General features: G+C 40.8%; 14 protein-coding genes across 24 annotated transcripts; 9 read left to right on the forward strand and 5 right to left on the reverse strand.

Annotated features, from left to right (window-relative positions):
- Window positions 1-2,694: 2,694 nt before the first annotated feature.
- LOC146582256 (arylsulfatase I-like) lies at window positions 2,695-9,798 on the reverse strand. 3 transcript variants are annotated; one of them, XM_085293088.1, is made up of 6 exons: window positions 9,324-9,798; window positions 6,232-8,661; window positions 5,194-5,284; window positions 4,717-5,106; window positions 3,704-3,808; window positions 2,695-3,590 (listed from the first exon to the last, which is right to left on the reverse strand). In XM_085293088.1, exons 1-2 carry the CDS (start codon window positions 9,635-9,637, stop codon window positions 7,263-7,265), a joined length of 1,713 nt encoding a protein of 570 aa, XP_085149214.1. In that variant the 5' UTR covers window positions 9,638-9,798; the 3' UTR covers window positions 2,695-3,590; window positions 3,704-3,808; window positions 4,717-5,106; window positions 5,194-5,284; window positions 6,232-7,262. The 3 variants fall into 3 exon arrangements, with proteins under 3 accessions (XP_085149214.1, XP_085149211.1, XP_085149203.1); XM_085293085.1 differs by having other exon boundaries at window positions 3,704-3,805; window positions 5,194-5,338; XM_085293077.1 differs by having other exon boundaries at window positions 5,194-5,338.
- Window positions 9,799-16,380: 6,582 nt separating this feature from the next.
- On the forward strand, window positions 16,381-21,649 carry LOC146582257 (uncharacterized). Its single transcript, XM_085293384.1, has 8 exons — window positions 16,381-16,625; window positions 17,664-17,716; window positions 17,819-17,862; window positions 18,227-18,273; window positions 18,362-18,536; window positions 19,451-20,650; window positions 20,728-20,828; window positions 20,907-21,649. The coding sequence occupies exons 1-8, from the start codon at window positions 16,518-16,520 to the stop codon at window positions 20,943-20,945; spliced, it is 1,767 nt and encodes a 588-aa protein (XP_085149510.1). The 5' UTR covers window positions 16,381-16,517; the 3' UTR covers window positions 20,946-21,649.
- Window positions 21,650-21,770: 121 nt separating this feature from the next.
- Window positions 21,771-30,103, forward strand: tmco6 (transmembrane and coiled-coil domains 6). 2 transcript variants are annotated; one of them, XM_085293397.1, is made up of 13 exons: window positions 21,771-22,171; window positions 23,414-23,520; window positions 24,140-24,252; window positions 24,355-24,538; window positions 24,638-24,742; window positions 24,905-24,996; window positions 25,128-25,244; window positions 25,340-25,454; window positions 27,178-27,358; window positions 27,672-27,766; window positions 28,979-29,146; window positions 29,225-29,359; window positions 29,447-30,103. In XM_085293397.1, exons 1-13 carry the CDS (start codon window positions 22,081-22,083, stop codon window positions 29,468-29,470), a joined length of 1,527 nt encoding a protein of 508 aa, XP_085149523.1. In that variant the 5' UTR covers window positions 21,771-22,080; the 3' UTR covers window positions 29,471-30,103. The 2 variants fall into 2 exon arrangements, 1 of the variants encoding a protein (XP_085149523.1); XR_014894587.1 differs by lacking the exons at window positions 29,225-29,359; window positions 29,447-30,103 and having other exon boundaries at window positions 27,672-28,454; window positions 28,979-29,114.
- Window positions 27,679-33,978, forward strand: LOC146582259 (uncharacterized). Of its 3 annotated transcripts, none has more exons than XM_085293415.1 (7): window positions 27,679-27,766; window positions 31,533-31,765; window positions 31,877-31,984; window positions 32,394-32,450; window positions 32,559-32,690; window positions 32,784-32,897; window positions 33,075-33,978. In XM_085293415.1, the coding sequence occupies exons 2-7, from the start codon at window positions 31,631-31,633 to the stop codon at window positions 33,123-33,125; spliced, it is 597 nt and encodes a 198-aa protein (XP_085149541.1). In that variant the 5' UTR covers window positions 27,679-27,766; window positions 31,533-31,630; the 3' UTR covers window positions 33,126-33,978. The 3 variants fall into 3 exon arrangements, with proteins under 3 accessions (XP_085149541.1, XP_085149534.1, XP_085149550.1); XM_085293408.1 differs by lacking the exon at window positions 27,679-27,766 and adding an exon at window positions 30,307-30,449; XM_085293424.1 differs by lacking the exon at window positions 27,679-27,766 and adding an exon at window positions 30,513-31,457.
- Window positions 33,979-37,573: 3,595 nt separating this feature from the next.
- aldob (aldolase b, fructose-bisphosphate) lies at window positions 37,574-40,486 on the reverse strand. Its single transcript, XM_085293439.1, has 9 exons — window positions 40,344-40,486; window positions 39,569-39,681; window positions 39,265-39,476; window positions 39,121-39,175; window positions 38,855-39,015; window positions 38,688-38,771; window positions 38,426-38,600; window positions 38,128-38,327; window positions 37,574-37,862 (listed from the first exon to the last, which is right to left on the reverse strand). The coding sequence occupies exons 2-9, from the start codon at window positions 39,678-39,680 to the stop codon at window positions 37,767-37,769; spliced, it is 1,095 nt and encodes a 364-aa protein (XP_085149565.1). The 5' UTR covers window position 39,681; window positions 40,344-40,486; the 3' UTR covers window positions 37,574-37,766.
- Window positions 40,487-48,810: 8,324 nt separating this feature from the next.
- rnf20 (ring finger protein 20, E3 ubiquitin protein ligase) lies at window positions 48,811-58,305 on the forward strand. The gene is made up of 22 exons (XM_085293452.1): window positions 48,811-48,972; window positions 49,337-49,517; window positions 49,634-49,702; window positions 49,813-49,911; window positions 50,001-50,148; window positions 50,241-50,426; window positions 50,542-50,657; window positions 50,824-50,970; window positions 51,052-51,126; window positions 51,215-51,334; window positions 51,637-51,816; window positions 51,890-52,025; window positions 52,122-52,243; window positions 52,357-52,513; window positions 52,655-52,982; window positions 53,585-53,702; window positions 53,881-54,030; window positions 54,114-54,326; window positions 54,586-54,711; window positions 55,636-55,776; window positions 56,632-56,736; window positions 57,615-58,305. The coding sequence occupies exons 2-22, from the start codon at window positions 49,347-49,349 to the stop codon at window positions 57,789-57,791; spliced, it is 3,084 nt and encodes a 1,027-aa protein (XP_085149578.1). The 5' UTR covers window positions 48,811-48,972; window positions 49,337-49,346; the 3' UTR covers window positions 57,792-58,305.
- A 147-nt stretch (window positions 58,306-58,452) lies between these two features.
- On the forward strand, window positions 58,453-62,267 carry LOC146582262 (uncharacterized). Of its 2 annotated transcripts, XM_085293461.1 has the most exons (4): window positions 58,453-59,522; window positions 59,892-59,951; window positions 61,229-61,331; window positions 61,581-62,267. In XM_085293461.1, exons 1-4 carry the CDS (start codon window positions 59,319-59,321, stop codon window positions 61,934-61,936), a joined length of 723 nt encoding a protein of 240 aa, XP_085149587.1. In that variant the 5' UTR covers window positions 58,453-59,318; the 3' UTR covers window positions 61,937-62,267. The 2 variants fall into 2 exon arrangements, with proteins under 2 accessions (XP_085149587.1, XP_085149596.1); XM_085293470.1 differs by lacking the exon at window positions 59,892-59,951 and having other exon boundaries at window positions 58,455-59,522.
- Window positions 62,268-63,639: 1,372 nt separating this feature from the next.
- Window positions 63,640-67,023, reverse strand: LOC146582263 (uncharacterized). The gene is made up of 6 exons (XM_085293503.1): window positions 66,753-67,023; window positions 65,749-66,036; window positions 65,511-65,677; window positions 65,333-65,425; window positions 65,207-65,251; window positions 63,640-65,097 (listed from the first exon to the last, which is right to left on the reverse strand). Exons 1-6 carry the CDS (start codon window positions 66,976-66,978, stop codon window positions 64,933-64,935), a joined length of 984 nt encoding a protein of 327 aa, XP_085149629.1. The 5' UTR covers window positions 66,979-67,023; the 3' UTR covers window positions 63,640-64,932.
- A 4,431-nt stretch (window positions 67,024-71,454) lies between these two features.
- On the reverse strand, window positions 71,455-77,121 carry LOC146582264 (uncharacterized). 2 transcript variants are annotated; one of them, XM_085293481.1, is made up of 10 exons: window positions 77,068-77,121; window positions 76,794-76,930; window positions 73,941-74,089; window positions 73,676-73,808; window positions 73,293-73,562; window positions 72,926-73,210; window positions 72,677-72,825; window positions 72,475-72,585; window positions 72,224-72,268; window positions 71,455-72,068 (listed from the first exon to the last, which is right to left on the reverse strand). In XM_085293481.1, the coding sequence occupies exons 2-10, from the start codon at window positions 76,831-76,833 to the stop codon at window positions 71,889-71,891; spliced, it is 1,362 nt and encodes a 453-aa protein (XP_085149607.1). In that variant the 5' UTR covers window positions 76,834-76,930; window positions 77,068-77,121; the 3' UTR covers window positions 71,455-71,888. The 2 variants fall into 2 exon arrangements, with proteins under 2 accessions (XP_085149607.1, XP_085149616.1); XM_085293490.1 differs by having other exon boundaries at window positions 76,794-76,836; window positions 77,068-77,097.
- A 1,413-nt stretch (window positions 77,122-78,534) lies between these two features.
- Window positions 78,535-85,118, forward strand: LOC146582265 (uncharacterized). 2 transcript variants are annotated; one of them, XM_085293514.1, is made up of 11 exons: window positions 78,535-78,631; window positions 78,973-79,030; window positions 79,669-79,683; window positions 79,778-79,908; window positions 80,005-80,140; window positions 80,790-81,074; window positions 81,246-81,584; window positions 81,686-81,870; window positions 82,619-82,720; window positions 82,824-82,922; window positions 83,008-85,118. In XM_085293514.1, the coding sequence occupies exons 2-11, from the start codon at window positions 78,979-78,981 to the stop codon at window positions 83,227-83,229; spliced, it is 1,566 nt and encodes a 521-aa protein (XP_085149640.1). In that variant the 5' UTR covers window positions 78,535-78,631; window positions 78,973-78,978; the 3' UTR covers window positions 83,230-85,118. The 2 variants fall into 2 exon arrangements, with proteins under 2 accessions (XP_085149640.1, XP_085149650.1); XM_085293524.1 differs by having other exon boundaries at window positions 83,011-85,118.
- A 1,086-nt stretch (window positions 85,119-86,204) lies between these two features.
- On the forward strand, window positions 86,205-91,931 carry prpf19 (pre-mRNA processing factor 19). Its single transcript, XM_085293535.1, has 16 exons — window positions 86,205-86,390; window positions 86,600-86,749; window positions 87,228-87,304; window positions 88,344-88,485; window positions 88,634-88,707; window positions 88,805-88,870; window positions 88,971-89,012; window positions 89,140-89,214; window positions 89,303-89,378; window positions 89,465-89,574; window positions 89,696-89,851; window positions 89,960-90,029; window positions 90,117-90,290; window positions 90,508-90,590; window positions 90,901-91,006; window positions 91,103-91,931. The coding sequence occupies exons 1-16, from the start codon at window positions 86,372-86,374 to the stop codon at window positions 91,198-91,200; spliced, it is 1,518 nt and encodes a 505-aa protein (XP_085149661.1). The 5' UTR covers window positions 86,205-86,371; the 3' UTR covers window positions 91,201-91,931.
- A 1,411-nt stretch (window positions 91,932-93,342) lies between these two features.
- On the forward strand, window positions 93,343-101,406 carry tcirg1b (T cell immune regulator 1, ATPase H+ transporting V0 subunit a3b). Of its 3 annotated transcripts, none has more exons than XM_085293548.1 (21): window positions 93,343-93,492; window positions 94,518-94,636; window positions 94,792-94,870; window positions 94,960-95,102; window positions 95,215-95,313; window positions 95,400-95,458; window positions 95,534-95,660; window positions 95,762-95,844; window positions 95,942-96,035; window positions 96,194-96,406; window positions 96,506-96,656; window positions 96,762-96,901; window positions 97,603-97,760; window positions 97,951-98,041; window positions 98,145-98,263; window positions 98,406-98,619; window positions 99,104-99,214; window positions 99,295-99,387; window positions 99,482-99,602; window positions 99,820-99,991; window positions 100,525-101,406. In XM_085293548.1, exons 2-21 carry the CDS (start codon window positions 94,520-94,522, stop codon window positions 100,616-100,618), a joined length of 2,478 nt encoding a protein of 825 aa, XP_085149674.1. In that variant the 5' UTR covers window positions 93,343-93,492; window positions 94,518-94,519; the 3' UTR covers window positions 100,619-101,406. The 3 variants fall into 3 exon arrangements, with proteins under 3 accessions (XP_085149674.1, XP_085149666.1, XP_085149678.1); XM_085293540.1 differs by having other exon boundaries at window positions 93,346-93,508; XM_085293552.1 differs by having other exon boundaries at window positions 93,347-93,508; window positions 95,215-95,310.
- An 891-nt stretch (window positions 101,407-102,297) lies between these two features.
- On the forward strand, window positions 102,298-104,945 carry mrpl18 (mitochondrial ribosomal protein L18). Its single transcript, XM_085293602.1, has 4 exons — window positions 102,298-102,559; window positions 102,638-102,806; window positions 104,296-104,530; window positions 104,638-104,945. The coding sequence occupies exons 1-4, from the start codon at window positions 102,472-102,474 to the stop codon at window positions 104,713-104,715; spliced, it is 570 nt and encodes a 189-aa protein (XP_085149728.1). The 5' UTR covers window positions 102,298-102,471; the 3' UTR covers window positions 104,716-104,945.
- Window positions 104,946-105,016: 71 nt separating this feature from the next.
- LOC146582269 (protein phosphatase Slingshot homolog 3) lies at window positions 105,017-117,386 on the reverse strand. The gene is made up of 17 exons (XM_085293564.1): window positions 117,193-117,386; window positions 115,915-116,067; window positions 114,487-114,524; window positions 114,190-114,376; window positions 112,253-112,368; window positions 112,048-112,116; window positions 111,140-111,205; window positions 110,807-110,989; window positions 110,381-110,474; window positions 110,135-110,263; window positions 109,860-109,906; window positions 109,570-109,716; window positions 108,015-108,215; window positions 107,709-107,928; window positions 107,520-107,606; window positions 107,332-107,427; window positions 105,017-106,369 (listed from the first exon to the last, which is right to left on the reverse strand). Exons 1-17 carry the CDS (start codon window positions 117,307-117,309, stop codon window positions 106,223-106,225), a joined length of 2,097 nt encoding a protein of 698 aa, XP_085149690.1. The 5' UTR covers window positions 117,310-117,386; the 3' UTR covers window positions 105,017-106,222.
- Between the last annotated feature and the right edge of the window lie 498 nt (window positions 117,387-117,884).

Raw genomic sequence — 117,884 nt, forward strand, 5'->3', positions numbered from 1 at the left:
TTTAAGTTGTATAACCACCTTAAATCTTCAACCCAGCCTGAAGTCATATTTCTGCACAGGGTTGTTGTTGTTGTTTGGAGTCTTTAACACTCCCTGAGTCCAGGAGAAGCTGAGCAGAGGCTCCTCTCCACGCCTCAGCCTGACCACCTGTTTCTCATCAGCCTCATTTACAACCTGCATTTAAGGTCCCACTTGAGCTTGAGCAAATCTGCCAGATTGTCTGCTTCCTTAGTAGAAGCAGACATACACATTACATGCACATTACAAACACACTGTTAAAGTGTAGGTGTAAAAAAAAATTAGAAATGTAGTAACAATGTAGTAAAATAATTATAAAATGACATCTAGCTCAGTTCAACTTTTAGAAAACAAAGGAATAAATGATACATTTTTATCTAATATGTAAGTTTGCCAAAAACTGTACAAAAAAGATCTGTGAATAAAACTGAGGAATTTTTAACTCTTGTTTTTTAACAAGATGATGACAGTACAACTAGCAAAATTATCAACAATTGCTAAGTAAACCAGGAATCATGTCTTCTTTATGCAATATCAAATGCAATAGTCACGTATCTGATTGTGATAAAGCTGAGTGGTCATTGCTGTTGTAGCTTAAGTAGTAGTAGCAGCTTAAGAAAATTGATCTTTGTCATCATTTAGTGTGTTAACACAGTCAGCAACAGCTTCCAACAGCATCCTGTTAGCGATCAACTTCTGAGGAGGATGTGTAAAAACTTTGACCAAGAGTAGCATTATTATGTGCATCACACTTCTTTCTCTGAAACTGAAAAAAGCAGTTGTCTCTTTGCTTCGTCTTTGAATTAACAAGAACTGGACATTGGACAGTATTGGACCCAGGATTTAGAATTCTTAGTTTGTATTCTTCAGGTTAGGATTTTCTTTATATTTTCTTATCATAGTCGAGGTCTCTAGTCTTACTTATTGTTTATTTGAAATCTAATTAGGAAAATGGAGATACACAACAGTAAATAAGAACTGTAATCCAGGATGTGATAAAAGTGGTGATAAAGTTCTAAAGAAGTGAGCTTTGATAAAAAGTTGAATCTCCAAGTCGAATTTTTGAGACAAATTAAATATTTTACCGAGGTTCTTTTGGGGGGTCTAAGCTGATGGTTAATGGCATTAAAAACCAGGATTTCAGCTTTAAGGGTGACATCATTATGTGAAAGCCAAGTTTCAGCCTCAGGGCCTTATAGAAGAGGACCAGTTTGTCAGATATGGAACCGATTTAGAGCAGCGCTCGGATGCCAAAGCATTGCTCAAGACATAAATTATTATTTTAAGGTCCACTATATCAAATGTATCAATTCATACAAGCAGAGCTGAAAAGTACAGGCTCTTTGCTGTGACACAATTTAAACAGCAGCTGGTGGAAAATGTGTTGTGGTTAAGTTTAAAAAAAAAACGTTGACCTTTTCCTGCTCGGTTTTTGGTTTTGTTGTTCTACTTTTTGGTAGGTGGAGGGTTATACAAGTACAATTTTAAACGCAACGCCTTTAAAAACCAATAGAGGGAAACCTCACACCTACCCATATGTATACCGAATCAGTCATAATCGTATTACGTAATAAGGTATTACTGAATTTTTATTGTTAGTTGTGCACTGTATTTGAAATGTTCACTGACTTTTGTTATCCACTGGCACCAGTTCCAGTTGAGCCACAGAAAGCTTTCACTTGACGTCATAATTAATTCAAATTCAGCTGCAAGTAATAATTATAGTGAGTTTGTTGTCATGATCCTGAGTCGTTGGCCCAGCGATTTGAGTTTATTCTAGTTTCATGAGTCTTTCCTTGCATAAGGAAGACGATTTAAGTTTGTTTTGTACAGTTTAGTTCCTTTATTGAGTTTATTTGTATTTCTAGTTTCTTTTTTTTTAGGTTCCTTTTGTACCTTTGACTCGTTCCTGTGTCTCCTCTGAGAGTTAGTCGTGCCCTTTGTATTTATCTGTTTCCTTAGTCTTGTCTGTGTCTCCTCCCTCTGCTCCCTGTTTTTAGTCAGTCTGGGTCTCAGTGTGGGTTTCTCGTGTCTTCCTGTTTTGTTTTGATAGTCACGTGTCCTGTGTCCATCACGTTCAGTTGTTTGCTGTCTCGCCAGTTAGATCATGTCCAGCCCTGTTTCCCAGGTGTTTCCCCTCTGCACTTATTTCCTTTGTATAAATTGTCTGCATTTCCTTCTGTTTCTTGTCGTGATTTCTCTTATCCTCCACGTCTGTGTGCGTGCCATCTGCTTAATATATCTCACTTTAGTTTCCTTATGAGTTCCTTGGTTAGCATATTTGGTAATTCAGCAAAAAAGCTACATTTCAGTTTAGTTTTGCCTGTGAGTCTACATTTGGGTTCTCAACTCTGGCTGCTTCACACAGTTACATGACAGTTGTATTTATATGACATTTTGTTTTTGATAGCATAGAATAGTCATTCTCAAAGCCAAATAACACAACACAAAGCATGACCTCAAAATATATGCAGTGATTATACTTGATACAGTATCTGTTGCATGTTTCAAAGAAGTGCGAAGGACACACCTTAAACCACTCATCACCTTAAACCCATCTGCAGCTTGTTTTTTCCTGTCTACTTTCCTGTTAGCAATCAGTTGTAGATAAGTGAATGGATGAACTCAAAAAGACATCACATGTAATTTTAAAAATATTAGTTGAAATTTGAAAAATTTTCTCTTCATTCTTTTATTTACTTTATTTAAAGGCCACTGTGCTGACATGAAGTGTTGCAGCAATCAAAAAACTGGAATCTCAGCACTTCAGATTTTTGACATATTTTCTGCAGTTCCGTGTTCTGAGATTCCATGTTAAGTTTTGCCATACAAGGAGTGATTTTCATTGTAAACAGTTACTACAGTTTGAAGGAAGTGAAACATGTCAACATACAAACCACAGGCATGCCTGCAGCATCTTCCACAAAATCTCATTTTGATCTGTTATTTCTTTTGATTTTATCCTGCCCCATTTGCCTACAGTCACATACAGTCCTGTCAGTTATAACAGTTTTAGCTTTTAAACTATTAATTTTTTTATCACATGTTTATTCAGTGAAAGAAACATATGAGTTAAATGACAAATTTAAAAAAAACTTTAAGAAATCAAAAGGTTTAATATACCTTTTATTATATTTCTAGCTAATGCTATACATAAAAAAATTACATTGAAATTTTGATTTATTTATTTATTTTTTTTACTTTAGTGTTGCATAATCAGGCTTCAGACAGGCTTTAGAAATGAACATTTTAATCATCTACATACATTTTTTGGATCAATTTCCATTCTGTTTTATTTATATTTCACCAAATCACAATTACAGTTGCTTCAATGTGCAATATATTGTACAGTAAAGACCCTACAAAAACCCTTACAGACAAAACCCCAACAAGTCTTTTTCAGTATGTACAAGTATAAAATGAAAATATCACAGTCACCTCCTGATTTCTTTTTTTGTAGTTTGATATTTTTTTTCCCCAATTTTTAGGAATCTTTAGTTCAGTGTCCAGTGTTGATTATTGAAGAGGTCAGCTCAGTCATCTTGTTGCTTAAAGTACAGGAGCACGTGAACCTGTAAAAATATAGAAAAGATACAGCAGAACAAACACTTTTTAACTTCCCCATCCAATTATGTTATTCGGTGAATGATGCAGTTGCATTGTTGATCATTAGACAGCATGTTACCTTGTTTACGATGGTTAATTTCTCTACACGCAAAACAGCATGACACTGCTATCAGGAGAAATGCCAGTACACAACAGGCTATGACCAGGTAAAGACACTTGTCTGCTGAGGGAAGATCACAGTGATAACAATTAGAAATTTATTTAAGTGTTCAACGTAAATGTCACTGTATTTGCAACATAGAAGATCCCAACATGAAACAAGTCAGTTTGTTATGAGGCTGAGGTATCAGATTACAGATATAAAAACATAATGAATCCTAGACATTTTTCTTAGCTACCATTATGCAGTTTGGATCATGGCTGAATACTTCATTAATTGATCTTGATACATGTATCAAGAACCCGAGGTTATGTTTCTTCCAAGATCTTTACTTCTTGACAGTTCCAGATTCACATTTGTTCTTATCTTTTATTCCTTTTCATTTGTTCTGTGAAACACTTAGTTAAGAAAAGTGTTATGTAGATAAAGTTTATTGCTCTGACTGTGATTATTTGCTAACTCCCACTAAACCACACCAGAGGTATAGTGTTAGACACTGAAGAAAAACCACACTGACAACTTCTGTTGAACCACCTGTTTCCTGTCATAAAACCACACCTACTACAACACATCCATTTCACAGCTTAATGTGCTCATATAGTGCAGCTAGTAATAATCAGTGACCAAGTGGAAAGTTTTAGTGTGCCTTTTAAGTTTAGGTGGTAGTTACTGAGAAATAAAAAGATAACTAAATTGTGGTATGAACAGCTGCCCTTGTGTGGCTAAAATAACTGAAAATACCAACAGATACAAAAATGTTGTATCAACAAATATTCTGTTCATTCTTCTCAAGAAATCGAAAACATTAAACAACATGATACATTTGCATGTCTCTGCATTTTCTCTGTTTCATCTTCTATCATTAGTTGCACAAGAGATGTGTACTGTGTTTAATAGTTCTACTCCCACATGCTTACATTTCTGATTAACTGTATAATAATATTAAAAATATAAAATCATGAGTAAGTTACCTTCGAAGTTCCAGAGTGCCTTGCCTTCAAAGTTTCCATTGTCTTTAACATCCAGGGTGAAATTAATGTTTTTCTCTTGGACTCCATTTGAATTAAAGACCTCAATGCTGTATTGACCTGAGTCACTCCTCCTCACGTTTGTGATCTTGATTGTCCCGTTGTTGATTATAAATGTTAGTCTGTTGTTAAATTCCTTGTCTGTTGTTGTTGTTTTTCCTTTCTTCATATTGAACACAGTTTTTGTCTCAGTGGGAAGCACCTTCGAACACTGCAGTTGATAGCCATTAGCATCAGTCATCACTTGGATATATACAGTTTCTTCAAGAAGAGGAGAGCATGGACATGTGCTCGTCCTGAGGTCACAAGTAGTCTCATCAACTGGAACCAGAGCTGGAAAAGATGCATTCAAAAGAACATGAGTGGAAATAATTCACACTACAAATGTAAATGTTTGGCATCTTGTGAGGATGATCTTACCATGAGTTCCCGCTGCCATTAGCACAAGAATAAGAAACTGCTCCATGCTTTTTATTCACCCACGCTGTGGTTTTAATGTTTTAAAATGAATCTAGAAAATTTTGGACACATCCGGGTGTAAATCTGCTGTGAACCTCAGCCCTAACTGACAGGAAACAGTAAACAGGAGACGATATAGGCAGGGTATTTTCACAGGGTCAGGAAATAAAGTGATTCACTTTCCTTGCCAACACAAAGAGAACTGAGACAGGCTGCTGTACTGAACTGATCTTAAGAAATATTTACCACATATGAACAAATATGTTCTCCTCTCTGTTGTAATTGCATGTGAAAACTTGAATCTAAACAACACTGGGAACTGCAGTCACACTTTCAGAACAGTCAGCCACACGTGGTACGTTGGTTACCACAGATAGTGTGAGAAAGAGCAAACCAAAACTAAAGTGACAAATTAAGTCACCGATAGTCCAGAAGCTTCTGTGAAGAGAACTTTATTGTTTAACAGTCTTTACAGGGTGTGCAGGAGAGATGTCTTTTTCTGTTTGTAGGTTTGCATAAGTTTGCTTTCCAAAAAGGAAGAGAAATGAAAGATATAGAACAAATAAAATGCAGACAACCTGGTTAAAAGCACCACGCGAAAAGGATGCAAATCTTTGCCACAATATGAAACTGTGAGGCAATGTTCTCCAGAAAATATTAAAACACAGAATCCTCTTATCCAACAAAGGAGGCTGAATTCAATATGAAAAATCATGATTTTTTGACTCACAAGTATTTGGGTAAAGAAAACAAATTCAAATGATGCAGATTTATATGTGAATAAGTTTGTAATAGCACAATAAACTTTAAAAAGTAAATATCAAATAGTCACTATGAACATAGTAACATTAAACATTGCAGCTCTGCACGGGTGGAAGCAAGCTTTACAATTCTTCACTTACTCTTAATTAAGGTTAGTAAGCAAGAGGAGTGATGGAGAACAGAATAAGAAGAATAAAAATGATCATTAGAAAAGAAGAATGTACATTGCTTACTTACATTTTAATGGACGCACACAACAGGACAGGCTAAGGCAGTAACACACATATAATCACTCAACTGGAACTGAGAAAACCCATCTGTGTGAAAAAAAAAAAGAACCTACATCGGTAGTTCCTGTATTACAGTAGAGATGGAAGCTACCACTCTTATAGGGGTGCAGTAAACCTGTGCGAATAGTACAGGGCTTTTAAACACACTGAAGCTACTTTGACTTTTGTTTTGCATGCTTCCTCCTACCCTGCTCTAAAAATAGAAGAAACAGCTATGTCTGTACATGCATGTCCACCAGCATATATGTGCCCGGCTGGGCATCTCATCAGTTTTTATTCTGGCACAATGAGGCAAACAAGCCTGTTTTTTAAAACATATTGCTATGTTGCTTTGTACTGGTTTTTGCTAAAGTCCTTGCAATCGTTCAAGCTCATCGTGAATAGCTGTGACAAATGAAGAAGGAAGCCCTCTTCTAATATTCAGTGGAACAGGTAGCTGCTATAAAAAGTACAGAACAGCACAAAAAGAATCTGATGTGTACAGAAACAAAGAATATTCTTCCGGTAGAAAATATGTAAATACAATAATCCAGAGGCTAATTTAATGAAGGAAATAATGTCTACAATTAATGTCACATTGCCACAGAGGTAGTCATCATTTACATTAATCAAAGCTAGAAAGCTTCTGATGATTCCACCTTGTCATTCTTGTCAAGTACACAGATTTTGAGTTTGTAAAACAACCCTTACCTGTGCAACAGTAAACACACTAGCACCTGTAAAATGGAATTCGCTCATGTGTTTTTGAAGCTTATAATGTTCACTTTTGCAAAACAAACACTTGTAATTGAGATACAAACAAATTAATAATGAAAACATCACCAATCGGTTATTCTTACAGAAATCGAACATGCACCTGCAGCTACAGCTCGATCTTGCAGAAACCTGGCCCATGAGTGAGAACACATCTTCAGATGTTCTCTCAACTAAAGTAGCACCTCTTCATTAAACCAGTGATTTTCTTTTGGTTGTGTTCTCCTATACTATGTTAGACATGATCCGAGTTTTTAGTTTCCCGAAAAATGACCTGCTTTTGGATAGCTTTAGCTTCTTCTTCCAATCCATGCTTTTTTTCTGGAAAAAACTGCCCCAGTTGTCCTCCTCCTCATCTCCTACCCAAGGGACCCAGGCACCTCCATTCAGATAGGGGTCAGCCCGCGGATCCTCTGATGGGTACCTCACAGGCACTGCAGTGCGATTGTAGTACACCAGTCTGGCAAGCAGCTGCTTCACAACATCCGGTCTCTGCTCAGAAAGGTCATAACGTTCATAGGGGTCCCCGGAGATGTTAAAAAGCCACACTGTTTTTCGAGGACGTGTGTGACGCTCCTGCTTCCACCAGCTACTGGGGAAACCTGGAAGTATTTGTGGTGGAATCCAGTCTCCATAACCAGGGTCTCCTGTCAGAAGTTTCCAATCTCCAGCTCGTATGGAGGCCTGAATGGCTGTATTCCAAATGCCATATCCTTTCTGCAGGGAGCCAGTGTGTGCATGGTTATACAGAGGGTCGATGTTGTGCAGGATTTCCAGCCTAGGTGATTCTTTTCCTTCACTGATGGCCTCCCACACATTATACCCATCAACCCCCTCAGTGAGGGACTCATCACCACCTGCTAATCCCACTAATGTGGGATACCAATCAGTAATGTGCACCAGTGATTTGCTCACCCTCCTCTTTTTCCTTAACAGAGGGCTGTGGACGAATCCCAGACCCCGGATGCCACCTTCCCAGTAGGTTCCTTTACGTCCTCTAAGAGGCCAGTTACTTCCACCAGACAAGGGCTGACCTCCATTGTCTGTAGAGAAAATGATGACACTGTTCTGATAGTATCCATACTTGCGGAGAGCGTATGTTATATTACGAACCGCTTCATCTACAGCTGACACCATAGCAGCATACTTCCTGCGTGCCACATTTTCCAGCCCAAGGTAGGGGTAGATGTACTCATCTGGATATTGTAAGGGTGTGTGAACAGCTTGGAAGGAGAGGAAGATGAACAGCGGTTGGGATTGAGGATCATGGGTTGCCAGGATCTTGCGTACTCTCCTTGTGTACAGATGCGTGGAGTATTTTCCACTCTGACCCCAGGCAACTGACTCCCCCTCATGGAGATCAAAGCCACACAGCCCAGAGCCATCACAGCCATCATAGGTGTAGTAGTTAACACTCCCCGTTAAGGATCCAAAGTATGTGTCAAAGCCACGGCGAGTGGGTAAGCACTCCTTCTTATAGAACCCCAAGTGCCACTTCCCTACCATGTGGGTGGAGTAGCCGAGTTCCTGTAGCCTCTGAGGGAGCGTGACCTGGTCAAAAGGCAGGCAGTTAGGCTGGCGAGGTCGGATGATGGAGTGCTGAAGACCAGTGTGGATTTGGTACCTGCAGAATTTAAGATTAAGAAAATATTTAAAAGGAAAAATATATTGTTTGCATTTAGGGATAAGATTCGTTTTTGAGGTTGCATATCTTTTGGGCGCAATAATAAAGGAGGGAAATCTGATATCAAGACAGCCTTAATCCATATCATCCAATCACATCCAACAGGTTAAACAGAAATGTGAATAAGAGGGGTTGTAAAGAGGTTTAGAAAAATAGAACAGGGAGAAGGAGACTGCCCTGTTTTTCTCAAACAGGTTATGGTGATTGGCATGAAGATACACTCCAGATTTGTGTCTGTTTATATTTGTATGCCAGTCAAAACACAGACAGAAGGCTGTGTAATAGCAAGCACATCTTTTACATCCTTTTTCTTTAATTGGAAATATATAGTCGGAAATCACATGTTTGGACCTGATTGATAGCTTTGAAACATAAAAGCTGTACACTTTCTAGATTTGCCATTATCTCTAGAAGAGTGGTCTTGGTTCCACTGTCCCCATGCATTCAAATACAAGCTCACAAAACAGGAAGCTGCTTTAAAATCCAGTAGTTTAATTCATCAGGCAGCAGTTACATCTATGTTAAACATCAGTATGGTCTAATTCTAGGAATACAAAGCATTTATTTTAAATAAGGAGCAGTCCAGTCACAGGACACTTTACCTGCCAGTGATGAATTGACTTCTGGATGGGGTGCAGATGGGCTGGATGTAATAATTCTCCAGCTTCACGCCATCCGCAGCCAGTTTATCCAGCACCGGTGTCCTGATGTCTGAGCTATGATAGCCAATGTCATTGAACCCCTGGTCATCTGTCATAATGAAAATAATATGAGGGGGTTGAGGGACAGGAAATCTGCCAATAAAAGGTTTTTCTGGATCGTTTTCCACCTGGTTAGGGCTCATCAGATCCCAGGTCAGGTACCCGAGGCTCAGCAGGCTCATCATGGAGAAACCGGTGAGAGCTGTCGTTGCCATGGTTCCTGTGACGCTTTAAATTACTTAAGCTTGCTTGTATTTAGTAAGCTGGCGCTAAATAACTATGCAGTGAGACTCAGGGTTAAAAAAAAATCCCCTCATAAGGTGTTCCAAGTAACACCTTGTACACTTGAATGGCAGTTAAGCAACCTAAAACTAAGAAAAGCTACACCTCCAGCCTCGCTGAATCTCCAAACACTTTCTGCCACCTTTGAAAGCATTCCACTTTTCCAAGTGTTCCTGTTAACCCCGCCCAGTTGCCTTGCTGCCTCACTGAAATAATATCAGCCCCTACTAACCCCACTGCCAAAGAAAATACAGTATTTCTACTACATCCAGGTGTTAATGGAGAGTTTACATCTCACATTAGTGATACTTCTGCTGAATTTGGACATTGTGCTGCATTATTCTAGATATTAATGTAGCTTTGTTGGTCTTTGACTGTAAAAAATAGCTTTAAAAACATACTTAGTACTCAAAATAATTGCATCATAGACTCTCCTCTTCATTTGTGCTCCATCATGATCATCATTTCAATATGCCACCCTATAAACTTCAGAAAACCTTAGAAAGCAAGAGCAATATCTCCCCATCTGACCTGGTTAAAACACAGTTGACAGAGGGTCTACAGAAAAAAAAACACCATGTGTGGGGGAGATTTGAGTCTCAGGGTGGCTGTGGGGCCCTACAGACACAGGTCTCCACTCTACTCTGTACTGCACTCACAAACACTCTTATTTTTCCTGCTGTTTCTGCGCACTGCAGACCCTACGAGAGAGACAGAACAGACTTCTCTGACTGATAACATCTCCAGCTGGGCGTCATGGAAGCACTTTACAAATCATCCAGTGGGTCAACAGAAAGCAGCAGGACTGCACAGCCTCACCCACAGCTCCTGGAGGTATTTCTCCACAGTATCTGCACTGTAGATCACCATCATGATACAGGTTCACTTTGACTGGGAACAGTGGAATAGCTGTAGAGAACAGCTAAAAATCAGACTATAAAAAGTAGAAAATAATTAATCTAACATACATTGGGTATTTGCCTGTCACTGTGAATCACAAGTGTTTTTGAGCTCTGGTGCTGTTGAAGCTAGGATCAGGCTTCATTTCATAGCAGAGCTAAAAGCACAAAGTGATTGACGCTGTTCCCTTCAGGGCCGTCTCCTTGCGAAACACTGCACAGTTTCCACTGAACATTGCACTCCTTCTTGAGGTCCTTCATTGGCAAAAATGGCAACAATGCAATTCTGGGAAACAGGGCGATTTTACAGGGAATCAAATTTGAAAAATAAGGCTGGTGGTTAATATTTCTTTTGCTTTAAATCTTGAATATAATGAATACTTCATGGTCACCAACGTCAAATGTGGCTAGCAGACAAAAATAAACTGATATACTGAAGCGAGGAGTTGGTCAACATAGTGAGATGTAAAACATCACACCTTGCAAGTGTTGATATTGAGGTTTGTGGGCATGGAGGTCGTGGGGTGCAAAAGGAAGAATGACCCCGCCCCCCAAAAGAGTATAAAGCTGAGGTTGATGGGCATGTTTGTCTTGAAGCAGGAAAGGCATCTTTAGAGCGGAGCTTTAGACTTTATGACAGAACAAACAGAGAAAGAGGGAGGAAAAGGGACCTGAAGTTTTATACGATCATGTTTATTCTCGTGCTGTTCTAGAGGGAATACATTACATATCATGATTGTGATATTACTGCTTTTCCTCAAAAGTATGCAAAAAATTAGAGGAAAGAGAGTTTCCTGGTCTTTGGGCAGCCACACTTATGAGATGTGACTCATCTGTTTTCTGCCGCTCAGAGCTGTAACTGCGGCAGCTCGCCAGGCTGACAACAACTCTGCTCACATCCAAGACCACAATGCAAACAACACGTATACAAACACTCACGTCTATCACATCCACAAATATTAACAGAGCCACGTCCCCAGAGACCCGACAGACTCTGAAGTCTAAAAAGACTGTGATAGGCCAATACCACAGATATATTCTTGCTCGCCTTCCACATTTGCTCTTTCTTTTGTGGATTGTCATATTGCCAAAATAATTTCACCACGAACGCAAGGCTAAGCCACAAAATGGTTTGATGACAGTATTTACAGAATGAGTAACCTTACAATGCACCAGTAATAGAATATCACGGACCCTGAATAAACATCGTGCTCGGTTTCTGGAGGTTATTTTTAAAGTTATTTGTTTGTTTTAACTTATGTTAGGCTCGTGTTTTTAAAAAATGTAAATAAAAATGGAATTTCTTAATATCCTCGTAAACCGCAGCTGTCTATTTCCAGTAAGCGGTCATTTCAGGCATGTTAAAAAAGGTCACTCTGCTTTAAGAAACCACTCATTCTGAGTTGTTGCTGTGGGAGTTAAATTTCACATTCTCAGACACTTATTTCACTATTTTAGTTATTGATTAACCAATTAAACTTGTTATGTGGTAACAACCTTTAAATCTGCTACATGGGAATTTCTCAGACTGAGATTTAATTGTGTTCACTGGCTGTTCATTACCCTCCTAATTTGCCAATTTCTTCCAGAGGATGTGAGCAAAGTGCTGTGAAGTAGGCTATCATAAATTTAACAACACTTCATTTTCCTACCCCGTAATTAACAGTGGAGCCATAAAACAGAATCCAGTTTCTTTAAGGATTTCTTAGCTTGAGCTGGAGAAAACCATTCATAAAGTTACAAATAGCAATGGTAGCTTTTGCTGGTACAGGTAGTTTTCAGCTCCTGTCTTGCTTCTGTGGTTTTTGCCTCTCTGTCACGTAAAGAGTAAATCAATAGCAGACCCACCCTAAAAGATTTGGATTTAGTAACACAAAATTATACTTTCACAGCATTTTCTCATCTTTACATCCCTGTCCAAACCGGTTCCAAGCAGGATTTTAAGGCCTTGAGAAATCCGACAATGAGTTTAAAGGGAAGTAGAGACGGCTGTGCCGGTCGGCAGCAGATGTTGGCTTTGGCTAAAGAAAGTGGTGCTGTTACTGAATACGGCTGCTCTGCTTCACTAGGAACACTACCCCCTTTCTAATCAACGCAGCCCTGCCGGTAAACCTCCACATTACCCCCACCTCTCACCCCAATTTTCTAATCTGAGTAAGACTGGATGGAACTGTTCTTTTTCCTCCTGTGTGCCAACTCTGAGGCAAAACTTGTACTTCAGCATGCTCAGCTTGTCATCTCTCCACTTTATACAATAGAAGCCTTGTTTCAGAATTTACTAAAAATGGCTTTTTCATCTTTTATCAATCTTTCAGCTACAGGTCATTTATTTGGGAGCAAAGTAAAGGCCAAAGACGCTTCCTCTCTCAGGTGAGTTTCATAAACAGTCCTCGACAACAACCAGGACCTACATACAGTTATATTAGCTATTCAAATGCAGAGAGAAGTAACTGAATAAGAGCACTGTAGATAAGAAAGTAGGGAGGTTAGTATGGTTAATTTGCGTAGGTTTTGACTCAGTTTACAAGTTACACAGAAGAAAAGAACTGTATTTACCAAAAAACAGGAACAGCGTTTAGATTCTGCTAACAGCATTATTATTGCCTCAGTTTCTCTTTGTGAACTTGTGTGGTTGCCTTTTACAGTGTAGTAGTTACCATGTCACAAGATCTGTCCCAGAATCAAGTGTTTAAGACTGATAACTTTAATTTCTAACTCAAATAAAGGGTAAACATTTCTTAGATTTCCTCTGTCTGGTGGGGTTTTAAAGTCCACATATCAGCCCTCAGCAGGTGGAAATCAGAGGAAGGGCTCAAACACATGGCCTTGGCCGTCGCTGAAGGTGTGTTTGATTTGGCTCATGTGGAGCTCCGGCAGCACCTGGTTGGCAAGGCTAGGCATAGCAGTTCATTAGGACCCTCCTGCAAAGCCCCTTGGATATACATCATAAGGGACTCGTTGAAGAATCCCTAAGGAGAGGGTGTTAAAAAAAAGTATAGCTCAGTTATGCTATTTTTTATTCTTTTATATATTTATTAATCACATGTATGTAAGTGTTTCCACTTAACCAGTTTTACTGTTGTGCCAGTGTGGCAGCGATGACAGGTTGTGGCACCCAGACCTTGCCGTCTATAGCGGGTAATTAAATGGAGAGTGAGCACAGATGTGAGCTGTTAAATGTGTCCAGCGTAATTTATTTCCTGTGAAACAGGCTGCCATTTACAAGTGTAGCCTGTACAAATACTGCAGTCATTTTACAGAAACGTGCCATCAAAGCCGAGGGGAGCGTACTACTTCTTTTTCCTTGTGTTCGAGGATGTCTTTTGGTCCTCCCTCAAGCAGTAACTTTAGCTAAAATCCATTTTCTTACACTCGTCAATACCCAGTTTAATATATTGGAATGTTTGTTTGGAGTAAACATGAGCAAATTAAATATTACATTTTCTTTGCTCACTTTTAAATATTACAAATTAAAATTGTTTTTCTTCCACAAAACTTTGGTGGTCTGTCCCATCAACACTCTAAGAATGGGAGCTGAGTCAGCCTCATAACCTGCGCGTTGTCCAAACCAAATGTGTGTGTGTGTGTGTGTGTGTGTGTGTGTGTGTGTGTGTGTGTGTGTGTGTGTGTGTGTGTGTGTGTGTGTGTGTGTGTGTGTGAGAGTGAGAGAGAAGAGTATGAGGGGTAGCAAGCTTGTGGAAGATGGTGAAATCAAGCTCAGTGAGACCCACTGAGTGCTGACGTTGAGCTTGGACTACACACTGCTTTCCTTTTCTGGTTTTCCCTGATGAATGAGTCTCTTTCAGCTGCCTTGCTCTTACTGACCCCCTGCTTACCCAATACTCTCCTTTAGTTTGACCTAAGATCTCACCGCCAGCTTTCTCAGATCTTTTCACTGGCAGCATGTACCCATGCCCAATCACCATTAATGTCCTCCCACACCAAAGCAAAAAGTTAGACTTATATCCAAATACACCTGATAGAGTTGACTGACCTTTCTGGCAGTTTCTGGGATATTTCTGACTTGTTCACTTGCTTGAATAGCTTGTGGATTGTCTGGCTATGTGGATGGGTAATGGGTTTGTTTTTTTCGAACATGTGATTAAAAAAGAGAACTGAGTCAAGAAACCTAGAGCCACAAGAGCGAGCTAACAGAGACATAAAGGGTAGGTGTATTTTAAGACTTACAGTTATGTTTCCTGAATATGAGCAGGCAGTTTATGTTGGCTCTCACAGTTCATTTCTTGCCTTTTAACATATATGCCGAGGTGGATTTTGGTCTCTACAAATGTCCCGCTTTTACATATTTGTAAGGTTTGAGAACATCTCAACAGAGGGACAGGGTCTGTTACAATAGAGACACACATATACAGTCACTTCATGGGTACATCTGTTCAACTGCTTATAAACACAAATATCTAAATATAAGCCAATCACATGTGATCAACTCAAGATGAAGATGAAGATGCAGAAGTGCATCTCTGAACGCACAGCCAGTTAAACCCTAAAGCAGATGGGCTACAGCAGCAGAAGACCGCAGCAGGTGCAACTCCTGTTAATTATGACCTGGAAATTGAAACGTTGCTTCACATATGCTAACTGAACAATCCCAATTATTTTATTGCAACATTCAGATAGTAGATAGCTGAATTTGGCAAAATTTAGTAACGATGTGTGCATTGTTGCTGTCCCTTCATACCCAAAGTGTACCCATTTCGTGATGGCTACTTCCAGCAGGATAACACACTATGCCGCAAAGCTCAAATAATATGAAAGGGGTTTCTTGAACATCACAGTGAGTTCACTGTAGTGAAATGGCCTCCAGTCACCAGATCTCAATCCAATAAAGCACCCTTATGGGGTGTGGTGGAACAGGAGTGTCACACTGTGGATATCCAACCAAAATAATCTGTAGCAACTGTGGGATGATATCATGTCGATATGGCCCAAATTCTCAGAAAAATGTTTCTAGCATCTTGATAAATCTATGCCTGTTCTGCAGGAAAAAGGAAGTGGTGGGTGAATGTAACAGACAAAAGAGATCAAGCTTATCACACTATGCAGAACGCAAACGATCTTTTACACTGAAGACAAAGACTTATTACACAGCATGTTTTATCTGCTTCTACATGCAACATGCAGACAGTTGCACAGCGGAAGGAGCAATTGAAAGCAACCAGTTGTACACTTGGTGCTTTTAAGTAGTAGCTATAAAAAGACATTGCCCACTAGAAGCATGCCATGCCACAAAGCTGTCATATTGTTTGTTTGCTTTATATTAAAAGTGTTTATAGTAGCTGAACTGTAATGATAGAAGGGCAGATCAGATGTCTGCATTTTACCGGTAGAATCAGAGTAAATTTCCAGAACATCATTTATAAAATATGATTCGTCCACATCATGAAAATCATCCCCTCTTTGGGTAAAACTGAGCCTAAACTGGCCCGAATATAAGATAGTTAAAGGCAGATAGCAAAACACAAATATAAAAAGAAAATGATTTGGTTTAAATGGTTCAGTGCTAATGTCAGTTTTCATTATAACATGGCTTTAAAATGCGGTGAAAAGACAGCTGAAAAAACCTCTGACACACATATGACTAACAGACTATATAAACTACTTTCCGTTATTAGCCCCTTATCGAAATGCATTGTGTACACAGGTTAAGTTTTCATTTGAATGCGTGATATTTTTGCGCGGACCGCTGACAGCGTTGCTACGCCCCGCTTACTACATCTCCCATAGTGCATTGCAGCGGTAGGAAATAATCACATCCTTGGGTCAGAGTTCAAAATGGTAACATGCGGGTTTCAGAAGCTGCAACTCTGAGCATCATGAGGATACTTTTAATATGAAAATACCACTTGCGTTAGCTTAGCCTTAGTTTGATTAATCCTTTTTTCGTTTCTCGAATATGTCCGTGAACGCATCAAAGCACGAGCTGATCCAGCTGATCTACCGCCACTTGAAGGAGCATGGTTATCGCTCAGCTGCAGATGAGCTACAGAGGCACAGCCCACAGGTCAACATTGTTCACCACACACACACACACATATCAACTGCAACTGTTACAATGTTTCAAATGCTGCTCCTGTGCTGTGCAATAAACCCCCTCTACTCACACCTCATGAAATTCCACAAAAAAACATTTTCTGAAGTGTGGACGGGGAAGAACGTTTGCTCAATTAAATCTCCCCATTTTTCGTAACAACTAGACTGCTACGTGTTTCTATTTTTCTGCATAAACATAGTTGTGTGTGTATATATAACTTTAAAGATCGTAAGATCCAAGAAATGTATCCTCCCCTTGCTGTGAGCTAAAACGAGCTCAATGTTAGGACTTATATACCACTTAAAAAAAAGTGGTGTGTGAGTGGGCCAACTTCTTGTTGCGTTCAATACTTGCCTAGACTAAGAACGTAACACTTGAAAGGCTTTCACCTTGTATAGACCTCTGTAAGAGGGACTGTGGCTGGAGGAAAGACAGAAAAAGTCAGATTAGTTTTAAAGGTAATCAAGTCCTTGACATAAAAAATACCATCAGTTAGACTCTACTCACCAAGAGCTTCCACCCAAAGTGGCTCAAATAGGATGTAGCATATGGCCAATTTAAATGAGTGGGGAGAGTGTGCGGCCAGGAAAAGCTGTTTGTGGTAAAGTCTAAGAAAAAAGCCCAGAGATTTGTATAAGTGCAGTCATTGCAAATGTAATACAGACCAAGAAGGCTTGTTGATTTTTCTTCCCCAAATGAGAACCATTTGGTCCCTCCACAGGTTTTTGAATTTGTAAATATTCCACAAAATGTAGTAGACTTTGTCCTTTTCTGTAAACGTGTTTATTATTCTAGTTTATTCATTTGTAATGAACTCAAGTCCTTCCTAACCACCTTCTTGGGGTCTGCTTTCATTCAAATTTGACACATAACCATAACAATGGCATGTTTTTATGTCTTTATATGCTGACATCTCCTTCAGACTACTGTACCATGTCCAAGAAATACTCCCACTGTATATTTCAAACTTCTTAATAAGTTGTAACATTTAATTTTGATTTTCTACAGGGGGAGACCAAAATATCAGTATCACTACTCGACATCTACACATCATGGTTGAAGTAAGGATGATTTCTTAGTGCTTTTCAGAAGCAACGGCCACTGGGTTAGATGTCTCATTTTGTAATAGCTTGGATACTAACTATTTTTTTTATTCCTGACAGTAACCCAAAAAATTCAGCAGATCAAGGAAGGACTCCAACTAAAGGTTCATATTTTTCTTTTTCTTTGTTAAATACAAATTAAATTAGAAAGCTGAAGTTGGATCTGAGATACTACATTTGTTTATTTGTGTATATGTGTGTCCTGATCCAGCTGTTCATGCTTACAAAATTCTTAAGCAAGATTTGGAACTTCTGTACATTAGTTTGCTTTGAGTATTTTCATCTTACACCTGTACCCAAACATTCACACTCCTAACAACCTCCAATCAGATTCAAGATGAGGGCGACAGCTTAGTGAAAAAACTGACATATCAGAGAATGCAGCTCGGTTTGTAGCAGTAAACTCTTTGAGGCCAGAGGTTGGCGTATTTGAATGCATTTTAACACATTTGCACTTTTTATGTTTAGCAAAGTCTACAACATCAAAAAAGAAAAAGGACACAACTGCAAAAAAGGTGAATTTTTATTTTGTTTTAATTTCTTTTCGTGGCAGTTCTTGGACTATACCAACCACGCTAATCCTTCTTTTTCTTTTTTTCCCAGTCTGTTCCAGCAAACAAGAAAAAAACTGAGGGAAAAGCTGCAAAAAAAGTCACAGGTGAGAAGAAATCAAAGAGCCGAACACCAGACAAAGTTGTGACTGCCGGTGCAGATGATTCAGACTCTGACAGCAGTCTGGATGTGGAGAAGTGGAAGAAACTGCTCCAACAGATGACAGGTGAGTCACTGAATGCATTATTCATGGGCGAGCGTGTCAAGGATGAGGTGATGAAAAGAATCCTAGAAAAATGAAGAGGGGGTTATGAGTGGACAATAAAGTGACCAAAGCCAGGCTAGAAATATTTGACTTGCCCAAAACACCTCACTTAAGGAGCAACCAGGGCACATCCAGTTCAGATACCTCAAACATTTCACATCAAATGAACCATATCTAAAAAAAGAATCCCATCTGCCCCTCTCAGAAGGAGCGGTTATTTGCACAGTAACTTTAGGATAGTTTTCCCTTAATGTAATGAAATTATTTTCAGTTGCAGGCTGTCAGCGCACACGTGGGTGAGTTTTATCTTTTTTCCAACAAGTTTGATCTGTTAGAGATCCAATCAGATGAAATTAGGCTTGTTAGAAGAGGGGTCCTTAACGTGGTCTGAGCTAACATAACCTGTTTCAGGAAAAGACTGTATTTTATATTTCAAATAAGATTTTATTGAAATGAGAATCATGCAAAGATACTCTAATGCAGGTTCTGAATTAAAGTGTAAAGCTGGAAATAAGCAAAATATGTCTCATTTGAGCTAACGTCAAAGCGCGCTATTGAGAGACTGAGATGTAGCATTCAGGCGAGGTGTTCATGGTGGAAGGAGTCTAAACTCAGGTGGAATAAACTGTGGAGGGTGTGGAAAATGTACAAAGTGATGGAAGATGAAGGGAAAGCTTGGTCCCTCCACTTAATGAGAGAAAGACAACCACCAGACAGTGCAGCACCACCCATGAACAACCTCACCATGGAAAAGAGTGATTTCATCCAAACAGAGCTGTGTACAGTTACTGTTTGCTCGCTGTTTATGTTTTCTTTTAGGCATTTGTTCCACCATGCACAGTTTGATGTTTTTACTGGGTTTTCTCTGTCCACAGATGCCGACATAGTCAAGATGAATGCCATCAATGCCCTGGACTCCTCTGCTCCTCAACCCCCGAAAAAGAGAGTCAGGAAACCCCGGGCTAAGGCTCCGGTGAAACCTGGAACCCCAGTTAAACCGAGTAACGGGACAGTGAAACACAATGACGAAGGTGGCGAGAAACATGTGACTGAAAAAAAAGCAAAGACGAGCTCGACCGAGAAGAATGTGACAAAAAATGTGACTTCTGTCACCTCAAGCACTCCGAGCCAAAAGCAAAACCTCTCATCTCCAGCGGACAAACAAATAAAAAAGGACAGGGAAACTGCAACTCCCAGTGAACAAACAACTGATGACAGAACATCTGAGCCCAAGAAGAAGAAGAAAAAGAAGGAGAAAATTGCAGACAAGGAGGAAAAGAATGAGACGGGTGAAGATGGAAAAGAGGAATGTGGCGAAGAGACGAGAAAGACCAAAGACACGAAGCAGGAGGAGGCTAAAAAAACTCCGAAGGTGAATAAAAAAGCAAAAGAAACCAAAGATGATGCTGAAAGAAATGAGACAGTCACGACTGAGACAAACACAAGAGGGAACGCTGATGAGAAAACCCTTTCAGAGTCAACGGTACAAGAAAAGAAACAAAAGAAGAAGAAGAAAGAGAAGGCTGGTAGTGAGGGAAGTTTGGCACAGACTGGAAATTCTGAGCAGGTATCTGAGGAAGTGAAAAATAACAAAGAGAGCAAACAGGAAGAAAACAACCAAACCTCAGAGCACATAGCAGAAGAAAAGAAAGCCAAGAAGAAAAAAAAGAAGAAAACAGAAAGTGAGGAAAATTCATTGACATTTGCAAGTGAAAGCATTTCAAAGCAAAAAGCTGAAGACATAGAAAATAATACAGAGCAAAAAACTGAAGAAATTGAGACTTTAGAGCAGACGTCTACAGAAAAGAAGGCAAAGAAGAGGAAAAGGGACCTTCTTAATGGTGAGGAAAATCCAGAACAAGTACTGCAGGAAAAGAAATCGAAGAAGAAGAAAAAAGAAAAAGCTGATGAAGAAAGAGAGCAGGTAGTTGAGGATATAATAGATAATAAGGTAGAGGAAACAACAGAGCAGGTCAAGAGTGTCAAGAAGAAAAAGAAAAATAATCCCGCCAACACAGAGCCGCTGCCTCCACCTGACGTAGAGGCAACGAGTTCTCAAACGGAGAAGAAGAGAAGTGAGTAAACAACCCACATATAGCTTAAAAACATGTAATTTGATGGTTTTGTAAAATTGCTTTGCATTTGTCCTCAGAAAAAAGCAAATTGAAATCAGCCGACATCCCAGAAATACCTGTAGATTCAATCCAAGACGCCATGGCAACAGAAACCGCCTCAAGCGACTCCCACAAAAAGGTATCACGCTACTTAGAAAACAAATGTGTCCAGTCTCAACGTTGGCGGATCCTAACCCTCATGTCCGTCTCTCCACAGAAGAAGAAGAAATCATCAAAGAATCATCAAGATGTGTGACTCGTCATCCCGCAGACCCAGAGGACGAGGGTCACATCACGTCCTCCGATTTCCGATCATGTACACTGATCATATATCAGTAGTTAGAATATGACTTAAAACTTTAAAGATCCGTCTTTTATATTTTTGCTACATTTTTATCTTTTTATGGGTTTTGGGTTTGTGTTTTTTTACTTAAGTGTTTCTACGGTAGCTGCCATTTTCACGGCACGCGCATTTCGTGGTTGTTTTGGGGAACTGATGATCACCTGTTGAAATATTTCTGCCTCATAGTGAAATTCAGATGGGGTTTAATTGAGTAACGTCTGTTTTTATAAACATGGATTCTGTTTTGCTCTCAGGAATTTCCCTCGTGATAATCCTGAGCTAGGTTCTCTAAACCACCTTTCATATTTTTATGCAGATTTAAGTTGTAAAATGAAGTGAAACTGTGTGATTCTGATTAAGAGGTTTACTCCTGTCCTATAGCTGTCTTTTGGTATTTCGTTAAAAAAAATTACACACTTTTTTTTAACCAGATGTATATTTATTCAAATTGACATGTCAGCTGTTCTATCGTGGGAAAGGAGGGGAAATTCTATGTGTGTGATGAGCATTATTTTTTAAAGTTTTAAATGTTTGATATAAATTTTCTTATATAGATTGTATATTATGCTTTTAATACAAATTAAACACCATAGTTTTTTTTGTTTTTATCAACTGTACCCGTCCCAAGTCTTACATCTGGTAAATCCTGTTCTTTGGGCACACAAACGCTGAACTTCTTACAAATTAAGGGAAAATGCTTGACTTGATGAGCTCTGGAGATTGTGCTGTGCTGTAGGGGACACTCTATATGTTTGTACGTGTCAGGGATCTCGGTGAGACAAATTAAGATTATTAAGAGAGACGAGGCCTAAAACTGCCTTTCCGCTGAATCGTGTAACGTGAGGGTGTCAAGTCTTTTTTAAGGAAACCGAGAAAACGACTGTTCCACTCCAATCCGGAGGGTGACGCTAATGCAGCGAAAAGACGTTTGTTTTACCACTGTTAAAGAAGAAAGAAGAAGACTGCCCCACTACCATAGCTACACACTAACCATACGATGAGTAACTGTCAGTGAAGTTTTACAGTTGCAGTTGTTACTGGCCGCCAAATGTGGAGGTTGAACAAAGTTCGTCACAAAGCCGGACAACAAGGCGGCAGCTTGGAGGAGCTCAGGCTGAAGAGGCGAGAGAACGAGAGAGGTGTGTCTGCTAAATACCGAGGCTCAGTTTCCCAAACATACTGTAGGCTAACCCTGGTCTTTAACTAAAACCCTGTTTATTCAGTAATGAGCTCATTTTTCCTTTGGCTCTGTGACTATGTTTAGTTTCCATAGAAACTAGCTGGAACTGTAGCTTCAACGTAACCATTATTTTATTAATATCTTAATAAACTATTAGGTACACGTTGCTAGAGCCAAGTTGAACCCCCTTGTGTTTTCAGAATTGTCTTAATTCATCATGGCACAGATTCAATAAAGTGCTGGTATTGTTCTATTAGTACTGGTATTGGTATTGTAGCCTCAGCTGTCTATTGCTGTAGGCCATCTACTTCGTGTTGGCGTTCATAGATGCTCTTTTGCATACCTTTGTTGTCATGGGCGGTTATTTGAGATATTGTTGCCTTCCCATCAGCTCAAACGAGTCGGCCACTCTCCTCTGACATCTGGCTTCACTAAGGCATTTTTCCTCTTTCTCAGACCGTTCTCTGTGAAAATTGGCTGTTGAAAATTCCAGCACGTCATCCGTTTATGGAATACACAGGCCAGCCAATTTGGCACAAACAGCCATTCCACATTCAGAGGCATTTAAATCACTATTCTTCCCCATTTTGATGCTCAGTTTAAACTTCAGCAGGCCATCTTGACCCTGTCTACATGTCTAAACCAACTCAGTTGTTGCTATGTGATTATCTGATTAGATACTTGTATTTACCAAGCAGTTGAACAAATGTGCATAATAAAGTGTGAAATAGGTTTATGTAATGTGCACATGTAATTTTTTTTAAAAACTGTATTACAAAGATACAGCTCTTTTTTATGACACCCGTGAGGAACTGTTAGTTAGCTGTTACATCTTCATCTCCAGGCATTTTTACAACACATAAACAGCAAAAACAGTTCCTGTGCAGATATAGGTTTTCGTTTCTACTCGAAATTCAGTGTTTTTTTAAAAATTGAGATGTTCCCATGTACAGGTCTTAATATAAAATAGAGCAGTGTTGGTGACATACACTGGCGTAAAATGAGTCAAAACCTAAATGGATATGTTAGCATCATCTTAACTTCAGCTTCTTTATTTCCCCACAGGCATGGCCTCCCCATGGTGGCTTTATCTCAAAAGGACGCATGTTTTGCACAGCATATGTACACTAAACACAAGTATGATCACGTATGATCCCTGAAGGTTAAAGAGTTGTGACATGCCTCTCCCTGAATGCTTTAGCACTGAGACAGGCACGCAGAGACAGGCAGCTGGTGAGCAAGCGACTACTGCTAAATGAAGATGAGGAGCAGCCGGACGTTAGCATGGACACAGCCCCAGGAGGACATGTAAGTATCAGATATTGTGTTGGATCAGGGGTGTCAAGCACAAGAATTTCCCAGGTGCCAGAATTCTCCAATCTGGCCCACTTGAAGGCTGGAAGATGTAAAGGAGGGAATCAACTTATAGGCTATGTTTTCAGAAGTTTTACATCTTTTACTGCTGATAAAGACCTCCTACGTAGCCATTCACGCTAAACTAAAGGAATTATCTAATAGATAAATAATTAAATGACAGAAAAGTTAATGTTTTTTGACATCTTTTGAAATTTTGGTGGGAAAAAAAGAATATTTTCTGTGAATTAACAAAAACTTTGTTTTATAAGTACAGGACAGTCTGGAAAAAGAGCTACTGGAACCTTTCTGTAATTTTATTTTGCTGAAAAATTGAGACATATTGTTGAAATGTTTCTTCTTTGTCTCATTGTAAGGTTTCTCAGGGATTTAAAGTGTAGCTAAATATATTAACACTGACAGAATGGGGTGTTTTTACTACTCGAGCCAAACTGGGCCGTATTTGACCCACAACGTAAACTGATTTTGACATGCCTGTCTTAGATTATTTTTTTTGGTAGGTTCAGTAAAATGAAAGATCTGAACTCAGCCTGCCAGTCTCATATTTCCTCAGGACATTGTTAGTCTGCTCCACAAACTTCAACACAGCGGGACAGAGAAGGAGGCACACCTGAAGGCCTTGAGTAAAGTTCTGCGCGACCCAGCTGCACAGCTCACCTTTATCAAGTATGGTAGTGGCTTCTGTTGCCATATTGGAAGAGACTAAATTACGCTGTCACTTTTAAGTCACTTCCTCATCTTTGTGTGTGAAACTGTGTTTTCTTTCAGGCACGAGAACAGTATGCATCTGCTGGTCGGCCTCCTCACTGGCTCTAATGCTCAGTGCCGCCTGCAGGCCGTTCGGTGTCTTCACGAGCTCTCTCACTCTTCCCACACTAATGTGGCTCCAGCCTGTCTGCCTGCTACCCCTTACCTGCTCACTTACCTGTCTAGCCCAAGCACTAAGTTTACAGTAAGTCACCATGCAGTGCAGGCAGTTTGTGATATAGTATGACCTACAATGCAGAAGACTTTTGACTTCCTTATTGTGCGGAACATTATATGTACACAGGAGCTGTGTCTCTACACACTTGGTAACATGTGTCCAGACAGCGATGTGGTAAGAGAGAAGCTCCTGGCTCAGGGAATCATTCCCGCTCTGGCCAGCTGTATAGAGGTAAACTACGAAGGCTCACTGTCTACACTAATATCCTTACTGTACTGGCAATTCGTAGAATTGTTGCAGTTGAATCCAAATCTACTCAAACATCCAATTCATAGAGAGACAGGAGTGTGACTGCTGCACGTCTTTGTAACATGTTACTGTGTATTTGTCCAGAACCAACGGCACACACTTGCAGTAGTGGAAGCTGCAGCGTTCACCCTCTCTCAGCTTCTCCAGGCCAGAGACGCACCTGAGAAGATAATCCCGTAAATATATCAATAATGCACTTCTTCACGTCTTCAGCCTCTGCATTCCTCATCTCGCAGAAAATGTCAGAGTAATGTTTTGTTCACATTTAACCTTGTTGTGTTTTTTTTGTCTTCCTCTGTGTCTGTAGGATAGTCCTGAAGTCTACCTTGCCTTCACACCTGTTATCCGTCCTTACCCCCGACCCACAGTTCGGCCTGGCTCCTGCCATAGAGTGTGCATGGTGTCTCCATTACCTCATATGCAGGTGAGAAGTTTAGGAAAGTGTCCAAAACCTTTTTTGTTTTTTTGCTGATTTGCTATTGTAGCTAATTACTGAATCTGTTTTGTGCCTTTTATTAGCACAGATGATAACAAAGAGCTGCTGGCTCAGGGTGCCCTGTCACAGTGCAGCTCCTTGTTAGTGTCACTAGGTGGTACTGTCACCGAGGGAAACAAAGAAGATGGGATTGAGCTGGTATGGAAGTGAATGATCAAATCCAATATTTACTTTCAAAACTTGTTAAGACTTTTTTTTTACTTTTAAGCAAACAAATTTGATAATTATCATTGAATTAATAATGTAGATTAGTTCATTTCATGCTGAGCTACCTCCAAAGATAGTAAAATGACTTAACTATTATTAAAAGTCAGTTGAAGAATCTAGGAACTGAAACAAAACAGCAACATCGCATATTTGCCTAAGCTTCAGAACAAAGTAAAAATAACAACTAGAGATGGCACGATACCACTTTTTTATGTCCGATACCGATATCATAAATTTGGATATCTGCCGATACCGATATGAATCCGATATAGTGTTTTTTAATCAACAAAACTGTTTTTAAATATCTTGCTGCATTTTGTATAAGTTCATACTCAAGTTTAAAACAACAACTACACTAAAGCTATTCTGTTATACCTACATGCAAAAAAAAATATTTCATAGTTCAGCAATACTGATCAATCTAATAAACTTAAACCTACACCATCCTCCCTATTCTGGTATTTTAAAGAGTACTTAGCATAAATATTAAGCAACCTAACTAATAGGGTTCCAACTCCCAGCAACAACAAAAATAAATAAATAAAAAATAGGGAACCACCCCTCACGCTCCACCTCATGATGCTTAATCGACGTAATCAACCTTAATTTGATGCAGTGTGAAAAAAAATGCACAGAAATCAATTATTTTTCAAGAAATATTAAATAGATTCAACATCTTTCTTCAACAAAATTGCAGACTGCACAGATGGTACCTTCACAAAGGAAAAAGTACTATAGCTTACTAGGGTATATATATTAGACTTAATAGTTACTATTAAGTCTAGAAGTAATAGACTAAATGAATAGAAGTAATTGACTTCTATTCATTTTGCATCAAATTTAAACTTTGGGTGTCAGATAATTATTTATTAAAAGCTAGACATTTTAAATGAGAATAAGAAAGAAAAGTATGTCTTTGTGCCCCCTTTTCCCTGTTAATGCCCTATCGGCCCCCCTGTCTAAACTTTGCTAGATCCGCCCCTGCACAGTTACCAGCCGTCAGCTATGTAGAAAAAGATCCTCGAGTAGAAAGTAATATTAAATACATTCTAACAACAGCTGATCAAGCTTAAACGTGCTGCTGTTGTTCAGCCGCTGGTTTCCTCTTTCTGGTGCAAACTGGGCCAAAAGCAAACTAGAGACACGGACTCGCGACAGAAAAGCCGATCAGCTGATCATTAAGCAGTTTCATGATTGAAGTTGCAGCAAGAAGAGGCAGTCGCTCCATATATCACTTGTTAAGCTTAACGCAGGAATGCTTTACAAACATTCAGAGATGGACTTACACACTTGCTTTACTTCTCTCGGGATAACTTTGTCGGAGATGAAATGCCGGGTTGCTAGCGAAGCTCCAAATGCTATCCAGACCACCGACAGGTCCCGCATGCCACAGCCGCTCTATCACGTGATGCATACTGCTCCGACGTGCTAACGTTCTGAGGTGAGTTACGGCGTGTTGCAAGTTTTGTGAGGTGCTTTCGTGATATTTAATGGATCGGATTACATTTTTTATTTTTCTCCGATATCCGATCCAGTAATTTAGGTCAGTATCGGACCGATACCGATACGTAATATCGGATCGGTCCATCTCTAATAACAACTTTAGTTTTTAATCTGACTTGGATCACAGAAGCTTTTAATGTGTCTTCTTCAGCTCATCTGGCCTCTGTTGAGGTGTGTGGGAAACATCTTGTCCTCCTGCCCGGAGGAAGACCTGAATGCTCAACTGACTGATGCTCATCTGCCAGCTTCTCTGTGTGCACTTGTTCAAGCCTACCTGCACACCCTGCCAGCCTTGGCCAGAGAGACCGTCTGGGTCCTTAACAACCTCACAGGTACGGCTCTCTTGTTTTAGTCGTCTCTGAATGGGACTGCAGCCATACAGAAGTACACCTCATCATTACTAATAGAACCGTTTTGCAATATATTTTTCCTGCTTTGCTGCAGTTCAGTATAGATTTGTGCAAGAAAACATTGCATTTTTTTTTTGGGTGTAACTATTCAATCTATTCAAATACTGAATAAAATGCTTGTGGCTGCCTTGTGCATTCTCTGTGCACATCTGAGATTTGATGCATCATAATTATCAGGGTTTTCTGTAGTGTGTGTAACGTGCCCCATTGTGTTTTCTACCTCTCTCCATCCCAGCTCACTCCACCGAATTCTGCTCCGCCCTCTTGACTCTAAACTTGGTCCCAGGATTGATCCAACTTCTCCCATTTTCTCAAGGCATTAATACTATGGTTAGTACCGTAATTGTCGGGCTATAAGCCGCTACTTTTTGCACAAGCTTTGAACCCTGCGGCTTTTAGTCAGGTGCGGCTTTTCTATGGATTGTCCGTGATTTTTGTCATATCGTAAGACGATTTGTTTTGTTTGTTCCGCTGTTGTACGGCACTACGTTGCCTGGCGGAAGGGCATGCGATCAGACACACAGTATCGGGGTTCAAGAGTGGTATGTTGGTCACGTGTCCATCCGCCAGGCAACATAGTGCCGTACAAGTAGCGTGAAAAACCAACTTCAAATGAACGCTACGCGTTCAGCGGGAGTCGTGGATGACGAGCGGCGATAAACTTGCGAAAAGCAAGTTATGCTCAACTCCACCGGTGGAATCTGACAGCGTGAAAAAGTGTGAAAACATCCATGATCACCAACGGATTTCGAAGGGCTGGACTGCTGCATGATGGAGAGGAGGACACCGCCACGGCCCTTCAGAGGGTGTTCGACTCTAACACTGACAACGAGGATTTCTTTGGTTTTGTAAGTGACAACGAAGGAACGAAGCTGAGAGTGGATGACGAAGCCATCCTGAGCCTGTTCGTATCCGACACTGGAGGAGAGGACTTTGGTGGTTTTAGTGTGCAGGAAGAAGAGAAAGATGGTGACTTTTCTTCTTGTTAAAGCCGTGTCACTGCACCTGAGCCTAAAAGGTAGTCCGAATCTATTTTTCTGGTGTGCTGTAGGTTATTGTTATGTACTACATTTGTTACTCATTTATGAAGCACAGTACATGTTTCGTACTTGTAATTACCGCTACTTGTACATATACCTAAAAAGTTATGCAAATATGTACCCATAACTTGTTTTTCAAAATATTAATAAAAGGGGTGTGTCTCCAAACAGCCATCTCTTTCCTGACAATTCGCTTTGTGCATATTCTCTTACATATGATAAGTCAACATTGAAACACCTGCGGCTTTTGGTCAGGTGCGGCTAATGTATGTACAAAACAGGATTTTCCCCTGATTTTAGCTTGTGCGGCTAATATTCAGGTGCGCTTTGTAGTCCGGGAAATACGGTACTATGATTGATATAAGTGCTTCTTGTAATATTAAGTCATTGTGGCATATAATAAGAAATCTTGTGGTTTTCTCTTGCATCCTTTTGGATGAAAAAAGTGTTTTTTGATTTTGTGTTTTTGTTGTTTTTTGTTTTTCTTGCTTGTTACACTCAGATTCTCAGGATTCTGGCTAATATTGCCCACAAGAAAAAGGTGTTCTGTGTGCAGCTCATGCAGCTTGGTTTACTGTCTGCACTCTGTGCCACGCTTAAAATGGCTGATCAGGAAATGGTGATTCAGAGCCTGGACATCCTGTTCATGATGACTGTCAGCAGTCCAGTGGTAAGTGTGGTAATTAGTGAAACTAAACTCTGTAATGATTGCTAAGCTGTGGCATGATGTGGTATTCTTCTTCTTCAGGTGGCAGAGGAGTTTGTCAGGCAAGATGGGCTTTCACTGTTGGAGGTCCTTCAGTACAATGGTGCAGCAGAGATGAGACAAAGGTCGACGTACCTCCTGGAGAAGCACTTGTTGTCCTACCAACAGCATATAACAGTAATTGTTATGCAGCCTTATTGTCTCTGTTGAATTTTTTTTGTAGTTTTTAGTTAAAAATGTCTGATGGGAGCTGCTGTCTTGCAGGTGGACAATATGCCGGATCCTTGAATCAACAACAAGACTTGTTGTGTTAGGAGGGCCCAGCTGAGGATAACAACATGTTTACATTTTGATATGATAGATATCAAACTTGTTTGTGCATTTGAAGTAATTAGTGATAAAACTGCTGTCTTGTATGTTTTTACTCATGGAATTTTAATCTATGCAAATATTAAATATTTTTATAATACTTGTACTGGTGAAGTACTTTTGCATAAAACTGTATTTATATTCAGATATGGCTTGACATATTTCGAGATGTTAAGATACTGAAGGTGGAACATATAACATTAGAAACATAATGTGTCTTTATCAACAAGACCTTGTCATCATGCCTGTGTAACGATTAAATAATTATGACATAATAAAACTCTTCCTTACAACAAATATGACTGCTGCTTTTTTTGGAGTATTTGCTGTTTGGTTTGATTTTTATTAAGAAACATTTAGTTACATTTAATCACAAAAAATCTTGGGACTTTTACATGTGATGCTGATGATTAGTGAGGGCAGCACAGACCGACCCAAAGTGGTGGCACTGCTATATGTATGTATGTTAAAAAAAAATAATCAGAAGTTGATCATTGTGATTGCTTCAAACTGCTGTTTAAAGCTGAAACTTGTAGAGATGATAAATATGCCCAATTAGAAAGTAATTTCAATAATGATAAAAAAAAGAAAACATTAATGCAATCTGAATCCGTAATGTAAATAATTTTTAAAAAAGCCTCACTTAAAGACTTTAAGTAGGTAAAGTTGTTGTTTTTTTTTTATGTACACCTGCTTACACTTATAACACAGTCAGTGTGCACAGACCTCATGGAGTTTTCACTGACCACACTGTGGAACAGTTTCAGCCTGTAACTTCCAATCAAAGTCTTTGGCTCCTCCCCTTAATGAAAAAAACTGTCTCTTTCTCTTTCTACCCACAATAATCCCTTCCCGTTATCTTTCACGCTGCTTTTGCTGCATGAAAATCCAAGACGAGGTAAGAAGGACCACTGGGGCCAAATTAATACAAAACATATATTGCTGAAATTGAGAATAAAATCAAAATTTGGAGATCAAGTTACATAATGTTGTTTTGAGGAGGGAAAAAGTTAAAATACTATTTTGAGGAAAAAACTGGAAATGTGGAGATTACAGTTGTTGTTTCATGAAAGACTGCCATATTTGTTATACCCTTTACAGAATGCCTTGTTTAGATGAGTTAGAAGGACACATTGTTCTGCCGTGTTTTGATAGAATACACAACACGTTCTCACTCCCAAACACCAAACACTTCCCTAGATTACGAGATCGGAAAAATTAAGAAACATGAGAACAGTTTGGAATGAATCTACACATATGCGTTTATTTTACTTAAATCGCTTTGGAAAACACTAACTTCTTTAAAGTGCTGGTTAAGGTTCGGGATAAGGTTAGGTCAGAACGGGCGTGAGAACGGGCTGACATACATCCTCTCTGTTACAAGAGGGCGTAACCACCTTTAGTCTCTCCGTTACCGGCCGTCTAGTATAAAGTGAGTATAAACAGTAAGCTGTCAGTGTAGAGAATAGAAATCTTGTGGAAATCTTAATAGAAATTATTGTGAGCTGTGATTCTTTTCCCCCACACTGAGCCCTTACCTGCTGAAACTCACTTTAACTTTAACTAATTTTTCTGTTTAGATGCAATGTCACACGCACGAGGTTCAATTAGCTTTGCACAAAAATAATACATACCAGGTTGTCAGTAGTTTCACTAACTCTGCCAATAATGCCGATCTACTTATAATACAGTAAGTGTGCACAGACCTAATGGGGATTTCATTTTAACTGAGTGGTTTACTCACTATACTGTGGAACAGCCTAAGCCTGTAACTTCCAGACAGTCTTTAGCCCCACCACTTAATAAAAAAAGAAGTCTCAAATTGCCACACTTCCTCTTTCCACCCACAACATTCCCTTCCTGTTATCTTTCACTCTGCTTTTTCTGCATGAAAATCTAAGACGGGGTGAGTCACGTTTTCTAAGACTTTTGAAAAATCTTGCATTCATCTGGCTTTTAAATGTTTTCTGCTACTCCACAGATATTCTGCCCCCAACAATCTGTGCTGCTGTGGGGAAGCATCCAGTTCAATTAAGTCTTTTTGACCCACAGCCAAGCACTGTGTGTAGTCTCCTGAAAATGGAGGGAACTCAGACAACGACTAGAGAGGAGGGGACAACAGAAAGAAATGGGGATCAGGGGACTAGCAGCAATGTGCCTATGTCCAGCAAACCTCTGCATCGCTTTGTCCGAAAGGAGCCCAGAAGTCTTGGGGTAACACATCAGATAAGCAAAATCTTAAATAAGCAGATTTATACACGAGGATAGCTATAAGCTGATGCAGCTGTAGACACTCTCATCCATTCTTCCTCTTCCCCTTTCCAGATTGTCATTCTGATGTTTGGCTGTGCTGAGTTGTTAATGGGATTTCAGTTCTCCAATGAAGAGTTCAAATTCTCTGCTCAACTCATTCCCTTTTGGCAGGGAGCTCTGGTACTTACTGTAGCATTTTACTGGCTAGCACTGACATGCTGACAGCTAAAAATGATTGAACTTGACTGGTCATATCTTCTGTGCAGTTATTGTTCAGAAAAGTTCAAAGTACTGCCTGTGCTATAAATATGAGGCTACAACCATCAGTTTGTTAGGTTAACAGCACAAGCATGACACACAGTCATAATACCAAAAGGTTTTAAAAATGCATCTGGTACAATTGCAATGCTACGTGTTAACTAGATCTTTCCAATGACAAATAAACATCAGCAAGTATTCATAGTTTCCTACAAAAGATGTATTGTATGAAGACAGACTCACACAGCTTCACACTGTGAAAATATCACCCATAAATCTACTGTGGGTTAAGGTCAAACAGCATCATTTGTTGTGATTATTTGCTCACTAGTTTCTTACCTGTGGAATCCTGTCAGTCTACACTGAGTTGCATCCGTCCAAGAAGATGGTACGTCATGGTTTTATTTCCTATTTGTGATTTTCAGCCTTGTTTATACTCCTACAGTCCTTCCTAATTCAGTGGCCTAATTAATTTTGATTAACTTATCTTTCCCAGGTGACTGTGTGCTTGGCCCTGTATGTGGTTTCCATCTTTGGAATCGTAATCTCTTTCATATACAGGATGATCCAGGTCCTCTCTTATCCCTACTTTTTTTTTTTGCGATTTCATTTGAACGATGCAAGTGTGGTGAGTTACAGTACATATCTATTTTTTGATTATGATTGTATGACATGCATGTTTTCACAGCATATCAATAACTCTCACTTTCTGTCACTGTAGATGCTGCTGAAAAGTATCGAAGCCATTTTACTGATCTCCACTATTTCAGTGTTAGTGATTCTCATTTTTCTAACCACTGTCGCAAGTTTCGCACTGAAATCCACACGCACTCAGGTAATAGCATATTTTATTTTTTTATTATTGACATACAAGCCTTCTGTCTACTTCAAAGAAACATGCCACAGAGTCCGATTTATCCCAGGGATATCTGCTGAAGGACAGTTTTCAATAGCTTTGGTCACTCATCATTTTATTTTTCTTCCACTTTCATGTTTTGTTTTGTTTTTTCAGGTCATCGTCCAGCAAATTCCACCACCGAGGACTGAAACGCCATCGGACTGAGGACATCTTTTTAAAGTATTATTAAACATTACACGACCTTACTAAAACACACTTGTTGGTCTCTTGCGACACTTGTTCTTGAACTAAAATCATTTATGTCATCACTGTGAGGAAAAACTATCTTAGAAGAACTTTTTCAGGAAGGCAATAACGACTAATCTGTCTGGCAACCCTTGCGTTTCCCTGCTGCACGTCTGCAAATCTCTTCTCATCGACTGAATGTGTTGACCTCGGCCAGATGTCATACACTATATGTTGGACAACATCTGGGCTATGCAACATTTGTTTGTGACAAGTGTCAAAATTCAGTCCAACCATAAAAGTTTTGATTTGTTTTAAAACATACTTGTTAGAAATTCCTTTTTTATTGTTAATATCTGAAAATTTCCTTCCTCATCAGACCTTTAGTCATTTGGAAGCCATGTAGAAAATCTGTTATGCGTGTCATCTTTTCAGAGACGTCCAAAATTTTCCATCTAATTGTATCTGCATTATTATTAGTGTCTTATTAGTAGTGTTTGACTGTCATTAAACGGTGCTTTGTACTCTGTACTGAATGTTTAACTGAAGACATTTTACAATATGACATGTTGTAACTGGATGAGTAAACTATTAGCTTTGACCTCTGGTTACAGAGGGAGCAGGTACTGCACTGTGATCTAAGAAGCCTCGGTATAAACTCTGTTTTTCCTGTTTGCGTAAAATCTTTTTATATTTTGTGCAGTAATTGTGTACTGATTTAAACATAAACTTTTGTTAAGCCAATATAAATATTCTCATTTCATTATGTTAATCTTTGCGTAGATTAGAGCTGTACAAACTCTGTTTTTGCCTTATAAATGATATTTTCATGTGAGTTTGTACATTTCAATAAATTGCTGCATCTCTCTCATTTTCCTACCAAAACTTGAAGTGAGAGATGGCTCAATACTTTTGCACAGTACTCTATATGTTTATATGTGTCAGGGAACTCAGTGTGACGAATTAAGTAAGATTAGTAAGAGAGATAGCTTTTAACTCTCAGGGATGGCACAGTGTTTGAGTTTGGGAACTGAAGGGGAGTTTGGACCCGGAAACGGCTAATGACGTCAGATAGTTTGTTTAACCTCCACAGTGGCCATCAAATGTGGAGGTTAAACAAAGTTCGTCACAAAGCCGGACGACAAGGCGACAGCTTGGGGGAATTTCGGCTGAAGAGGCGAGAGAACGAGAGAGATGTGTCTGCTAAATACTGATGCTCAGTTTCCCAAACATACAGTAGATTAACTCAGGTGCACTGTGGCATTTAAACAATATTCAGTTGGTATTAAGGGTGCCAAATAAATATCCCTGACACTATTACAGCACCAGCGGCAGCCTGAACTACTCATACAAGGCAGGATGTATCACTTTTGTCATGTGTTTTATGCCAAATTCTCATCCTATCATCCAATGTTGCAGCAGAAATTGAGACTCCTCAGAACAGTCGATGTTTTACAATTTTCTGTTGTCCCATGTGAATTTTAGCTACAGCTGTTTATTGCCATCTGCTTCAAGGTTTCACGTGTTGTGCGTTCAGAGATGCTCTTTTGCATACCTTGGTTGTCACAGGTGGCTATTTGACGTATTGTGGCCTTCCCATCAGCTCAAACGAGTCTGGCCATTCTCCTCTGACATCTGGCATCAGTAAGACATTTTTCACCCAGAGAACTGCAGCTAACTGGATCCTGTTTTTTTCTCTTTTTCATTTTGATGCTCAGTTTGGACTTCAGCAGGCTGTCTTGACCATGTCTACATGTCTAAAGAACTGAGTTCTTGCTATGTGATGGTCTGATTAGATATTTGTATTGCCGAGCAGTTGAACAAGTGTGCCTAATAAAGTATGAAATAGGCTGTACATAAAGATTAGACTCGACTGGACATTAAAAGTAGGAGTAATCTGCATTTTTTTTTAAACTGCATTACAAAGATGCTGCTCTTTTTTGTGACACCCCAGAGGAACTGAGCAACACATAAACAGTTCGCCCATCAAAACTGAGACGCACTCATGTAGCTTAACATTTGGTCTACATCAGAAACTTTTCTGTAATGCAGGTTTTAATATAAAATAGACATACACTGTCTTAAAAGGATAACAAAAAAAAACTTGAGTGGATATGTTAGCTTAACTGTGACTGAGGGAAACAAAGAAGATGGACTTGAGCTGGTATGGAAATACACTATTTTGGAAAATCTTTAAGACTCTTTAAAAAAAAAGAAAAGAAAAAAACCTTTAAATAAAAAGTAATACTATAATTTTTTATATTCATTTCTTATTATTCAGACATTTAATTTAAATTATATGGCAGTCAAATTAAAGGCTACAAAACTTCTTTGAAACAGATATTTAATCAATAGTGATGCACCTAAAACATTTAGAATTATGCATAGTTATGGTGCAATTTTGGCTGGTGCGTTCAAGGAAGCCTCAACATCAGAGGTTTTCCTGCTAAAAAGCATTAAATTCATTGGCTAAATTTATGGCCAATTGTTACTCAAACAAAGTTGCCACAAGTATCCATCTTTGATTCTTTCTTACATTGCACAAATTCAGCATTTGTTAATTGTAATTGAATTAACATTGTAGAGTAAGTATTGTCATGCTAAACTACCTCCAAAGAAATTGAAAGAATTCATTATTACTAAAAGTCAAGTGATGAATCTAGAACTTAATTAATTAATTAATATTAAATATTAAAATAAGCATTAACTGTGAAGTTGCATCATACAGAATATTCTTATTGAATAAGGCCACTGGTCCATGGGCTATTCAACTTTCATCTACCGTATGAATCTTAGCCTTCATCAAAAAATAAAGTTTTATGACTTAAATAAAATGAACTATGAGATAAAAGATACCTTGAAATTTCAAGTTATTTTCAAGTATAACATTTGACCACTGAAACCCTTGTTTTTGCTGTAATTTGGTACTTTATTAAAATAATAGTAAGAATAATAATAATGCATTTTACTATTTTTTCAGTTTTTGTAAAACAGTAAATTTAAACATTCTAATTTGGTTTGGATAACAACAATAATTGTATTTTAACATTAAAAATATAACTCTAGTTAAGGAGTGTGTGTACTGATGGATTAACCACTACAGAAACATAAAAAAATATCTTTGGTAATTACCACTAATTTTCATTTAGTAAAGCTGTGGGATAAACATTACATTGTGAGGTGGTCGAATACATTTTTTAAGCAATGTAACTCACTTGAGATAATAATAATGTTGACATATCAACATTACGTCCAGTTGTTATCAGGGTATTATCAGGGCGGCACGGTGGCGCTGTGCACTGTTGCCTCACAGCAAGATTCTACCACCTGGTCGGAGCCTTTCCCTGTGGGGAGTGCATGTTCTCCCTGTCTTTGTGTGGGTTCTCTCTGGGTACTCTGGCTTCCTCCCACAGTCCAAAGACATGCAGTTAGTGAGGTTAGGTTAATTGGTCATTCTAAAATGCCCATGCGTGTAAATGTGAGTGTGAACCTGAGTGTGATTGGTTGTTTGTCTCTGTGTGTTAGCCCTGTGACAGACTAGCGACCTGTCCAGGGTTTATCCTGCCTCTCGCCTTATAGTAGCTGGGATAGGCTCCAGCGACCTGGTGACCCTGAAAATGATAAGTGGAAGAGAATGGATGAATGGGTTGTCATATCCACGGCTTTTTTTCCCTTCCCAGTGGTGGAAACAAGTTTTCATATATTAAGCCACAATAAGTGAAAATCTACTGTGGGTTAAAAGTCAAATAGCAAAAGTCAAATGTGATTATTTGCTCACTAGTTTCTTACCTGTGGAATCTGTGAGGGGAAAAAAAAAATACTATCTTAGAAGAACTTTTTCAGGAAGATAACCAATCTGTCTGGCAACCGTACACATCGACTGAATGTGTTGAACAAGGCCAGATGTCATACCGTATATGTTGGACAACATCTAGGCTACCTAGCATTTGTTAGTCACACAACTTGGCTGTAAATGCCAAAATTCAGGACGGTACCTGGGACGGGTATAAACTATAAAAGTTTGGTTTTTAAAAAAAAATTAAAAATTAATTAATTAAAAAAAACAAAACATACTTGTTAAAAACACTTTATTGTTAATATCTTCATCAGACCTTTGGTAATTTTGAAAATCTATTATACGTGTCATCTTTTCAGAGATGTCCAAGATTTTGCATCTAATTGTATCTGCATTGTTAACAGTGTCTTATTTGTCTTTGACTATCACTAAACTTTGCTTTGTATTCTGCACTTAAATGTTTAAACCTTTGATTTTATCCCCAATCAACATCTCAGGTGCCCCAGTGTTTTCTGTAGTAGCACATTAAACTTTATGTATTAAGAAACAGGAGTAGGTTTTCTAATATATATATATATGTGCAAGGAATTTACTCCATCAGTGGTGGATACAACTCATGAAGACACTGATATCAAAAACATTTTGGTCTTTTATTTCGGGAGATTTCATTAAGTAGACAAACAGTAGTTGAACATTTTGACAGAAGTCTCCCCCTGGTGTTGGTAATGCAGGGAGGATGGGCACCCAGAAGGAGATTTTCTTGTAGTTATATTTGGTCCATGTGCAATTCTTGATTTGTTTTTCTTGGGTTATTGTCACAGTATTTAATATACATAGCTGGCAGTGTACAGAGACTGTGTGGAGGCCTGGCCAGCTGCACCGGTGGGCTTGTACTCTCCTTTGGAAGCCAGGCCATTGATCTGAGGGGAAGAGCAGAGGGGGAGGAAAAAAAGACAGGACAAAGTCAAATTGGAAAGTTAATTATCAGCCAAGTTACTTGTGTCACATTAGCGTAAGACTAAATAGAACGGGGGGGGGGGGAACCAACAACAATCATTTACTAGACAGTGTAAAGTTGGGCAATGCAAGATAAGCATTATTTGACAGCCAGTTCAGTAAACAGTCCTCAGCAAATTGATAACACTCGTTAATAGTATCTACTGAGGATCAGTACTACTCATTGACCTTGGCTCTGGTGATGAAAGTTTGCTGTGTGGCTGCCTTGTTTTCAGCTTTGCCCTTCCAGGCAGCAAGAGCAGAAGCCTGGAGTGCACGACCGTAAGAGAAGGTCAGCTTCCAGGGACGGTGCAGAGGCACCTGATTGATGGCGTTCAGGTTGACGGAGGCCTCCTCTTCACTCTGCCCTCCGGACAGGAAGCAGATGCCTTTAAAGAAACAGAAAAATAGTGTCATACTCATAATCAAATGAACTGCTCTGCACCTTCCTTAACTGTAATGTAAAAGCTGTCCTCATGCCACTTACCAGGCACTGAGGCAGGCACGGTCCGCCTCAGAGCAGTCACTGTAGCCATGGCAACTTCCTGAGGGGTGTACTTCTTAGTGCAGGAGTGTCCAGCAGTGACCATGTTGGGCTTCAGCAGAGTGCCCTCCAGGTACACATGGTGGTCAGACAGAGCCTTGTACACTGCAGCCAGGACCTAAAGATGACCCGGCAGATTTATTACTAGACACCCTTCCCATCTTATGTACTGGGAATATCCTTTGCTGCTGGTGGTCTTGCTTACCTTTTCTGTGGCGTACTGGCAACGCTGAAGGTCATGGTCTCCATCAGGCAGGATCTCTGGCTCCACAATGGGCACAAGGCCATTCTGGTGAATACAAGTTCAAATGAATGACTAGAATTTACCCAATTTGTCAGCCTTTTATGTAGAGCAATTTGCTATACACGCACCTGTTGGCAGATACTGGCATATCTGGCGAGGACATTGGCGTTCTCTGCAATGGCAAGAGCTGATGGGCAGCCATCTGAGATCTTGAGCACACACCTCCACTTGGCAAAGTCACAGCCGTCCTTTTTGTACTGGGCACAGCGCTCTGAGAGGCCATCAAGTCCTAGAGAAGCCAAAGAACATTAGCAACCCCGTCTTTGAAAGGCTTATTCTGCATCATTGTGATGAGATTTGCAGAGAAATGCACAAGGTGTTGAATCCGCGTTACCTTGTGTGGTGGTCTCTCCATCTGTTCCCATCAGACCAGCTGTGCCTTTGTCCACCTAAAGCAAGAAAATGCAAACATGTCAGCAAATTCTAAAAAAATCTTTATCTCTGAGATTCAAAGGGTCAGACACTGCTTGCTCCTTACTTTGATGCCAACAACAATGCCCTTTTCCTTGACGAGCTGGGGGAACAGCTTCCCACTGTCTGACTTCTGGTAGAGTGTCTCGTGGAAGAAGATGATGCCACCCACGCAGTTTGAGAAGGAGGCATCAGAGGAGAAGAGGATGTCACGGAAGCTGCGGCGGTTCTCCTCGGTGTTCTCCACGTTGATTTTCTGGAGCCGCTTCGCCATGGTGCCTTTAAAGAGAAACACAACACAGAAAATAATTTCACCTGCATGCACAGCATTTACCTCTCAGCATGGAGTACTAAATAAAAGGGTGGCTCACCTGTTGATTCATCTGCAGCCAGGATTCCCTTTCCTGGAGCCACGATCCTCTGAGCAATGTCAGAGAGCTCCCTCTTCTGCTCCGGAGAAAGGGATGGGAACGGATGAGTCATCCTAAGAGAAATAACAATACAGGTTTTTTGGCAGGTGTTTGGAAAGTCTTCAACCATTAGTGGTACGAGGAAGATTTAATCTTGTTTTCCATCTGACACAAAATCCAACAACATTCTGTTCTCCTTCAACACATCCAAGGTTAAAAATTTGGCTTGAAGGGTTGAACTTTGGCCTACAAAACACAACTGCTCCCTTTCATTGTGCAACATGTGTTCAAAGTTCACCCGCAGTTTTGGTCTAGAAGTTTTTGCAGTGCTGTCAGCAAATAATGCATTAAACAGGCCCATGTCATAGCCAATAATCAAGAACATCGCTTGCAAAGAATAAAGTAAGCGATCTTAAAAGACAGGCTGAACTTAGGCGCTTTTCAAATATTTGCGCACATCCAAGCATGCGCTCTGACGGCCATCTGCAGAAAACAGGTTTATGTTTGCCAAGCCTTTCAAAGTAAAATAGCCTCTAATGTATGATGCAAAGGAAAGTGAACTTCCTAAATGAACCGTGTACCGTGTGCACACACAAATTATAACACATTAAAACTTGCTACTTCAATCAGTAAACCCGCAGAGGCTTACTAATCCAACCAAAAATTCTAGTCTGCAACATATGACAATCTGCAATATCGCAAGTGTGCAAGAGTAAAACAAAACAACTAGTCTTACTTGACAGTTTTGTTAAACAGCGACGACAACTGACGTGGCAGATAAGCCTCTACAGACCCAAAGCAGCAACGACACTGACACACAACCTGAAAAGTGGATGAAAGGGGGCATTTAAAGGCTGTCCGGATCCACGAAGTAGGAGGTGCTCGTGATGTGGCGGGGCGTGTGTAACCCGGATAACTGCAATTGGCCCGTTTAGGCCCACACGGGGGCGGTCATTTTTTATGATGACTTTGCTACCAATGCACTATGTTCTTATCGGGTAAGTGGAAAACAACAGGGGAGCGATGTGTGTAATAAAAATCTAGGTCTGCATGTATGCACGCACCGGCATGCACTCATCACATGATCAAGAGAGGGGCCCCTCTGTCTCTGCTCACAGAGCTGCACACTGACAGATGCTGAAATGTGAGCCGGCTGGCTGCAATGTTGCATTTCAGGTTTGTTTTTGTATTTCCTGGTGAAAATGTGAGTCGCAAAAGCATTCGGTGAACTCTTCAGTTCTTTTTTTTTTTGCGTCGAATTTCTACATTTCTGCACGTTTATGTCTGAAGAGGTGTGTGTGTGTGTGTGTGTGTGTGTGTGTGTGTGTGTGTGTGTGTGTGTGTGTGTGTGTGTGTCATAAAAGCCACATCTCATATTGTGGAGAGTTTTTATATTATTACACGCAGAGACCACTGGTGCACCTCCACGTCCTTTTTCTTTTAATTCTGCTCGATTTATCTCATCGTGTTTTAGTTTGAGGTTTGGAAACAAGTAATATTCAGTTTCTTTCATTAAAAGTCACGTATATGTGCCAAGTGCATCACAGTGCGTGATAATCACGTCATGGATAGACAGTTTCCTTATCAGCTGCTGAAAGTGTTCCAAAAAGCTTTTGTGTTGGGGGAGTTTCTTGTGACCACCAGGCAATAGGTGACCTCATCAGATAGCTGTATTTGAACTCATGGCTGGAATGGATTTTAAACTCAGGATTAACTACAAGCCAGTTTTTACACAATCCGGACTCTGCACCATGAGCAATTTGCCCTTTGATATCTCTGATCGAGATCATTCTTTGTTCACGAATCCAATTTTACCTATTATACACAGGATCATCACATACATGCATATTTATTATAGATAACACTGCTTATCTCGCATAACATTAATGAAAAATATTGGACAGGAGAAATTACCCTTTGGTTGTTACCCTTTGACTGCTTGGTAATGACTCCAGTATCAATTCTGCTTTAGAAAAACACAGAGCAGTCTCAATTTGTGTTATAACATTTGGGAACTTGTACATTAATGCATGAGTTATGTATTAATAACCATTTGATTGCAGAAATTATTCAGCACGTCTTGGCTCAGAAATCTGGGTGTCATTTTTGTCTGTTCAGTGTCTCTTGAGCAATCATTCCAAACAGCTGGTTAGGGGCTGTTTTCCTAATTTAAGGAGTATTTCAAAACTCAGACTGCTGGTGTCAAAGGCTTTTATCTCTTCTTATTTGGATTATTTTGATTTTGATTTATTTTTTTTACTTGTTTTAGCAAATCACTCATTGACCTTTGCCAGACTGTTAAAAATGTTGCACTAGGACTTTTAACTAGCACCAACTAACATTCCCTTTTTGGCTTCTCTTCATTTGTTGCCAGTAAATTGAAGAATTTGTTCGAACATTTTAGTTTGAGCTGCTTCCTGGGATAATAGGTCATCAGGTCAGAGGTTGCTGCAGACCCCAAGCACTCAATCTGGTTTTCGATGTAGCGAGGACCAAGGTTGTACAATTTTCTTCCATTGTGAGGGTTGCACCCATGAAAAACTTGCCCAGTCTTCTTTGCCAATGCCAAATGGCTTATTCTGTGACCAACACAACCGCATCGGTTGTCTTGCAACAAATGTGTGCAGCCCACATACTCAGCTCTGCTGCTCAACCCACAAATTTGTTTTCCTTACAGATTCATGACCCTTTGAAGGGAATTAAACTTTCCAAGAGTATAAGATTTACTGCCAAGAAGCATTGTTACAAAAAGAAATAATTAAACACCTTCCCCTACCTTTTGTAGTAAGTTTGTCTCACACCATCCCTTCAATGACACCAACCTTCTCATTACAACCATGAATGTTCTCCATGGTCTTCTTCTTTCCCTCCTACAACTCCATCTTCAACATCCTTTGTCCAGTATGTCCACTATCCCTCTTCTCTGCATGTCCAAAGCATCCACCAGCCATGCCTCTCTACATTCGTCTCGAAACTGCGCAACCTGAGCCCTCACTTTAATTTCTCCATCCATGCTTTGTTTTTTCCTCCATCCCACTGAAAATCTGAACATCTTCAACTCATTTTCAACTCTCCAGCTCAGCCTCCTGTCTTTTCTGTCAGGTCCATCATCTCCAAACCATACATCATGGCAAGCTCATCACTATCTCGTAAATGTTCCCTTTCACTCTCGCTGCTATTAAATTTGCTCGTGAAATTAAACATTTCGAATGAATTTTAATCAGATCAAATCAGTTAATAGTGATTGGCTTATGGGCAATTGTGCAACATGTATGACGTTTTATTTGATAATTTTTGAATGTAGAGTATCAGACAGTCTAAAAGTGTGGTGAAGGAGAGTTCGCAGATTTACAAGATGAGACCTGCTACGCTGTATGGTTTGAAGTTGATAGCACTAACAAAAATAAAGGAGGCCAAGCTGAAGATCTTACAATTCCCTTTGGGAGTCACCAGGAGGACCAACATTAGAAACGAGTGTATCAGAGGGAGAAAGATTGAGCAGTTTGGACATGTGCATCTTATTGGACAAAAGATGCTTAATATGGAGTTGCCAGGCAGAACGATAAGAGGGGAGACTACAGAGAGGATTAATGGATGTAGTGAAGGAGGACATGCAGATGCTTGGTGTGGCAGAAGAGGTTGCTAGGTATAGGGTGAGATATTGGTGTTGGGTGACTCTAACGGGTGGACTCAGTAGCAAAAACACACACAGGCTCGGGGGTTGCGCTGAATGCTGTTTTATTTACAGTTATAGGGGATATTTACAAGGGAAGGGGCTATTTACAGTGATCGGGTAAACGAGCGAGGACCGAGAGGGAATGAAACAGAGCAGGAGGATGGGTGGCGCACTGGAGTGACTTGATACACAGAAAATACAGACGCGGGCGGTGATCACAGCCAGAGGCGAGGTAAATCTTCGTCATAGATCCGGGAAGACAAACTCCAAAAGAACAGGCAGGCGAGCAGGCGGCGGAACAAGCTAGTGCAGGGGAAAACGGGCAGGGAGACGAAGCCTGAACATAAAGCTCAAGCAGCGTTAATCTAGAGCAGGGGTGTCAAGCTCCAGGCCTCGAGGGCCCGTGCTCTGCAGGTTTTAGATCTCACCCTGGGTCAACACATACATACATCCCAATAGAAATCCAACAAACACTATACAGAGTAAGGATGACGGGACTATTAATGAACTTTTTATGGATATCAGCACGTTATGATGTCAGGGGAAATGAAGTGGCAGATAATGCTGAAAATGAGGCCACTGGAAAAAGATTAGTGGAGTTAATTATCAGCTTTGGTAAAAAAAAAAGAAAGAAAAAAAAAGAAATAAGAAATATTGTGATATCCTAAAACCAAGGAACCACGGAGACCATGTTTAGCTCACAGTTGCTTCTTTATTAAGAGAACCGGGGCATGCGCCCCCACAGACTGAAAGCTCCCCAACCACTGTTGCCCCCTGGTGGACAAATCCTTGCCACAACATAACATTCCTCCCCCCTTAAACTGGAACTACTCTGTAGTTTTAATCACTACAGAATATACCCATAACCAAAAACTTCACCTTTATAAAAAAAATGCAACAACCCCGTCCCCAGCCTTTATTGAAATTTCACTCCGGAATAGTGAACCTTTAGTCCAACAGTCTTAGGTTAACCTATAACAGTTCACCGTAATCACGGCACAAAGTCTCTCAGGTGCTCCGGCTTTCTCTTGGTCCTTTGCGATCGCCGTAACCCAGTGGCAGGTGATTCCAGCGAATCACTACTCTCCATATGTGGCTTCACCACTGGTGTAACTTGCACCTCTATGTGTCTCTCATCCTCGTCTCCTGTCTCAGCGCTGATGTTTGGGGCTGCCTTTGGGGGCTCGCCTGGGTGGCCTTCAGGCATTCCTGCTGCCAGGCACGGCTCCAGGCGGGCAAACAGCTGATCGACGTGACGCCTCACCACTGTCCCATTGCCCAGCATCACCAAGTAGGAAACAGGCCCCGTCATCTCCTGTATAAGTCCTGGTATCCATTTGGGTCCTCTGCCATAGTTTCTGGTATATACTGTGTCTCCAATAACAAACATGCGTTCCTTGGCATGTCTATCATGATACCGTCTTTGGCTATCTTGTTTTGCTGTCACTTTTTGTTTCAAGTCAGGGTGTATGAGATCAAGAGTACACCTCAACTTCCGGCCCATCATCAACTCAGCGGGAGACTTCCCTGTTGTGGACTGTGGTGTGATTCTGTAACTAAACAGAGCCCTGTTTAACTTGGTTGCCAGTGTGTCTCCAGTACTCTTTTTCATGAGTTCTTTGAACGTTTGCACTGCTCTTTCTGCTAACCCATTGGAGGCGGGGTGATATGGAGCGGAGGTGACGTGAGTGATTCCGTTCTTTGCCATGAACTCTTTAGTTTGTGCACTTACAAAACACTGAGCATTATCTGAGACCACCATCTCAGGAAGGCCGTGCGTGCTGAAACAATTTCTCAGGCAGTCTATGGTTGCAGCTGCTGTAGCGGATGGAACTGTATACACATCTAACCATTTGGAGTGGGCGTCCACTATTACTAAGAACATTTTACCCAAAAACGGGCCAGCATAATCGATATGTATCCTTCTCCAGGGCTTTTCTGGCCACTCCCAGGGGTGTAGCGGTGCCTCTTGTGGCCTGTGTCTATGTTCTTGACATGTACTGCAGGACCTCACCTTGTCTTCAATGTCATTCTCCATATGCGGCCACCACATGTAGCTTCTGGCCAGGCCCTTCATGCGGCTCATTCCTGGGTGTGACTGATGTAGCTGTTCCAAAAGGGGGCGTCGACCTCGTTCTGGTATCACCACCCTCGCCCCCCACAGCACACACCCATCCTGCACACTCAGCTCCTGTTGTCTCTGTCTGTAGGGCTGAAAATTAGGATGCTGCGTAGTGGGCCATCCTCTCATAGCATACTCACGCACTCTGGAGAGTATGGGATCTTTGGTTGTCCATCTTTGCAGCTGCTCAGATGTCATCACGCCCTCCTGGTCCTGATCTACCATCAACACTTGGTCCTCAGCTGCCACCTCTTTAGGGAGGTTCTCTGGAAGAGGGAGACGACTCAGACCATCAGCATTACTGTTATTTTTGCCTTCTCTGTATTTAATGACATACTCATAGGCTCTTAATAACACTGCCCATCGCATGATCCTCTGTGACGCCATCTGAGGGACGGCCTTCAACTCATGGAACAAACTTATCAATGGCTTATGATCCGTGATAATCATGAACTTCCTGCCGTACAGGTACTTATGAAAATACTGTACACCAAATATCACAGCCAATCCTTCTTTATCCAGCTGTGAGTAGTTCTTTTCTGCTGCATTCAGGGTACGTGATGCAAACCCAATGGGTTTTTCCTGACCATCTGGCATGCGGTGAGCTAGTACTGCTCCCACTCCATAGGGGGACGCATCGCAAGAAAGAATTAAATCCTTTTGCTCATCATAGTGTACCAATACACTGCTTGACTGCAACAGTTCCTTTGATTTGCCGAAAACCTTCTCCTGTGCTGGTCCCCAACACCATGGTTCCCCCTTTCTCAGAAGCTTGTGCAGTGGGGCCAACAGTGTGGACAAGTTTGGCAAGAACTTATTATAGAAGTTCAACAACCCCAAATAAGCTTTGAGCTCTGTCACTGATTTTGGGGGTGGCGCCTCCTGCACTGCTTTCACTTTTGCCGGCACTGGATGTAAACCGGTCTTATCCACCCGATGTCCTAAAAATGTCACTTCCTTCTCCATGAATTGACATTTGCTCCTTTTTAAGCGCAGGCCCGCCTCCTCCAAGCGCTGCAGCACTCCCTCCAGTGTTTGAAGATGTTCTTTGTCATTCTTTCCCGTCAGGATGATGTCATCCAGATACACTGCGACATTGGTCAGACCTTGCAACACACTCTCCATGGTGCGCTGAAAAATGGCAGGACTTGAACTCACACCAAATGGCAACCTGGTGTATGTAAACAAACCCTTGTGTGTGTTCACTGTGACATACTTTCTAGATTCCTCATCAAGTACAACCTGTTGATATGCGTGACTCATATCTAACTTGGTGTATTTTTCTCCTCCCGCCAGCCCCGCTATCATGTCCTCCATTCGTGGAATGGGGTATTGTTCTACAGGCGACACCTTGTTAACAGTCAGTTTGTAGTCACCACAAATTCTGGCGCTGGAGTCTGGCTTTAGTATGGGTACAATGGGTGCGGCCCACTCTGAGAATTTCACTGGTTGGATGATTTTCTCCTCCAACAGTCTCTCCAGTTCCTGCTCCACTTTCTTTTTCATAGCAAACGGAACTGATCGGGGCTTATAGAAGCACGGTTTAGCATCCTTAGCTACATGTATCTTTGCCGCAAACCCCTTCAGCGTTCCCAACTCATCCTTAAACACTGTTTCATGTCTGGCCAGTATCCGCTGTAAGGCATCTTCTCCGCCTTCGATCTTATGTACAGGTTGCCAGTCTAATTGGAGGGCCTTAATCCATCCCCGACCCATCAAACTAGTTCCAGCCCCTTCAACCACCACCACATCCAGTGTTTTCTTACTGTCTCTGAATTCCACCTGCACTTGGGCTGCTCCCCACACGGGTACCTTGTGGCCTCCATACGTTCTCAGTTTGATTCCACACTTGCTTACTTTAGGCGCCTTACTGCCTTCAAAAAGTTTTTTAAATGACTCCTTCGACATGATAGTGTAACCACAGCCTGTGTCTACTTCAAATGTCACATTCTGTCCATTTACTTTTAGCTTCTGTCTGATGGGTTCTTCCCTTGGGATGCTAATCTCCTCATGCACATTATACATAGTCACACTTGCCTTTATGTGGTGCATTTCAGCTCCTTCTTCCTCACTCTCCACATTCTCCTCTTCCAAGAAATGGGCTTGTTTACCTTGTCTGCCACGCCCTCCTTTTTGTTCCATTTTCATTCGGCAAACCCTTTTTATGTGTCCCACCTTTCCACAGTTGTGGCATTTTTCTGAAACAAACCTGCAGTCCTTGGCCACATGATTTAGTCCTCCACATCTGTAGCACTTCCTGACAACCTGTTGTGACGTCGAGCCGCCGTCCTCCATCTTGTTCACGGCTCCTAATCCTTTAGTGAATCGCGACTGTTCTGTCATGCTCTTCAAATCCACAATGTCTCTGTTAGCAGCCTCCATTGCTTGAGCAAACTTCAGCGCCTTTTCAAATGTTAGCGAATCCTCTGCTAACAATCTGCGCTGTATTCTGTCGTCGCTTATTCCACATACTAAACGATCCCGCAGCATCACCGTCAGGGAGTCACCAAAGTTACAGTCCTGTGCGAGCTTCCTCAGCTCCGCTACATAATCGCCCACACTTTCCTCCGGCCTTCTATTCCGTGTGTTAAACTTCCACCGCTGCACAATTTCACTCGGCTTAGGGTGAAAATGATTGTTCAACAATCCCACCAACTCAGCATAAGAACGATCCCCTGGCTTGACCGGACTGAGTAGGTTCCTAATCAGGGCATAGGTCTGTGCGCCCACGCAACTCAACAGTACCGCTCGCTTCTTCTCCTCCTCCTTAATATCATTCGCCACAAAGAAGTAATCCAAAATCTCACAATATTCCTCCCAGGATTGCAGCTCGCTGTCGAACGGTGCCACCGAGCCCAAAGTGGTAGCCATTATTCCACACTGAGGGTTACGCTCCACTTCCCACAGATGCTAGCGCTGTACCACTTGCCAACCTCAGTTCATAAGTCACTTAGCACGGTGTAACTTCACAGCAAAACCTGGCTTTTACCCTCGTCGCCATATGTGATATCCTAAAACCAAGGAACCACGGAGACCATGTTTAGCTCACAGTTGCTTCTTTATTAAGAGAACCGGGGCATGCGCCCCCACAGACTGAAAGCTCCCCAACCACTGTTGCCCCCTGGTGGACAAATCCTTGCCACAACATAACAATATATTAAAACAGAAAATGACGGAGAGATGGCAAAAAGAAAGGACGATGGGTTTATAAAATTGGATTTCATTGATTTACTTAGAAAGTTATCAGGCGATTTTTAATTAAAATTTGCATGATAGGATCGAATACTTTAGTGAGGATTCGGTTCACACTCCATACCAATTGGTGGCGGCAATGCACCAGTTCGTTGTTTGCCATCCGCCAATAAGCACAAAGAAGAGAAAGAAGAAGAAGCCGGACGCGTCCCTTTGGTGAATTTGCGCCCTCCGTGGCAGCAGGGGGCGCACTGCCAAGTTAGCTTTAATCCATCATGACTGTGGAAACTTCCGTTTCCGAGAGCCAGGGAGCCGCAACATCAACATCCACAGACAGATTCGGTTACTAGCTTAAAAGTCTTAACGTTAAAAGCGGTAAGGTTTCTATTAGCTGTAGCTGTTGTTGACAGTATTACAGAGTAGTTGCACCAAAGTACGGGATCAGAATGAAGTTGATCGGCATTTAAAGCTGGCGTTAGCAAATGGCTAACGTTCTCCTAACCTTACAGTCACTCATTTAATCAGACTGTTGGTGAATTGAAATGTTACGAGGTCATTTGGGTTTGTTTCTTTCCTCCTCCCATCTCTTTGGGCGATATAGTATCAGAATAAGCACTGAGAGAGTTACCTGATATCATTTGATCTAGCTGGCTTTGTCGTTTACCCAGTTACTTTCATTTGAGACACACAGTTTCCTCCGGTTAGAATGAGAATTTTTTTATTCCTGTATTTGTTTCAGGAGTCCGACGATGTCGGGGCAAAAGCGTCCTGCCGACCCCAGCGGCCCTTCGTCCTCCGGTGCGCCGCCAGAGAAGCGCAGGGAGCGTGAAGGAGAGGACGGAGGTGCCGGAGTCAGCGCCGCGGCCGGAGGGAGCACCGCGGTGGAGACTGTCATTAAACTGGGAGGGGTGTCCAACTCTGTGAGTCCTCATCTATTATCCACTCTACCCTTAATATATCTATTAGCAACCGTCTTCTCGTATTGTGGATAAGTTTTCTTCTTTGTGCAGTCATGTTTCAATCAAATCTTTTTTAGGAAGAACAAGACATCAAAGCTCTCCAGACTAAGAACAGAAAGTTGGGAGAATCTCTCGATCAAAGACAGGTAAATTCATTCCCCGGTGTTGTTTTCTACCTCATCAGACTGTAGAAGCTGCACTTGTTTCTTGTCTTGTTAATCTAAAAGCTTTTGATCTGTTATCTTGTTGCGTGCAGGTGATTGAGGATGAACTTCGAGAGCGAATTGAGAGATTGGAGACCCGGCAAGCAACAGATGATGCCAGTCTTCTGATCCTGAACAGATACTGGAACCAGGTGACCCCTCTGTCAAAAATGATCATTAACAAATATCTTCTGTATGAAGATGTAAAATTCCAAATATTATGCTCTTTGGTCTCTTTCAGTTTGATGAAAACATTCGGCTGATCATCAGGCGTTACGACCAAGCAAGCAGTGAGCCTGAGAAATCTCCAACGGGTGAGGGGCGGAGCCTGAAGCCAGAAACTCCAGAACCCGATGGCGACTCCAACCAGGAGAGAGCCAAGGACCGAGGTAAGAACAGAACTTACCAACGAATCATCACTTTGAAAGCAGTGACGTTAAAAAAACCCAAAAACGGAATCTGTTATGTGGCTGTCATCCAGGCCACCAAGGAGAGACAAACAACTCCTTCCTGGCCACGCTGGCTAGCAGCAGCAGTGAGGAGATGGAGGCAGAGCTTCAGGAGAGGGTGGAGTCTAGCCAGAAGCAGGCTACCCGTGTGCTGGAGATCTATGAATCTCTGAAAAGCACCGTGGCTCAGCTCAAGGCTGAGTTGGACTCTGGAGCTGGTGAGATTCAATGTTTTGACGTTTTCTGTGAAGAGAGTTTTTCAGTGAGACAATGAGATTAAATGTGCGTGCATCAGGTTTTCTTTAAATGTGATGCTGTTGCTTTTCATTCCAGGGGGCAGTCTGTGGGTGGTAGCATCCAAACTGAACACTCTCCTGACCAGTGAAAACGAGCGGCTTCAACAGCTGACGGAGGACCTCAAACAGAAGTACACACACATGACGAGCGAGGTATGAACTGCGTCTTGAACTGGATTAATCCTCAGATCCAACTAACTTTTACACTTTTTAAACACTTGTTTTGAAGATAATATAAACTTCTTGAATGATTTGGTCATAAAGACTTGATTTTTTTTTCTCAGTAGTTAATTCTTTGGGTTTTTTCTGTGTCGCTTAGTCCCGGCTTCTGGCACGGGCGGCTAACAAGGCCGACCAGCGTGTCAGCGAGGTGCAGGCTTTGATCGAGGAGTTGCAGTGGGACATGGAGAAGATCCGCCGGCGGGAAAACAGACTGAACGCACACTTGATCGAGATACTGGAGAGGGTGAGGATAGCGCAGGCTGATTAGAAGCAGGGAAATGTCAGGAGATTATTTGTATGTTGTAACACTTCCTGTGTACTCCAGGTAAACAGCAAAGGCTACAAAGTGTGTGGAGAGGCCAGCAGTGTGTGTGGGACCATCACTATTAACAAGAGAAAGGTAGGATTCCCTTTTAAAGTTAAAGAGCAGCTTTTTGGACAGCAAAAAAACTATAGCGTGAGCATTTTTGTACTTTTCCTTGACACAGTTTGAGGAGATGAACAGTGAGCTGGAGGAGAACAGAGAGCTGGCGGAAAATCGTCTCATCGAGCTGCAGAAGCTCGAGCAAGACCTGCAAAATGTTCAGCAGGAGAACGGCAGCATGAAGGTGCTCACACTGAACGCAGCATTGCTTTGACATTTGTTTTAGTTGCTTGTGATTCATGAGCACTTTTAAAGTCCACTTTCATGAAACCAAACAACCAAACTGCTAATTTACCATCGTGTAAAAATGCTTTTTACTTGAAGCTAATTAAAAATGAGTGGATTCACATGAGTGTAACAGAAATGAAGTCAGTTTTTACACCAGAGTCTTTCTGATGAACCTCAAAAATGTGATGGAAATTATTCATCAGCTAATATTTTTCTCTCCGTTTTGTTGACTTTTCTCATTACCTCTGTTTTGCTCAGACGGAGCTGCTGAACCGAGCTGAAAGCTTGGTGAAAGAAACCGCAGAGTATCGCTGTCTGCAGTCACAGTTTTCTGTGCTCTACAACGAGTCTCTGATCCTCAAGGCTCAGTTAGATGAGACACGCGCTCGACTCAACACCACGAGGACGGCACGGCTACGACAGCTCGAGCACATGGAGGTAGGTTGTGTGTTTGGGCGGTTTCGTTTGTCTTCGTCACACCTCGTCTTACTCTCATCTTCTCTGTGTGCAGAATGATGAGGTGACTCTGCAGAGGAAGGTGCGCACAGAGGTGTTTCAGTTGGAGGACACACTGGCGCAGGTCAGGAAAGAGTATGAGATGCTGCGCATCGAATTTGAGCAGACTCTTGCTGCCAATGAGCAAGCAGGTAACTGATGGAAGTTTTGACATTAAAAGTGAATGAGATGCATTATTTGTATTTGAACCAAAACCTTCACCCTTGACTTCCTCTTACTTCATTCAGGTCCCATTAATAGGGAGATGCGACACCTGATCAGCACGTTGCAAACTCACAACCAACAGATGAAGGGAGAGGTGGTGAAATACAAGTTGAGACTTAGAGAAGCGCAAGCTGAGCTCAACCAGGTAAGTGAGATGGAGGCAAGAAGAGAAATGAAACAATGATGGCGTGCTTTCACAGTCACATCTTCTGGGTGAAGTGAAGCAGAACATGATGGCACAATCTGTTACCCTCATAGGTTCGCGCTTCAAAGGGCAACGCCCCCCTCCAATCTCAGTCCAGCACAGAGATGGATGTGAAGGAGGATATGACTTCTCCATCAACGCTAGCTGTTTCTGGGGAACCTGTGGTCAAGACGGAGCCTGACAACAGCTCCTCCACACCCAGCAGCACAGGTAACTCCCAGCTTAGCTAACTAATTCTAAAACTGATCTCATTTTATGTAGCTTTATTTTAGATAGCTTTTTATTTTTTCGCTAATTAGCCTGTCCCAGTTTACAATTCCTCCATGGCTTTCTCGCATCGTCTTTCTACAGGTGCCTCAGTGAAAACAGAGTCTGGTATAGAGCTCGAGGCAACTATAAAGGAAGAGGAGAAGGAGGAGAAGAAAGAGAAGGAAGAAAAGAAAGAGAAGGACATTATAAAGAAGGAGGAAAAAGAGAGAGAGAGGGAAAAGGAGAGGGAGAGGCCGACCCGGAGCAGCGGGAGCAGCAGCAGCAGTAGCAGCAGCATGATAAAGGAAGAGAAGGAGAAACCAGGGAGCAGCAGCCAGGCAGAGGAGTTGGCCGGGGAGCGTCTCTCTATGGTTGGAGGGTCAAAGAGGAAGGAGATGGAGCAGCTGAAGATGGTTCGCACAGAACTCAAGTAAGATACATTAGTGATTTTTATTTATTTATTTTAAGCTGTGTCAGAGATTATTCATCCATGCAGGACTTTTTCTGCTTTTCTTTTTTTTTGCACACACATAAATTAAAATTATACATTATAAAGAGACATATGACCAAGAATTTGGAAGCTGGAAAAATATTGTAAACTGTAAGTACTCAAACAGCCCATTATCATATTTTTTGTTTCCTCAATCTGATTTTGGAGGGCTTGATTTCAGTGTTACACCTTTGTGTTCATATTTTCATATTATAGTATTATATATATGCTTCATATGTCACAGTTGTCAGAGTACAGTGGAAACATGTTTACTTTCATTGTTGTTGTGGATCTTTTGTTCTGCGGGTCAGCTTCAGGCTGCAAACGTCATGTGATTCTTTGAATCAACAGCAGTAGCACTCACTAAATGATGAGCTCTTCATTATACAGCAGGTAAACAAAGAATGTTGACATGTAAAACATGGGGGAACGGTCTTTTTGTTGTATATGGAGCTAGCATAGCTTGAGAAACTCCTTTAACTGTGTGTTGTGTGTTCGTTTAGGTGATAGTTTTGTTAAATATTCTCACTGTGGTTGTGCAGGAAAGCCCAGGAGTCCCAGCGGGAGATGAAGCTGCTGTTGGACATGTACCGCTCAGCACCCAAGGAGCAGAGGGACAAGGTCCAGCTCATGGCTGCAGAGAAGAAGACCAAGTCTGAGGTGATCAGCGCTGCACAATGCAGGCGTTTTGTTAACATGATCGGCAAAGTAGTGGAAGTGAATCTGTTTGGTCCACTAAGACGTTTCTGGCTTGATTTTTATGTATTTTTTTTACATGGATGGATGGAAGCAGGTAGTAATGTGCTTTGGGCTTCCCGTATAAATGTCCTGGTTTCAGGCAGAGGAGCTGCGGCAGAGGCTGAGAGAGCTGGAGGAGAGGGAGAGGAAGGAAGGCAAGAAAATGGCTGATGAAGAGGCTCTGAGGAAGATCCGTTCTGTGGAGGAGCAGATCGACATCCTCAACAAGAAGCTGTCCATAGCTAAACAGGTGCGGGACCTCATAATTTAGTTTTTACTCTTAAATACCTCTGCCTGGTTCTTTTCTTCCAACACTCTCGCCTCCTCCTGTAGGAGGAAGACGCTCTGCTGAGCGAGATGGACGTGACGGGCCAGGCTTTTGAGGACATGCAGGAACAGAACATCCGCCTGATGCAGCAGCTCAGAGAAAAAGACGACGCCAACTTCAAGCTGATGAGCGAGCGAATCAAGTCCAACCAGATCCACAAGCTGCTGAAAGAGGAGAAGGAGGAGCTCGCCGACCAGCTACTTACTTTAAAAACTCAGGTGAAGCACAAGGCGACTGCAGCACCCATGTGCGCCCCCCACCACGCATAGATTAATTGCTAATTAGTAATTGAATATAGTTAATTACTTTCTTTTAATGCACTGTGCATCATAGTGGTTTGTAACAAACATGGTAAAACATTTTCTGCTGAACAGTTTCCTGCTTTGTTCTTTTTTTTTTTTCTTTTTTTTTCTTCTTTTTTTTCTTTTTTAAATAAAAGGGATTTCTTGAAATCGTTGTTTGCGCTGTACCTTACAGGTCGATGCCCAGCTGCAGGTGGTGAGGAAGCTTGAGGAGAAGGAGCGCCTCCTGCAGGGCACCATCAACACTGCTGAGAGGGAGCTGGCACTTCGAACACAAGCCCTGGACATGAATAAACGCAAGGTAACATATTGTTCCGTATGAAGGGGATAAAAGCCGAGGTGAAGGGCAGGAGAAAACCTGCTTGTCCAGGGATGGCAACCACTCCGAATGGCTACTCACTGTGATGCCTTTTCGTCTGACCTGACCTCGAAGGAAACAGAAGTCCATCGGAGGCCCAGCCTGTTGAGCTGAGCAGTCAGTTTTTGAAATTGTTATGTTGCCTTGGTACCTTCTCAAGATGTGCCAAAAAATCCTAGAGCCTTACAGCGAAACAACTTTTAACAAACAACAGTTGCACAGTGTTTAAATGGATCAACAATCAGCACCTTATAGACCCTCTGTGGTTTATCTGCTCAGTGTGCTGGAGAGTGGAGGCACTGCTGACATCAAAACTGGCATATCGCTTCCTGACGAACCCCCGCGCACATTTGCCCCCTGGAAATTTTATGATCTTTATTGTTTATTTCATATACCAGCTCATCCTAAATGTTATCGAGCACTCAGATCATACTGATGTAGGCGTTGCCCTCCTACGTAACGGGGAGGAGGAGAACACACCAATGCTTGATTTCTTCCTAAACTGTTGTGAGCAGTCAAATCTTGTCTATTGATTTTTAGCTGCAGGCTTCTAACAATACATCTTTCACTGGAGAGCCGGTTCAGCTCACTAGAAAGTGCCTTTACATTGTGCTTGATCATATGTAAAGCTTAAATAATGTGATAAAATGCCCTGTGACTATGCTGTAAATCAAATTTCCCTAAGAGGGCAGAATCAGAGCTACAAAATGAGCTCCTATTAAGGAATTTAAGCTTCCTTAATGCTATTTAGATGTACATAGTTAAAGTAAATAATAACTAAAATCACTTTCACATGCTGTACTGTGTGTGCACAGTGGAGTGCATGGGATTAGAATTTCCCCACTGACAGCTCTCATCCTCCTTCAGGCTCAGGAGTCGGCTTTGCTTTCGGAGGAGGTGCGAACTCAGCTGGAGCAGGTTCAGCAGAGGCTCAAGCTGGTCAGAGAGGAGGTCGTTGAGAACAGCATCTCCAGGGAAAAGGAGTCCTTCAATGCGCGACGAGCACAGGTACGCAAATCACCAAGTTTCAGTAAACACGGCAGTTTGAAATGCCGTCACATAATCATATGCACTGGGATTACAGACTTTAAAGCAATTTTAACTATACTGCTGAAAACAGCCCTACATGTTGATCCTCCACAGCTCTCCTGTATCAGATTGTACCATAAATCTAAACTGGATTTAAAACAATTTAATTTTCTGTCATAAGACTTTCGAGATGACTTTTTCTCAAAATACACAACATATTTTCTAATCCCTAATTGGATTTGTTTCCTCTATAATTCCAATATTTCCATTATGTTTCCCCCTCCAATGAAACGGTGAAAACTTCTCACATGACTGTTAATGCCACTTAAGTCTCTTTTCCACGAGTACTTACTCTACTCTATGGGACTCGGCTCGGCTTTGATCGTTTTCCATTGCGATCGAGTAGCACCTTAAGGTGCCTGGAGTTGTTATAGCAACGCAGCTGCGACAAAAAGCGGCGCAACAGAGAAGGACGTCGAAGCGAGGGTATACCTGCTGCTAAATCAAGGGTAAACATCTGCACCCGGTGGTTTGAACATGGTGTTTTTTGAAAGAGTTGCTCTCATGACTCTTTAAGTGACGCCACTGACTGGCCAATCAGCAGCATGCAGTCTGTTGATGTCACATTTTTGGATCGTCTTAGATTGCTTGGAACCCAGCAGAGCAGATATTAAAAATGACCTAATGGAAACCCCTGAAAAGTCGAGTCAAGTCAGTACAAAAGGGCTATAAGACTATTATAGTCATAAAGTCTGTTGTTAGATGAGCCCAAAATATAGGGAGTGTCTCCTGTCACTTACAGCTGTTACATCTCCCCATTGTGTTTTTTTTCAGGAGGACATTTCCAAACTGAGGAGAAAGATTGAGAAGGCCAAGAAGCCAGCCGAGAAAATCAGCAATGGAGACGATATTCTAAATGAAGAAATAAATGATTATAAGGTCAGACCCTCAGCTTGGCATAAAGTCCTGCAGCAGACTAGCCTGGCTCTCAACGAAGGTGATCCGATGAGTCTGCCAGAACACTTAAAGCTCAGTGATGTGTGTATTGCATCTTTAGTGTAGAAATTGCAGCATTCGCAGGAGGTTATGTCTTTTAGACACTCTGGGAAGTTACCAGTCTCAACCAAGATAAAGCACAGCAACATAAACTCCTGTGCTTCTGTTCCCCATGTGTTCAGTCTTTGTGCTAATCTGAGCTCACAGGTTGCTAGCTATAACTTCCTATTTACTATAAAAACAAAATGAGGCTAACCTTGTGGCAGAGTTTCTCCTTTAGCTCTGATCTGATGACCATTGATAACTTTATGATTCTAATGCTGAAAAACATCTGAGGTCAAACTACAGTCTCACCAACTGTGGGGAAAAAATACAGGCAGTTCCTGTTACACATAAGTAATGTCTCATGGCTGCAAGCAAAATCCATAAACAAATACACTGACAGGTGTTATAGCTGAGTGTGTTTTTGGGAGTGTGATCAGAGTCTTTATGAGGACAGAATAGAACAACTGGAATTCAGTGGATCTGTTAGAAAACAGACTTGCTCAAATTTCAGATTCCTATAGGCCTGTGATCACATTTGTCCAGATTTATCCCCAGAGGCAGTACATATAATTATGATCTGAGTCTTTAGTGATACACACCTGCTTTACAGGATTTCTGTTCTTCTAAGAGAGTGGTTGAGTGTTAAGTCTGGTTTGAGGGCTTCACTCCTGCCCTAGATATTCACTTCCACTCATTAGGAACCATTCAGTCGAGAAAAACAATGTTTTTTTCAGTGTATTGTTCAAACCGTTCCTTGTCTCTCTCTCTCTCTACAGGCACGTCTTACGTGTCCGTGCTGCAACTCCCGGGTGAAGGATGCTGTGCTGACAAAGTGCTTCCACGTCTTCTGCTTCGAGTGCGTTAAGACGCGCTACGACACACGCCAGAGGAAGTGCCCCAAATGCAACGCGGCCTTCGGGGCCAACGACTTCCATCGCATCTACATCGGCTAAAAGCCACGCAGCTAAACTCGTGAGGAAGCGGGTCAGCGAGATGAGCTGGAGTAGAGACACTGCCCGGGGAAAAGGCTCAGCACGGCACTCACGTGCCCCCTCCTCCAATTATGTACTTCCCTTACACTCTGATGTGCAAGCGATTGTTGGTGAGGAGACAGTCGATGATTTCAGCTTTGTGTGGGCCGCAGTGATGCTTTGAAGATTTTTGTTGTTGTTGTTGTTTTATTTTAACAATAACCGAAGCTTCTCTCATCCAGTGTCCACTAATTAACTTTCTTTTTTTAATGCTGGTGCAGACAGAGGCTTGTTTGTGTGCACTCATTTGAAAGCAGCCCATTAAACCAGTTATCAGAGAAACAGCAGTGCTGTGGATGTTGGTGTGTATGTACACTGTGAATGCCGTTTTCTTTTTTTTTTATCTGCCTGTTTTTGCTCAGTGCTGCCCTGAAACAAGCTGACTTGGTGCTGTATAATTGCTGTTCTGCTAGTTATTAAAATTACATGAAAACTGTTCCGCTTCTTCTTCGTTTTTTTGTTATTAAAACCATGTGAAGTCTTAACGTTTGATCCTGCAGCATTAAAATACAAGTCCCAGTGTGCAAATCTCTGTTTATCCCCGCTCAGCAGAGCTCTTTCCTCCCTCTGCTCCTCCTCCCCGAAGCCCCAGACGTGTTTGCACGCTGGAAACGGTCGTTAGAAACGCTGGAAGGAAGGGAGTGCCGAACGGGAACGGTGGCAAGAAGGGCTTTTTCTCTCTCGCTCTCTCACTCTTTAAATGTTATGCAACATAATCCATCACAGAAGTGCATTTTGATGCAAGTTCAGAGACAAAGGAGCACCAACCTCGATCGCTGTGGGGCTCAGAGCTGAAATAAGAGGCTTTAGGAGACTCGTGGCCAGCTCACACTCAGAGTTTCGGTCGTTTTCTTGCAGATCTGCCCAGGAAACAAACCACTTTTGGATTCATACACTGCGGGAGTTTTTTTGTTGTTGTTTTTAACTGTAACTTTCCGTTACGTTTTGACTGATGATCTCATATCTCTATCGCTGCTGGATCTAAGCCTTTAACGGTTTCTTACCAAATATAGCTGGAGCGTCCTTGGGGAGCGCAGAGTTCCAGGATTGGATATTTTTTGCAGTGCAGCCAGAGTTTATAATTAAACACCAATAGTAATAATATCCTCCTGAAACCGAAAGGATTTTTAAACCTGTGTTTTATCTGAATTTCAAATTTTACACTTGAATGTCTTATTATTTTTAAAAGCGTGCGCCTTCTACTGCCTGTCCTTCTGCCTGTTGGTGCTACATGTTGATTTAAAACTCGGTGTGCAGTCAGCGAATGCTCCCAACAGAAGCCATTTTTAAGTCTGTGATTTTCTGTCTGAGTCACTGAACACGAGCTGCTCAACCTGCTCTGAGCAGCGTGAACCTGTGCGCGTTCACTTGGCACATTTTCCACACATTGTTCTCAAACCTCCTTTCAGTGACTCCGTGCGTCTGGGCTGAGAGCGCAGTGGATGTGCCATGGCTCGGGTTTTTCTTACTATCTGTGTGTTGGCTCTCGGCTTGACGGTGGCCTGGGCTGGAGCCGAAGCTCGGGCTGAGCAGGCCAAGGCGGACAGCCCATCGGTGGTTACCCTGCGTACCGTTTTCACGGGAACCTGCCAGGAGATCCACCGGTACGCGGAGTCGTTAGTGGGAACCAGCGTGATACGATCAGCTGCTGAGGTAAAGAGGGGAGGTGCACCGCGGGATAACGCTCTTTTCCTCCTTGCACTAGGAAGTGGATTTGAATTGTTAAAATGCGGTGGTCTAACTTCACTATTCTCTCAGTATTCTCGCTCTGTGCTTAACTGTACCCGATTACTAATTCTGAAAGCTCCAACCTTTCTCTTTAACCTTTCTCCACCCATCACTTCACCCTCTACACACGCATTCCCCTCCATGTGCTCTTCAACTTGATAATCTCCCTTCCTGATCCCCCATCATCTTCTCTGCCCTCATTTTTCTGTCTTCTCCTCACCCCTTCGCACTCTTCCACACGCTCATCTCCGCCTCCCTGCTCCTTCTACTACTGGTGGCTCCCTTTTCCCTCAGAGTGCAGTGTTGTTTCTTGAGTCATTGCTTGGTCAGGAGAACGTCGGTACATTGGCCATGGTAAGCAACATTCCTGGGTGTTTCCATCGTGCTGCCCTGACATGGTGCCTTAAACAGAGCCCACTCACTTGGTTCAGTTTAGCCCCATGTCGTGTCATGTCGTGTTACACCATATAGCGCTGAGAGTAGAGAAGCTGTGTGTTTCAGTACAGTGATATTTGCATGTAAGGGCTCACTTTACTTGTGAGCTTTTGTGTGTGTGTGTGTGTGTGTGTGTGTGTGTGTGTGTGTGTGTGTGTGTGTGTGTGTGTGTGTGTGTGTGGAAACGTAATTGTGCATTAGTAGTTCACCATGAATCACCTAGTGTGTCTGAATGTGTGAGTTAACTACCCGCATGCAGTCAAACTGAAAATAAAGCCTGTTTCTGCAACTTCAGATTTAAGCTAAACAAAAGATCTGGACGCTGTGCTGATAGTTCCCAGTAAAATCAGTGTAAAAGAGCAAAATCTTTGGTATAATAGTGTAATAAGTAAATAAGCCCGATTTTACAGTTATGAAAGCTTTAAAAGTTTTGGAAATTAAAACCAATAGAAGGTTATTACACCTGTTTATGAGTTACACAGACACTGGCATGAAGTTCTTAAGTTTGTGGCCTTGTGTAGTGCAACAGGTGCAGATTAGATATGCGTCCAACTCGCTGGGCTCCCCTTGACCTTGCAGTACTGTGTCTGTGTGTGTGTTGTTTTGTGAGTCGGTGGTGGAGGGTGCACAGGAATAGAGAGGGGTGCTGTCCAGCTGTCACCAGCACGCACAGCTGTTTGTCCAAGTCGGCACATCTTCTATCTTAAGATGCCGCTCATAAGATAAGAGATAAGATAAGATAAGATAGAACTTTATTAATTCCTCGGGTGGGTTCCTCTGGGAAATTCGACTTCCAAAAAAAGCACAGCAACGACCAAAGTTACAGTTACAGAACTGTTATATATATATATACACACACACACACACACACACACACACACACACACACACACACACACATATATAAATACAGAGACAAATATAAATAAAATATACAAAGGGGATAAATAGAATAAATAGGAATAAAAAATAAAAATACAAGTGAAATAAGGGCTATTAAAGTTCCCAGCTGAATGCGATCAGTGAGTTTGTACCAGCTGCTCCTGTCAGCATTATGAATCACACTGCCTGCACATTGTCTTCTGTCGTCTCTCTGCATGGTTTTCAGTCTGGCCAGTATGCCATGTTACTTAATTGTGGCCTTGTGTAATAACAAATGTAAAGCATGTCTCCACCCTCCTTGCACACCACTCCAGTTTTTTGAGATGGTGATCCGATTCCTGGCCGAAGGAGCTGCCAGCGGCCTGAATGTCATCGCTGTTTACGTCACAGAGATCCTCAGAGTCACTGGATTTGATGGTGGGTAGCAGGATGAGCCCCTATGTGTGTGTCTGTTTGTGTGTGTGTGTGTGCTCACGTAAAGTTGAATCCATGGCAATAAAAAATGCAAGTGAAAATATGCAGACTTGCCTCTCCCTCCGGGCAATTTGTAAGCCACTCCTTTTTAATTGTAAGTGTTTGCTCTTGTTGCTTCCTGTGTAACAGAAAGTATTTTCAAGCTTTATTCTTTTTAACAACACGGCTAAGCTGGATTTCCTCCCTCCACAGCTACACTGAAACTGCCCCACTTCACTCCAGAGGGTGTGACGGCCGTCGCCCAGTGGGGTCTGGTGGCCCTCATTGGCTACTGGTTGCTGTCCATCGTTCTGCGTCTGCTGATTGGTGCGATAAAGCAGGTCTTCTGGATTATCAAAACTGTCTTGGGACTCTGGTTTTTTGGACTGATAGTGACTGATAAGCAAGCGTCCGCAGACACCACGGCAGTTCGACTGGCTGGCTTAGTGCTGGTATGCGTCTTTTTGACGCTGCTCACTTCGAGCTCTGAAAAGTCTTTTGTTGTGGAGGATCGACTGAGGCGCCTGGAGGGCCGAGTGAACGCAGTAGAGAGTAAGAAAAAGGAGTAGTGATGAGAAAAGGCAGACAGGAGTTAAGATGGACAAAGGTGATGGCAATGCAAGTTAAGAAAAATAGTAACTGATTTCTGTCAGCCTGTTTGTGTGAGATATGGGTAATAAAGTAATCTCTGGGATTTTTAATCAAAAATGTTCTTTTCGTCTGCAATCAAGCCACATGAAACTTGTTTACTATGACAAACAAAATGTATTGAAAGGCTACACAAGAAAAAAAATGACTGTGCATACAGGAAATAATTCCATAAATGAGATCATAACAGTCCTTTTCTGCCCTGTCTGTTGCACCATTTCAAACACAATAAAATATTTTACAAAATTTTCAGTTCAAAGAGAAAAGCTTCAGTCATGCAAACTCTGTGTGCATTTCTGCCAGCTGCTTACCATGACCACAGTTTCCACAGTGACAACTGAGCTAAATGAAAATGTTGTTTCCTTTGCAAGCACTGTGCAAAAAAGCAACGTATTCTGTTCCTTTGGTACACATTCCTGGGGGTCAACCATCAAAGAATGATGAATGGTGAACCATTGAGATGCAAAAGTACAATCTTTGACCTTCTGGTATCACTAAGGGAAAGTCCATTACAGCAGCCAATCCAACTGATATTTTTGTCTGGGCTGAAGTGGTTGACCAACTGCCAGACCAGCGTAACCCAGCGTAATCATGCAGCTATCCTGATTGAGAACCTTCCATGCACTGATGGCATCTTAGATTAGGCTTCATAAGCACAAGCATCAAGCAACACATCTTATATTTGATGACTTATGTTCAATTAGCTACAGCCATGCCTCTTCACTCCCATCTGCCAGGCTGGGTCCCAACGGCTCTGTCATCTGGAAGCTTTTTAATCCTTTGGGTTCTTACCACCAATCTCCACCCCCACTGTCACATCAAGGGAATGGAGCAACCTGACCTCAGTGCCAAAATTATCACTTCTGCTTGCTCCCCTTCACCATCAATAGTCAAAATCCTCCTACGCTGTTCTTTGGTGGAGTGCCAAGCAGACCAGATACAATTCTATTGTGAAATCAACCTTTTTTTCCTCACCACATTAGTGAAAAAAGGAGGAAACTGATAGAGTGTTGCAGCTAAATGTATCTAAAATGAATTTCTTTTAAAAGATTAAAAGGATAAAGCAAGAATTAGACACCAGCTCTTCCTCTCACAGCTCTGCAACCCTTTTTATGCATTTGGATTTCCCAGGCCACAACTTCACTTAATTATACAGAAATGGCAAACCGATTCAGCAGCTAGCTTATGAACACTTTAGAGCACCTAAAGAGCCAGCTGTTTCCCTTAACAGAATTTAGAGAGCGTTAAATATTGGGCATATGTTCACCAGGTGTCCAAAACACAGATAAATGCAGATTTTGCAACTCCTTCCAAACTTTTCTTAGTTACTTAAAAGAAAATCTTCTAGTTACACTTCCCCAAAAACTTAAAAAGCAAAACAAACCCTAACTCAAGCTGTGAAAGAATGGAAGTGGATATTTTCACATTTTTGTTACACAATAGCATACATACTATAGCCTTTATAGGATTCCCACGTCTCTGATATAACCTACACAGAGATTGCCAATTATTGTGGGAAAAGGCTAAACAAAAACATATTAATTTTAAGTAACTTTAAGAAATTAAATGAGTCACACGAGGTTTTAGTGCTTAGAGTTTTATTTTGTGTGTTTCTTCTGCTATTACAAAGTTAGTTTGAACACATACTCCAGTTCTTAAAGCATGAGCTGATAAACCTTTTTAAATGTCTCTACACAGGACTACTTGTTGTGCGTGTCAGACAGGTCTGAGGTTCTGTTGTTTTTCTTCTCAAGACAGAAAAGCCTCAGTTGTAGTTTGAGTCCTGCTCTGCTTCCTGTCTTCTGTGAACCAGCTGCTATGGCAGAAAGGAATTTATGTGCTTGGATGGGCTTTTGGCTCTCTAGTGACACTGTTGGAGGTGCTTTAAGTATTAGTGAAGGTAAACTGTGCAGGGGAACAAATGCAAATACCAAACAAGTTGTAGAGGTAGGATAATGCTAGCTTTAATGTAACAGATGTCTAAATACATGCTGATATGTCCATAAGGGTTTTTTAAAAGGTTTTACAGCATATAGTCTTCTCAGAAAGTGCTTAAATAACATACACACAATACACACAATCGACAGTACTTTCACAGGATGAAGGGGTATTGCACTTGTAACTAAATGTAACAGATCAAAAGTTCCCACATATGGACACAAATACATCAAATATATAAAAACAAAACATAAACCACATGTCAGGAGGGTAGGTCTTTGGTAAAGCATAGAAATATTTCCATATTGATGGCCCTTGCATTTCTAAGTTTGCTTTTTGTGTACAAGATATGATTAAATACTAAGATATGAACTCTTCATACAAGCAACAATAACAAAAAAGTCTAAAATAAGCGTCTTCATTAGCAGTCTCACATTTCATACAAACTGTGAATGCATCTTTCTCAGGAGCTAAAAACAGTTCCCTTATTTAAGTTAATATGACTCAGATTCCACATTTAACTGTAAAACCTCAGTTTTTGCAACGTGCCTACTGCATATATCTTCCCTGAAAATATCACATTCACAGTGGTCTGTAATGCATAACGTATTCCTGACAGAACTATAGAGAACAGAAAAATGTATTTACAGTAGTGTTAATTAATGTGCCGTATCCCTTAAAAATCACAACATAAAAAACAAAAAGACAGACGAAAATCCGAAAATACATATTTTCTTTCTCCTTGATAAATATGGAACTACAGCAGGCAGCAGTGAAGACACAAGCTTCAAAATGTTTTTGGTTCTAAGGTTTTTTTTATCCATAAAAAACTATCTGTAGAAACATAAATTTGTAAATGTACCAGTGGTTACAAAACATTTTTTTTCTTGGCTCAAAGATGTCAGGCAAGCCTATTCCCTGAAATGTCAAATTATCCCTTCGTCACCGTACTAAAGAACACAGTTCAAAATCAAGACTTTTAGAAGAAGTTGAATTTCTCTGAGGTATAAACATCACAGTACGTTGAGGCTGAGCTGAGTGGCGGACCAGAATTGAAAATTGTCCCCTTCAATTCAAACCGTGGCTCAGGGTCGGAGGTGGGAGTGATGGTTGGAGCCTCTTCCTGCTTCGCCGGCGGTGTAACCTGGAGGAAAAAGACAGACGTGTCACTGCACATTTAGCCTTTAAACCAAGTCTCGTTTCTAAGTTTAAAGAAGTTTCAAAACTGCATTGAACATGCACTTAGGTCTCACCTCACAATAAGCAGGTGGAGAATCCGTAGCAGCAGAACTGTGTATCTGCAGAGTTCAACAACACACATTAATAGCAGGAAAGAGAGGAGAATAAAAATGGCTCAGGAGTTGAGTTCATACACTAACCAGCAGGTCAACTGGAGCATCAGGAGCCTCATCAGTGTTGGGTGGATTAGAGAGTTCACAGTGCTGGTTTGATCCCGGACCCACAGGCTCAAACTGCAGTTCGATTTAAACAGACAATATAAACACAACTAAAAAAAATAAATACACAAAAAGCAAAAAAATAGCAGATCATGTTCACCTCATGGTAATACACAGCAGGCTCGCTATCATTCTCTGCAGCTGCTTCTGAGTTCTCCTTTGCTGAGGATCTCTCACCACAACAGCAGTACTTGCAGCAACACCAGCACAGTGTGAAGAACAACGCACCACCACCAATACCGAGGTAAGCCTGACTAAACTGTGGCTCTGAAACAAAGTCTGTTAATCAGCCCAAAGCAAACTATACTGTATAATGAAAATGATCTTAGTTTATTTACCTTCCATTTCCAGGAAAACTACCAAGGCTTTGTCATCATTATCATCTCTGACTTCAAACCGTCCACTGCATGTCTTTTGGATGGCCTTGTGTACAATCCCACATGGCTTTAAAAGCTCAAACCCCACGCAATCCACTTGTTTCAAATCATGCTGCAGTCTGCCCTTAAGGACTATCGCAGTCTTACTGTTTTCGCCAGGGAAGAAGTAAATGTTGCAGGAGTGCGGTTCCAGATCAAAAGTGATGTTCAGGACTTGATTAGTCTCCAGGGTATAGCTCTTTGTGACCTCTGATAAAGAAAATATTAAAGTGATTTTTAAGTTAATGCACTAATGCATGAGGAATCTGTAGGAAGCAGGGGCAGCTCTAGGGGAGGGGTTGATGACGGAAAATCGTGAGGGACATACAAAGTGACACAATACAAATGACAAAAATTACATATGGAGAAATAAATAACAAGTTAATATTTCAACTCATTGTAGGGTGTCTATAGGACTTTTATCAACGTTTCCCCCTCAGTTGCACATGGTGATTTCCCCTGCAGTGGATGGGGTTTTTAAGTATATGATGTGTTCAACTTTGTCTTGGTTCGTGGTGTAAGTTTTTTGGGGGGTTTTGTGTCCGATTTAAGGAAAATTAAGTTACTGTCGTGTATGATGCTTCTGAAGATGAGCTGTGAGAATCTCCATAAAACCAGAACCTGTCCTTTTAAAAAGGCTTAAAACGAACCAACCCATATGTCCTTTACTGAGCTTTAGATTTGCATTGCTCTGGTGGACTTTATAAAATCCAGTTTACAGAGTATAGAGCTATATGACTTAACTAAATGCATATTTGTTATATACCGCAGTTTGGCTTTAGAGACTTTAAATGTGCTGTTACAGTAGTGTTACGCTCTCATTGATTTGTAGGTCAATCTAACTATAGGCTTGTGGTAAAAGTTTAGCACACCTGTAGAAAAAGAAAAAAAACATTAGATAAATCAAGGACTAAAAAGATCCACACCTTTTACGTCAATGATCTTCGCATGCATCAATTCCCCATAGTTGTCTTTGAATATGTAGCGGCCACTGTCTTTTTGGGCTAAAGAACTGATGGTATATAAGGTCTCAGTCATCTTCCATCTACTGCCCTCTTTGGGCTGATCTTCGTCACGTTCCCACAAGATCGTCCCTTCTGATTTGTTCTTGGGGATTAACTCGATAAAGTGAACCCTTCTTGACACCCTCATCCTGAATCTGTTTCCATACTCCACTTCATAATTTTCAACATTTTCAAGGCCTGGAGAGGAGAGAAAAATTATTAATGTATGTTGTTATTGCAAATTGAGAAACATTTTGTAAGCCCACCCAAAGGGCGTTTCCTTCAGCGCACTAGTGATGCGTTTAAGGGTTTTACGGAAATTATTGTTAAAATATCGAACAAGAGGGTTCGGTGTGACTCGGCCTCAGCCCCTCAGTTCGATAAAAGATTGGCGAGGGGCTGTTAGGTCCACGAACAATAATAATATTTTTTATTAAAGGTTAATTGTTGTTGTTGTTGTTATTAATACATTTAATAATAATAATAATAATAATGCATTTTATTTGAGGGCGCCTTTCAAAAACCCAAGGTCACCTTACAAAAAACAAAATTAATAAAAGGAACAGTTGTCATAAAATACATAAAATAAGTTAAAATTACAAAACAGAGCTTGACAACAGATAAAATCAGCATTAAAGCGAATAAGCCAGTTTAAACAGATGTGTTTTGAGCTGTGTCTTAAAATAGAAAGGGAGTCAATATTTCTTAGTGCAGGAGGAAGAGAGTTCCAGAGCCGGGAAGCAGAGCGACTGAAAGCTCTGTTCCCCATAGTAATAAGGTGTGAGGACGGAACAGTAAGATGAATAAGACTAAGGACAAGGATGGCAGCAGCATGGGGAGTAAGGAAGGGACGGAGTCGGTTAATATTACGTTTGACATTTGACAATATTGTTCAAATTACATAGAGAGAGAGAGAGAGAGAGAGAGAGAGAGAGAGAGAGAGAGAGAACCATGGAGAGGCTGCTAGGAAAGCTTCAAATGCAGAGAGTCAGGCAAGTCCCGAGGTGCCAGCTAAACAGTAAAAACAAGGAAGGAGGAAGAGGAGGAACCATCATGGGAGGATAGGCCCCTGCAGAGCATGTACCACCGGCAGATAGAGGAGGTGACTGACATCCAGAAATCCTACCAGTGGCTGGATAAAGCTGGACTTAAAGTCAGCACAAAGGATATTGGAAGCACAGGAACAAGCTCTGAGCACAAAATCCATAGAGGCTGGGGTCTATCACACTAGGCAAGGCCCCAGGTGCAGACTGTGTAAAGATGCCCCTGAGCTAATCCAGCACATAACAGCAGGATGCAAGATGCTGACAGGCAGGGCATACATGGGACGCCATATCCAAGTGGCCAGCATAGTATACAGGAACATCTGTGCCAATTCTGGCCTGGAAGTCGAGAGGGGAATTTATTTTATTATTATTTTTAGAATGAAATCAAAATTTCAAGACAAATTTTAAAATGTTATTTTGAGAAAAAAGCTAAATTTGAATTTAAGTTGAATTTAATCTCAAAATAGTATTTCAAGTTTATTCTCAAATTTGTATGTTGAATTTCTCATTGAAATACTATTTTGGAGAATTAATTGGAAATTTTGAGATTAAAGTCGAAATAGTATCTTGACTTTCATCTTGGATATCTTTTATTGTCATCTTTAATTTTAAGAATTAAGTCAACATTTCTAGATTAATCTTGAAACACTTCTAAGAAAATGAAGTTGAAACAGAATCTAATTACTTTGGTAATCTCCAAGCTTTTCTGCCACTACAAGACTCATTTTGGTTTTGAGTGAAATTTCCTTTTAATACACTTAAGATCCATGTACCCTTTGAGTGACTTATGGAAGCTTTATGTGTAGATTTACATAATATCCCAATTCAGCTTTGGCTGTAACAGAGTTAACGCTAAATAGCAAAGATATATATGGGGTCAGTTATGTGACAGACAGAGCTCATTAAGCAGGCAGGTGTGAGCCTGGTTGCTATAGCGACACCATCCAGTGGCACCACACACACACACACACACACACACACACACAAACAGACATACACCTCTCTGCTGCTGCTTTAACCCTTTAAAACCGGTCGGAGTTTGTTGTTGTTGTTTTTTTACCTTCGGAGCCCTTATAAGCCTGTACTGGTGTTTTTAAAAGTCATGTTTGACTTCATACTTTTCTGAATAGTTTCTGGGATGCTTAGAACTCAAATTGCACTGCTGAAAATAGTTTATTTTGATGTACATGCTGTATTTTTGCAAATTTGCATTATGATATTTATTTTCATTTTTCCAGCAGTATATAAAAAATTGGTGTGAAGACACTCAAAATAAATTTCCTGTTGTTAGAAACTATTTTGTGCAACTTTTTTGTATTTACAAACTTCTTAAATTTCTCTAACTAGAAATATATGTAAAAAAAAAAAAGATTTTCAATTTTTTGTAGTGTATTGTACTTTTTTGCAATTTATGTAGTTATTATAGACTTAATGCACACATATTACCTAATTTTGGGCTATAACAGCTATACTGATGTACAGCAACTTGAAATGCTCCCAAAAATGGCACTACAGAATGTAAAAATATAAATATAACTCTAGTGGACTTGGTTCTATGGTAGGTCCTAAAGGTTTAAATAAACAGAAAAGTCATTGTGAAACAAATGCTTCCCAAGAAAATACTACAAGTCGTATTGACAAAAATAAATGCTTTTCAGCATTCACACTAATAAAGATTTGAATAACAATACTGTCAATACTTATCAGCATTCACACTAATTAACAAAAAATCCAATTTAGGATTTTTTTTTAAACAAGAACAAAAGACAGGGTGAACTTGTATTTAGAAATGCATATCTAACAGGGCTCTGGAGGTAGAGCAGGTCATCCACTAATCAGAAGGTTGGTGGTTCAATCCCTGGCTGTTATAATCTGCATGCCAAAGGATTCTTGGGATACTGAACCCCAAGTTACTCACCGATATGATAAGTGTGAATGCTACATAGAAAGCACTTAAGTACAAAAACAGTAGAAAAAAGTACTTCAAGTGGAAAGGTTCTTTATAAGAAACAGTCTATCTAAAAAATTCTATTATCAAACAGATTGGTTGATGCAGGATAGTTTAATTCTCATTAAGATTTTCAGTTACACAACAATAGCTGCCTGCCACCAAATGAGATGTAAAAACAATTCCTGATCCTGATTCTATCACATTTGTAAAACAAATTGAGCCAGGGGAGTCCTGAATTGGGGTCCTTTCCCCGAAATGTAAACACATATACATTCACTCAGGTGAGAACAGATTCTATTTATCATCACATACCAGGGTTTAATGTTTTCCAACAGAAGACAGCCCAGACATGGTCACACGGCACGTGGAGCAGCTTACCTTCAAACATTTACCACAAATTTTGAGCCTCCTTTACTTGGACTGAACTGTACTGGTCCATAATAAATAAATAAATAAATAAATATATATATATATATAAAATCAGATGAAAAGTTTAATCCCATGCCGTAGCAATTATTCTCAGGCTTTATACCAGGAATGGACCAGGAATGAACAGGTAGACAGGTATTATTAATGTAAGTTAGAGAATTTTTCATGGAGTTCCACAGAGTTCTGTCCTAGAACCAATACTTTTTACATTATACGTTTCCCCTCATGCAATGTTATTACAAAACACATGCATTTTCATTGCTATGCAGATGAAACCAAGTTATATTTATCTACGAAATATGATAACACCATGCAATTACTTAAACTACATGCATGTAGGCAAAGGAACATCCATGCAGGAATTAACATCTGCACATCAACTTGCTATAAGAGCTGCATAGTAGCAAACTCTCCAAAACCAGCTTTTTTAAATGTCTGTCAACATACAAATGCTCTTATAATTAAATGAGTTACAGTTGCATTAGAAGCTATTACAACTGTAACGCTAATTGTAATGTTGAAAATCTAACCCTCTAGTTTCCATGCAAATTTTAAGGGGCTCTTCCATTTAGATTTTTTAAAATGTAAGAAGTAGTGGTGTTGTTATTCCACTGTGTCCCCACACGTGTGCGTGTGCATATGTGTGTGTGTGTGTTAGAGAGAGAGTGAGACAGAAAGAGGGAGCGAGACAGAGGGACAGAGTTGAAAAATTCATATAAGCTCTTTAAGGTCTTTTTCAAATCATTACACTAATTCCATATTCAGACATCTTCATGCAATGCAAACAACTATCAGAATTTTACATACATTATATAAACGATACATGTTTTTCAATGCCCGATAAAACTTTTATACAAGCTTCTGTTTAAAGATATACAGAAGCAGTTATACTTGTATTGCATTTGAGAATTTGACAATATAAAAAGGCATATTTAAAAATTGCCCACCATCCCTCAAAACACAATGATAAAAGCTACAAACAAGTGATGTATGGAGCTGGATGCACATAACAGAGGTAGAAAATACCCATGGAAGCAAAAGCTAGCAACATTATCCAGCCTGATATCACGGCAAAGCATGTAATAGGCACGTTGGTCCACCGTATCTATTACACACTTTGCCAAGATACTGGACTACATTATCTGTCATTCCATAAATATCCATAAATAGCCTGTGAAGAGAAGCAAAGCAGACACTATTTCATGCAAGTAACAATTCTAATTTATTGTAAATGCGTTTATATTGCACAATTTAATAAAACCCTGATTCCTGTAATTCACACTTAAGCTGCTGTAACAGAATATTTGGAGGACAACACTGAGTGAGATTTATGTTCTCATACCTGAGGAAAATTTAGGAAAAAAAATAAAAATTCCAAAGCTTTCCAGAACCAAACTGTTTGCAAGACATGAACTTACAAATTTACAAGCAATCTTGTTAACTGAAAAAATATATTTGGAATCCATACATTTTACAACAGAACATCTTTGTGTGAAAGATAAAAAAACGGATCATGCATCAACACAGTGCGATTAACATCTGTCTGCATGGTCCTTTTCCTGTCCGTGTATGGCTTTGCAAAGATGAAAATGGAAACAATAATAAACTCTACCTGAATTTTCAGCATACTGTTTACGGAAAGTTTAGTTTGTCTGAGTTATAAACATCACAGATAGTTGTGTTTGAAGTAAGAGATGGTGCAAAAGGCATGTCTAATCCTTTCAGTTCAAATTGCGGCTCCGGGTCTGATGAGAGGAAGTCTGGACCGACTGAGGGAGCTGGAGTGGAAGCCTGGTTTTCAGGTACTGAAACCTGGAGACATCGGTAAAACGAAAAAAGGTGCATAAGCACAGTGGTTAAAATGAATCAGTCACTGACAGGCCAAAAATGCCTCTGAATGAGGAAATTTCTGTTCTTAGTTTTATGCATTCATGGGGATTTTTGTATGTTTGTTTGTGTGTATGTACCTCAGGCTGAGCGGGGTTCTCATGGATATTCACTTTGTGGTACAACTGTGAAGTTAGGAAAAAGCACATGAGTCAGAAGAGGAAAGAGGATGAGCGCTAATGTGAGTTGCCAGGCAGTCCCAGACGAGATAAAGACTTAGTGCCCCAATCCACAAATAACTACTATTTCTTTTTAAAACAACAAAAGTGGCTGAGTTCCTTTCACCTCTCTTTTATCTTTGCCTTGAATATAAATCAAGCTTTACACCTACCAGTGGCTCAGAGGAGGTAGCTGAAGGTTGTGTAGAAATATGAGAATTCACAGGCTGATAAGACAAAGCTGAAGGATGTGAGTAACTTGGGCACGCAGGTTGATTCTCAATCTGTAATTGGAATAAGAATTTTAAAATTTTAAAATAAGAACATCAAATATTAACACAGCTGGTCTTAATTTCCACTTAAAAGAATACTTACATGATAATATACAGCAGGTGCAGGTGAGGCTGCAGTCTGAGGAGCAGACTTGTCCCTTTTACAGCACTTTTTACAACAACAGCAACAGCAGATGATCCCGACGACAATCAAGGCAATAACGGCCATAAATATAAACTGTGGCAACATTTCTGTAAGAGTATGGAGAAAGTTAGGGAATATGGTGTAGAGGGTGGGGGTTGATGTTAGTTAGAACTTCTACTCTATGAGGAGAAATGCTCTGTTGCTTACCAGGGGTCACTTCAAGCCGAGCACTCAAGATCAGGTTGCCATCTGGGTCTCTGAACTCAAAGGTGCCAGAGTCTCTAATTTCTGTAGAATTTATAATTATGCCATCCATCACTGCATGAATTCTGCCAGAAAAGCGATTATCTTTTATGATCAGACTGCCATCCATCAGTGTTTCGGGATCCATTTGGCCCTCAGGTGTAAAAGTCACGGTCCACTTCTTAGGACCCCGAGGGTATTCAATGAGAATGTGCTCATTCCACCTTGTTTCATAGTGTCTGGTTTGTTCTGTTAGTGACACAGATCAGACTTCATTAGAACATTTAATCTGGTAAAATGCAGAAATCTCACAGGCAGCTTCTCACATCACCTTTTACTTTGAGCAGCACCTTGGCCAACACAGAGTGGTTCTTATCCATGAAGTTGTAGTACCCACTGTCTGCCTGAGTGAGGTAAGACAGCTGCCAATTACCGTTTTTCACCTCAGCTCTGCTTTCTCTGATCTGAGAGTCTGTGCGATTCCACAGGATCTTTGGCTGGTCCGGACTGTGAAGGGGAGTAAACTCCAGGATTTCAGCCCATCTAGGGATAGAGTCCTCCCACGTATAGTAGTAATCCCTTGTGACATTTTTAGCACATTCTTAAAATGCAGATTAAGAAAAAAAAGGAGGGGACTTGTGCTTAGGAACAGGTAGCTAAAACACATACCTTTATATTTTTGATCTAAATATACAGTACAGTTCAAATTCTTACCCAAGACTTTCAGTTCAACAACATCTTGTCGCTGGTAGCCACCAGATGAGACAGAATAAATTCCTTCATCTCTTTTTTCTACATCTGTAAGATAAATTGAGCCAGGAGAGACTCTAAAGCGTGTGTCTTTTGCCTGAAAGATAGACAGCACATATATATTCCTCAGATTATAACATATTCTATATACTTTGATTTAATTGTTTCAAACATAGGCCTAACATTTATCATATTGCCGAAATGTAATGGTCACATAGAGGCTACTCACCATCCCATTATTTATAACAACTTTTTTGGATCCCGTATTAGTTTCAGTAAAGTATATTGGTCCAGTATAACGTGAGGGTATATAATTAGATGGAAACTGCCACCTCCTGCCATAGCACACCTCATCAGTTTGTATACCAGAGGATGAACCTTTAATCAAAAAGATGCAAGAGAAGAAGAGACAGATGGAGGTAGTGTTAATGTAACTGAAACCACAAACATCTGACAACATAATATCAGTTGTTTCCATTAATATACCAAACACACACACACACATACCGGTATTTTGTTACACTCTGAAAGTAATTTTGAAGACAAGGTTCTGGAACCTCACTGAATTTACACAAATGCAGCAGCATAAAAAAGCATTCTCATCCCCAAAGCACGAGGCAGAGTAAAGTATAACTCTCAATCTGATGAATTAACTCACATTCGTCATAAAGCATCAGAAATAAACCAAGTTATTATTAGCTGAATGAAGGAAATACATGAACAACATCTCACATCAGTAAATTACCCTATTTTCAGCTCAGTCACCACAGCAGCTCCAAACCATTAAACCATTTCTGCCTTGCCTGTAACTTTGTCTCCAAACGGTTCAACCTGATTGGTCCCTCTGATGCACTCACTTCATCAGCCGCTATTCTCAAACCAGCAATGGCTGACCATCTTAGAACAGCAACTGGCCACTTTTAGATATCAGCACTACTGAGCCATTAACTCAAACCCATACATTACAAACAGCGAGGTGTATTAATGAAGCCAGATCTATGGCTTGACCAGCTATGCTGAGATGGCTAAGCTCAAAGTAAGAGTCACTGTGGTCATTTATGCTGGTGGCGGTCCTGGCCTGTTTGGCGCCCGGGGCGAACACTCCCTGTTTGTTTACTTGCACCGCGGTAACTGGAGCCTCGTCGTCTCGTCTCTCTATATACTGGACTGTATATAGCGGAGATGACAATAAAGTTTACTTTGACTTCAGCACAGCTACAAGCAGGCGCTCCTGCGCTCACTTTTCGCGTATAGAATTTCGAAAAAACATCGGTGCAAATTATAAGTCTGTATCATAATGTCTGGTGTTTTCGTGTTTGTTGTTTAGTTTTTATTTTGTTTTATTTTGCGAGTTGGTTATTAGATGCTGCTTCAGCCAGCCAGAGAATCCCCCGCCCTCTCCTCTCTGTGCCGTAAACAGCAGGCGCACCTCGCAAACGGAGGGCGCCCTTACTCCCAGGAAATGGGCGATAGAAAACCGATCGGTGCCTATGCCATTCCCAATATGCGCTGGCTGATGTCGGGGCAGCATGAGTACGAGCAATTTTTTATTTTTTGCCGATGCCCGTGATGCCGCCCCCCACCACGATGCCGCCCTGGGCAGCCGCCCGTTTCGCCCGTATCAAAAACCGCTAGGGAGCAGGTCAGGTTTCAATTTAAATCCTCCAGAAACGCAACGTGTTCACTGATTCTTTTATTTACAGCATGTTTTAGCTGTTAAGCGAAACCTTATTAAAAACCAATGAATGAAGCACAGAGTGTACAGGAATGTGCACATATAATTAATCAATTCGATATAAAAAGTATAAAAAAAATTAGCAACAGATTAAAACCACGTATTGTTATATATAGGAATACGTGGTTTTAATCTGTTGCTAAGTTTCTTTAGCACTGCTGGAATTGCAGCTCCATGAACATTGAACATAAACCATGAACACCGTTTCAACTAATAAAATACCAAAAAGTTGACTCTGTTCATCTAGACACAGGATTAACTTTTTGGGATGTCCTTATCTGGATGATTGAGCATGCATCAAGACAACCAATAAAATAATTACACTTTGATCTGCTGACAAACTGCCATTCGGCAGAAACGCTGCCTATTCGGATATTGGACAATGGCCTTTAACGTTTAAATAGATCCAGTTTAAAGTTTCAGAGCTCTAATCTGCAGCTGTTACCTTAAACAGCAGTGATAACGTGATTAACTTGAATGGATATGATATGTTTTTTCTTTAAATATTATAAATGACCATCTTAAGCGCCACTCTTAGGGGATTATCGCATGCGGACGATGAGTCACGTGACGCTGCAAAACGCCCATATTTACGTGTGAGCGCTCACAGAACCGGAAGCAGAAGACAAATAAAGAATAAGAAAAAGTTGATTGCCACCGTCGTGCTACCCGTTATCTCTGACTGAGGTTATATGTTTTGTCAAACCAGCTAACGGAAAGAAATCTTGGCTGTGCTGAATTTTCTGGTTTCCGTCGTGTAAACATTTCCTTTCACTTTGCGGCTAAAGACATTAATGACAATGCATAAATACCGTGAATAGTTTAAAACACATAAATATGTAACTGTATATTTATATTTCAATGAAATTAATCAGATTATTGTTTTGTTTTCTTTCGAAAAACAATAAAAAACCCCAATATGCTTGCTTATTTATTTATTTTTATTTATGGGTGGATGTACGTTGATAGGTGTTTATGTTTCCCAAATAATTTATTGATAAATGAAATGCACCAAGCACTAATTCTGGGAATAGCAGATGGGTGTGGAGACAATGCGTATTGTTCTTCCTGTGTTCTGCTACTGATTTAAATTGCATTAGTCTACAGCAGCCCCACAACACCAAACGTCTTTTACTACAACATGCACGCACTTTAATTCGCTCCGGCAGAGTGCCACTTAACACCTGGCTCCACGGAGAGATTGGATAACTTTGTACATGCTGTATCCACGGAGTGTGTGGCATGGAAATCAATTAACGTTTGTTGTAAATAATCCCAAACCATCGAGCGTTGTATTTCAGATTTCAGGTGTTTATATGTTAGAATGTGGGAATGAGCTCTACTCACCGAAGAAGACAATGGAAAACATCAAAAACACAAGCGACATGTCCTGCAGAAAAAGAGCAGAGAGGTGACTTGAGGCTCTTTTTTCTGAGTGTTTTTTCCCCTCAGCTTCCAAGACCAAATCCGTACCGCATTCCCTTCTATAATGAAATGTTCGGATAACACACAAAAATTAACCCCGAAAATAGCAAATCAGTGACACAGGTGATGTTCAGTATTAAAAAGCCTGACTAAGAAGAAGTTGTGGACAAACAGAAAAAGAATAATGAGACCGTACTTCTTTTGTGTGATTGAGTTCTGTGCGTCCTGCAGCTGCTGGGTGGAGAAAAGGAGGACTGGGCGTGACTTAGGCTCCACCTCTCCCACTGTAACTGCATACAGGGCCCATCTCCCAGGATACTTTTCAATAACAAACCAGGCATTTGTGTTGTTTCTGCCTCCAAGATCGCTTTTAAAACCACCATATCATAAATAAAAGCAGTTTAAAGGGGATAAAAATACAACTTTTTGCACCGTTTTGTTGGCTGCCGTCCCATTTCAAGTGAATTCAGTAGGAATGAATTCTAAAGGAATCGCAGTCAAGACGTTTTTAAACATGTTACATAAAAACACTGGGAAATAACTGGTCCGGCACCATAAAACCTGCTTTATTTTAATCATGTATATAACCTATACTAAAAACATATTTAAAGTGTCAGCATGTGCACTGTTAAGGACTTTACTTATCTCATGTGACACTTATCTCATGTAAACCTCCCCAAATAAAGATAAACCACACACCCTACACTCCTGAAACAGCAAGTTTGCTCATTTACAAAGACACGAACAGTCTCTAATTTTTATGTTTGTTTCATTTCAACGGAGAGAGACAAACGTCAGGTGTGCCCATGTGGCACACAGATAAATCAGTTTTGTCATTTTACATTTATTTCTTATCATTTAAGCCAGAAGAGTTGTGCTGGGTGATTTCTATAGATTTCTATTGATTTCTATATATTAAAATAGAACAAAATGTCTTTATCATGTAGTAAAACTAAGATGTATCAATGAAATTGGACTTCTTATATTGAGAAATCTGAGGGATGTTGTCTACCTACTTAAGATCAAAGTAGGCTGTATGTGTAATATGGTGTAATAAGAGTTTGACATTCCTGCCATAGAAAATCAATAGAGCGTTTCTGTAAAGAGGAGTAAAAGAGATGAGTCCAAACGTGGTGACCAACTACAAGAAACATCTGCTGCGCTTGCCAACAAGGGTTTCTCCACAAAGAACTTGCTTATTTCGTTCTTGGGGATAAAACACTCACTCAATGACATGAAATCAATTTTTTTTATGTAATGTGTTTTTTCCTGGATTTTTGGTCCATATTCTGTCTCTCCCATTAAAATGAAACTACCATCAAATCTAGAGACTCTTTATTTCTGGGGAGCTGGAGATCAAGTAATTTTCCCTCACTGTAGAAACTAACAAGTTAATTTTGTTAATTAACTTTTGTTAATTTTTTAACAAGAAGGAAAATTTAAGTGAGAGGTGTTCCATGTCGCGTTATGATCTCTTATATTTTCTAAGATCATCTCATCATTTGCACGTACAGTCAGAATCTGACGAGTTACTACAGAAGTCTAAAATCTAGCAGCATAGTAAGAGGGAGGGAAAATATGTTCCCTTACAAGAACTGCAAAATGTGACGCACTTTGCGTATCAGCGGCCGAGAATACGACGTATCCATCGCCATAACAGAAGGGGGAGCAGTGGGCATGCGCGCTCTGCGGAGGTCGTCGTTATCCTCTTATCCTCATCCACAAAAACATTTTTTTTAAATTACCCTCACATCCTGCAGGTGAGTTCACATTACGCACAAACTGAGTAATCGTTTGTTGATGATCGGTAACTGATGACCCGGCAGCCAGTAGTAGCGCTACAATGGTTCAGAAGATGGGAAACATGCTGGACACCTGAGTGGACATGACTTCAAAGAGCGGACAGGACGTCATGGGGGGACATGAGTGTGTGCAGTGCGCTGAGTCCGCATCGACATCATTTGGGCTGTCGCTGAGCTCCCCGCCTTTTGCAGCTTGTTGATTAATGATCGCATGTCCCGTCTGGCCGCTTGTTTTCGGAGGAGGGTTGGTGTGAATGTCAATTACGTTTACAGATGAAACAATCCGCTGTCTTTTACAGGAGAAGATGTCCTCCTGCGTCCTCTACACTGCACTTTTCACCCTTCCTTTTGCACTGGGTAAGTGTGGCACCAGTTTTTAATAAGACTACCCGTAGTTTTTCTGTTTCTTTCTGCTTAAATAATTATTAATAATGCACTTACTGGTGCTTTATATTACGGTTAGGTTATTCGTAGTAAAAGTGAAGTCAATGTTACTATTTTAAAAAGTGACTAATTAATACATTTGTCGATAACGTCACCATTATCTGCAGAATGTTTCTAGAAAGCCATTTCATTAAAGGGTCTTGGATTAAATAAAACAAAGGCAAAGAAGAATGGCCAGCCCAGATTTGAAGAGCAGAGATTTTTGTTTTTTAGCACTTCAACTCTGAAATATAATTCTCACAAATATAAATTTCCAACATGCAAAACTATAATAAATGTGAGAGGTGCCCAGAGAAAATGCAGTGGAAAAATATGCAGTATAAAGTCAGTAGGTGAACAGTAACAATTAATAAACGTGTACATATGCTGAATTAAAGAGCTTAAACGTTAAATCACATAGCAGACTCTAAAAATCTGTTACAAAATAGATGACCTTAAATGACCTAATAACATAAAAGTAGGTCAACCTTTTACATATGTAGGAGAGTTTACAGTCCGTATCTGAGGTCTGAAGAAAATTATTAATTATGTTACTCGTACTTTTCCTGCAGGTTGGGAATTACTAGGTGAGTCAAAAGTCACATTTTACCGCTCATGCATCCTTCTTCTGCAGCACATGGTCTCCAATGATGTTGCTGACTTTCATTTGCACCTCGACAGGTGACCGAGAAAAAGTTCAGACTGTTTGCGTCGGGAAGGAGTTTCGTCTACCGGTGGACTCAACGTCGCGAATCGTGACTTTTACACCGTATCCCGACGGGCCGAAACGCATCCTGCTGGAGAAAACCACTGTGAGTGGACGAGTGTTGACACTTGGGGTTTTTTTGTGTGTGTGTGTGTGTTTGGTTGCTGTGTTGCCTAAAAATGGATCTGCCATGCAACTGTAGGTTAAGGACCCACGGTTTGAGTGGACCAAAGATAAGTCGTTAGTCCTGAAAGAAGTGAGTCATGCTGACCAGGGAGTTTATGCCAACAAGCTGTCCATGGGCTTCACCTACGAGACTGTCCGTCTGATCGTTTCGGGTATGACAGTTGCCTCTCTTTGGCGAAATTCATTGCTTTGTGTCATGATGCAAAAGAGCCAGCTTTTTCAATGATCTGCCTCTCTTTGTTTGAAACATTAAGTTATTTAATAACTTAATGTGTCCCTATGCTTTGATGTCATAGGCAATCTATTCATTGCCTTAAAGCAGAGAAGTTGTAGCAACTGTTCTGACTCCGTGTCAGGTGTGTTTGTGTGTGTGTATATAACGTTTGCCAGCCACACCCCTGCTGCATAAAAAGAGGAGAGGTTAATTGGTATAAATATACAGCAGGTGTGGCATTACTTTACCTGCCACTGCCCCCTGAACCAATCTTTCCCACCTCTCCTGCAGCTGAACACTGCCGTAAGCATGCATAGCCTACGAATGGTCCCTACACAAGTAATGTCAGGAAAATGTACTCATCAAAGTATCATAAAGAAAGATATATTATCACTTTTCTTTTCGTTTTGATTTGTGATCATTTACAGTACACTGATGTGTGTTAGGAGTGGGTCTTTTGCAATATCACTTTCCTTTTCACCAGTTTAGTTAAAAAGAAAGTAACTTTTGCATCTCTAAATCGTACTTAAATAAACTTGTTCTCTTTCTGTCTTTCACTTACCTCGTGGTTCTTCGTCTTCCTTCAGAATGCATTAAACCCTACCGCAGAAACTATGGGGAGACCTTTGAGCACAGCATCCCCGAAAATGGCTCCCTGCTGGAGTTCTCTCACCGGGGCGCTCCGCCTGAGGCTGTGCCGGTCGTGCTTTGGAACCGGACAGACCCCGAAACCGGTAACGCTGGCCGGGGGCGGCTGCTAAGAGGGGGGAAGGTCTGGGTGGCGGAGAGAGTGACGCAAGCAGACCAAGGCAACTACACCATGAGAGACGACAACGGGAAGGTGCTGGGTCGCAGCACCCTCACCGTCCGTGGTGAGCAGAGCAGAAACGTGGGTTTTAAGAAGCTGACTGACTACCTTTAACTTTGTGACTTTACAGTGCTAATGGTTTTGTTTTATCCTTCCCTTTCTATCTGATGCCCTCTCATACTTCCACATTCACCACTACTCCATTTTTCATGATTTTACACATGGATGGATGCAGGGCATTCCTTCAACATCACACGCTTTACCAAAGAGTCCATAATCCTGCCTCTATATCTTCCTCTTGCTCATGCCCATCTCATTTTTACCCCTGGCCATTTTCCTGATGAATCCTCCCTGGGCCCCTTTGACCCCAAACCCCCACGTGGCCCTGTGCAGCTCATCCGTGAGGGGCAGATAACGGACCATGACCTGCACTACAGGGGTATCATCTCACTGAGTAGGAACGGCTCCATCTACGAGGTGATCATTGCAAGGCTGACCTCAAGGCATGATGGGCTGTATGAAGTTAAAGACAGGAATGGCAACCTGGTATCCTCCACCTACTTGCACGTGATCAGTGGGTATTGTGCCACGTTTTTGGAAGCATGTATCAATCAGAAGTTGTTTGATCCATAGTTGCCACTCCTCCTAAAATCCATGTGTCTGCCATCTTCTCAGACAAAAGGGGAGGGAGTTGGCGAGCGCTCCTCAAATCCGTTACTGTCCCTTCTGGCATGTTCGTGTCCCTGGCTGGTTTCATCCTGTTCATGAAACGTTACCCAAACTGTAGCCTCTCCCAACTCATCACGTGCTTTAGAACACACCGCACGCTGCCAGCCAACCCCCCGAGGGTCAACATCCAGGTGAGGAAACCAGGAGAGTCCACAGCTAAATAAATGATTACAAGCCGTCGAGCCAATCTTATTGCAGATGCATGCACTTTGACACCGACAGAAGCCACTTGTTGACGTTTTTTGACATTTCTTTTTTGCTCCAGAGAGTCTGATGAACTGAAGTATCTTTAAAAAGTATGGAGAAAAAAAACTTATGGTAGAAGCTCTTTATTCAGTGGGTATGTTTTATTTCAGATATCCATCCATCCATCCATCCATTCGCTACCGCTTATCCTTTTCAGGGTCGCGGGGGGCGCTGGAGCCTATCCCAGCTGTCATAGGGCGAGAGGCGGGGTACACCCTGGACAGGTCGCCAGTCTGTCGCAGGGCTAACACACAGGGACAGACAACCATTCACACTCAGATTCACTCGCACATTCACACCTAGTGGCAATTTGAATTATCCAATTAACCTATCCCCTCTAATTATTTCAGATAATTTGTAGATATTTTTATATATTCTGTCCGAAGTATTTTGACTGAAGCTCCGTAGATGTCAGCGTGATGATGCCACACACATCACTAGCAAGGAGCAACCTGATATCACGGCTAAACATTTAACAGACACACCGGTCCACGATGATCACTAAAGGTCACATTTATTGTTTTTACGAGCAGTAACCGGTGAATTGTGATGGTCTGTGAGTCGGATGAGTTCCTAGGTCTTTGTCGTTATTGGTTTATTTATGTTTGTGGGGTTTTGTTTTTTCTTTTGCAGCACTACAGTCCCCCCTCTCCTCAGCCCCCAGGTCACTACAGCTACTCTCAGCAGACTGGAACACCAAGAAAATGGACCCCAAGAGCCAGTCCTGTTCACACTGTAAGACTGATTAACTAATATAATCTTCTTCTTTTTTAAGGGAGCTAAAATCATTCAATTGAATTGTGTCTTTGTGCATATCTGTTGTTGTTTGTATTTCTAGGGTTATGCTCCGGTAACGGTAGGGTCTCCAAGAGCCGAGAACCAGGATGTGCACAGAGCAACAGCTGGGAGTTCCCCTAGTCATAACTTAACTGTTGAGGTAATACAGCTCTCCAGCTGTGAATATTTAGATGCCACAGATTATTATGATATTTGCTTAAGCTTGTGTCTTCATCCCTTGCTAGCAGGCTAAATCTAATGAGGACGAGGACAGGATTTCCTTCCCTGTGCCCGGAGCTTCAGACTGCCTCCACTCATCCGAGGACTGCGTTCAGTTCCAAATCAAAAAGGATGGAGATAAGGGAAGGGGGAACAAATCACAAGACTTCTTTTCCACGCTGCCACTAGACACAGACACCTCTGAGTCCTGCAGTATTTACACGTCAAAGAATCTGAACTTTTCATAAAAGAGAGAACATGGAGAAATCACACAAACGGTGAAGCTCCTGACCGAGAAGAAGAACCTCACCTGTGCCTTATGCACGGTTTTAATAGTTTGCTTTGTGATGTAATTTTTCTGAAGCATGAGTTAGGGCTGCTCAATTAATCGAATTTTAATCACGATTACGATCTGGGCTTTCAACAATCATTAAAAATGACTGAGCCGATTATTGGCCCCTCCCTCATTTATCCGCGACACCTTAAAGGCCGGTCCGTGAAAATATTGTCGGGCATAAACCGTCCGTGGCGCAAAAAAGGTTGGAGACCGCTGATTAAGAGGACCCGAGGGAAGCTCGGAAAGCTAAGCAGAAGTTATTTGGAGAGGAGAGTGACTGCCGTTGGTTGAAAAGAGAGGTAAAAAAAAACTTCAGTGGTGTTGCACACTATTTTATATTATTTTTTAAAGTCATTGTTAACCCTTTAGATCCGGTCAGAGCAGCACGCTCCGTTTTGCATAACTATTTTTAAATCCCTGTAGAACCTGGACCGTGTAAGCTAGCGCAATAATTTGTTTTGCATATGAAACCGGAGGAGTTGTACTTACATCTGATGCCATCAGCTTGTCCTCGGTCACGGTTTCCTTCCACATATAGCTTTGCAAAAATTGCATAAAAAGCGCTTGCAGGAACAAAAACATAATATTCCAGAAACACGCTTTGCCGATCCGATCAGCTGTTCGTAACACTTCCCACAGTTAAACAGACGTCAGCGCGAACTGTCACATGTCCGCCATTTCCTGCCCGAAACCGGAAGTGACGTCATTTTCGCGGAAATTGTAGTTTTTTTACTTGTAGGCCTTAAAAGCCTATACTGGTCATGTTCGACTTTTCTGAATAGTTTCTGGGATGCTTAGAACTCGAATTGCACTGCTGGAAATAGTTTATTTTGATGCTGTTTTCTTTGCAAATTTGCATCATAGGATTGTTTTTTCGTTTTTCCTGCAGTATATAAAAATTGATGTATCTCCAAAATAAAACTATGAAGACACTCAAAATAAATTTCCTGTTGTAAACTATTTTTTGCAACTTTTTTGTATTTAAAGTTTTGAAGGATAAGCCTCTTAAATTTCTCCAAGTAGAAATATATGCAAAAAAAACAAAAATGATTTTCAATTTTTTTTTTGTAGTTTATTGCACTTTTTTGCAATTAATGTAGTTACTATGGACTTAATGCATACATATTATTAAAATATGGGCTATAATAGTTGTATAGCAACTTGAAATGCTCCCACAAATGGCACTACAACATGTAAAAATATAATATAAGCTCTGGCGGACTTGGTTCTATGGTAGGTCTTAAAGGGTTAAATAAATATCGTCAAATAATCGAGATCTCAATTTCAGTGAAAATAATCGTGATTATCATTTTTGCCATAATCGAGCAGCCCTAGCATGAGTTGAGCATAATCCTTCCTGTCTCATATTGTACTGCCTGATGGTGCTCCTGAAATCTCCTGCCGTTACCTACCTCCGGACCCTCAGGACCAATATGATCTGCACTGCTCCTGTGTTTAAGACAGTCTCTAGGGCTACCCACCAGTTGTTGTGGTAACGTTTGATAAATTTCATTTTTCAATACTGTACAGCAATATAGACTTAACTTAAGTTCTCACCCATCATGTTGTCCATACTTAATTATTATTCTAAATAGCTCGTCTGCATTTTTAACAATTTATGCAGTGTATTAAATCTTTGGGGTAATTCTACTTATAATAGTTATGTGACATGTTTCACCAAATACTGCAGTTAATATTTGAATGTTGTGTGCAGGATAACCTTTTATCCCCAAAGCTTGTAATATTTTCATAATGTCAAAATGTCATCACTCAAAAAATAAAAAAATAATCTTTAAGAAACACATTTTAGATGATGTCGTCTTTACACTGTATGTATATTGGCCACCCAGGGGTGGTCCTCTTCTCTTTGCTCTTCTCTCTCTACACAAATGACTCTTTCTCAAAAGACCTGTCAGTCAGAATTGTGATGTTTGATGACGGTCTGAAGTCGGCCTTATCAAGGACACAGATGTGGAGTTGAACAGCTGGCCCTGTGGGGCAGTCAGATCAGCCTAGAGCTGAATACGCTCAAAACTGTAGCAGTAACAGTGGAGTTGAGGAGTCCCTCTCCATTATGCCTGCTTGCCACAATCTTCCAAGATCTAAAGTGGTCACTCCGTATAGACACTATTATCAAAGAGGCAGAGCAGAGCCTGCGCCAGCTCAGGAGGTTCAACCTGCCTCAGGAGGTGATGATCTATTCAACTCTGGAATAATCCAGTTTGTTCTCTGCTCACTCATGTCGGTATTGTTTGGATCAGCATCCATGCAGGACAAGAACAGACTATGATGGACAGTGAAGTCTGCAGGAAAAACAAATCCAGAGTCAGGACACAAGCAGGCAATATCACTCCATACCCTCTGGTAGGTGCTACAGAGCACCGTTTGCCCAAAAAAGCAGCCATCTGTACAGTTCCTTTCCACAGGCCATCACTCTGATAAACATTTAGGACACTCACATAGTCTCTGTATTTAAAACATCCACCATACCTGATGCTGAATCAAAGCATACTGTATATACTGTTCTGTCCTGTTGTACATAGCTATATGCCGTATATATATTTATAGTCAATCCTCATGGGTATACTGTATATATACTAACTAGCTGTCCATCTCTTATTTATTCCAACAGATTTGCACTCTGCAACTTTGGACTATAAATATGCCATAAATGTATTATTGTCTGTGCCGTGTTGGTGTCATGTTGTTACTCTGCTTGTACGTTGGCTACTCTGTCATGTACACTGAGTGCAAAAACTCCTTGTATGTGTACACATACTTGATCAATAAAGCTGATTCTGACTCTTGTGTCGTGAGCGTCTATTTGGCTAAAACTCGTTCTCGTTCTCCTCAGCGCATGACGGTAGGTGGCAGAGTTTGGGACATTGAAGCTAACTCAAAGCGTAGAAGAAGAATCTTCGTTGTAGCGGCAATGAAAGAACAGCGTGCTACTTCCAAACAGAAGTAAAGTCTACCTTAGCTGCAACAACTTTAAAGTAAAGCGCGAGCTTAAATCACAATTAAGACGAGACTTGTAGGACTCTGCCTGGAACATGGCTTTGGTTTGTGCAAGTAGGTGAAGCTGAATTCATTGATATGACGGAGGCCGGTTAGCACGGTACCGCGCTAATGCTGCTAGCTGATTTAGCTAGCGTTAGCGGCCATGCAGCACCGCCTTCTGCTTTTATATAGTTCAGCGAGCTCTCTTTTTTAATTGTGTGTTTATTTAAATTGCTGGTAGTTATGTGGTGTTAAAAAGCCGGAACTGAACTCTTTTACAGTTTCTAATGAAGTGCCAGAGCACCCGTGCGTCTCTCCGGTGTCCAACCAGGTGTTTGAACGGAGGCTGATCGAGAAGTACATCGCAGAGAATGGGACGGACCCGATGAACGGACAGCCGCTGTCCGAGGAGCAGCTCGTAGACATCAAAGGTGGGTTTCTGGGTGTTTTCTATAAGTCAATAGACCGTAATAAAGCTCATACAGAGTAATGCTACTTCCGTGAGAGAGGTCGTTATCAGTGGCATGATGCTCGGCTTTGGTTTAGTAGGCTGAAGTTTGCAGGCGTGTTGCATTGTACTGTATTGTATTTATCATATTAAAAAACCAAACAATACCTGAAAAATTCAAGTGAAGCGGAAAAATAAAACCTTCCAAACAAATCAACTTTTATTTTCAACTTCAGAAGAAGCAAAATATTCTACGTTTTAATTTTATTTGTGTGGCCTTCAGGGGTGAAGCAAACCTCGATTGGTGTTCGTGAACTACTCTTTGTGATATTCATAGAAACATAGAACATTATCAAGATTTATATATGAAAAGAAAATCAGTGCGTCATATGCCCTTAAATACTCAAATCTCATTGCAAATAAGCCTTGATAAGTTACTGAAGAGGTTTCCTGTCTTTTAGTGGCTCATCCTATTAGACCAAAGGCACCATCGGCAACCAGTATTCCTGCCATTCTCAAGTCCCTTCAAGATGAATGGGTAAGTCCTGTAAACTCTGAGATATCAAAGAACAGAGCACTTTATACTGTATCTATTGTATGTATCATTTTGTTTTTAAATTGATTTTTCTTATTAATGTTTAACACTACATCAACAACACATTACACACACACAACATTTAAGAACCTTTAAACAAGTAGGGAGTCAGCTATTAATCAATCAATATAAATTAATAATAATAATGGATTGGATTTATATAGCGCTTTTCAAGGCACCCAAAGCGCTTTACAATTCCACTATTGATTCACTCTCACATTCACACACTGGTGGAGGCAGCTACAGTTGTAGCCACAGCTGCCCTGGGGCAGACTGACAGAAGCGAGGCTGCCATATCGCGCCTTCGGCCCCTCTGGCCAACACCAGTAGGCAGTAGGGTAAAGTGTCTTGCCCAAGGACACAACGACCAGGACAGAGAGCCCGGGGCTCGAACCGACGACCTTCTGGTTACAGATCCGTTTCCCAACCCCCTGAGCCACGGTTGCCCCAAATTAGTTATAAATATGTAGAAGTAAAATCAATCTGTAGGGTGTTACATAGTTTAACAATTAAAAGTGTGTTACAGTGCACCATTTATCCCTCTCTGGCAGTTTTTAACAACAGGACAGTTGTTTTGGGTTTATTTTGTTTGTTTGTTTTCAATTGTGCATTGTATGATGGGTCACAACACATTATTATAAATCTAATCTGTGCCACAAAATAATAATCTAATGGAAGATTTGCCCCTTTCCTTTGTTGAATTGCAAGTTTTGTGACAAACCCTGGGTCTTTAGAATCAATTTTAATTCATTTCTATTAGTAGAGGATCAAAAAATATGTTTGTTTGGTACATTGATTTAAATAACTTGAATTCTTTAGCTGAGACCAAAAAAGCGAATTCGATCTTGTTATCCTCCTTTTTTCATTTAAACACATATTCCAGTGAGTCTGTTTGTTTTTGTTTGTTTATCTTCCTTTTTTAAAATTTGTGAAATAATACATGTGCTCCTTTCTCACTTTTTCTTTTTGATATCTGTTCTAGGATGCTGTAATGCTTCATAGTTTCACCTTGCGGCAGCAGCTGCAGACTACTCGCCAAGAACTTTCACATGCCCTCTATCAGCACGATGCCGCCTGCAGAGTCATCGCTCGACTCACCAAAGAGGTCACAGCTGCAAGAGAAGGTGGGTCGACAGCAGTTTGGGTTTCTACACAGTTATGAAACATGTATAAATGGCTTTAATGTGATCGTCTGGTCCAAATGAACCTGGATTCATTGATATTATGTGTGTGTTTTATTTATTTTAATGAGTTGATTTCTTCTTTCCACAGCTCTTGCCACGCTCAAACCCCAGGCCGGATTGGTTGCCCCTCAGGCAGTGCCCGCCTCTCAGCCAGCTGCAGCAGTGAGTAGCTGGGCTTTATTTTCAGCTGATAAGACAATGATCAGACTGACAAATCATGCCATTTAAACAATATTTAATTCTGCCTTTTTTACACCAGGGGGCTGGTGGAGAGCCTATGGAGATTAGTGAACAAGTGGGAATGACTCCAGAAATCATCCAGAAGGTAATATTGATTTTTTTTTTTTTTTATTGATTTTTTTTTACCATTATGACCTTTGTCATAATTGCTTGATGGTTTTAAATGTGCTTTTTTCTGTTTGCAGCTCCAAGACAAGGCTACTATCCTCACTACAGAGAGAAAGAAGGTATTATATTTCTCTTGTATTTAGCTGCTAATGTGCAAACACTTGTTTTACTTGTTTTGCCACAAGCTCTGTTTGTGCATAATTTACTCTCGCTCTCATTTAATTGCTTTACTGTGGTTCTCTACAGAGAGGCAAAACTGTCCCAGAGGATCTGGTTAGAGCCGAGGATCTTGGCAAATACCGCCAAGTGGCCTCCCATGCTGTAAGTATAGATTGTGCAGGATCACGAGGATGTGTTTGTTTCACAGAGCGATCCAGTGTATCAACATTCTCTCTTATGTTGCTTTCAGGGTCTTCATAGTGCCAGTGTGCCGGGTATTCTGTCTCTGGATCTGTGTCCCTCAGACACCAACAAAGTGCTCACCGGTACACTGAATCAATCTTTCATTCTGTATTTCATTTGCTGGGATGCCAGACAAAGAATCTGATATTAAACCTGTTCTATCTCCCAGGTGGAGCTGATAAGAACGTGGTGGTGTTTGACAAGAACGAAGAGCAGATCGTGGCAACGCTTAAGGGTCACACCAAGAAGGTTACCTCTGTCATTTACCACCCATCTCAGGTAACATGTCCTCTGAGAACCTAAATGCAAACATTCACCTCCATTTTAATGGAGATGTGACTAACACGATTGTTCCTTTAATCCGTTGTTCCTCACTCGCTTGCCGTCTTTTCTCTTCTAGTCTGTGGTCTTCTCCGCCTCTCCAGACACCACCATCCGTGTGTGGTCTGTCACCGGGGGCAACTGTGTGCAGGTGGTGCGTGCTCACGAGGGAGGCGTCACTGGTCTCTCTCTTCATGCTACTGGAGACTACCTGCTCAGCTCCTCTGAGGATCAGGTGCGTGCTTGAAATTACCGACAGGCCATGAACTTAATCACTGAATGATCGACCTTTTTGCCATTAAACTGCTTCACCGCTCTAACTCTTATTATTTTTATCCTGTAGTACTGGGCCTTTTCTGATATCCAGACGGGCAGAGTCCTCACCAAAGTTACTGATGAAAGTGCTGGCTGTGGTAAGTTTCTCTTTGCTTGCTTAATGCGTTTGATAGTCATAATAACAGTCCTCTTCCAGGCATAATGTTTCTGATTGCACCCCTCAGCTCTCACATGCGCTCAGTTCCACCCTGATGGTCTCATTTTTGGCACTGGTACTGCGGACTCCCAGATTAAGATTTGGGATCTGAAGGAGCGCACCAACGTGGCCAACTTCCCCGGTCACTCTGGACCTGTCACCTCCATTGCTTTCTCTGAGAACGGATACTATCTGGCCACAGGTGAGACTGACTTGATAGCATTTTTTGCTTAGATTAGCCGTCAGTCTGTAATGTGCATAAACTTGTAGAGCTGCATGAACATTTTCTTTAGAGTATCAAAAGTGACTTGTGCATCAATGACTTGCATAGTTTTGGAGATTTCCCCGTGTCTTCAGCCTTACAAGAATAAAAATGGTGTGCCAATAGAAAAAAATTAACTTATCCTCGTTTGCTCCAGGTGCCCAGGACAGCTCTCTGAAACTGTGGGATTTGAGGAAGCTGAAGAACTTCAAGACCATTACTCTGGACAACAACTATGAGGTAAGAAATTTGGGATTTCTTCTTTCTAAAGGAATTTTTTAAGTGTTTGAGAAATAGTCTTAGCATCACCTGTAGGCTGTCATTGCACGCAGAGATAAATGGCTGTGGATGAAAAGTTGCATGTATAATTGTCAGGGTGCTGGTGGGTGGATTGTTTTAACTTCAGAAAGAACCAGATTATCAGTTTTTCACTGCGTTCTCTTTATTTTTACTAAGCCGAACTCCAGCGTTTCACTGTGGACCAGCTTTGAAGTTGTCCAACCCATCTTAGGTTTGCTTCTGAGCCTAATCCATTCATTTTTTGTTTCAGGTGAAGTCCCTTGTGTTTGATCAGAGTGGTACCTACCTGGCTGTAGGAGGGTCTGACATCCGTGTCTACATCTGCAAGCAGTGGTCTGAGGTCCTCAACTTCACCGGTATGAAGACAAACAAAAAAAAGTCAAATCTCTTTCGAGATTTTCAACTAGTATGCACGTGACATTTACCCCTGATCTTTTTCTTTTCAACCATAGACCATACAGGATTGGTGACTGGGGTGGCCTTTGGAGAGAATGCCCGGTTCCTGACTTCTACAGCAATGGACAGAAGCCTCAAATTTTACAGTTTGTAAAAAATAAAAGCAGAAATTCAAGATGAGGGGAGGAGGGCAACTAAGACGAGAACAGTCTGTGTCAGAGCTGCCGCTACCTCCGACACATTCATTATCAGAAAAGGAAGAAAAAAAGAAATCTGTGCTAACTTTGCATCTTTTTTAGTGAGTCAGTCCTCATATCCAGTGAAGAAATCTGTGAGATTGTCAGCGATTTGAAGCAGCATGGTTAGTGCGACATGTTTGTTGGCTTTATGTGTTTGAAATCTAAATGATGTAAAATGACATGAAAAGCCTCTAAGTTCCTTTCCTGTTTGCCAGCAATTATGATTTTACTGTAGTATTTTCTTTTTTTTGTGTATGTATGAAAGGAGAGGGGGTCTTTGGAAACTATTATTGCTTCTTAGTGTAGACCAGCTTCATTATAATATCGTTAGGGTAAGATAAGATACATCTACAGTCATGTACAGTGAGATCAACAGGTGTAAGAAATTGATGTACTTCTGTGAAAAACCTTTGCCACATTTCATTTCCTGTTTTATTGATTCCATTTAAACATTTTTGTCTTTTGTTTTCCCCCTGGGTGTGTATTTCTTATTACCTGCTGTTTTACCTGTTGCACATCTGCCCTTTTACAATTAAATAAAATATCTTTTGTATTGCCATACAAGTGTCTGTCCCTGTGGGGGTCCTCAGCTAGAATGGTTACTTTGTAGATACATCCAAAATATAAAGTTCCTTTCAAATCAAAATGCATTTTACTCATTGCTTTCTTGATGTTTGAGCTTTATACCAAACAATGAGAGTGATCTTTATTTTTGATACAGTCGCGGTCACCGGTTCACATACAAGGAGGATTGGATTGTTTTGTGTTGTTTTTTTTTTTTTTTTTTTTTTTTTTTTTTTTACCCTCTTTTACGTACTTGCATTGATATTTGGTTAAATGTTTCCTTAGAAGGGCTTGCCTTGAGCAGACAATCTAGGTATCCATCAACAAGCTTCAGTTGAGCTTGAAGGTCTTGATTTTGGAGCAGGACCCTTTTTTTTTTCTTTTTTTTTTTCTTTCTTTTGACTGGCATCCTCAGTCTGTCGTGACGTAACACTCTAAAACTCACTTCACTGTGGACAGTGATGCTGCCTGTTCCAGCAGTTTCCAGTTTAATGGCATGCTTCATTGTAACCATTTTCCTCTTATCTGACAGTGACAGTTCAGGTCTTCCTCCAGACATACATGCAACCCCCCCTCCCCCCCTGACAAAGTAGTGACACATTTGCATAACAAATCCCTTTTATGTTGGCAAAGAGGAACTCATGATCACATGAACAAGAAGTTAATATGCGCTGGCCTTTTCAAGTAAAAAGACAGAACCTTCAACACCAATTAATTAAAAGACTTGATTGTGTGTGGATTAGAGGAAATCCACAATAAATTCAAACATGCACTGAGTTCTTGTTTTGTTTTTTTTTTAAACCATTAAAGATCTATGCTGTACAATCATTCCACCCTAGAGAAAGAATAGCTTGAAGAAATCAAAACGGCCATGGTTTTCACGCCTATGATACATATCTGCATGCTTAGAGGCTGTGATTTCTACGCAAATCCTACACAACATCTCAGTTGAATTTTAAGTGTTCATTGTTGTGAACTTCTACATTCTTCCTTTGCCTGCTGCATAATAATGAAACTACTAAGAAAGGAACTATTTTTCAGTTTCTTTAAATGTAACAGAACTGAATTAAAAATCACTTTAAATGTATGGTTGACTTTTACTTTGAATAGTGTCCCTAACGTTAGCATGTATCTTTTGGAGACATCACATGCTACAAATTATGGTACTGACCTTGGTTTGTATGTATTTAATAAAGTTAGGAGAGGAAAAAAAACAGGGCAGGTCTGGGTTTATCAAACGCACGTGACTGCGGTTTCCAGATGACTGTACACGGCCAAACCAGCTTCTCCAGATGAGCTTAACTCTAATATCAAACCGTGAATTATTAATAATAAGCTTCTGACTTCCTGTCAGACTAAAATTCTAATAAAAAAGAACAAAGAAAAACATCCACTTATTGGACTCGTTACCGCCATTAAAGATCCTAAAATCTCGACCTCTCGCGGTGGAGCGAGATTCAAATGGTAACTATCACGTGCCTCCTGCAGTAACGTGACTCTCACAAACAGGAAGTGCGGAGCCAGAGAACTTCTATCCCAAGTCTCGCAGACGCGTCTGCTTTGTCCAGGTTAGCAGTCCCGGGTCAGTCCGTCCCGCTGGGTACCAGACTGCCTGACAGACACCAGGTCGAACTGCAGCGGAGGTAAAGAGCCAGACAGGTGAGGTTTCCGACATTCAGCTCAAATCTGTGTTTTTATCAAGCGGGTTTATCTCCTATAGTTGTCGCCGAGACTAAACCAAACCCCTCTGTTACTTTTCTTTAATGTGGCTGATATTAATGGGTTAAATATTTTTTAAACGCTTCAGTGTTTCGGCTTTTCCTTCACTGGAGTTGTGTGCTAGCGATGATAGAGAAAACGAAACTTTGCCCCAGGCAACAAAAGCTGAAAAGCAGAGACAATAGTCGATAGATCGAAGAAGACCCGAAGTCAAATGCTTTTTCCTTAACAGCATGGATCTTTTTACATTTATAAACTGAAGCCATGCTCCTTTCATGTAACATCTATTTTATGATATAAGTAATTTTGTATATATTCTTAGTGGTCGGTTTCTCACCCTCATGACACTCTTAACGCTCAGTTTATGAAGAAACTGTTCCAATTCACCGCTCATTCCTCCAAATGAATGAGGTTAGTCTGACTATAGTGCGAGCAATGCTTTGAAAAATGATCCAGCGCTATAAGCTTTTTTAAAAAAAGGATCAAACACTGTAACCTTCATAAAGGGGGGGTTTACTGTAGAGCGCTTGTACAAAACAGCTTTGTATGTAGCTAGGGGAAAGCAGTAATAATGCACCTTATTGGGCCCTTCTAAAATATAGTAATGCTTTTTAATATATATGTACATCTTTGATTAATTTATTTAACTAAAAAAGAGTCCCTGTGCTAATTTTGGCAGACACATGTACATGCAACAATGGAAACCCCACCTGATCATCTGGTCAGGAGGACCTGATGCTTCCTCTTTCTTAAGTTTCCACTTAGATACTTCTGCACTGAGTAGTTTTTATTGCTCTAACTGAAAGTAGATGCCATCTGTTAACACCATTGTCTGTCTTTTTTTTTTTTTTTTTTAAATTCATATTCCTCTTTATATGGTGCAGTACTTTCACTCAGCTGTATCCAGAGGACGGTGTGTGTGTAAAGTTGTTTCTTTGGTGTTGTACAGACATGGGCTCCATATTTCGCAGCGAGGAGGTGTGCCTGGTGCAGCTCTTTCTTCAGTCCGGCTCGGCCTATAATTGTGTCAGCGAGCTGGGAGAGCTGGGCCTGGTTGAGTTCAGAGACGTGAGTCTATTAAACCCTTTATTCCGTTCTTCTTCTTCTTGGTGCAGTTCATGGAGTCCAGTGCAATTGTTAACCTGCAACAGACTGTGTCATGGGTTTTGGTGAAGGTCATGTAGACTCGCTCAGTAACCTTATTCTCTGCTCTCCGCTTTCAGTTAAACCCCAACGTGAACTCCTTTCAGAGGAAATTTGTCAGCGAGGTCAGACGATGCGAGGATCTCGAGAAGACTTTCCGTGAGTACTGACTCATAATGCTCCCCTTTACATTTCCATTCATCTTCTTTATTTTCCATGATTCATCATCCACCTTTTCCACCCTCCAGACTTCTTGGAGCAGGAGATAAATCGCTCGCCATCCTTAAAGGGTCCACTCCCTCCTCCGTGTCCGACACCTTCTGCCCCTCAGCCCCGTGAGCTCATCACCATAGAGGAGGAGAGCGAGAGGCTCGCCAGGGAACTCAAGGAGGTGAGTGCCAAAATAGAGCCTGAGGAGTTAGTCTTCGGTTTTTTGCTTAGTGCACCACGAGAGACAGAACAATTTTTGGGATTAATGAAATATCGTGTATGTTTCCTACTAGGTATCCAGGAACAGAGATAGCCTTAGGGCTCAGCTGACGCAGCTCTCCCAGTATCAAGGAGTCCTGACCAGAACTCACTCTCTCACGGCGTCACACGTGGTGAAAAACTCCATTTCTGCTCCATTTTCTGTAATTGTTGTCATGAGGAAAACTAAAAAAGAATGTTCTCTGTCTTATTCTCACAGGTGCCACCTGCAGTGGAGAGCCAAGGTCTGTTTGATAACCGCCAAGATGTCCGACTCAGGTAGGTCTCAATTAAATGTTAAAGAGTAAAATGTTGTCTTTTTCCTCTCTATATAACAGTTTTCCTCTCCCTCAGTTTTGTGGCAGGAGTGGTCCACCCCTGGAAGGTGCCCTCGTTCGAGCGACTGTTATGGCGGGCGTGTCGCGGTTACATTATTGTGGATTTTAGAGAAATGGAGGATCGACTTCAGCACCCTGACACTGTAAGAGCTCGGGGAAAAGGAGAGGGGATCGCAGAGAGTTTCTGCTGTGAGTTTCATTCCAGGTGTTTTACCACAGCAGTTTGCTCTTTCTCCATTTGCAGGGGGAAATGGTGCAATGGACCGTGTTCCTCATTTCCTTCTGGGGAGATCAGATTGGACAGAAAGTCAAGAAGATCTGCGATTGGTGGGGATTTTTTTTCCTTTCTTTTATTTTTGAGATTCTGAAACTGCACCTTGCTGTGTTTTGAACTTGAATTTCTTTGGATTTTCCCCCCTCGCAGCTTCCGCACTGAGACATTTGCATACCCCGAGAGCTCTGCTGAGAGAGAGGAGGTTCTCCAGGGACTTCAAGGTAGAATTGAAGATATCAAATCAGTGAGTGATTTTCTTTTGGTTTTTGATACTACATATTCACATCAAAATAATTAAAAGACTGTAATCTCTGGTTTTATAGTTTCTACATAGGATATTATATTACAGTGCTTCTAGAACATTCATCATGCCTCTTTTTGTGTTTCCTTCTGCGACTTCAGGTGTTGTCACAGACAGAAAGCTTCTTGCAGCAGCTGCTGATGAAGGCGGTGGCCGTTCTGCCCCAGTGGAAGGTGCGCGTCCAGAAATGCAAGGCGATCCAGTCGGTACTGAATCTCTGCAGCCCCTCTGTCACTGACAAATGCCTGATCGCTGAGGCCTGGTGTCCCACCGCCAAGCTGCCTGAACTGCAGAGTGCGCTGAGAGAGGGAGGGGTGAGACAACAGATGAGCAGAAACATAGAGCTGTAAAAAGCACAGATGAGCAAATCGCCTAATTTCCTGTTTTTATCCCACCCTGTTCTCTGACCTCAGAGGAAAAGCGGTAGTGGGGTTGACTCTTTCTACAACCGCTTGCCTTGCTCTACACCTCGACCTACTCTGTTTCCCCTCAACTCCTTCACAACAGGTTTCCAGAACATTGTAGATGCCTACGGAGTGGCAGCCTACCGTGAAGTCAATCCAGGTGCGTCATTAGATGACATAAATAATTTCTTCATGAAATGTGTTCAAAGTGAAGTCTTTCAGGTATTTGTCTTTGGCTAAATCTCGTCTCTCAATGCTCCTGCAGCATTGTTCACCATAATTACATTCCCCTTCCTGTTTGCGGTGATGTTTGGGGACGTGGGCCATGGTTTACTGATGACTCTGACTGCTCTCTGGATGGTCCTCGAGGAAAAGGATCCCAAACTTAGAAACAACAACAATGAGGTAACTTAGGAGAGGAGACACTCTGTATTTAACAAAATGTCTAACTTAAAGGCAACTTAATTTCAGACCAAGCAGCATCAGTAAAACAACAGACCACATTTAGATTGTTCCTCTGTTCCACAGGACCTGCTTGTCACCACACTAATAACCAAATGAACTCACTTCCTGTTTAACGGATGCCCCAAAAAGTGTACTGAAATTCCAGAATGCTTTCATAATCTGCGTGAGCCAAGGAATCCGCCAGTACCTTGTAAATTTTGCATGTGGTTTGAAATTTGCATGCACAAACATGCCTCTGGCTTCATTCTTTTAGTGGCATTACAAGTTGAACCAACATGAAAATCACCGAAGAGAAAAATGAGAGCAAAAGTAGCAATGGTTTCTGTGACCTCAATTCCAAAAACGTCATAGAACCTAAATAATAACAAAACGCATTCATTTGCAATTCTCATAAACCTATATTTGATTCACAGTAGGACATAGAAAACATGTTAACCGTTTAAACTGAAAGCATGTACCATTTTTAAGGAAAACAAAACAAAACATGGCAACAAGATGACGCAAAATATTTGGGACTAAATCATTGCATTCTGTTTTTTGTCACACAGCTTCCCATTTATGTTTAAATGTAAAAAACAAAAAACAAAAAGTCAAATAATTCTAATGTACTAAAACATGTCCTTGACCACTTTGTGTGTCAGATCTGGAGGATGATGTTCGGTGGAAGGTATTTGATTCTGCTGATGGGACTGTTCTCCATCTACACGGGAGCCATTTACAACGAGTGCTTCAGCAAAGGCCTCGCCACCTTCAGCTCGGCCTGGCACGTCGGCCCAATGTTTGAAAAAAACATATGGAAGTAAGAACATTTTCGTGTATTCACCCTGCTTTTTTTTTTTTTTTTTTTTTCCAACAATGTGTTTATTGAGTTTTTAGTACACACAAAATACAGGTCAAATAAATCATAAACAATAATATAATAAGTAATATTTATTTTCTGTTTACTCCATTTTCAACACACTTTTTTACCTTCGTGGGGTCTCTTTCAGTTCATCGGTGCTGGCAGGGAGCCAGTACTTATCCATGGATCCTGTTGTGCCCGGCGTTTTCACAAGCCCCTATCCATTTGGCATTGACCCGGTGTGCCCATCATATTCATTGTCCTCCAATCAAATATGGACATAAATATGTATATATATGTCTCGATTGTAACTCCAGTTATTCTCTCTGATGTTGTCATCAGGTCTGGGGGATGTCCAACAACAAACTAACATTCCTAAACTCTTACAAAATGAAGATGTCAGTCATCATCGGCATTATTCACATGACTTTTGGAGTCTGCTTGTCATTCTTCAACTACTGGTAAATAATCTTTACCCTTTGGTTGGATGTGTTTCACTTGCACATGTGTTTTGTGTGTTTCAGATTAGCTCTGTGTTACCTTCACATCCTCATGTTCTTATCCTTGTTTCTCCCTGGTTGTTGTTTTTTTCTTTTTCTACAGGCACTTTCGCAAGTTCAGCAGTTTGATTTTTGTGCTGATCCCAGAGCTTTTCTTTCTGCTGTTTCTGTTTGGCTACCTGGTGTTCATGGTGGTCTATAAGTGGGTTGCTTACGCTCCTTCTCAGTCCAAAAGTGCTCCCAGCATACTGATCCACTTCATAGACATGTTCCTGTTTACGGAAAACCCTGACAACCCTCCGCTTTATCATGGACAGGTGTGTGCGTCGTTTGTGAGCTTCACTAATAGGAACATATCGGGTTTGCTTTATTCATTTTCTTAGCTTCCCACTTCCCGAAACGTGTGTGTTAGTTGGTCACACTGAGCAGTAGTTATCATGAAATCTTATTATAAACTGAATGATAGTCTTTATGTATGTTGTTACCATATTTACATCTTTCAGTGGTTGTTTGTGGTTTTTATTTTGTGAAAGTCTAGCATGTAAATGCAGCACTGCTTTGGCAGGTCAAACCCCAGATGCCACATCTATTACAAGCACATGAACACAATAAGGGACTTTCCAAATATAGTAATCAGCACTTTAACTGCATTATCAAGCAACAGTGATGTAGTTGTGTGTCCGTTTTGTTTTTTGAATGACAAAAATGCTGCATTCATTAAGTCGATAAATACATGCAAGCCCTGAACTGAATAAATTAACGGTCAAATGAGGTTAACCTCTTCTCTGTAACTCTGTGTAGGCTATAGTGCAGAAGGTCCTGGTGATACTGGCTCTGTGTTCTGTGCCATTCCTCCTCCTTGGGAAGCCCACGTTTGAATACATTATGTTCAAGAGAAGACAACGTCGAGTCGTGAGTCTGCGTTTGGTTGGATTTTAATTCCTTTTATGTAGCTGCATTTACTTTTCTGACTGATCTTTAATTCTCTGCAGCATCTGGATGAAGACAGGCGTCCACTGGTGTCTGACGAAGGCTCGATCAATGTTCATCAGGGGGAAGTAGAAGGAAGGCCGCTAGTAGAAGAGGTGAGGGTGAAGCTAGAGTAACTAAATTAGTTTACCTGTTTTAATACGGTCTGGTGAACTCCTTTTGTTTTTTTTGTTGTTGTGCTTTCTGTAGGAGTTTGATGTTGCGGATGTGTTCATGCATCAGGCCATCCACACCATCGAGTACTGCTTGGGCTGCATCTCCAACACAGCCTCTTACCTCCGACTCTGGGCTCTCAGCCTGGCACACGCACGTCAGTGGCACTGCACATACAAACACAATGCTTATCTTCATACTCACATGATGCACACACACACACGAGACTTCCTCTTTTAAAGGAAACTTACTCATACTGTTCTTCTTTTTATTTATTTTTTTAATCCATTTTATTTCTCTAGTTATACACACTCATGTTGTTGTTTTCCAGCCAGCTGTGATTCTCTAACAGTGATTCACTTGTGTCTCCACAGAGCTGTCAGAGGTGCTGTGGGAGATGGTCATGCGTAAGGCGCTGACGTGGCAAGGTTACGTGGGAGCTGTAGTCCTCTTTGTGATTTTCGCCTTCTTCGCTGTGCTGACAGTCTGCATCCTTCTGGTCATGGAGGGGCTCTCAGCTTTCTTGCACGCGCTCCGTCTGCACTGGTGAGAATGACAGAAGGGTTGAGACGAAGGGGGAAAATAGCTTTGCTTAACTAAGATTTTTAAAAGAAATAGGCTGTATGATTGGACTGGGTAAAATCCTGAACCACTTTTTAATTTCTTTTTTATTTCGGAGTGTGTGTCAGGTTTTATGTGTCTGTGCATTGTTTAAGCCAGCAATCCATGGTCACATGTTTTTGTTACATGCTGGTGTAAACATTGCACTCTATTTGCTGTCTGTCGTGTGACAGATGTAGTGAAGGCAATGACTGTGCTAAACAGACTTTACAGCTGCCTCTGGCAATAACCCTGCATGCAAAGTGGAATTTGACTGTAGGAGACACCACCTACAGTATGTAGCATTAATGCTGTAGTTTTCTCAGGATGGTGGTGCTGGAGAAAAGATTGACTTAACCTTTAGGAACAACAAGTCAGACTATTACCAAAAAAAAGTCCACTGTAGAATAAGAGTATGGTACTTGCTCTGAGGTTTCTGTTTGTTGCTGGAGATTGACTTATGCCCGTCTCTTTCACAGGGTGGAGTTTCAGAACAAGTTCTACAGTGGAGATGGTTACAAACTCACCCCTTTCTCCTTCACATCTATAATAAATGTCTCAAACCCTATATGATCAGCTAACGGGTTATTCAGGGTTGCTAGCAAAGTTAATTTATGTGTCTATGAATCAGAACGACCCTGTCTTAACAACGGTACTCGACCTTTGGTTCCCTTTTGCTATGAAAGGGTTTAGTTAACTTGCACAATGATCGATGAATGATGTACTCTTATTTTTGCATCAGTAGAATGATTCCCTATACGTTAATTTACCACTATATCATATCATATATGAAACATATATTTTGTATCCCCATGCTAATTATTTTTCAAAGTGTAATGTACTGCTTTCTAATTACTCTATCAGTAGCATGAGAAATTGTTGGTAATCATGTGCTTTTCACTCTCTCAACATTTATAATAAGCATCAATTTTGAAAAGGGAAAGTACACTATTATTTTCCAAGTAACATAACATCTAGTGAATGGATTTGTTTTGCAGTTTAAGGGAAAGTTTAAGTTTTGACCTGAAGTATTAAAGTGCAAGTTCTTTAGAATTCTTCAGATAATGACTTGGATGATTTTTATGAGCCAAAGATTTTCCCACATTGTCATGTCTTCCAACAACACCACACCAAGTATTTATTGATAAATACATTTTTCTCGGGTGCCTTACTAGGACTGTTTGTTTATACATTATGTGTTATGGACAGATGGTGTCTTCTATTGTTAAACCACCACTTTGTACAAAAAACCTTGCAATGGAATGAATTTTCCCCTCCCTGTTTACACTGTAAAATTGAAGAGTTTTCAGCAGAAAATAAATTAAATGTTGAGTTTTATTAAATGAAGCACTTGAAGTATCTGTTGCCAGCCGAGTGATACCATTTATATGCCACAGTACTGTTTTGAGAAGTTACCACAGATGAAAGTACTGTGCAGAAGTCTAGAGGAGCCAACTGTTATTGTTTCATATTTGGCTTCTGAGGAACATTTTTTGTCTTTAGGTCGTTTTTTTCTTAACAGCCTGTGACAAAAAAAAACGATTTTTTTTTTCCATTTCTTTGATTCTATCCAACATCACACTAAGTATACATTTTATTTTTTGTACCAACAAGGTGATTCTCAGTCTGTAGCAGCATAACAATGATCCAAAACACAATAGGACAACTATCAGCCATGGCTTGACCTCAACATTACTGAAGTAGTGTGGGATCATCTTGACAGAGAACTCAGCAACATCCAAATGAGAGCTTTGTTTGTCCTTCAAGATGTCTGGAAACTATTTGTGAAGACGACTTAAATAAATGACAAAAAAAGCTTGACTAAAAGAGTTCATAGAGTTCAGAGTCATTCCAAATTTTGACTTTCAAGCTCATAAGAATGGTAAAAACTCTTGTTTTTGTCTAATTTACTGTATTTCTATGTATGTTTTCGCGTTTCAATAAATCACTGTACTAATTTCCCATTTTCCAAGTAACATACAGTATAAGGAAATGAGGGGTGGCTCGAGACGTTTGCTCATTAGTGTAAAAGATGTAAATACAACAATGTAACAACAACTCCTACACAAAAGGAGTCTGACATTAAATAATAGTAATAACTTCTTTTGCAGGGAAGAATCTTCAGATCACTGGTTACTCTTGTTGCCTGATAGTTTTAGTAGAATTAAAAAGTTGTTGGCGTTTCCCACCGTTTTAAGTTCCGGAGTTAGTGTAAACGGAACCTTAAGCGCGTGTTCGGTTTCTATCTGTGCTGTTTCCTAAGTAGCACAGAGTGAACCGGATATTATCGGAATGTCAAAGATGGGACTCCTCATGTAACGGTGGATTTTTCTTGAATAGTTTGTTTGCTTGTTTTTGGCGTCTTACCGGATGGTAACACATTGATTGGACTTTTTATTTGTGAGGGGAGCACTGCTCGGGAGGACATGGCTCTGAGCCAAGTTAGTCGCAGTGTGCGGCTGCTCTTAGGTCAAATTCAACACTGTCGGCCAGCCCTGCTTTCAAACCAGACGGGTAAGCAAGTAAAGCTAGAAAGCCTTAAACTTTCTATCTGCAGTCATGAAAGCTGACCAGACTCTAATTGTCACACAGCTCGGTGTCTGAGTCAAGCAGCTTCTCAGCCAGAGCCCTCCGCGGATGAAAATGAAGCCGTGAACCCGACCTTTGTAAACAGAAATCCCCGCAACCTGGAGCAGATGGCTCTGGCTGTGAAGGATCGGGGCTGGAAGACAACCTGGCCACACCGGGAGTTCTACCACAGGTCTGTAAAGGTTTAAGTTCTTACTGTGAAATCCAGAATCTGAGTACCACTGTGAGGGTGCATCCTGTTGATTTAAAGTGAAATTAGTCTGTGGAAACAGGTGGTTTCTCTATAACGGAATTCTGGATTCAGACGAATATTGCTCATATATGAAATTGTAAAGGGCTTTTACTTTGAAGTCCAAAATCAGAGTAACGTTATACTGACCGAGTAGCACTGCTAGGGTGTCTCTTGTTTATCTAAAATCACAATAAAATACCAGAGTGTTAAAAAAGAAAAAGAGTGAACCAAACGTTAAAAAAGATCAGTATCAAACCAGAAATTTGACATGAGCATGAGAAGTGAAAGCAAAGTTACCCCAAGGTTCCTGATACAAGATTTAGCAAATATCAGAAGGGGACCAATCTGTCAGGGGCACAAACAAGGACTTCAGGTTTTTCTTCATTATTAAGTAGGAGAAAGTTGTCAGCCATCCATCTTTTAATAGCCTAAGCATATATTCAGGATCTGTAGATTATAAAATTCTTGGGCCTTAAAAGACGACCTATAACTGAACTTCGTCTGCATAGCAGTGATAAGAAATGTTCATAAATGTTCAGAAGAGAGAGCAGATATAAAGGCCCCAATACAGAACCTTGTGGGACACCATAGACAGACCCCCCAACATGATTGCATTATAAGAGCTGTAATGTCACATTAGCTGTTGTATTTTTGTTTTTTTCTTCAAATGGCAGTTTTTAAATTTCATTCATATTTTAGTATTCCAGAAATAAATCTAGTTGTGATGAAATAAGCATAGTCGTGATACAGCTTACTGTAATTTAACAACTATTGTTAGTGAGGACTTGTGAATTACTTTCTAACTTTATAGTACCAAATGTTATGAGGTAACACATTGTTAGAAGGTTATACAATAACTATATCAGTGTAATTAGTAATGTAACCAGTTACCTTATCAAACTAAATTACACATTTAAAATGACTTCAGTCTATGAAGGATTATGACTTTGTAACAAGCAGTGACACAGTCATTGTTCTTGAGACGTGGTGGCGCACATGCATTGATCTAAAGAAACAGTCAAAGACACAAAATGAACAGAAAGATATGTTTAAAAGTGTAGCAGTTGTTGGTAACAAAATTCAAAGAGAAATGGAGACAACAGTCATGTGCATCAACCCCACATTGGATCACAGCTTACAGCCTACAAACAAGTATCTATTTATCTAAATTTATTAATTATTTTCTTAAATTAATGTTAAGTTGTATAACTAAAATTGGGAAACAAAGATAATTGTTTTTATATTCACTACTATTATTCTAGATTATACGAATATTCTGTATTTGTTCTACCCCATTGGGTTCAGAACTGTCAGTATGAAAGGACAAAAACGTAATGTAATCAGTCAGGTTGATATGAAACATAGCATATTCATGCATAAAGAACAATTATCTCTATTTAATTTCCTCTCATGCCTGTCATTGTTTCAGGTTGATGTTCTCCCGTAGCCAACACCATGTGACAGCCCAAGTGTTTTCCAGCTGCTCCCCTATTCCGGTGCTTTCTTGTTCGACCAAAGAGTGGGCTGTGAAGAAGGAGCTGGCTTCTACAAACTGCGTGGCAGCCTGTCAGGCTGTGGGCGAGGTGCTGGCGCATCGCTGCCAGCAGGCTGGCATCACCAGGATGGTGTATAGGGTGATTCCCTGGACATACCGCTCAGATTCTGTGAGTACATGCAGCAGGGACTGGAAATAAAGTTACTGTCATTTTCCTTCACTTAGGTAGCCATTTGCTTCACGTCTCTCTCTCTCTCTGGCTTTTCTGTTTTGCAGGTTCAGTCTTTCAGAGCTGCAATGAAAGCAGGAGGAATAATTCTAAGTGAACCCAGAAGGAAATACATTGGGACCTGACTTTAATTCATCAGTCAAATCAGCTGTTCTGTATAAATCTGCTCTTTATCCCCATTACCCCTCTCTTTTGTTAACTATTACTGTGCTGATATTAAGATTACAACTGCTACAGTAAAAAATAGGAATCAAAAGAAGGCTTGTCCCTGTGCCATGTCTCTTTTATATTAAATCAGTCTCCTCTGGTTTATTATTTAATCAAAAAATAAAGGTTCTTGTTTGGAGTACAATAATTTATTTTTTACTCAGGTGCATGTAAACAAGAGTGAGGTGCAGGCAGCAGAGAGTCTGTTACAATAAGGAAATGGATGACAATAAAAACCAATCACTGATCATTTTAATCATAGTACAGTGTGAAGTTGGCTCAGGCGGTGGGAACAGTGTGTTGGGATTATAAAGTGCATGTTTTCTTTTTTCCTCTTTTTTTTCCCTAATAGTGAGCATGCAGGTTAAATGCTTTCTTTCTTTTTAGCTTGGGTTCACTGGATAAAAAGTAATACCAGCATAAAATAAGAAATGTCCTCATCAGCATCTAGTGAAAACAGAACATGGAATAATTTAAGTTGATCCATTCAAAGTCCATATAAATACAAACTCAAACCCTGAACAGTGTCTTCTCACAGGCTGGTATAAAACACAAAACATGCACCCAGGCCATCAGCAATTATGTGACTATATATACTGTAATTGTGCACAAACTTGTAAAGTCACATTTATGATGACAAAAAAGTGGCAAATGGTACAAGAGAAATGCAATATATTACCACCACCTTGTACTTAAGCTAAAACATTAAAAACATCATTACAGAATCACTTTTCATTCTCAGGTTGAAGGCACTCATGTAGCCCTGGAGCCAAAATATAATGGATGAAAATAAAATGGGTGGGAAAGGTTCCTAGCAAACCGACATTTCCTTTAAATATATTGGCACACCGGCACAGAGGAATACAGTTTGGCAAACTGGCGTATGCCATAAAACTAGCCATGACATAATCCATAATGCACAGCTTAGATACAGTGAAATCCTCCATATCTGCACACGGTATGTGTTGTGAGAAGGAGGAAATGAACACTTTCTGCTTTGGGCTGGCAGGATACAGCCTCGTATAAGGAAATTAAAACAGTTATTGCATAGATACGTCTGAAGTGTTGAAAGGAGAGCTTAAAAAAACGGAAGAGGGACTGAGGGAGCTCGGCAGGGACATGCTGGTTCATATATGTTTGGATACCTTCATAAACATAAAACATAATAATACAATAATGCACAATGATTTCAGATATCCTGGCTTTCACTGGTACAGCAATACTGCAGCATGGCCCTTATAAAAATCAACTATCTACTATAGCTTTTATGAGGTGACATATGCAATCCAAGACCTGCAAAATATAAATTAAGACTTTAGGATCATTGTATAAAAACCTTGGCATGTTCCCAGAGCACACGTTCCTTCTTTTCTCCTCTGTGCCTCGTTTATAGTTCCTCTTGTACCTCCCTGCTTGTTCATCTTTTTAATCACTTTGCGGCTTGCTTTGGCCCGCGCCCGGCCGGCTGGATGGTTCAGGTGAAACATCCACACATGCTTTCTGGTGAGTGAGACACCGGCGCCCATAGCTACGCCTCCGCTGTCCTGGTGACCGCCTCGGACTGCCAGGCATCTTTGAAAAGAACAAAGTAGGAAAGTACAAAGTTATAACATTGGGATTAATTCTTCAGCAAGAAATCTACTCCACAGATACATCGCAACCCCAAATGCCTCTGAACGCTATGTGACTACCTGACGTAAACCTCGGTCGAAATCTAACTACACGTTGTAGCCGGCGACTACTGTGATTATCCTGCTTCAGTACCGTCAATACCTTCTATTTCTGGCTACTTATTCACAACAGTTTTTTAATTTATCAGAGATGGCATAACAGTCCTCGCTTCAAGATAAGGAATAACAACGAAAGGACTCACAAATGTCAAAACTATTGGAACTGATGTAAGGAAATGTACAAAGTAGACAAAAACTTGACAGATAAATATTTTTAACTGTAACTGTGAGATGATTAGCACCTAAAGCAACACAACCATAAATGCTGCCAAAAATAATGTTGACCCCTGAAGTGGATTACATCATAATCTCTAGAAAGATTCACACAGAAGACTAAATCAGCTACTATTTTGGTAGTATAGTTACTGGCAGGACACAAGGTGTGAAAAAGGGGGGATGGAAGGCCTTACAGGTCCTTATATAGAGTCAAACTAAAGATTTTGATTAAAAATGAAACCTAGTTTGGGTGTTTTTTCCAATATGTATGTCTGTAGAAATATTAACATAATCACAAGAAGAAAAAGTTGCTATAAAAACGGCCTCCAGTGCTACCCCTCAGTCTCCTAGTAGTAATGACAATATAAAAAAATCCTACATCACTTCATTCTTGCGGTGACGACAATGCTCCATCAGCCTTTTACAGCTGAGAGGTAAGAACCATGACTCATATAGTTAAAACCTTATTCATGAGCTATTTCAAACAACAGGCTTCGCTACATGTCCTCAATCTAAATTAGCCATTTCCAAACTGTCAGCTTAACTACAAAGAGGAGGCTAGAGAGACCAGCACTCTGCTTCTTTTACCTGATCATATCCTTTATCCACATCATCCATCTCGCTGATGGACTGCATTAATGAGTAGAGGTTCATTCTGCCACTACGATTAACACTCGGCATGACCTGGAGATTAAAGAGAAGTAAAAAGATGAGTAGCCTTTGATGCACTCTGCGTGAACATATGAGGACAAATGTAGGTCAGGCAGTCTGCTCACCTTTTCTGGTTCATTTACAGTAATCACAGGGCCTGTCTGCACAGGGTCTTGGATAGTGTCAGACTTTGGGGCAGGCTGTTCAAACACCTAGATGAGGTTGATAAGATATAAAGGAGTTAAAGCTGTAAAGGTAAAAAAATAAACAAATCCGGATTTTAAAAAGTGATAGATTGCTCAGGATCTGATTACCTCACAGTCTTCCCCTGAGTCATTTTTTTCATCTGGAATATCTACGCCATCATCCTCATCAAGTCCGTCATCGTCCTCATCATCTTCTTCCTCCTCCTCATCTTCTTCTTCTTCTTCACTTTCGGCTGTCTTTTCTTCCTCCCCTCTTTCCTCGTTTCGAACTGATTTTTGTCTTTGGTCTCTCGACTTTCGCTTCCAGAGAGCACTATGGCGCTGCTGGCTGGAATGATAAATGCACACAGAGCACATTCCTCAACTGAGCTCCCAAACTACAGAGAACAGGAAAAAAAGAGCACTAGGCCTAACCTTGCACTGAGGATGCCGCTGTAGGTCTGGAGCTGCTTCATGAAGCCCTCATTGGGCTTGATGATGGACCGGCGATCCCTGACGTAGGTCAGTGCCACATCCAGTGTCCAGTGCTGCTGCTTCATAGCGTAGGCAATCACTGTAGACGCAGAGCGGGACACGCCCATCTTGCAGTGAACCAACACCGCCTGACCACTCTTCCTGTAATACACAAAGATGAAGACGTAAACTCACACCGTGATTTTGGATTTTACTTAACAAATATTAAGTCGTGAAGGGAGAACTGCTGGGATGTATACACACATGCAAAATAATGCTCGGCAGTAAAACGCTTCTGGTTTGTGAACATGTGGCAGCTTTAAAACTGGCTGAGGAGCTGAACAAATTTAAGATTTGCAGCTTTAATTGTAGGGTAGCTTGGCCTTCTCTCACAGGTTTTGTTTCAAGACTCCAAACTGTAAACTGAAAACACAGAAGCAGTATTTTTCTATTTTCATTGTGTGAATACTGCCTGTCATGATGTTTCACAACTCAGTCGTCGTTTGTAGACATCATTCACACAGATTAGACTTGAAATGGGAAGCCGAGTCACAGTGTGAACTGCGAAATTGGTGGTTATTCCAATCTTGATGGAATTCAATATTTGAGGAAACGTAGCCTTTCATTTTCTGTTAAAAGTGGGCACAGAGACCGACAACACTCTCAGCAGTATCCATTAAATATGAAGCTGCATGAAGCAAGCATAGCTCATCATAAAGACTGGAAACAGGGGGAAGCACTTCGTCTATAAAGGATTAAAGTAACGCATATAGTGCGCCAGTGCTGCTAAATCTCTCTAACATTTTATATTTTACGCTCACTGGCCACTATATTAAGTACACCGTTCCAACTCCTCGATAATGCAAGATGGATGGAAGAATGGTGATTTCACCACACAAACATCTCTGGGATTTACAGAGAATGGTCTGGAAAGACAAAATATCAGCTGAGCAGTGGTTCTCTGGATAAAAATGCTTTGTCAGTGTCAGAGGGGATTGCTTAGAGCTGACAGAAAGACAACAGTAATTCAAATAATAAGTTGTTAAAACTAAGGTATGCAGAAGAACATTTCTGAATTTATAACATGTCAGACTGTGAAGACTTGTACAGTCTTGTTGCAGACCATGGGAACATAGTGTACCCAGAGCATCTTCAGCTCTGCCACCTCCACCTCAGCCTTCTGTCTTTTTGTCACTGTCACTGTCAGGTCTCACAACCATCTTGCAAACCTTCCCCTTCACTCTTGCTGCTATCCTTCTTCACAAATAACCCCTGACACTCATCCCCACCCACGAAACCCTGTCTGCACTCTCTTGTGCATTTAAATCATCTACCTTTATTATCTCCACTCCTTTCTTCTTCACCTTTCCACCTGTCTCCCTCTTATTTACAGTATGTCATAGACAGACCTCTATGGATATTTAGATTCACACATTTCAGCCCCTAACCGAGCTTCTGTCCCACTGGAACAATTACAACCCTTTTTACAAGTCTCGATTTAAAAAGCCTCTGGTACCTTGCAGTGTTGATGAAGTTAAATGTAGCTGGCCAATGGGACAGCAAGTCTGTGGCTTCCACATCGTACACTCTGATGTTCATGTAATTGAAGGACTCTGGGAAAAAGTTGTCAATCTCCCTCGTCACATTCAGAATGTAGCCCACGCTGAAAAACATGCAGAGACACACTCAGAGCCAGAGCAAAACATAGTGCATAGTTAAATATTACCCTTATAGTGAGTTAATGGGATACAGAGACAGACCACAACACACAGAGCTGCAGAAAGTGTTACAGGTTCAACTACTAACTTGTTTTTCTGCAGCTCCTCAAAGTTAGCTGCGTTCCACTCGGAGCCCTGAAACCAAATAAAAACAAAAAAGGTTAAAGAACGGTCAGAGAAGATGAAAAGGAAAGGGCTGACAGAGCCATCTTCCCTATCGCTGTCAACACAGATCTGAAAGGGGAAGTTACAGTCACATGACAACATCCTGGCACTAAAAGCCATGTCAATTTTTTTGACCAAACAAAAGTGGCTGTACATAATATGTCTTTTAACTCTATCTGACCTTTAACAATGACTCACCAGGTATAGATAGTCAAATATTTTAGAGGGCTTGTCCATCTGAGCCATGGTGACCAGGATCTCATTGTCGATGTACTCCTTGTAGGGTCTCATGTCAAAGCCTATCCTGGTCTCCAGGGTAGCGTGCACCTACAGCAGAGAATGAATGCATTTTGTCACATTTTTTCACCTCAGTTATGCTCTAATAATTTGACTTTTTTTTTTTCTAAAACCAACTTCCTGTCTCTAGCTTCCCACACTTCTCACCATTTTGGATGTGAGGTTGTCCAGGTCTTCAGTCCTCATGATGTCTCTCAGGTGTTCTTTGATCAGGATCTCACTGGAAACTCTCTCTGCCGAACTTCCCAGAGAACAAAAGGGAAATTTTAGTACCAACTGGCAGGGAGGCACAAGCAATAAGAACAGTTTCTCATTATTACTACATTAATAGCAACATTAAGCATTGAAAGTGCCATGTTTAATTAGTATTTTTGAGGTATTTTCCACTTGATGCTACAGCTGTTCCTTTTTTAAAACATGGGATTTTAAGCACACAACGTTTACGTGTGGTGGATTGTGAATTTTCCAACTCCGGGACCAATAACTTAAAATGATACTTTAGTAAATTATCTTAACGTACATTATTTTTTTCTATCACATCAACTCCCTTGGCTACTACAAATAAAAGCATACCTCTGTCCATCGCTGTCCTTACGGATCGACTCCAGGTCATTCATGACCTCCCACTCATTGAGGCAGTTGCGATCGGACTCGATGTGCCGGTGGTAGTGCCGAGCCCATTCCAGCCCAGAGCCTGGGATCAAAGCTGCCTTGATTGCACGCTCACAGCAGCCATGCAACACCTGCAGCACTGACCTTACAAGAGGAGAGAGGGGAGAGGAAAAGCAAACAGAACATCACTATGTGTATTAACGACTTATCTTGAAATTTAGAGCAAATGAAAGCTATTGATATGCAAAGTGAGCAGCTGGACGCTGCCACAGTGGGGATATAAGCATCACTCACCACATGGTCTGCATGGAAACCGGTTTAAAGATTCTGGTCTCTTTTGCTGAGCTCACGCTAAAGCCACTACAGGAAACACACAGAAATGTGAACGCTCATTATTAAGCCTGACGACGAGAAAGAGAAGAACGAGAAATAAGACAGTAACAGTGTTAAGAAGCATCATTGTACTACATCACAGTCTGACACACAAGAGAGAAATAATTCAGTGTGATTAGAATTAGTTCTTGTTCTTGTGGAATGAAAACGCGAGGACAGTGATTGATTAGCACAGTTGGAGGTGTGATCCAGCCTGATGAGGGGGAACATACTGGTGTGACATGGCAAACACACTTGGATGACACTAAAGCATGCACGCGCATTTAAAACACAGCAGATTAAGCACTCCATCATGTTAGCCCAACTGTTTTTAAACCCGACACCTCTCAGTTTACTGAGAGATCAGCTCTTCTATCCTTTTTTGAGCATCAGCAGCCCAAACTGTTTTAATCAAGACATAGCCGGCTATTTGAAGACACACTAAATGTGCTGGAATGGACATTTGATGTTCTTCACGCACTACAATGCAGTCAAAGAATAAATTTATTAAGACTTTAAATCAGCTAAACTCACTAACCTTTCAATACACAGTCGCATAAAGAAACTAACCATACTTTACTTTCATTTCATTATTAAAAACACATGACCTCCATGCTTATGCAATGATGTGACTGAGTGACAGGAGCTGTTGTAGTTCACAGAGAATGATTCAACTCCAAAAATAAGGACATTACTCATTCATATTATCTCTGGCCAAAATCCCAGAAATCAGGCTGCACCGTCTGTGCAGCAGCCTACCAATCACTTCCTCACGCTTGCTTTCACACTGAATATAATCCTTAATCCTTCTTTAAAAACATGCTTCTTACCCATCTCCGTCCAGATAAACTTGTGTATTGCTCCATATTGGCAGTACCAGACCGATGGTGCAATGATCACTAGAAACAGAAGGGGAGGACACATACACACAAGACAAAGGAGGAAATTGTACTTGTTAAACCTTAACCAGGAATTATTAACAGAACAGAAATCGTATCTTGTGCAACTGTACACCTTCGTCTTGGTTACACACACCTGTCTGAGTTGGGGAAATCCATGCCCAGCAGGATGCTCTCATGTTTGTTGGCCAGTGTGGAAACCACGATCAGATACCTGACTCTTACTGAGCTAACAGAATCTAACTGCACCGCCTGCATGAAAAGATACACAGAGGGAGGGATGACAGGGAAACACACAACTTGTGAGCACTGTGTTTTACATGCAAAAAAAATAATAATAATCATGGTTTTCTTTTTAAGTCTAAAGTTGCCAAATAAGGTTGGGTATTTGAAAGTGGTGTAAAATATCCTGCGTAGTTTATTTTCTTTGGCCTTAAAGGAAAACTCAAATCAGGGAAGTAAATGTTGTCTTTACAGAGATCATGGCTGGCTCCTGTCTGGTTAAAGGCCTCTACCTATAGTTTTGCTGAAACAAGCTGAAACGAGAAAAGCTACAAGTACAGTTTGTGACTTGGTGCTTTATAAATAAAATTGAATTGAATGAAATTTTGATGTGACATAAAAATATCATATCACCATTTCATTGCTATAGCAACACCATGCATTTACATTCCCTAGAGCAAGAATAAGACAAGCCCGGGCACGTCTGAGGGCAAGAGCCACGTGTCCCTGGCAAAATATGCAAGTAAATTGTTCCCACTGAAGGTGGACAGAACAAAAGTTTTTCACCACTTTAGGGCAAAAATGCAACCTGGCTATAAAAGTGAAGCAGCTAGTGATGTGCAACACAAAAGTAAACAAATGTCTTACATCAACAATGCTGAAGCAAGCTTCATATGACAGGAAGCAGAAACAGTGGATGGAAATTACTAATATATATTGTTTGGTCAAAGCGATGATACCAATCCAAATGGAAAAGGAGGGCTATAAGCAACTTGCTGAAAAGCTCAACCCAAGAGACAACAACCCAAATGGAAAACATTTTTTAGTTTTCTTATGTGACAATATCATGCTCCCCCTGAAGAGTTGCAAGGTTAAGTTACTTCAGCTGTTATTAACCCAAAGAATAAAACAATTATCTTATACTTTAACTAAAAATTTTTTTTAGGACAAACACTACCTGACTTTGCCCCTATTCTGTGTTATAATGCTGCTGCTGGTACATTGTTTCACAATTCAAATTTGGAAAGACAGTAGCTCATTGGAAAACAAAGTTTGAAAATGCCTTTCATTTAATTACTCTTAAAACTCCAGCTGCCTGCAAGCATCAATAAAATGTTGTTCCGTATTTTTCTCCATACATCCTCAACAATGTTCTTGTCGCAAATTTGCTTGGAATATTGCGATATACTTTCAAGATTAAATTGCCCACCCATCACACGTGATATTTTACTGATGCTTCCTACCAGGCAGTTTCACACATGCACTGGTGACTGGATATTTTCGGGATCTTATCCAGGAGGAGCTTTATGTGCTGCTAATTTTACAGTACAAAGTCTGTGTGATGCCTTATTAAGCCAGTTTGAGATTAAGGCAGGTAGTTTTTTGGCTACTATACAGAAAATTAAATGGGAGTATTGTACCTTTCTTTGTGAATGCTGTCATTAACACCAAATAATAGCTCTGTACATAGCCACAAATTTTCCTATACCATACTATAGAAATATTACAAGAATAATATTTACGCAAGTTAGCTTGATGCTAGTGATACTGAGGACCAAAAAGCTGGTAACTCACTGTCTCTAAAGGTTTGTGACTTGTAGTGAGTCACTGAAATTTTCCCTTTAGTCACCTACCCTTTGAAAAAATCAATATGTGCAACAACACTCACCTTTAGGTTGTCTTAACATCATAAGCCATAATATTTACCAAAACTCAACATTTTGGAGTTACGGCCTTTGCCAGTGATACAATCGTATAAGTTTACTTGTTGATCAAAGACAAAAATAAATTGTTTCAGTGTGACATTTTTCTGATTTTGCTGATATGATCTGTAAAGACACGAGTCCTCACCAGCTTCACTGTATCTTCTGGTCTGAGGTGTTCAATCATTGCACGGAGATGTGTGTGGCGCATGTCTGGTGCGCCGCTGCTTTGCTTGACAGGAGAAGTCGGGGTGCGAGACATCTCCTGATGAAGGCTCCCGCTCTTGCCATCTTCCAGCAGGAGGACTGCCCCTTTAACGAGGGCAAAGCTCTCTCTACAGAGTTACAGAGAGGAGGTTACTGCTGCAGCCATCAAGTAACTGGTTATTGTCTTTCCTAGGTATGCAGTTTAGAACTATTTAAATGTCATGTGGGTTACAGCTACCTTTTCTGAAGTCTTCCTCTTCTTTGGAGGCCTTCATCCTTAGAAAATAAATACATTTAAAAAATAAATCTTCATCATCAGGAATCATGAACAAAAAAAAAAGTCTGGTTGGTTTGTATGTGTGCAGTTCACCACGTTAACTTTGATTTACCTATAATTACATTTACAAAGCCTGTAATGATTTTGTTAGGCAGGCTGTTGGCAACTACAATAAAGTGAAAATATCTAGCTCCCAAAAGAGGGTCAGAGAAGATGCTGGAGATTCAAATGCTACTTAAAATGAAAAACCTGTTACACAGTGTTTCTAATGCTCTCAGAATTAATTCATTCCAACTTAATAAAGACAACGGTCCTGAAAGAAGCCAACAAATATCCTGAAAACACTAGAAGCACTGTATGTACACATGTATGTACATGTTTGAGTGTGATGTCTTTCCTGTCTAAAATTTGGCCACAGAACAGTGGGGAGAAAAAAGTTCCTCGGGTGAAATGTGGTACAATACAGATAAGGTGCAGCAGTGAAGAGACAGACACAAAGAGCTAAGTGGCATAGGGGAGGTGGAGTAACATTAAGTAGGTAAACAATGAAATAACAGAAAAAAAATAACAGTAAATGAAAGAGAAATGCAATGCGTAAAGAGGGAAGGGGGGGAAAGAAACAAGAGAAGTAGCAGTAGTAACAAGGGTTTACAGAGAAAGAAACTTGAGACAGTAACATTACCTGTTACGCAACTGACAAGTCCAGACAGAGTCAAGAAAAAGAGAAAGAAAAAAAAAGAAACAGAAGAGGAGAAGTGGGCAGGAGCCAGGAGCGGAACGATGAGGGTTTGAAGAAGGAAAAAAAAAAAAGGAGAAAACACAAGTTAAGATAGCAGAGCGTTTAGATTCTGTGACATAAATATGCAAAAAATGAGACTTGGAAGCACAGTAAAGTTATTTATGGTTTAATTTGCAATGATAGAGACCAGAGGGGAAAGCCAGGCCTTTGACATAATGCTGAAAAAAAAAATTTATGATACAGCAGGAGAATGAGAGAAGAGGAGATGTGAGTGACAGAAGCAGATGATAGAGTATTGATGCAGTGGGCCTTTATATGCAAGTGATTTAATCACTATCTGACAATGCTTTAACAAGAGTTATATCTGTGGTATTTCTACCATGTAAGCCTATCAGTGCGATCGCATCCCTGTCTACAAGTGAAAAACAAATCTGCCTTGTTATCATTCAGGCAAATGTAGTGATGATATCCACAAAGGGACACATTCAGGAGCGGCTGCAGTTCACGCAGACCTTTTCAGGGGCTGGCATGAATGGCTTGTAGTCAACGTTCTGAATCATTCTTTATAAAAGAAAAGTAAACAACATAATATCTGCTGACACGATGCAAAATGTTTGTGTGCAGCAAAACGGGGAGATAACTGAACTCACTGGCGTGGTGGAAATGGATGGGATCCTATGCAGGGTCAACAGAGCCATTGTGCAGGTCCGTCTGCACCTGCTGTTTCTTGCAGACCTAGACAGGCTCTGCTGGTTCCTCAGCCAAAACTGTGCCGTGGGTGGGGTCAGTACTAGTATTATTTTCTGAAATGAAACATGGATGTTTGGAATGCAGTTTCGTTCAATAAATAAGCTTGGTATCAGTGTGGTTTTAGGAAGTCAGGAAAAATTGCTGCTGAACCATTTTCACAAATCCAGGTAAAGCGTAGTTGTGCAATATGAGGAAATACAATATCCATATATATATATATATATATATATATATATATATATATATATATGTGTGTGTGTGTGTGTGTGTGTGTGTGTGTGTGTGTAGAGCATCCACGAGCATCCACGTGCTGTCATATTTCTGTACGGATTACACCACTAATGGCAAACCATGGCTATATTTACAACATCTTACCATAATTGACTTAAAGTACCAAGAACTTTCAGCAATATCTAAAAACAGCATGCTCATCTAATTATTCTATATATAAAAAAACGTCATATTTTATAGATTGTAACTTTTAATAACAATGGATCAATTACCACCATTCCTCCCACAGAAATCAAACGGCATGACTTTAGCGCTGCAAAACCCCCTATTGTGTACATAACAACACGAACACGATTAGAAGCAGCCACAAAAACAACACTGCAAATGGCATTATATTAAAACAGATAAACCGATAACTGAGCGTCATGCTCGTTAGTTTTGTGCTGAAACATGCAGTCTATATAAGGATGTGGCTGGGGTAAAAAAAAAAATATCGGCCAATAAAGATTAAACAGAAATTTAGATAACTGCTGGTTCTCCGTGGTTTGCAGGTTCAGACGCGTTCAGCGTAAATGGTGTTGAAGTTAAAAGCATATTGAAGTTAAACTACTAGAAAAAAAAGAGAGAGAGAGAGAGAGCCTCTTGGCGCTACCTTGGCTCTATTATTGACACATGAACACCGCGGTAACGCCTTCGTAATATGACAGCAAATATGCGATACGGCTTCAGCTCGGTGCATGCGGACAATAAAGTTATTTCTTTCCTGGAGCTGTTATCGAGTGAGTTATCGTAACTACATGGTTGTAATACTGACAGACGGGCTCGACGCAAAGAGTAGCTCCTTTTGCAGTGATCACAAACAAGCTAGCAGTAATATGTAGCCTCTTACAGCCAGTCTTGGAATTCAACAGATAACCTCTAAAGCCTCAAGAAGGGCTTTTTCTTACCTCTCCAAGCTGGGTCCTCACTCTAATTTCCTGCTTCGGAGCCTGCTTGTTTTCCTTCCGTACCGAGAGCTCCTTATTCCGCCCTCTGTTGCTTTCTGAGGGTGAGGACTTGACCATTTACAGAGCGCAGAGGCTACTCCTCTGGAGAGTTTTTTTTTTTTTTTTTTAAACCAGCGAGCGAAGAGCAGCGTCGCGCGGAGCAGGAGGAGACGGTGACGTCTTACGCAAGCAAATTGTTCAGGCGCGTGAAGAAAATTATGCGTCTAGTTCATGTCTAGTCCACGAGTCTCTGGAGCAGTAGGCTGAAAGATTTTGCACGTTTTGCTTTTGCTGTGCTGCTGCAGAATCAAATAAATATGAAGCAGCAAAAGAGGAAATATTAAGTCAAACGGTTTGCACGCGGTAAGTGCATTTCACTGTAGGGGGCAGCATTGAGCTTATAGGGTGAGTCCCAACAAACTGCATGTGTTGGACATGTTGCTAACAGGGAGAAATCATTTTAGATATACAGTGGATATACGTTTTGAGCCACTCCTTATTTAACAAATAATCTCTATATTTTATAGATTGTAGGTGTTTCTTTTTAATATTTTCTTGGGACCATTTTGCCTTTATTTGACTTGTAGCGATAGTGGAGACAGACAAAAAGCTTGGGGGGGGGTGACACACAGCAAAGGCTCACAGGTCTGATT

The sequence above is a fragment of the Mchenga conophoros genome, linkage group LG2, assembly GCF_057382185.1.
Source record: "Mchenga conophoros isolate Kocher_MC1m ecotype Shallow Benthic linkage group LG2, M_conophoros_male_GT1.1, whole genome shotgun sequence".
Taxonomy (NCBI): Eukaryota; Metazoa; Chordata; class Actinopteri; order Cichliformes; family Cichlidae; genus Mchenga; species Mchenga conophoros.

Coding starts and splice junctions, on each gene's coding strand:
- rnf20 (XM_085293452.1), top strand. CDS start 49,347: ATGTCGGGGCAAAAGCGTCCTGCCGACCCCAGCGGCCCTTCGTCCTCC. Junction 50,971..51,051: donor TGATCGAGATACTGGAGAGG/GTGAGGATAGCG, acceptor TGTGTACTCCAG/GTAAACAGCAAAGGCTACAA. Junction 54,327..54,585: donor TACTTACTTTAAAAACTCAG/GTGAAGCACAAG, acceptor TGTACCTTACAG/GTCGATGCCCAGCTGCAGGT.
- prpf19 (XM_085293535.1), top strand. Junction 89,852..89,959: donor TCAGCTCCTCTGAGGATCAG/GTGCGTGCTTGA, acceptor TTTATCCTGTAG/TACTGGGCCTTTTCTGATAT. Junction 90,291..90,507: donor CGGATACTATCTGGCCACAG/GTGAGACTGACT, acceptor CGTTTGCTCCAG/GTGCCCAGGACAGCTCTCTG.
- LOC146582259 (XM_085293415.1), top strand. CDS start 31,631: ATGGAGGGAACTCAGACAACGACTAGAGAGGAGGGGACAACAGAAAGA. Junction 31,985..32,393: donor CCTTTTGGCAGGGAGCTCTG/GTACTTACTGTA, acceptor TTTGCTCACTAG/TTTCTTACCTGTGGAATCCT. Junction 32,691..32,783: donor ATTTGAACGATGCAAGTGTG/GTGAGTTACAGT, acceptor CTGTCACTGTAG/ATGCTGCTGAAAAGTATCGA.
- LOC146582265 (XM_085293514.1), top strand. CDS start 78,979: ATGTCCTCCTGCGTCCTCTACACTGCACTTTTCACCCTTCCTTTTGCA. Junction 80,141..80,789: donor TGTCCGTCTGATCGTTTCGG/GTATGACAGTTG, acceptor GTCTTCCTTCAG/AATGCATTAAACCCTACCGC. Junction 82,923..83,007: donor GTCATAACTTAACTGTTGAG/GTAATACAGCTC, acceptor ATCCCTTGCTAG/CAGGCTAAATCTAATGAGGA.
- LOC146582257 (XM_085293384.1), top strand. CDS start 16,518: ATGTCCGTGAACGCATCAAAGCACGAGCTGATCCAGCTGATCTACCGC. Junction 16,626..17,663: donor TACAGAGGCACAGCCCACAG/GTCAACATTGTT, acceptor GATTTTCTACAG/GGGGAGACCAAAATATCAGT. Junction 18,537..19,450: donor ACTGCTCCAACAGATGACAG/GTGAGTCACTGA, acceptor CTCTGTCCACAG/ATGCCGACATAGTCAAGATG.
- LOC146582256 (XM_085293088.1), bottom strand. CDS start 9,637: ATGGCAACGACAGCTCTCACCGGTTTCTCCATGATGAGCCTGCTGAGC. Junction 8,662..9,323: donor AGTCAATTCATCACTGGCAG/GTAAAGTGTCCT, acceptor TAAATTCTGCAG/GTACCAAATCCACACTGGTC.
- tmco6 (XM_085293397.1), top strand. CDS start 22,081: ATGTGGAGGTTGAACAAAGTTCGTCACAAAGCCGGACAACAAGGCGGC. Junction 27,767..28,978: donor CTCAAGGCATTAATACTATG/GTTAGTACCGTA, acceptor TGTTACACTCAG/ATTCTCAGGATTCTGGCTAA. Junction 29,147..29,224: donor TGACTGTCAGCAGTCCAGTG/GTAAGTGTGGTA, acceptor CTTCTTCTTCAG/GTGGCAGAGGAGTTTGTCAG.
- LOC146582263 (XM_085293503.1), bottom strand. CDS start 66,978: ATGAGGGTGTCAAGAAGGGTTCACTTTATCGAGTTAATCCCCAAGAAC. Junction 65,426..65,510: donor CTGCTGTGTATTACCATGAG/GTGAACATGATC, acceptor ATCGAACTGCAG/TTTGAGCCTGTGGGTCCGGG. Junction 65,098..65,206: donor CTCCACCTGCTTATTGTGAG/GTGAGACCTAAG, acceptor TTTTTCCTCCAG/GTTACACCGCCGGCGAAGCA.
- LOC146582264 (XM_085293481.1), bottom strand. CDS start 76,833: ATGTCGCTTGTGTTTTTGATGTTTTCCATTGTCTTCTTCG. Junction 72,826..72,925: donor TCGGCTTGAAGTGACCCCTG/GTAAGCAACAGA, acceptor ATACTCTTACAG/AAATGTTGCCACAGTTTATA. Junction 72,069..72,223: donor AGAACCCCGCTCAGCCTGAG/GTACATACACAC, acceptor CGATGTCTCCAG/GTTTCAGTACCTGAAAACCA.
- tcirg1b (XM_085293548.1), top strand. CDS start 94,520: ATGGGCTCCATATTTCGCAGCGAGGAGGTGTGCCTGGTGCAGCTCTTT. Junction 96,407..96,505: donor GTGCGCTGAGAGAGGGAGGG/GTGAGACAACAG, acceptor CTCTGACCTCAG/AGGAAAAGCGGTAGTGGGGT. Junction 99,215..99,294: donor AGAGAAGACAACGTCGAGTC/GTGAGTCTGCGT, acceptor AATTCTCTGCAG/CATCTGGATGAAGACAGGCG.
- LOC146582269 (XM_085293564.1), bottom strand. CDS start 117,309: ATGGTCAAGTCCTCACCCTCAGAAAGCAACAGAGGGCGGAATAAGGAG. Junction 112,369..114,189: donor CAGAAGATACAGTGAAGCTG/GTGAGGACTCGT, acceptor CTTTTCATGCAG/GCGGTGCAGTTAGATTCTGT. Junction 108,216..109,569: donor AACTTCATCAACACTGCAAG/GTACCAGAGGCT, acceptor TGTGTATTACAG/GAAGAGTGGTCAGGCGGTGT.
- mrpl18 (XM_085293602.1), top strand. CDS start 102,472: ATGGCTCTGAGCCAAGTTAGTCGCAGTGTGCGGCTGCTCTTAGGTCAA. Junction 102,560..102,637: donor CCTGCTTTCAAACCAGACGG/GTAAGCAAGTAA, acceptor ATTGTCACACAG/CTCGGTGTCTGAGTCAAGCA. Junction 102,807..104,295: donor CACCGGGAGTTCTACCACAG/GTCTGTAAAGGT, acceptor TCATTGTTTCAG/GTTGATGTTCTCCCGTAGCC.
- LOC146582262 (XM_085293461.1), top strand. CDS start 59,319: ATGGCTCGGGTTTTTCTTACTATCTGTGTGTTGGCTCTCGGCTTGACG. Junction 59,523..59,891: donor TGATACGATCAGCTGCTGAG/GTAAAGAGGGGA, acceptor CTTTTCCCTCAG/AGTGCAGTGTTGTTTCTTGA. Junction 59,952..61,228: donor ACGTCGGTACATTGGCCATG/GTAAGCAACATT, acceptor ACACCACTCCAG/TTTTTTGAGATGGTGATCCG.
- aldob (XM_085293439.1), bottom strand. CDS start 39,680: ATGACTCATCCGTTCCCATCCCTTTCTCCGGAGCAGAAGAGGGAGCTC. Junction 38,601..38,687: donor GCCAGTACGCCACAGAAAAG/GTAAGCAAGACC, acceptor GGTCATCTTTAG/GTCCTGGCTGCAGTGTACAA. Junction 37,863..38,127: donor CTTTCATCACCAGAGCCAAG/GTCAATGAGTAG, acceptor TCTTCCCCTCAG/ATCAATGGCCTGGCTTCCAA.